This window comes from Larus michahellis, chromosome 1 (genome assembly GCF_964199755.1).
Source record: "Larus michahellis chromosome 1, bLarMic1.1, whole genome shotgun sequence".
Classification (NCBI taxonomy): domain Eukaryota; kingdom Metazoa; phylum Chordata; class Aves; order Charadriiformes; family Laridae; genus Larus; species Larus michahellis.
The window spans coordinates 190,050,570-190,176,529 of NC_133896.1; the positions used below are offsets into that span (position 1 = coordinate 190,050,570).

Genomic DNA, 125,960 nt, shown 5'->3' on the forward strand with positions numbered 1-125,960 from the left:
TCTTCTGAAGTCTTCAGCAGGCCTGGGAATAGATTTCAGAAGCCTTTTTTAACATCAAGAAAAAGGGAATAGTCTTGAACTGTGGGTATTTTCCCCTGCATGAAGTCCCACCACCTGTAACAGGATTCCTAGGGAGAAAATTCAGCTGTTTTCAACCAAATTCCCAGATCAAGACCTAAATCTGAGGGAGCTTTGTGGAAGCTGGTCTCACTGGTTTTATCCACAAAAACTGTTTCCTGGATGTTGCGAATTTTCTTCAGTCTTTTGATGATCCTATTTTGACTCAGGAAGCCATTCCACCCAGAAGCGGTTGTTCGGCTACATGGAGTTCAAAGGCAGGAGAAGAAAAGGTTGCCAGTGAAAAGTTCCATTAGGAAGTAGATTTAATCTGAAAATATGTATATTCATCATTGCTTAATGTATTTAGTGCAGTGCCCAGGGCAACCCATTACCTGAGGTGGGGATGCAGCTCCAGCTTTTTGCTCTCCATGGGTGCAGCTGCCATCCATCTGCCATGGGGCTCTCGCGGTCCTACTACCCTCTCCATCCCCATCTTCCCATCTCCTCCATGGCCAGCACTGACACATCCCTGGCCCCATGGTGTGCACCTTCAGGCTTCCACCAGCAAGAAACATCCCTTGAAAGTAACGGGTAGTTGTTTTCTGCTGGTCTGGCTCAGTGGCTTGTCCCAGCCCTGCGCTGCCGATGGACCAAGGACCAAAGTGCCATGGAGCTGCAACCTGGGCTTCACATAGGACTCCTGTGTGATCCCCTCAGCTCCTGTGGGCTTTTGTCATGCTCTAAGTTACGTAATCTTACACGTGAGATTTGCAGGATCAGTCCTTACGTTTTCACCTGGTGGTTTCCACATGTTCCGATGTCATGTGTTTTTTCATGGGGAGCAGTTTGCATGTTGAATGCAGCACCAGGGAGCAAGCAGCTCTGTCAGCCTCAGAAAGGGTTCAATGTTACTTTCCCTTTATTTTGCATATTTTAAGTTTCTCCATACAAATTTTTGTCATAGCTGAAAATGTACATTTATAATTCCAAAGGTAACGAGTGATAAGCCCTAACACACTGGAAACTAAAACAATCATGCTTTTCCTTAGGATCAACCATCTGCTAGAAACAGATGACAGGCAGGCACACGTCAGTATTCTTGAACTGATGCACCTGCACAAGAAAATGCCCAGAAAGGTCCATTTGCTAATCTGGAGATAAAAACTTCATATCCTGTGTCTGGCACCTTTTGCAGACTCGTAGAAGGGTTTGGGTTGGAAGGGACCTTAAAAATCATCTAGTTCCAACCCCCCTGCCACGGGCAGGGACACCTCCCACTAGACCAGGCTGCTCAAAGCCCCATCCAGCCTGGCCTTGAACACTTCCAGGGATGGGGCATCCACAACTTCCCTGGGCAACCTGTTCCAGTGCCTCACCACCCTCACAGTAAAGAATTTCTTCCCGATATCCAATCTAAATCTCCCCTCTTTCAGTTTAAAACTGTTACCCCTCATCTTATTGCTCCACTCCCTGATAAAGAGTCCCTGCCCAGCTTTCCTGTAGGCCCCCTTTAGGTACTGGAAGGCCGCTATAAGGTCTCCCCGGAGCCTTCTCTTCTCCAGGCTGACCAACCCCAACTCTCTCATCCTGTCCTTGTTATAATGAAGCACGAAGCGTCCCCATGAAAACCTCCCAGCTTCTCTACTCTGGGCTGCTGCCCCATGGAGCCTCGCTGGATACCCTCCAGGAGCTGGTGTCCTCTGGACAAGTCAGGGTGACGGCACCTTCCCATCGAGATGCCACCTCTACTGCACCACCAAGAGCTGCTGATCTGGTAGGCAGAGCCCAAACCAGGGCCAGACCTTGTAAAACAAGGAGCCCAGGTTTTCTTCTGGAACTATTTTTTTTGTTGTTGTTAACTTTCTTTACATAGAAAAGGGGGATTTCAGGAAGAAAGAAAAAAATAGTGCCCCTTATACTTTTTAATTTCAATAGAGGAAACTAGGAGGCTATGGCTGCTGCTATAAGAAGCAGAGCAAGACAAAAATACAGCAGTTTTAGTATTAACATCTTTTCTTTATTAAGTTCTTTGTTGCTGTGAAGAAAGGCTGAGGATCTTTGTGATTTGTTTGCATTTTTGTAAAACAATCATGTATCCAGTTTCCAGTCTCTAAGACTCACAAATTAAGTGCAAGTATCACAGCATGATGGATCCCATAAGGCATCATCATTTGGAACCACAAGATTTCATAAAAATATTACATTTGATTTTTTTGTAAAAATGTAAATTTTCCTTCCAAAGCTGTGACTCCCATATATACAGAGAGAAAAATAAAATATACCAACATGGGGTTTTTTTTTTAGAAAAAGGGTACTTTTCAAAGCTCATTTCCTAATTTCGAAGGGACGTGACTCATGCACGCTTGGATGTGACAGTACTGCTTGGTAGAACACAGACACAAGTGTGGCAGCTTAAAAACCCCAGTTCATGTAAGAGAAAACCGGTTTTAAGAGTTGCTTTCTTCCTCTGTGATGTGGTCATCTGCTGTGTGAGATATCTGGACATGTGAATGTGTATTTTTAAAGATGACATAAACCTCTTCTCCCAGTGTCCATTAATCAATCTCTTCCCTTAAACGCCGCTTGCACATGCATAGCTCTACAGCTCTAGGAGGTCCCATGTTTCTCCTAGGCTAACAGTGTATTATAAGTAGATTCTTCCAAAGGGAAAGGTGAATTCTGTACCCAATCCAAACTTTATTTAGGTTATTTGTGTGGAAAACCTTCATTTCTGGCTGCCTCGTTGAAGAACCTCCAGATGACTTGGCTTCTCCCATAGCATGCGTGCTCGTTGCTTTCAGAAGCCTCACCTCCTTTTAGGATGTTGCAAGCTGAGTGGTGGAAATTGCTGGTCACCTTTGTGAAAACGTGTCCCTTTGGTGTTGTCTGTGCGTGAGCATGGGCAGGAGGGCAGCAAGCCGAGGACTGCAGCCGTCGGAAGGAGGTTGCTGATGGTTGCAATGCTCCTGCTGGAAGTCCTTCATCAGTTGAGTCTTCCTGGAAAAACAAGGGCAATCTAAATTTCTAATATAGCAAGACAAGCAGGAAAAAAAAAAGCCTGCTTTTCAAGGCCCTTTTTACGCTTCATTAAAAAACGGAAAGAGACCCAAGTGAGATCTCACTGCTCAGTCCCTCTAATCTCCTTAACTTTGTCGTGAGTTTGTTTGGGTTTTTTTCCCCCGGTTTGTGATGGTGACAAGTACTGACAGCCATGAGACAACATTTCTGAGTCCCTGGCTTCACATTCAGCAGCAAGGGCTGAAAAGCAGAAGCTGTGCCTCCCTCCAGGTTCACCGGGCTGGAGACCGACTTTCTGCTCCATGCATTTATCTATGTACTTAGCCGAATTTGTTATTTTTCCATGCAATCTCCACCGTGGCCTGCATCTCAAGTGGCTGCAACTCCATATCTGAACTTAGGAAAAAAGAGTAAATTCTTTTGGCATCATGTCACAGCGTCTGCTGGTGCTCAACAGAAACGGAGAAGCCTCCCGTGGCCAGGCAGGAGAAGAGCTGTAAATGTCATAGGTTGGCCACAATAATACTAAAGAGCCATGCTCTCCCACAACCTTTTTAAGTATATATAATTCAAAATTCATTTGACGTTTCTGGCTCATTTTTTATATATATAGATCCGGTTTAACAGTTGTTTCTCCCTCACATGTTGGAATGCTTTGGCGTCACAAAAGTGGATTTCTACTCAGAGACCAGATGTGTCCTCCAATAACAATTACATAGCACAGAGTAATAAGCCTATTGTTTAGCCCAGTAAATCAAGCTGTTTAATCAAAGAAGCCAGATTGTTATTTCTTCACTGCACATTCATAATGCTTTGTTTGACTTCTTATAAGTTCATGCATCTATATGTCCGTACACAAACGGATGTGTTTCAATGCTTCGAGCACTGTGATCTGCAGGACAAGCAAAGTGGAGCCCCCATGTTGGTGAGGGGCTCCTGATTCACCCAAAAAGTGTCCCTCTGAGCAAGCCTGGGTCCTGGGAATGATGTCTCGCTGACCCGGGATCCCCAGGGGTGCAAGATGATGCTCCAACAGCACCTCACCATCTCCCTGGCAGGAGCAGCATTCCCCCTGGGACATGCCACGTCGAGCAGCCGGTGACTCGGGGGACACGTGTGCTGCTGCTCTGAGCCATGGCTGCAAAGCAAACCTAGGTGTTGGACAGGCAAGAGAGAAATTTAGAGGGTGCCCTGACCCCCAACCGAGACCGCTTGAAGGGCAGATGACCAGCCACCGCTGGGCTTAGAAGGAAGCTTCGAAAAGCTGATTCACAAATGAGAGACATTTATTAGCAACCAGCACTGGTTTCCCATTAAAGCTGGCAACCAGGCAAGGGGAGAGAAGCTGCTTTTCTGATGATGATACACGATGACCTGTTCCTTCTTCCCCAAAGCACAGAGATAACAACTGAAAACCCTCCTCTCCCTCATCTGTGGTGACCCCCATCCCACAGTGCTTTCCAGCACCCGGAATTCCCCCAGGCACTGCCTCATCCCTCTTCCCAGCCCCACACCTTTGCAGTCAGGTCGGGTGAGCGGGGAAACGTGCGTGCCAGCCATTCACCCAGGCTTCCTCATGCTCTTGCAGCTTCCTCTGCTTGACGTCTCGCCTGCGGTTTCTTTGCAGAAGCACACACCCCCCCACACACAGATATTAGAAAACACATCATCCCCATTAAATGCATTTCCATAGGATTATGCCTCTCTGGGGCGCTCCTGGATGGGCAGCTTTTCATCTCGCAGGCTTCCGACACCAGGGTTAGCTCAGCTAAGCCTTTCCCTATATAAATAGGCTGTTGGAAGACAAAACACATGCAGGGACTGTGTCCGTCCTGCCAGTAAATCCTGGTTCCTGCTCCGAACATCCACCTAGCCCTTCAGCAGTTTGCCTTCCAACCATGCTTTCGCACAACAGCCTTCATTCTTGCCTTGAAGCTGCCTGTTGCAATTTTATAATATACTGTGGGAATGGGATATATCTAGTTCTTCTTCGGGGACTTGGCGCTGCCCTCTGTTTTCCGGCTCCCTTTAATGCTACCTGACAGTAGGCAAATAGCACTTCTCTGTGAATGGCTATTTCAATTCTCATTTTCACCTCCTATAACTTTTTTTTCCGGAATGAGCTGCACGGGTGAACTCATATCGGGCCCAGACAACCTGCACTGGAAATAATGCAGGTTTTGGGCGTACAGCTTGGGGGTAAAAATTTTACCAAAAGCTATTCCAGGCCGTTTTCCCTACCAAAACTGCAGGCCTAAAGTCATCGCAGTTTCCGTGCTGCAGCCAGCTGCCTTAAGTCACATCAAAAAAGCCTGATGAGCTCTTCCAAGAGGCAGCCACCAAAGCTTCCTTCTGCGTCAGCCTGGCTGTCCTCTGCCCTGGAGGTAGGCAGTCCCAGCTCCCTCAGACCGAAAAAGTGTGTTAGGTTACTGACAAAAAGGAGAGAGAGCGCTAAGAGTCAAGAGATTCAGGCTTGTTTCACAGATTTGAAACAGTTGTCCTTTATGGCCATGTGCAAAAATACACTTTTTTCTCTGATTCTTCTGGGTCCTTATCAAGAAAACTGGAACATTTCCTTACTCCCAACCCACTGGAGGGGTAAGTTTTACAGGGAAAGACTTGAGTCTTGGTACAAATGGGTACGGCACAACCAGGTCCTGATCTGGGGGGAGCAGGGAGGTGGCAGGATCATTTTCTGAATGCAGAGGGGCATAACCCAGCTGGATTTTGCTTTAGACTCCGTGATAAACTGTCAGAGGTTAGAAACAGCTACAGTTTCCTCAAGATCAGCAGGGAGAGTATTCCCCACCGAAAAGCCGCCCTGGGGTCGCCAGAAGTTTACAACCCTCCAACCTTAAGATGCTTCTCCGTGAGGACATGGTTTTATGGGAACAGTGTTTATGGGAGGAGGATGGCTTTCACCTGGCAAAGCAAGGAACCGGTGGCCAACCTTACACATTTTTGCACCGTCTGTTTTGCCTATCAGTGCTACAGGTCTCAAACCCTTGAGGAGAATCTCTTTCGGCTCCCAATTCTCTTTGACTTCTGCAATATCCTTCAGGAAATTACAATGCAAATACCACCAGGTGATTTTCTTGCGTGGAGCCTTCCGAGATCTCAGCACATGAATGAGCTTGGTTTTGTGCTGGGAAGCGTGCAGCTCTTGCACCAGGTTGCATAGTGAGCAGGAACATTGCCGTGGGAGGAAAAGGTTTTCTTTTTACCTAGGTATTTATGCCAAGGAATCCTTCCCTGGACCACATTTTGACTAGAGATTTTTGGAGGACGCGGCTGACCTGCATACTGCCAACCTGTGCTGGCGATGGTGACATCTCGCTGCAAAAATCGGTCTTCTCCGGGCGTTTGGTGACTCCACCACCGTAGGGCTGCAAGGCGCAAACTTCTGCTGGGGCTCAACAGAGCAGCAATACCAACTGCCCAGAAAAAGCAGCGCTTTAATTTCAAAGAGCCTTTTGGATGTCAGCGTCGTGCATGTCCCCAGTGAGAGACAAAACCATTCACGCTGATGGCAGCAGTCAGGGCTGCAGCCAAGTGGACTTGAGAGCAGGAACAGCTGGATTTCAGTAGACCAGTAAAGTGCTGCAGCCAAAAGCCATCATTGTGGACCTGCTCACTTACCACAGAACCTCTGGAGAGGATCATCTGTATAATTACAAGGACCGCAGATCTTGTGCTTCCCCTATCAATGAACATTTTCCTTTTGGGTACAGTACGTTCCTGCAGATTCCACCGATAAACTCCTCTAATGGTCTTTGCAGTCATCTGATTTAGCTACGGAAAAATGTCCTAGCGCTGAGCTGGAAACGCAGCTCCCCACCGCACGGATCTGCATGGGAACAGGGTGTGTGCAGCACGTTCCATCCACGGATAAGCTAATCCTTTCTGCAGATAAAAAACTGCCAGCAAAACGTAGCCTGAAAAAGTAGTTACTGAGGTTGTTTATTTTTTAAAGGATGGATAAAATTTCAGAGCGATAAAATCATTTCCTTGAAATACTTTCATTCAAATAATTTACTTCCTTTTGAAAGGCTTAATCTTTCCTTTGCTGAACTTTTGTTGGGATTTTTTTGTTTGTTTGTTTTGTTTTTTTTTTTCAGGGTGAGCAAGGGAGTGAGAGAGATGGCCCGGATCTGGACGAGGGGGATGTGCATCTACAAGACCGTGTTGTGTGATACGGGAGCACGTGCCATGCCAGCTGGAGCTAACGTGCGTGTATGGAGTGGGGGGGGACACGGCGAACACCCCACGGGCCCCTCCAGTAAATGTGGCATTGTGCTGGTAAATGTCTCATTGTGTTAATTCGCAGGAGCCCTGCGGACAACGACAATGAAAATTGTTGTGTGGCACCAGGGCTCGGGCTGTGCCCATGGCTTGGATCGTGTTGGTGGGCTACACCTTGCGGGGACGGAGCCCGTGCGAGAGGTGCAGACAGGGCACGGCGTTGCGGCCAAGCTCAAAGCTTCGGACTCAGGGACAGAGCTGGGGGTTTATTTTTCAGTGGAGGCCGAGCTGCTTTGATTAATTGCATGTAACTTCAGGCAAAACATCAAGTAGCGCGAGATTTTCTATAAAGCCACAAAAAGCTGGCGGCGCCGGAGAAGTGGTGAAAAATGAATTGTTTTTTCAAAAAGTCGCGTAATTGCTTTAGGAAGGTTGGGAGCCAAAGCCTGGAGAACTCTGCAGAGCAAAAAAATCAGAGCCACTGAAAGCAATAAAGGGCACATCTCTGGCTTAAGTGCTGCCCTGGACTTCGTAGGGTATTCTCTACCCCTGCGGTGCAGTGCGAGCTGCCTCCTGGAAAGTGGATTTGCAATCGGGAGGGTTTAATGTGATGACTATGGAAATTGGTGGAGTGCCATGGGACGGGGCAGGGAGTCCAGCGCCAGTGGGTTTGTGCTCGCTCCCAGGGGATCTGAGAACCCACTGCCCCGAGGCCGTCACGCTACTGACTTGGTGGAGAACAATAAGGGGAAGCACAAAATGTCACTCACAAAATAGGTCAAAAGAGAAAGAAATGGCTGACCCTTCTCCCTGGGCTGGCTGACCCGCGCTGCAGGCTGCAGCATGGGAGAGCACCATGTCCCCATGTCTTTGGCCGTCAGATTTCCTACAGCCGATTTGATGGGCAGTGCCTTTCACCCAGCATTTTAACTGACCCCCCCTGCAGAGGGGCAAGGCAGAAGAAGGAGGGGGTGTTCAGCTCCTAAACAACAGCAACAAAGGAACAATGATTCATCACGTTTGCTCTATAAGGGGTTTTGTAGGTTTACCTGGCAGAAATGCGTCTGTGAGTGTGAGTTTATATCATAGCCTGGCATAGATTTAATAGGAAATGAGGAAAAAAAGGGTGTCAATGCCTCCTCTGCCCCACCATATTAGCCACCAGATATCAACACCTATCCCTGTTCCTCTCTCAAGTAAAATTAATGGCCGTGTCATAAACTCCCTCCCAACTCATTCAGATGACTTGAAGTTGTTTACATCTATTTTTGGATTGTCTGCTAGCCCACTTCCTTGTACTCCCGAAGCAGCCAGCAAGCAGAGCACTATACGGATCTAAAAGACGAAAAGATATACAAAAAATAGGTGACGAAGCTGAATTACAAGCAACAGAAATGTAATGGGATTTGGTGGAGCTGTCATCAGGTTAGTTTTCCACCAGTGTAATTCCTCTGATGTAAACGGCAATTAATTCACATAGGCAAAAATCCGAATTGGAGTTGGGTCCATTGGTGGAAGATGGTGAAAGGATGGCACCTCCAGAAGATGAGTGAACTGCATTTTTTTCTGGAGAAAACTTCAATAGAGAAGGAGAAGCAAACACAACCAGAACTAAATTAAATAGAAATGCAAATATATCTGGACAGGGACTGACCTGAGACCAAATGAGAAAATCAAAGTGTGTGGCCTGGTGACAGATACTTATCCTCTATCCCACAGAGAGGACAGCAAAGTAATTCCTGAAAAACAGGGGTTGTTCTTGGAGTAACTGCGTTGTTGCAGCTTTGATGGCCTAAGGATGTAAATGAGGCAAAGCCTATGGGGAGAGGTAATACCTGTCAGCAGATCAGCTAAATACCATTGAGGGAAACCAGCACATAAGCCTCCTGTGGGTACCTTCTCCATCAGGCACTCATTGTGTAATATAAATTAGCTTAATATAAATTACATTAGGAGAACTAGGTATAAGTGCCTGACAGGATGATGGCAGGCAATTGGCTCTACGCACAGGCAATAACAGCAGCGATTCGGTTGTAACACTGACGGTCTAAAGACGTGAGCCAGGCAAGGGTACAGGGAGAGGTAATATTGTGCAATCTATATATACAGAACTGCATTGTGCAGCCAGATACAGGATCCCTGGTCTGTCATCTCCTGGGACAGAACCACGTAAAGGTTTGTTGTTTCTATTCCAAGACCTTCTAGAATGAATTACACTAGAAATGCAAAATGAAATCAATAGCAATACAAATGGGTGGCTACAGTTTATGTGATTTCTATCTCAATTTTTCATCTTCAATAGCTTTTTAACGAAGCTTAGCATCAACAGTTCCAAGCGGTCTTAAAATAGGAACTGATGCATTTTCCCAACGCTCCAGTGAAAGAGATAAGCTGCCTTATGGGTTTTAGCAGATGAAAAACACTGAACCAAAAAGTGAAGAGGTTTGTCCAAAGGCTCAGGACAAGACTGTGGCAGAGCCTGAGGCTACACCTGAGGCTTCCTAAAGCCCGACCTGCTTGCTATTTGGCCATCTGGCCTCTCTCTCCTCCAAAGACACTAATGTAGGAGCTTGCACAGGGCTCGAGCTCTCCCAGAGCACTCACAGTTGGCTTAAGTGGTTTCCCATATAAAAACCCAAGTGAAAACTCTCTGTCTATATTTCTGAAATTAGGAGCTCTGCAAGAGAAAGGAGAGATAATTAAAGTAGCCAAGGGCACAGGAAATCCCTCCTTTCTGACTTCTCATGTGACCTGAGTAAGTTTGAGCCTTAGTCTCATTAACTTCAGCTTCCCACCACTAAAACACTATAAACCCATGAAACAGGAATGTTATTAGAATAAATACATGCAAAATTCAATGGTATATACTTTATAAACATACATATTGTGTGTATATAGATATATACAATGAATATACTTTATATGCTGCGGTTACCTCAGCACATAATGAGGAGATCCTTAACACCGAAACCTAACCAAAAGGGAGAAGCTCTCCTTCTCAGCTTGTGTTTTTGTGCTGGCATCATCTCATTCATTTAATTTTTTCTCTTCCTCTCATTCCCCTGTGCTCACCTTCCACCAGAGCGCCTTGTCCACCCGTGCGCCATTAGCTGCGGCGTCTGCACAGTAGTTGCTGCCTTTGGTTTTCGTACTTGCTTCAGTGATGTGAAGAAAAATGCAACTTTGTGGCAAAAAATTTCCAAAAGCCTCTGGATTTAATAAAAAAAAACCCTACAAAAATCCTTCCCAGAACTCAAACCAATTTCTTCTGACGGAGGTTTCTTTCAAAAAAAAAAAAAAAGAAGCAGCAGCTCCCACATTGACTGTACTTACTGTAGACCAGATTCTCCGTTCACAGAGGAGCTAGAAACCAGAAGTCATTCCCAGTGAGCGCAATTGCAGCCCTGTAAAATTGCTGCTGCTGAGCAGGGTCGCAGACCTCTCGGTTACAAGCTCACCTACGCAGACGACAGCTTGAGAAGAGGGGTTGGTTGTGGGGGAAGAGCTGGCTGCGCTCCAGGACAACAGCATTAGGGGCAGAGGTGGGCCTTGACACGCAATATTTGCTGCTCGTTGTCACTGGCACTGAATTATTTCTCTTTTTTATTTTTTTGCCATTCTGTGATAAGCCAACGATGCCGGCACAGTTGAGGGAGCCCACCTGCATGAGCTGCAGCAGTATTCAAGCAACAGGGCCAGAGCTTTGCTCACCAAATAGCTTCTACCCTGCTCCCAGCGAGTGAGACCAGTCTTGTTTGAGCTCTTACAAAGCTAATGAGCCGTTTTCCCTCAGGTAAAGCAAAGCAAAGGCAGGAAGAAAATGGTAAAAGCACTGCTGAATTAGATAATCTACCTTTGGCAGCAGGCAGTGTCTGAGAATGGCGGATACCCTCTCTCAGCAAAGGAAAACCAAGAAAAGATCATTTGCAATGAAAGAACCGCATATCAGGTCCTTGAAGCCACGGAACACAGCTTTCTGCCCATCTTTATCCTTGATAAAGGCAAAGGAAAGCCTCAGGAAAACCCCTGGAAGCCACCTCAGCCATGGGCAGAAGCTGACAACACAGCAATGACTTCTCAGAGTAATGACCGCGAAAAGAAGTATAGCAAAGCTTTTGAAAGTGGAGAGTAGAGCAGAAAGAGCAGCTGATTAGTAAGCAAACAAATAAACAAGAACCGACCAAATCCCTGAAAAATTAAATGAAAACAAACAAGCAAGTCCTGCTCACCTCCATGGCTGACTCCCACCATCCTGTCCAGGTGCACCGGTTTGGTGCTCTGGGAAATGGACTCTTCCCTGGGCTTTGAGGACCCAAATGCTAAAAGCTAAGTGAGTACTAATGATCATCAGTAAAAGGTCTGTTCATCAATAAAAGTCAGTTTAATGGATTCCAAGTAGAAGTGGAAAGCAGCATTTCCTTTGCACCATCAAGGCACGAGGGAAAAATTATGGTTGCTTCGTATTTCTGTGTAAGTAGAGCCAAAGGGACTCAGAGGGAACCGGCACCCTGGTGTGCTACTAGACTAACACAGAAGCCAAGGGAGACTTCACCCAGGCGATGTTAGGTACATGCATAAGCTCAGGACACAATAAGCCAAATAGATCCTGAACAGCACAAGAAAAAACGGGGCAGAGGCACTTGTTTTTGCCATTCTTACATACGTTATTCCTTACCTTGTCACCTCTGATTTTAAGTTGTATAATTATGTAAAAATATCCTACCTTTCCCCTCTTGTTTTGGCTCTGCTGTAGTGCAAACCCCAGAGCAGAGTAAAGCCAAGACTTGGAGACCACTAAATCTACTATGATGTTCCTTTTGAAGACTAGCTTGGGAAGTTCCCAGGAGCTGGAAGCAGGTGTATGAGGCAGATCCTGTCGCCAGTGCAAGACCAAAAGCATTTTCCGCTGCACTGTAAGTTCGGGATCTTGAGGGAGAGAAGTTGAGGCAACATCATACAATGCATTAGCTGAAAAGTGGGAGACCATGATTTACAGGACAGTCCTTGCAGGGCAGACTGACCGAAGCTTTGCCATGTTAAGAGCTGTTGTGAGACAATATGTGTTTTTTCTGTCTGTGTTTACTCCATCCTCAGTCAGACTGGACCAAAGAACTTGAATTCTCAACTGAGTGGCCAGTGTGGCTTCTGGAGAAATACACGAGCAGGATGTCAAAACTGGATCCAGCTGCAAAAAGGGCAGCTGCAAAGCTTCAAACCAGGACACCGTGTCATCCTGTGACACCACCCATGTGCCAGATGGTGTTAATGGAGAGGAAAGGCAAAAGCTCGCTTAATCCCCGCCAGTAAATCTGCTCCTGTCACGTTGCCAAGTCAAGGTCTCACACCAAGTGCTCGCTGCAGCATTTTTGGCTTGTGCAGAAAGGTCCTCGATGGGACACAACCCAGATTGGCCTGCTCTCCTTCCATTTCTCCGTGGCATCTCCAGAGAGGTGAAAAAGAGGTGCTTGCCTTGCAGTGCAGAGGCCATCCCCAGGCTTGATGGAGATGTGAAAGCCCCCACCACTGCACGCAGGCCAAGGGATTTCCTTCCAGAGGCCCCTCCAGGCACTTTCCCGCTCGCCATCAGCAGAGGTATGGCAGAGCTTGTGGAAACCCACCACCGCAACAAGCCAGCGCTGCACGCTAAGCCCATTTGACATGGTAACTTAAAAAAAGCCCAACATTTAAACAAGCGATGCTATGAACTTTAATGAGCCTCAGAGGCGCACTCAGTAGCCTTCCGTCTGTGACAGACAAAAAGGGGAGGTATTGGTGTGCAAGGCCTGGCTATCAGAAAAGAGTTTGTATTATGGGGAGCAAAGAGTGAAGAAACGCTGGCTGTGAGAGAAGTAAAATGTGGTGCTCGCCAAAAGGATGTAGGAAGTGACAGCCCTAGTGGCACAACGAATGCACCTGAAAATCACTAGATGAGAGCATAATTTCAAGACAAACAATTAATTTTGAGCAGCACCTGCTGCACAAAAGGCGCTCACGGCACTTGAAGCAAAATCGTGGGCTGAACATGCTTTAAAAAAACCCAACAGTCTGATTGAAGGTAAGAGCAGTTATAAATAACACCAGTAGCAAGAGAACCATATCAAACAGGATTTCGATCGTGCAGAGAGCAGGAGCAGCAGTTGGTTGAACAGCTGAAAGGCAAAGAGGGCCAAAGACTGATGCTCGGTGACAGGGACTCGCTGGGGAAGGAAGGAGATGTGTTATCTTTGGGGATTTAAGCAACCTGCAGTCTATGCCGCCACGTTGGTTTCATGTGTGACCTTGAAGAAGTCATCCAGCATGTTCCGGTCTCCTGACATAAAATAGTCTTTATGAGAGTGTGTCTGTGAAGGTTTGTAGAGCACTTTGTGATGCTCAGATAGAAAGAGGAGCTTCCTTGTTGGGATTGAGGATTGGTTGGCATCTGAGAGCATTTGTAACCACCCATATTTATAACCGCCCATCTGTAAGGAGAGCTGAAGCTTTCAGCAGCTCGGCCGGCAGTGGGACAGCCCCAGGAGAGGTGTGGCTCTTGTTGCTATCCCACCTTAGAAGCTGAACTAAAATACAGTTTTTAATGACTGCAACTGTAACCCTCATACCCAAACCTGTGATCGAGCAGCTGCGGTTGTTGCCAACGTGCACAGGCAAATGAGAAGTTTATCCTACAGTCCTATCTTACCCCATGCTCCCTGTTTCTAAGGGTCTGATCCCTTCTCTGAAAAACCTCTGTGGCTCTCTCTGGAGCTGGCTTGCTTGCACCCCAAAACCCCTTCATTCCTTTGCCTCTGATTCTGCATGGCTTATTGGAGGTGTGGGCTGTCTGTGTGCAGATAACCACAGGTGCCCGCAGGGCTCCTGACAGACTCTTCTCAACCACCATCAGAAGCCACCATCCTGTGCTGCAAACATGGACAATCCTACCTCCACTCCACTCCTTGTCACCAAGTGCAGGTCTTCCCAGGGAAGAGTTAAATGGGTACCTGAGACAGCCCATAAATGAGGCACAGACCAGTCCCCAAGCAGCCCTAACATGTTTGTCCAGAGGGGACCAAATGTGAGTCAAAGGTTTGAACCTGACCCTTATTCCTTTACCATCGTGCCTCTGCACAGCTATTGCTCACCACGTTAGAGAGATGCCTGCTCTTGGTGTTACCTCGCTTTCTAATTGATCTGGATCCCAGTTGCAGATATTCCCATTTTTAGTTAATCCTCTTTGTTTATAGCCAGCGAAAGGCATGATGCGGTTGGAATAAAATGCCCTGGATTTCCTCCCGTGCAGAATGCTCTCACAGTGGTGGCATTCCCTGCCAGAGGAAGCAGCCCGGCAAACCTCGCGGCAGGGCATTGCGGTAATCTAATCAGAAGGAGATAAGAGACTGGATGAGCTTTGCAGTGTCTGATATGGATAAACACCAGACCAAAGCTTGTCAGCATTTGTGAGAGAATAAACCAAAGCGCTTAGATAGCAGCAAAAACGATCGTCCAAATGATGAGAACTATTGAAACGAGATATAATTGGTGACTCACATTTTAAAAGCAAAACCAAACTCATTTCATCCATGTCTCGGTACTTACCCGCTTCCTTTGGCAAGAGAAAAGAAGTTTTAGTTCGATTAGCTGACTTGACTGCAGACAGCTCCGAGCTGAGAGAACACTTCTCAGGGACTAATTTATTCCACAAATATAACATATTTTTCTGCTCACAGAATACCCACAAACACATTGCAGTTTCCTTACATATTTTTCTTTGAATTTTTTTGGCACGTTTTCATGAATTGTTTGCGAGTTCACTGTTTGCAGTATTTAATGCCTGGAATCCGAGCGGTTGGTTAGTGGCAGTTGGTCACGTACATCACATGCTATTATTTCTGCTTGTCCCTGGCTGCAACTGTCCTTCATCGGGTCCGATTCAACGTCCTTTGATGTCAATGAGAGTCTCTCTCTTTGACTTCAGTGCACTTGGGTCCAGCCCTTTGTTAGGGAAGGAACTGCAAGAAGCCACTGGGCTTTGAGTCTGTCAAACTGGGTTCAGATTTATTTGGGAACTCAGCAAACATTCATTCTTCCCACACAGGCCTTTCTCAGCTCCACTCCTAAGAAAAAATGTTTTTAAACATCTGTTGGAGCCAACATTTTATTTCCTTGCAACTTGCGTAGTTATTCAGACCAGTGAAAATGGGCATAAAATGGTGCCCTGCTTAACTTCACACTCCACAGCATTGGTGCATTCAGCAAATATCAGAGGAGTGAAGGATGAAGCTCATCACTTCAATGCAGGACTTGCCTTCAATTTAATTTTAGCACTGTAAAACCTATAAGCTGTAACAACCAAGGTCAGCTAACTTTGTTATTTGCCCCGTTGGAGGGCCAGAAGTGGAAAAGCGTAGAGGAAAAGCACCTGTGGGGAGGAGGGGACAGGACAGGTGACCCAAAACTGACCAACAGGGTATTCCATCCCATCTGACCCATGCTCAGCATAAAAACTGAGGGGTCAAAGCGGTCAACCTCTTCCTTCATTGGCCAGTGTCCAAGGTGGACTCTGTTCATCTGCCTTTGATCCCAATCTGTGCATTCCTGAATCCAGATCCGGAATCTAGTTTCTGCCCATTGCTGAGTCCGGCCTGGGACTTTCCCAGTGCCTGTTGGTGATGTGATTGTCATCCTGGGAGCTTGATATAGTTTTGTATATATTTCCTTATTTTCTTTGAATTATTTTATTAATATTTTCATTAAAGTGGTTTAGTTCCTTCTAAACTCCTAAGTCTCTTTCTCTCTCTCCCTCCTCTCCTTGGAGAGAGAGGTGGGGGAGAGCACCTATCATTCATCTCAGTAGCTAGTCAAGCCCAAACCATGACACCTGCCTGAACCTCAACCCATGGAAGCCCACGATTTAGAAGTTCAAACACCTTCTTTCTCACTAGGAGACACAACACTCCCCCCAGATGCCTCCATTTCTTCCTGACTATCTCCCCAGGCTTATGGTCACCTGCCACCAGGCACCTCCAAAGCCATGTCCTAACAGTGCCATGCGATGAGCTGCCGCAGGAGGACTGCGGGGAGAAGCCGGCAAGCCTGCATAAGTTGAGGTGCCTATTTTGATCTCTATTACTTGTAGTGCCATGAGGCAGCAGAAGAACCAGAAAGACTGACACTGACATTTTTCTTTTCCTACTCCTCTAGGGCAGTGCTGTGTTGGCAGCTCATTTAACTTTAAGACTGTCTGCACGTAAAAATACAAATTGTCTTCTCTTCAAAACCTGGTTTAAAAATAGCACTATTTGAGGAGGACATAAATAAGTAATCATTTGCAACACGATATTAGAGCTCCCTTCTTTAATTAAATGGTTGCTTGATGCATTTCAAAGCTCTGTTCCAACTCAGTCTTCCTGCATCTCTGTACTTTCCCTGTTATGAGCAAACCTCAGCTAACTGCACCATGAATTTTAAAGCAAACTAGACGGCGCAGAGTAATAGGGCTATTAATATCCTAATTGCTGAGCTGCACTTGGGACTAGCCCATTCTCGCACAGGCGCAGGAAGAAATAATGTCTCTGACAGGCTGTTAAGCAGGAATGGCTTCAGTGGCCATCACTGCCTCCATTTGACACCTGGTTTACAGGAGAACACAGAGAAAATGTTCTAATGCGAGGGTACACATATTTTTCCTCTCAACCCACATAGCATTTGCTAGACACAGCCAGGAATGTAATCCTGACTATTCAGACCAGCCCCTCTTCTGGTCCTGAATGCCGCTGGAGGGTGAGCAGAAAGGCCATGCGTTTCCCTTTGTTGAAGTGCATTTTTCATGTAATCCCTGGATTGGGTCAGGCTTTTTTTTTAGTATCATAGAAGTGGGGAATGGAAAAGGCACATGACACGGGGCCAGCAGTTCACCCCATCCCTGAGAAGGATTATTGCATTTATTGATGGTGTTTCATCCGCCAGGGCTCTGTCTTGTCCAGTTTTAAAATTCTGAAGTCGCACAGCTTTTGCTCTTCTCCTGGGGTGCTATGAGAAAGTATAAATTCCACTCTTAATAAAAGCACCCTGATTTCAAGGCCTATAGCTTCCCTTTCTTAATGCCACCCAACTACTCATGCTGTCCACTTAAAGCATATCAAATGCTTTCCCTGGAGTTTTAGGGGACCATTGGCGATCGTTTAAGCCCTCTGTACATATTCAGCAGTTCTTTTTTCCTTGCAGGTCCGTGTTGCACTGGGAGTCAGATTTCCCCAGCACATCACTCTTCACTTCTCTTGCAGGCTTGTGAGCAGCTGCCAACCAACCAGAAGCAGAACACTTCTTTTTTCTTCTTTTTTTTCCCCCCTGAATGACATGAGGGGAAGGACAGGAGGTCCTAGCTAGAAGAGTGCAAGGAAATTCACAGCCTTTGCCTTCAGTTGGTTTGCTTACACACTTGATTTTTGGAAGGGAGAAAAGGAGAGTATGTCCAAAGATGGCCTTTTCTACTGACATATATGGACCTAAAACTTCCCTGGAGCCTTTCCCCAAAAGATACCTTAAGCTGGGTGTGACATGGTCTTGGGTCCACACAATGGTATTAAAGGCAAATTTGGTGTCTAGACCAGCCCTGGGTGGACATAGGTATTTACATGGTGGAGCTGGAGATGAAACATGCTTCATGGGAGCTCATTCCATGCAGTGTCTAACTTGCTATGGTGTTGCATACAGAACGGTACGACCGCACAATGGCATTTGGTCAAAGCTTGTACGGGACCAGCCCTATGCAGGGTGTGTTACACACACGATCCCACCACAATCCCACAAGAGGCTTTGGGGCTCAGCAGTTGGTTTGTCTCAGGAGCTCCTGAAAGGCCAAGTTAGTGAGGACTGTGTTAAGATTTGCTCAGACATGCCACAGAGATGAGCTGCTTTTAAATCCCATGTTTAAATCCACTCTGAACTACGGATGACTCTTTTGGGATACCAGGCACCTTCTTTTTGTCCTCTAAAATCCAGCTGCTGCATTAAGATGATGCTCACACATTGTACAAGTGTGCTGCTCCCTTTCACATGTTTTCTTTTGAATTATTTCTAAATACTCAGTGATATTCAATGGAAGAGCTGATGTTCAGTGCAAATATAGGTGTACATTCTAAGTACACCTCGTAAACCTGTCTCGTGTTCTTCATAATCTCACCCAATTTGCTTGGCTACTTTTGCTGCTATAAACATGAATCTGCCTGATGCCAAGTTCAGGTGATGAACAAGGGTTGGATGGAAAGCTGCCGTGGGAGGGAGATCATGCAGAACTGTGTGTATATTTTCTCCAGCTCTTCTGGGCTTGGGAGTGGAGAAGTGACTGGCCAGGCAGGAGCAACGTAGCTTCAAAGCACACTGGGGCCATGGCAGGGCTGGGAAGGAGCTCAGGCACAGAAGAGATGCAGCTCAGGAAAGGCAATTTTAAGAGGAAAAATGAGATGGGCTGAAAGCAATTTTTTCAATTAAAAAGAGGAAGCAGAGATACAGCCTTACGCGCTTTTCTCCTTATTTTTAAGCACTGGGAGTGGAGTAACTTCACAGGAACATTTTCAGCATCCAGAAGCGGTTCTTCTCGATTACACAGGATCTTATGTTAAGTTGCTTGAGGCTTGTGTGGTAACAGCATTATTGAAAATAACCGTGGTCCGTCTTTTATCAATTAGGAGAACAATGGCAGAATCATCTTTCACTAATCCCTAATCCTCCCCACAACTGATTGAGACCCCCATTCACAGAATCTTTGTTTTATTTACATGTTTGTTGGCATGGCAGCTGTGGGATTGGATCAAATATCTTTCAGATTCTGGGACATTTTGAGCCTCATAATGGGAGTAAATGATGTCCTTAAAAAAAGTTTAGGGAACAGTGCAAGAAAAGTTCTGTTTAAAGTTAGAAATTGTATAATTGCAGTAATTATCAGCTGTGCTCCACATGTGCATCACTAGAAGGACTTCATGGGATTTATTCCCTTTCACAGCAGACCAAAGTGTGGCCAGCTGATCATCAAGCCTATGTCCAAAGCTGGCAATGGGAGTTTTGTCATTGCCACCTTTCGTTTCCAGACCAGGTGTAAGGACTTTGTCTGATTGTCCTACAGAAAGCAGGATCATGCAAACACTGAAATCTACGGGTACTTCTTAATATGACAGATGGGGTTTAGATACAAAGCTTGGAGTCACTTGCCAACTTTCAGTCTCTCCTGTTGCAGGTTGCAGTCCCTGCCTTGCCATGTCACACCAAAGTGATATTTGGCATTCTGGTTGGGCGCCATGCCCAGGATTGATGATCATCATTGCATACAGACCAAGTAACAAGGAACAAAGATAACACCTCAGTGCATTTTGGAACAGTCTTCTTCCTTTACTGGTCATAACCAATTCTGCAGGTTGGCTGCTTTGGAAAGAAAGTCATCAAAGATGACGGTTCTGGCATTGCCCCTTAGCAGCTCTTTCAACGTTTGCTCATAGAGGTTCTGTTCAGCTATTCTTTTCCACCCTGAGTATTTTTCCAGACAGATCCCTACTGAGCCGATGTAGTCACACAGTAAACACTGCTAGAAGCAGGCCAACATATGGTATCACTTAGGTACAGAGCAGTCCCAGCACCATCGTAATGGTATTTCAGTATCTCTGGTTCCACTTCTAACCCCAATCAGTCAGTTCATTTGTCCACAAAATGAGGGGGGCGAAAAGGTGTTAAAGAAACTTTTACAACCCATGGAAAGAGTTTTCATTTGATACTGTGCTTCATGCCTTCAAGAGGAAGAGACTGAAGGTCAGGAGGAGAACAATGCCCAACAAGCTGTTGGCTCTGTAGTCATCCGATTGCTCTGCTAGAGGCTAGGTCAGTGAGATGTTAAATAAAAATAGCTTTAAAGTCTTTAAAATTAGACTAGTATACAACCTTACCCAGCTTTGTTGACCTAACACAAGAAGTGCAAGCCACTGCAGACACAAACGAATCTGGCAAACATGAGCCACTGGGGCCTAATGGAAAACCACGAGTCCCACTGTGACTGCCTCTCAGTGTTTCAAGCAGCAGCTGAAGGTAGGACTGCAGGCGATGCAGCAGGAATCGGATGTGTAAATCGGAAGGAAATTCTGGTCTTCAGCAAGAGCGAACTATTTGGGACCTCGTCAAGCCATTTCGTCCCCGTTCACCTGCAGGACTGCAGCAGTGTAAAGTCACTGAAGACTGCACAGGGAATCCAGATGTTTGGCGAAGGAAATTGATGGAAGCCTCCCGGAAAATGGTGGGAGGCTCCTGCTGCGAGGAGCCCCTGGGTTTGTAGCAGCACAAGCCAGGTCAGAAGCGATGGGTTGCAGAATGTCCGCACCAGCGTGGGGTGGCGAGGCAGGAGCGATGGCTGTATGAAGGAGAGGGTGAGGGTGCTATTTTGCCTAAGTGAGGAGCATTAATATATTTGGCAACCCTGTACAAACGAGCTCTCTGCCTGCCGAGTTGCTTTTACCTAGCATGTGGCACCTGAAAACTCAAGTTATCCGTAAACCTTTACTGGGATCCAGGCAAAACACTTCTCTAAGCGATGGGGAAGTTTGAAGAGGCAGGTCCCGTCCTCTGGGTCAGATGGAAATGTGAAGTCCCAGCTCTCAGGCTGAAGCTGCTCTGCAGAGGGGACCTGGGGCCCTTGGGGCAGGGGAACAAAGGGATTACAGTTGGGTTGGGTTCCAGCTGAAGCCTTAATGCACGCACAGGCTTCAGCAGCTCAATCCCCTCTCCGCAGTGGGCTGTGAAGCCAAGGTAGGGCAGGTTGGCCTCATTTATGACAGCATTAGGTACCACCCCTCACCAAAATGAGCATATGGGAATTGTGTAATAACATACAAGATGATACACCACGCAGAAAAGAGGACAGGCCTAAGTCATGTAGGAAAGAATTGAAAGATTGTTCTTGCAATTTAATAGTCCAGATGGGCACCTGTGGGCAGAGAACCCTTTGGAAAACCCTTTTTGCAGAAAATCGGTTTCCTTCAACAGGAAATCTAAAGGTAGTCAAGGAGCTCAGCACCATGGTGTTCACACGTGCCCCAGCACACACTCGCAGAGGTATCACACACCAGATTTTCAGTTGTGGGTAACAAAAGCTATAGAAGTGCATCTATATTTGGAGCCATAAATGAGGCACCTCACAACTACTGAGCAGTACAGTCTTCTTTCCTGCAAATTAAGCCACTTGTCTGCTTTAGGAGCATCAGGTTCCGACACCCACAATTAAGCTGTGAAGCTTCTAAGGTTTGTTAGACATCCTTACACAGGGAGGCCAACACAGCAGAATTCAGCAGGCCACCTCCTCTGTAACAAGATCATCACTAATGAGAATGTGTTATCCTGCATTTTTCCAAATCAATTATCATCTTGCTCTTTTTTGGGTCCTTAGCTTGAAGCAACTTGAAGTAATTGCAATCTTCCAAAGATAGGTGTTCAACGCCGCCTGAAAAAAATAAAGCTCATTTTAAAAGCAGCATATCAGACAACTGAAAGTGGAGGCATTTTGAAAATTTTGGGAATGATCTGGTTCATTTTCTCGCTTGAATGCCTTTGCATTGACTCAGTCCTCAAGCAATGAGCAGAGCTGGGACTGGTGAGCAGTTGCTTAAACACAAATAAGAGAGATCTCAAATCAGGTGATCTCAAATAAGATATGAATATTGTAGGTTGACCTGCTACCAAGGTGTGTACTGTACAGAATTTTTGTGTTGTTTCTTTTTTTAACTTCAGGCCTTAATGACTAAAATCAGCTTCTAAAGGCTTTGAAGAGATCACAGGAAGACTGGAAGATGCAGCCTGTGTCCTCACCACCTGAAGGGCTACTGGGGAGGACTCTGGTGGAGCCTCAGTTCAGGCAGAAAAACAGCTGCTGTGGACCTGTTGGGGGAAAAACAAATGGACTCCAGCAGCACATGGAGGTGTCTGAAATTAGTCCTGCCTGAGCCATCTTCAGGAGGGTGCAACAGACAGCATGGTCTGGTTTTGCAAGACCTTTTTTTCTCTAAAAGCTCCATTCCCACAGTAGTAAAAAAAGTTACGAGGTTGTCACTTTGTTCGTTAGTACATAGATTCACAAAACGAAGGAAAGGCAGGTAGCAAAGCCTCTTGGGTGCTCCTCGTTAGCCTGGGTGAGGACTGCGGTATGGGAGTCCCCATGTGTACAAGTGCCTTGATATCCCCCAGAGGCAGCGAAGGCAGAAGGCTTCATACCTGAGTGCAGGTACCACAGGCAGCAGAAGGGAGACATAGCCCTGGGCTGCAAAAAAAAAAAAAGAAAATCAGACTAATTTTTAATGAGTGGTGTTATTTCTGTATTGCACAAGAGCCGCACAAGTCACGCTGAGCCTTCTATGACTGCTATGCATGTATTTAGTGTTTCAGGAGAGGGCAAGAGAGAGTCCCAGGACTATGGGAGCCCTTCTACTTATAGCTATGAATTAATTTTAATTAGCCCTGGAAATGGGCCTCTCTGGCTCTTTGTTCTCTGAAATTGTGCTTTTCAGATGCAGGCTTCTCAATTAGCAGCTAATTATGATGGTCTTGCCTCCTTGCGGCTAGAGGGGGTATAAAAAACCACAGCCCCTGACAGCTGTTGGAGATTTGCCTTCAGCTTGAGCAGCAGAATTATTGATATTGATTTCAAGGGTCTTTGGCTCTTGTCCATAAATCCCTCACAGACCTGAAACAACGTTATTTGTGACACTACTGAGAATTATTTGATGCTGTGAGCTCTGGAAAAGACATCACATTTCCAACCCCCACCAAATGTAGTGAAAGCAAAAGTAGACAAGCTGTATGTCCATGAGTCTGTCCCTCCTCTCCTCTCTTCTTCTGGAGCAGCGAATGAGGAATTCAGATGCAAACCCCAGCACATTTTGAGGAATATTTAGGTGTTCCCAGGCTCTGTTTTGCTATTACCAGCCTTTCTCTACAACTGTTGTTGGACAATGATGCTTGTAGATCTAAGTACCCTTAACCTAGATCCAGATCTAGTACGCCTTATGCCAATGACCCCAATTAGCCCATAGGCCAGCTCCAGTTTCGTAGACTATTGCATGCCCAGCAAAGAACCTTTTTACCCCTGTGATAGGTAAGTTTCGCTCTGGAGTCATGGGCAAGGCAGACGGGATGGGGAACAGACGCAGTTCATAAGAATATCAGACTTGCGCTACCAGGGTGAGACTGATGGCCCACCTCACCCCATGTCCTGCCTCTGTTGATGGTGGTAGGACATGCTGCGTAGGGATTTTAGTGAGTACAACTCTGCTTATTCCCTTTAGTGTCTCTTTACAGACCTGTTGCCCATGAATTCATCTAACCACTTCTTGAACTAGCTGGTAGTACCTGTACCCATATCCTTATGCGGGAATAAATCCCAGAAGTTGGCTACTCATTGTATAAGAAAGGCTTTCTTTCATCTGTTTTAAGATAACCTCCTTCAATCATCATTTTTCCAGTGTGGCCCCTCACTTCCAAGCTGCATACAGTTCCTTCTGCACGCAGGGGGAGAAAATGTTTTGTTTGTTCTTTAATCTATCTGTCTGTACTAGGGTCTGTCGGTACAAAATGTATCTGCTGAGGGACGTGACAGAATCGCACTAGCATCACAATTTTCAGCTACTTGTAGATGTACAGTTGTTCTCAGATAACTGGAAATACAGTCTGTTCAGCAGTTCTCACGTTCTTCTTGTATGATGGTTTCACTTCGGATCTCCATGGAGCAGTTACTGTTTGACATTTTCTTGGTAATACGTGAGGGGGATTAGCAGTACTGGAAGGACTCTGCAAGAATACTGCTTTAAGATAAAATTTATTTGCAGGAAAACTAGAGATAAGACAAACGTCAGCTCGAATCAGGCACGGACCTCCCCCCACTGCAGATCCACATCTGGATATGAACTTCATGCAGATGCTAATTATTTCCATGCTGCAGTAGACAGACTCCCCAGACCCAGACTAAATTTCAGCTCCGCTAAATCACACATCCTCAATCTAGAGCATGTATCTGGGAAGGCAAGGAAGCCTGACACTGAATAGGTGCATAATAACACCTCCTTCCACGAGGAGAGGAGAGGAGAGGAGAGGAGAGGAGAGGAGAGGAGAGGAGAGGAGAGGAGAGGAGAGGAGAGGAGAGGAGAGGAGAATATTTTGAGTCAGAAAGGACCTACAATGATCATGTAGTCCAACTGCCTAAACATATATAAAACACAGCTAGGAGAACTTGTTTCCATGCCGCAGACACTTAAGAAATGCAGAATATACATTACTACTGTAGCATTATAGCTCCCAGTATGTTGCAGTTCCCCTCCCAATGCAAAAATCTATATCCCGAAGGGAAAACAATCATCTTTAGACTAAATTAGGTTACAAAACATTTATGCTATCAAATAATCTCTATGAAGATTTCTAGCATTTCTCTTTCCTACAGAAAACTGAAAGGATCGCAGCAGCAAATGAATGCAGTTTGGCTGGTTTAGGCTGAACTGTGTGCAACTTGTCATCAGTTATGTATTTTGGATCAGATGCAGTGGTTGAAGATAGGAAAGTACAGGGAACGCTTGTCCAGGGGGACTGGGGTTTGCACCACTGCAGGGCTTCAAAAACAGGTTCGACAAACATCAGTCGGAAAGGGCGGAGACGTATTCGATCCTGCCCTGAGCACAGAAAGGAGAGAGAGAACTTCCCGAGGTCCTCTCCAGGCTAATTTATGTGGTTCTATAAAACAGCAACAAACTAACAAAACAGAAATCTCTGCTTCCATTTCACATAGCACTTCTCAAGTGCTAAGCAAATTTGCCAAGTCTGCTGCCTCCCTAAATGGCATGCTATAAGCAAAAGAATTAGTTGCTTTAAAGGGGACAACATACAGCATCCAGGCAGAAATATTTCTACAAACAAAAAACTTCCCTAGAGATTGTGACATCCAAATGTTCATCCGTAGCAACATAATTCAAACTGGTGATAACAGTAGAAAAACAACTGCAAAGGGAAAAAAGAAGGAAGGAAGGAAGGAAGGAAGGAAGGAAGGAAGGAAGGAAGGAAGGAAGGAAGGAAGGAAGGAAGGAAGGAAGGAAGGAAGGAAGGAAGGAAGGAAGGAAGGAAGGAAGGAAGGAAGGAAGGAAGGAAGGAAGGAAGGAAGGAAGGAAGGAAGGAAGGAAGGAAGGGCATCAGAAGAAATGGAGCACTGTATACTCCATACTTACCATCACCAGGAAGGCTCCGCTCCAACAGCTACTATTCATCACAGTAAAAGGAAGCAGGTGGCTCATTGAAAGGAGAAGCTACAACAGCCGTTACTGACAGTTAAGAGCAACAATTGGAGGGGAGCATAAGGATATAAGTCAAAAAGAATAATTTACTGGAAAACACTAAAAAAACAGGAAAGACTTAAAGCAAATATGTGCGCAGTTGCGAGACCAGTGTCTCCAGTGTTCTGTAGTGTCCTTAATGCTGCGTTTTTAAAATTACCATATTACAAGCCTTCCGAAATGAAATACGAGATCTTTTATAAAACTCTGTGTCACAACATTTCCAACACATTCATATGGAACCACTTTCCTATTAACATAAGCCTGTGAATTAACATACTTTATATTTTTAGATCTATTTTCTGCTCCTCCCACCGTGTCACCTCCCTTTTTTTATACAGATATAACAGAGCCAGCATTACCATTGAGCACTAAGGAAAAGTTTCTGTCCCTTAGAAGTCACCCTCCATGGGCTGAGCTGTAATCAGTGCTCTTATGCAAGCTTTCAGCCTGCCTCATCGCAAAGGAAAACACAAGTATTCAAGTGAGCCCATTTCATCTGGCAATTGAGGCAGGCTAAGAGCACACACATGGTTAATTAGTATGGTTCAGCCAACAGGCAATAACTCATTAAGCTGCAGTAACTCGACTATGTTTGATCATGTGCTTTATGCCCCAAGGCACTTCATAAGTAAAGCAGTAAAGTCAACTTATCTACCATCTCAATTTCTCACTCTCTCTCTCCTTTTTTTTTTTTCTAACCACAGAAAATCGTGGTTAAACCACAGAGGATAATTTCTGGACGCAGCATAGTTCACCACCTTCCTCTTTTTTGGCAGACTGACTGAGCTTGAAGATTGTTATCGTGTCTCCTTTCAGCCTTGCCTTCCCCAGGCTAAATACAAAGGCTTTCTCTCTCTCCTCATAGGCCCTGTTCTGTAAGTTCTCTGCAGCCTTGCTCTCCTCAGGACTGCAGCCGTATCTTTCCCAAGGTGTAACGCCAGAAACCGGCCCCAGTGATCCAGCTGAAGGGATTATTCCTCCATGCCTACCATGCGACGTCCTCATCTGTCCAACCCAGCCCGATGTTTCTTCCTTCCACAGCTGAGTCATTGCTCCATCATAGCCTCCAGCTCTCTCGTGGCAGAGCTGCTGTCTCCCATCGTGTGCCTGTGGAGCTGATTATTTCAGCGTAGGTGCAGATTTGCGCTTGTCTTCGCCGAATTGCATCCTGTTTATTTCCAGACTATTCCTCTAATTACTGAGATCTCCTGAGCACTAATCCTCTCCTCCCTGGTGTCTCTTGTTCCCAGCCAAAATTCTAACAAAGGGGCTCTCTACCCCTTCATCCACATTATTAATGGAAATACTGGATAGTCCTGAACCCAGGCCATATCCCGAGGGAACCAGCTCAATAAATCTTTCCAGTTTGACAGTGTTCACCTGGTAACTGCTCTCTGAGTACTCTCAGTAATTTCATTGGGACATTTCAAGGGAACCAATTTCCCTTGATTTTCTTGTAAGAACAGTGCTTTTCTAAAGGCAAGATATTGTAGCTATAGCTTCTCCCTATTATAGGGGCAGCGAGAAAACCTGTGTTTTTAATAGATAATGCTAAGATAACATGTAGAAGGGAAACTAACATCCACACATCAGACCTTACTTCAGGCGCCTTCTGTCTGTGGAGGATTAGGACGTGACCAAATGTCACAGCTTGCCTATTGCAAACCCATTTCACCATTCACCAAAAGCATCTTCTGGTGGTCTCCAGTGCAAATAGGATGATGGGCAAAATGGCATAATTTAGTGTAATAGTTCCTAAATCACGGGCTTCCCAGCTTCCATGAGATTTGGATCAGGCCCATATGACTCTGAATCCATTTTCCACCTTCAAATGCAGGGGATGGGTTTGCACCAGGGATCTCCATTCCTCCACAGGTAAAATTGCTGAGCTTCAAACTCAACATTGGAATGGGCTGTTTGTTTCTGTACAGGGGGAAGTCAGTCACTCGTTTCATTCCCTTGTTCTCTAGTAATTTTATGATTTGCATAATGAAATATAGGAAGACAGTGGGTAACAAATCCAGATACACAGAGAATTTCTTGTGCTTTTCACATCATCCTGCAGAACATGAGCATGCAAGAAGGTAAAATAAAATATAACCCTAAACACCTGTTATATTGCACGGTGTGGTAATAAAATATTGCTCACTTAAGCAAGAGCCTTTGAACTGCTCACTAGAAAAGCCCTTCCCTCTCCATTGGTTTTTACAAGCAGCCTAGGGAGATTATGTGCCTAAGTTAGTCATTTAAATTTAGATACCTTGAACAAACATTGCAGACTCCCCTCCTCCCTCACAGAATAAATACTTTTTGATGACATAAGACCATTCTCTCTTTAAAAAAGAACCAGTACCGCAAGAAAAATTTGATGAGAAAGGAAGAAGTATTTCCCTCGCTCTTCAATGTGGTGGTTGCTTTTTTGTTCTTCTAATATCAATTGTGCTTAATAACTGAACGGGAACCGATGCAAATTAAGCAAGGGCATTTCTGATCACTGGCCGAGCGCTTGCATTGTGCTAATGAGAAACTGAACTGTAAAATCAAGTCAAAATATTTTTTCCGTGGTTCCCAGTGGAAGTCAAAGCAAACGCACATTTGTACTTCCTCTTGCTCCGCAGGCGGCTTGGCGCCCCTTTCACTGACATCGAGTCCTGCCAGAAAAGCCCATCAGGTCTTTCAGGTTCCCACTGGCAGGAAAAGTACCACTCTCGTTGCCCCAACGTTTGGAAAACAGAGAATGTGCTGAGTCTCAATGTCCTTCGAGTCTCCATAAATCACTCATAGAAAAGAGCGGGGATTAGTTGGGCAGCACATTGTATGCCCAAAAATGGAGCTGAAGGAGGACCTCCAGAGTCGCTATAGAGGGATTTCATCACGAGGAAGGGTGGCTGAGCAAACAGCAAGGATGCCCTGTTACAACAACATCCTGTCCCTGCAAAGAGGAGAATGGCTTTTGAGGGAATGACAGAGCTTTGGATCTCAGCTCCCCGAGGCAAGTTCAGGCAAGTTCAGACTCATTGCTTTTGTGCAATGGAAGGTTTGGGTTTATTATTAGATCGAACTCAAAAGAACCTTGCCAAGTTTGAAAGTTCATGATGTTTCAAGCAGAGAAAGGAAGTGTCTTACCTCTTAGAGAGGCTAGTCCCTCCGTTATGAAACAGGAGTTATTTAGCTTTCATTCCTAACGATGAATGGAAGATGGCTGAAGAATAGTCTGCTGAAACCCAGAGGCAGGTCTGCCCTTCACAGCTCGCGAGTGAGGGCACCGCGGCGTTTCTCCTCGCAGTGAAATTCCCATTTCCCGGGTTTGCTTTTTCTGCTGTGAATGAGATAAACATTGATACAGCGCAGTGCAAACAGGGTCCGCTGTGAGGCTCATCAAGGGATTACTGGCTACTCAAACAGAAGAAGAGAGGGTGGGAATTAAATTCCTATAACCTCAAGCCTTCCCCCATTGCTTACAGCTCTTCCTCACCCTTCCCAATCTCCGTCTTCACCCCAGCTGGGCAATTGTCTCTGTTTGAAGGCTGTCCCAGAGCCTCGCTGCTCTCAAGCCAGAGATATCCTCTAGTTTCCAGCCTTAGCTAATAACGGCCAGTTCAGACCCATTTGCTTTTGTGTCAACCATTTCCCTAGCTTAAATAGCTCATATCCCTCCTTTGGGGTTACCTGCATTATTTCAGCAGACGGCAACCACAGCTCCTGTCAGTCTCAGTTTTGCTAAGGAAAGCAAGACAAAGCTTTTTATTCACCTTTTATCCGTTAGGTCATTTTTTTCCCCTAAGTGCAGTTTTATATCCTTATCTGCACTTGATTTCGGTAAAATTTCTCTCTCTTAAAAGTGAGTAATTGGAGTTGTATAGGTCAGGGCTTGCCAGTGCCTTCGTTAGAACTCATAGTATTTCTTTCCTCTGTACTAGCTTTCAGACCTATTGGGGTTGATTCGTATTTTCTGTAGCTGCCTCACGTTCGTTGTCCATAGTCACCCATAGTCGAGTCCAGAGGTCAGGCCTCACCAGGCTGGATGATTTTCAATGGACAAATTTCCCAGGCGGAGCACAAAGTTTCCTTTGTGCATCACTTTGCAGGTTCCCCATCTCATCTCATCTCATCTCATCTCACAGGTATTACCCCGTTCCTCAAACTCATCCAGTTCTTCCCCAAAACTGCTTTGATCCTACTCTTTAGCGACAGTGCATTAAAGCAGGGTTCATCAGCATGCTCCCATTTACCTGTGCCAAAACCAGTCACGTAAGTATTTAAGAAAAGCAAACGCAAGAGCCATCTGTAAGTGGCTGAAGGACAGAAGCCGTTTCTCACCATTGAGCCAAACCTTTACCCATCTCATCATTCTTACACTAATGCCCATCTTCATTAGTTTCCCTGATAATTTTCCAGGTATCTCTGTATCAAAACCGTCTCTTGAAATTCAGCTCTATTAGATCTACTTAACCTCTTGCGCCTAGAAAATGAGTTATCTGTCAGTTATTTACCCATCTATCAGTTACCTATCAGACTAGGCTGATGTGAGCTACTTCTGCTAAATCAAGACTGTATTTCACAGGTGTGCTTTTTATTTCTCCAAACACCGTTTTGGTTTTTATTTGTCCTTCAAATTTTGTTCTAGGCCTTTTGTAACATCAAGACCACAGTAGTCAACTGGCTAGGAATAATTGACACATTTTCTAAATTGATACCATTTTCTAAATCTGGGTTAGCACCTCTGACTGGGTATGTTTACAGAAAAGGTAATTACTGTTGATTAATGATTTTATGCAAGCTAGTGAATGAACCTTTAGAGGTCCTGGGATGGAAATGATCTTGTCTACGTGGTAAGGTGCATTGACCACGCTGCTTTGTTTTTAACTCATGATGTGGCCCCTCGAATTTGCATGCCCTAATTCCTAACAGCTTCCCAGGTTATACCCCAAGTATTTAATATCGTCTTATGGAAAATTGAATTATGGTGGTTTTTTAGCTCACTGCAGTATCTGAACATCCCTAATATCTGCCTCTTCCCTTACTGCCTCCTTACTCACCTCTTCTCTGCTTTCTGTTTATGCCATGGAAAGGACTTAACTGCTTGTCCTCCTTGCAGGGTCTAACTCAGCTTGATTTACAGCACCTTCCTCTCTATATCAACCCATGGAGACCCCTTTGCTTTTCACAATTTGTTTTTGGTCTCCCTTGGTCCCCAGTGTCCCTCTGTCACTTGTCCAAGTAGGTATGGAGCCTTCCCTTGCTGCTTCCCTTCCAGTTCATTAAAGAGACACCGTGCTTTTAGTGTGTCTCACTTTAGGAAAAGCAGCATCAAACATGGACCAGGGGTGGAGAGGGTGTCCCAGCAGCCAAGCACATGGCACTTCCCCAGATGAGGAGGTGCCACCTCCTCCTGAACTGCTCTGTGACATCTGTCCCAGCTGGGAGCCACCTGCACCTCCATGCTGCTGTGCTCCCCTAAATGTGCTCTTCTGACTCTCCAGCATCTCTGGCTCATTTTAATCACAGAGCAGCCCCTGAGCAGGCATTAAAACAAAGCGTGAAATGTATCTCCCTGTTCAACACTTCCAGGTCTGGGGTATGCTTGCGCTACAAGGTCCCTTGTTCATTAAAATGGCTCGTCGCCCCCACAACTCCTAGCTTTGGGTGAAGAAAACGGGGCAGGTGTGTCCAAAGCATAGAGAAATGAGAGTCGCTTTTCCCCATTGCTTTGATAGCACGTATCGGTGGTAGCTTATCTCCGATAGAGGTGGCTGGAAATGAGGGTCAGGCTAAAGAAGACCGAGAAAGTTCATTTACTCCTGTTACAAACTGGGATGCTCAGACCATCGAACAGTGCCTGACTCAAGACTGTGCCATACGTATTGCAAAGATATTTCTCATTTTGTGCGTATGGGAAGCTCAAACTTAAAATGCCTACCTCTAAACGAAGGTTAGATTGAACAAGGCCCAGCTCAAATAATGCAAGATTTTATATAGGAAAGGCTGTGCCATTTCCATCAGCCCCCTTTTACCTCAGATGCAGCTACCCCTCCCTTTTCCAGTGACTGCTCCTACAAATTGCAAAATATATTTTTTTTTTTTTTTTCTGAGGACCCCCCTCCAGGAGCACTGTATCTGTGGAGTGTTCCTGCTTGGGTCCTCTCTGCTTGGAGCATCCTTCCCAGCGGTTCTGTATCTGCTGCACCGTCCCACAATAGTGTCCTGTTCTGGGGAGCTGAGCGGCAGTGGGGTCTCTGCTGGTGTCTCTTTTCCGGTGTGCTAACTCTGAATGATGATGTGGCAGCAGCGCTGACGCTACATGCCAGACCAAATGAATGGGAAAGAAATATTTTCATTATTTTGAAATGCCAGATTGATCCCACATCCAGCTGGCACTACTTATATATCCTGCTTTCCTCCCCCACCTCTTCTCTTTTTTTTTTTTACATACTGCCCCGATTTCACAGGCTGTGATTGTTTCTGCAGCCCCTTCTCAGGCCAGAGCTTTTGAGAGGGAAAAAAAAACCAAACACAGTTTGGGTTTTTTTCCTGCACTGGCATCATTAGCTGCCCATCACTTTCACAATGAATGTGCTGGTGCTGTCATAAGGCGTATGCTGTCAGTGGGGTTTTCTTCCCACCCCTGCTCTTTAAACATAGCAGAAGTTCCCTTTTCTCTGTAATGAGAAGCTGAAAAAAAAAAAACCAAACCAGCCAGGACTGGCACTGGCACAGGCACCAGATACGCCCCTACCCAATAAGAAGTGAGCAAACAGGCTCAGATAAAGCTCAAACCATTGGGAATCGGGCCTTGGCCATCCTTATTTGGAGTATTGGTCTGTTCTGCGTCCAAAAAACGTCATTGATTTTGGTTTTATTAGGTGATTATCTTGGCCCCGGCTCCTTCCCATAGTGTTTCCTGTGAAATGTAGTGGGACCTGCTGCCTGCGCCCTGCCAGCCTCCTGCCCATGTCCCCCCATGAAGAGGAGAGGCTGAGAGCGATTGAGAAGTGGTGAGGAAGGGGAGCAGGACACTGGACACCAGGCTGAGGACCCCCAGGCCCTCACCTTCCCCCCACACCACCATAGAATCATAGAATGTGTTGGGTTGGATGGGACCTTTAAAGGTCATCTAGTCCAACCCCCCTGCAGTAAGCAGGGACATCTTCAACTAGATCAGGTTGCTCAGAGCCCCATCCAGCCTGGCCTTGAATGTCTCCAGGGGTGGGGCCTCCACCACCTCTCTGGGCAACCTGTTCCAGTGTCTCACCACCCTCACAGTAAAGAACTTCTTCCTAATGTCTCATCTAAACCTACCCTGCTCTAGTTTAAAACCATTGCCCCTCGTCCTATCGCTACGTGCCCTTGCAAACAGCCCCTCCCCAGCTTTCTCATAGGCCCCCTTCAGGTACTGGAAGGCCACTATAAGGTCTCCCTGGAGCCTTCTCTTCTCCAGGCTGAACAACCCCAACTCTCTCAGCCTGTCTTCACAGGAGAGGTGCTCCAGCCCTCGGATCATCTTTGTGGCCCTCCTCTGGACCCGCTCCAACACGTCCATGTCCTTCTTGTGCTGGGGGCTCCAGAGTTGGACACAGTACTCTAGGTGGGGTCCCATGAGAGCAGAGTAGAGGGGGAGAATCACTCCTCTCGATCTGCTGGCCACGGTGCAGCCACCATGCTGCCTACACCGTGCTTTGGGAGAGTATCTCATCTTGCCTTGAATACATCGACTCTTTGAGTCATAATTACCTCACTAGGCGAAGTACTGCGTTATCTGATGTCCTTTCTGGTGGACATTTTTTCCCAGCAATGTGAACTCAGTTGGGCTTCTCTTAAGCGCCAGTCGTTGATTCCTGTTTCTGCTTGTGGTAGCCAGCATTAGTAGATGCTTTTTTCTTCCACTCAAGTGTTACCCACCAAGCAGCTCTTTTCTTCTACCCCAGTGTATCAGAGGTGGTGGGGGAAAGACTGAATTGCAACTAATATTTTCAAGCCTTTATCACCTGTGTGCTTTTTATTCAAACAAGAAACTTCAAAATTTAAAAGGTGTACAGAGGGCTGCAGATGAAAATGGAGCCAAGCCTTTCAAATCTGTGAAGGTAGGTGATTTCGGATATGTAAACAAGAGCCTTTACGACGATCTGCTCTCGCACGCTTTCAAATGGTATTCAACATCCATCTCAAAGTTACGCAAGCTGAAACTTCAGAAAAAAATGACTAGAGGAAAACAGAATAAGAACATGAACATGAAATATCTCTTCCTTTCCAAATCATTCTGGAGGTTTCAAGCTAATGCTATTAGAGCCCTCAAAACTGAGCATAAATGCCCTAAAATTAATACGAAATTTTATAACTAACCAATGAAGAGATTTCAAAGCCAAAGTAATCTGATTAAATACTCTGAATCCAGTTGGCATCCTCCCATATCACTCTGTATCAGCTGCAATCTTTTAATAGCACAAGCCATGAGGTATAAAAATAATGTTCCACAATGGCATACAGTTCCCTGAAATACAATTAAACTTTTATTAGTCAAATCATCTCGTAAGAATAATCCCTTTTGGCTGAATACAGTCATATTCTTTGGTCTTTTTGCACAGGCCTGATCTAAAATATTTGACATGATTTAAAAAAAAAAAAGTAGAGCAAGGAAATCCCCAAATATTGTGGCTGTGAAAATCAGACTTTCCTTGAGGATGTGAGAAGAGGAAGGGAAATTACCCAGAAAGGGTATCTGGAAATTCAGCGCCCCCCTCTATCCTCTCCTTGGAATCAGATTGAGTGGCTTAAGCAACAACAGGAGCAAAACTGCGGCTTGCTTGACTTCTTTTTTTCTTTTTTTTTTTTTTTTTTTTTTAATTTGATACAAACCAGTGCCTCTCGAAGGGAATGAGTGCTCCTACGTGCTGGTGTGCTGGAGCCTCTGACGTGAGAACAGAACTGTTTTCATAGTTAAGGCGTGATCTCTACACGTCCCCCAGATTATAACCAGAAGGCTTACGCAGAGGCAAACATACCAAGAGGATGTTGCCTGGCTTGTCAAAACCCGGCATTTGGCATGGCAGAAACCAGATTTTCCTCTGAAAAATGCCAGCCCAGCCACAGTGTTTCCATCGCAGGAGTCAGCCCCCCTTGTGCATGCATGGGAAGGGGAAGAGCTTAAGGCTCTGGGGGAGTTTCAGCTCCAGCCAGCCCCCCTCCTCCTTCATGGCTGCAGTGGATCCCAAGAAACTGGATTCACCCTGGAACTTGGTGGTTTTACTTATTTTTAGATGCCTTACGTAGTTTCACCAGCAGCTGAATGCACCTGTCATGGCTGGAGTCACACAGACCCTTTCATGGTGCCGTTGTAGCAATCTTCAGAGAAAAATATATAGGGATAAATGCACCACGTCATAAAATGAAATTAAAAAAAAAAAAAAGTAAGAGCGCCTAGACTTGGTGTGGGAAAACATTGGGAATGAAAAGCCAAAACAGACCGGGTGTCTGTGAGTGCTGTAAAAGGAGCAATGTACTCATCGGAGCTGAGGAGAGATTTACTCATCCGGAGTATTTCCTATCACACTTAAGGACCTGAAACGCATTCTTAGATCAGCAATAAGGGAAACAGTGAAAGTAGTAACTATGGGAGGACTATTTTTTTTCCAGACCAAGCTGTTGGGGTTAAGAGCCCCTCAGTGCATCAGAGATGTGCTGGAGGTAGCCAGGAGGTTCCTCCTTGCCCACAACCCAAAAACATGCATGGATCCCCCATTTACAATACTTACTCAGACATTTGGGGTTTTTTTCAGCCTTGAGGCCCAGATCTGCCCTCCTTCTTCATGGACAACTGCAGTCCCTTAGAAACAGAGTCATAGAATCATAGAATGGTTAGAGCTGGAAAGGACCTTAAAGACCATCTAGTTCCAACCCCCCTGCCACGGGCAGGGATACCTCCCACTAGACCATGTTACTCAAAGCCCCATCCAGCCTGGCCTTGAACACTTTGAACGCATGAATACATGAAAACTGCATGCAAGGCAGGGGAGCAAAGGTCTGAGCCTGAATGCAGAACTGTGACACTGGACACCCAAACCCTGATTAGACTGAACAAAAGGCTTCAGTTGCTGCCTGACCCCCACGGCACCCAACATTTCCCTCTGTGACTTCCAAGGGGCCTGGCATTCCCCCTCTTGCATGTGATCCCGAGAAGCCCCACAGGGAGAAAGTCGGGGGTTAGTTTCTCCTAAGGGGAAGGAAAGTTCAGCTTTGCCACCAGCTTCCAGAGCTGCTCGAGCGTTTCCTATTGAACACTCCTATCTATTCTACCTACAAAATACTTACGGCACATTTCCGCATGGATGGGAAAGATAATTGCTTTAATTAAACAGCAAGGTTCCTATTATTTTGCAAGGCAGAGAAAATTCAAAATATCTGGGACCTAAAGCACCTTTTTGCCCATGTTAGTCCTGGCAGAGGTTGGGTTGGCTCCATGGACGTCAGGACTTCAGAATTAGCTCTGGTAACTCACATTGCTCAGCTTCACTTCCATAAACCCCCTGTCACAAATCACACACAATTTTGTTAGTGCTTGGGAGAAAACAAGGAGATTAATAACAGCCAGCACGCATCAAACTGATCTAATTGTGTTATGTCATACCGATCTTTCATGGCAAGATAGTGGGACAATCAGTAAATGTCACATATCTCGACTTTTCAAAGTTGGGAAAGTATGGTCTAGATTAAATTATTTGAGGTGGTTGCATGAGTGGCTGGAAAAACACAGCTGGCGAGTAGTTCTCAGTGCCATGGTCTCACCTCACGGTCAGGCTGAAAGGACATTCAGGCAGCGGTCTGTGGGCTCTGCCCCAAGTCTGATGGCACTCCACGTTTTCAATAACAACCTGGGAATAGAAAGGAAGGGACATTTGCTAGTGATTTGAAGCTGGAAGAGTCTGCATGTAACACGGTGCATAGATTAAGAATTAAACAAAACAAAAAGTTTGAAGAAGTCCCCTGAAAAACAGCAAGGCTTGGTTTTTGCTAGTCAAATACAAAGTTCTGCATTGCACAGCAAAAAACAACTTCACAAAATCGCACCAGGGAATTACCAGGCCAGGAGGAGTTTTGAGGGAGTGGGCTACAGGCTGAGCATAACTCAACGATATCTTGATGCTGTAAAAAAGGTAAGTCAAGTCTTGTACTGGATATATAAACACAAGTGTCCCAATGTGAAAAGACAACATGACTCTGCTCTGCTCTGCTTGATGATCTTCTCTCAAAGCCATTGGTGGGATTGAACTGCGTGATTTGGGCAACAGTACTTCAAACACAAGCTGTATGATGGGCGAACCAAACAGAGAGACATCAGAGGATGGCAGCTAGGTCTAGAAAAAACCTATTTAATGGTGAAAATGAGAAGTTAGACATTAGGGCACGGAAGGCATTCTAAAACTGAAGAATAAGAAAACACTGGAGAAGATTGTCTGAGAAAGCTGTGGTTTCTCCATCGCTGAAGGTCCCCACCATTGACGGGTGGATAGACATCTATTTTCCTTATGGAAGGTGATGTCTGTATCTAACCATCACCTTACCATCTTGCCTTAGAAAAGAGAAGTTTCTGTTTTATGGAAGGATTTAGGGAATTATGGAAAATGGGCTGGAAGGGTCCTTTTGTCCATGGAAAGATTAAACATACTTATCTCATTTCTGGTGAATGCCCCTCTCAAATGGTCTTAAAAAATCTGTAGCAATGGAGATCCTGCACTTTTCCTAGACAGTCCATTTGGATGCTTCATTATCCTTTCCTGCAGACAACGTTTCCTAACACCTGACCCCTATTTCCACTGATGTAGTTTAAGGCCATTACGTACTTTACACAAGACACGTCTATGTACATACTTAACACAATATTGATTCTTTTTTTGCAAAATCATAATGATACTGTCTTTACCAATTTGATTGGTCCTAAATTTAGTACTCCCTTTTGTCCCTTTCCATAAACATCCGTAAGGGCATGGTGCAGCCAGGTCACCAGCAGCCACAGTCATGTAGCCTGTGAGTTCTCATAAAGTTACATATATAGGGAGTAATTTCACCTCTTCATTGTCAGGCAAAAATGAAAGCCAAAGCAGACTCCAATTGCACATACCAGCCACAGCAGAGAGCACTGTCATCTCAGCCTTCGTGCTCAGCTGATTGAAATGCTCATTGCAGCACTTACAATATACATATATAAATCGTTGCTAAGGTTAAGAGCTCAAGGGGGGAAAACCCCCAAAACAAGAGGAAGTTTCTAATAGAAGGAAAATATTTCTTATCCTCTAAAAAACAAACCCCTCCCCCAAATAAAAAAAAACACAAACAAGCCCAAACAAAACCCACCCAACCCAGAATCAAGCCATAGGCAAGGCATATTTTGGGTGTTCTGTATCCTCCACCGTCTGGCGTTCCCAGGGAGAGATTGACTGTCAAGGACTTTGAGAGGTGACATGAACGCAGCAGGGATAGCTTCATTTTCACACTCCTCCATCCATTCATGTGCACTGTCTACGTTACGGCTCAGGGGCTGATACCAGCGCAGGCGGTGGACAACCAGACAAGGAACATCAAGCAGTAGCTCCAATTTTAATTGTTTCCTTTTGAATTTCACTGCTCAGGAAGAACATCGGCCTGGCAGCTCAGAGCCTGGCTGGTTCATTTACAGACCAAATTAACCAAGAGTTTGGTGATGCCAAATCTGACAGTGCAGAGTAGGGTTGAGGTGCCTGGGCAGGGAGAGAGCGAGGGGCAACGTCTCTCCAGCCCAGTTACAGACCTTTTTGGGCAGTGGTTCTCATCATGAGAAGGCTTTAACCCTGCGGCTAATCACTGCATTTCACAACTGCTCAGCACATGGCAAGGCCTGTCGACCACTGAAGATGGGATTGGCCATACATCTGGACTGGGGATGGTCCCCTGCAGCTCCCTCTGCGCTTAAACAACATGGTCCTTGTTTCACAGCCCATCCACCTCCATCCCTCCCGTTAGGCAGAGATGTTTGATGGCTCAGATTTCAGAGCAGGTCCATCTCGCTCACAAACATCTCAAGGATGGCAGCTCACACAAGGCGGTGGTGGCAGTCAGGCACAGCTCTTGCCCTTGCAGGGAGCCCTGGTGACACCTCCTCAAAATAACATGCACCATTGTGGTCTTTCTGATTCAAGCGGCAACAAGTACAGAGGACAGAGGTGGACAGAACCATTTTTTTTTAGCCTTCTTTAACAAACACATAGTAAAAGCTGCAAAGAAATCCACATGGCTGCATCCAGATGTATTTTTCATCCTGAAGAACAAATTTGAGCTGGCTCCAGTTTGGAAGGTGAAAACCATGTGGTAGCTAGTTAAACAGCAGATGTGATTAATAATTTACCCCAGCTATTTACCACTTGAAGCCTTTACCCAGGTGATACCAGGAAGGAGTGAAAGGGAGCCGTGCAAGCCATGGGCTGCAAGCTGCACTGGCACCCACAAATGATGCTTTGCATAGATCAGAGGTGGAAATGATTTACAGCTGTTTCAAGCTAGAATACCACAAAGCCTGGAAGGAGTGGCAAACCTTGCTAGCTACCATCATTCATGTCTCCTGTCTCTTGCGTTAGTCTCTAATTTTAAAAGTCAGTTTCTTTTAAGAGCCTTCATTATGTTTTCAATCTCCAAACCTTTCAGTTTCTCTGGAGAAACAAACGATGAAAAAAACCCAACTTTTCAGAGCTCAGGAGGAAATAATGGGTTTCGTGTGATTGTTTCCTTCTAGCAGATGGGTTGGTAAAGGATTTCCAAGAATGGACTCAGCGTGTTTTTTGTGTTCAGCAGTATTTCCAGAGAATTTACACACCTGTCACCTAATTGCTGCTTCCTTTGTAAAACAGAAGTGACAAACCCAAGTAATTTGCTTTTATTGTAATTTTTTTTTTCTTAATAGCAAAGTGCTTGACACGCCTTTGAAAAGAAATAGCAGATTTCCTCCGCACTTTGGGGTTCGGCAGAGGCTGCAGTCTTCAAGGTGTAAGCAGAGTGGGTTTCCGTCGAGTCATTGTGGTATTAGACATTGCAATGTATTATTAAAATCCAATTTAAACTTCCTACTCTCAGGTGCCAGACGGCCAAACTATGTTTGCAGTCCTGGAGCAGAGGTAGGATGGGCTTGTCACATGCTTCTGCTGTTGTCGCATCTATCTAAATAGAAATTTCTAATGTCATTTTGGTTTTTAAATAGTTGGAAGGCTGTTGGTCATTTCAGTCCTAGCACGTCTAAGTGCTTTACAGGTCTCCATCACGATGCACAAACATTCCTGCGACTGTAGAGATCCTGCTCAATCCTTGCAAAACTGAGGTTGTCCTTAGCCAAGCGGTGGAAATACAACTGGGACTGAACCTTAATATTTGTCTCCTGTCCCTCTGTCCTCATCATGAAGAGAAGCAATGCGCACAAAGAGGCTGCATTCCCCAGGCATGACCAGACTTTCCAGCTTGAGACCGAACGTGAGGTTGGGAGCAACTTGTTAAAGAATCAAAAGAGACAGAAATTGAGGCGAGAAAGTTCTTATATATCCAGAGTTCAGGGGATTTTTGTCAGGAAAGTTTTCTTAATTTTTTCATCGGTATGTACTTCTCACTGGTATTTTCTATGCTCCATTACATTCCCCATTGCTTTGTAATTGAGGATTTTAGAAGATAGATAGGACAACTTTTGAGCTGGCAAGGTAACAAGGACTAGAAAATTATATAGGACGTGGCTTGGATGGAATTTAGCCCAATGACATCATGTCTGCATTACAACCCCTTCAAAAAAAAAAAAAAGCGGCCTCCAGATCACCTATGGAGCAGGGCGTCCTCTCCGGAGAACTGTCCCATGGTTGTCCCCAGACAAACAGGACGGAGACGATGCAGCTGCAATGTGGCTACAGGGGAGGTGGGCATGTACCTACCTATGGTCCCATGGGCTGGAGCTCCTCCACTGTGCTCAACTGCATGCATGTCTCCTCTGTGGAGGGGTGTGCTGCTGCTTTGGGCTCAGAAAGAGCACCCAAGCGCTTCACCGCTGAGGACTCCACACCTCTAAGTGTTGTCTGCATCTTCCCCAGCTAGAGGATTGAAAAAACCTCATCTCTTGAGGATGTCTCATGTATCCTCCTGCAGGCTTTCCCTATGTATTTCCCATAGAAAAGCAAAAGTCAAGCTGGTCTCTCATCCATACTAAGGGGAAAGGAGATTCCCTGTGGGAAGGAGGAATAAGGAAAATCCCAATCATCGTATGGGGATCGGGAAGCAACTCAAACAATTTGGAGGCACAATCTGCCCCCATCGCAGCTAGCTCAGTGTGTTCAGTAGCATGGCCACATGACCAAGTCATCCTTTTTGAAGCTAATACCGCGTGGGGAGATTAACTGCAAGCAAGCAGGCAACAATAACGGGCTCGTTGAAAGGCAAGGAGAGCTTCTGCTTCCACCACGTTGAAATACCCCTTCTCCATTTGGAGCTTCTCTCCCCACTGCTGGTGTGGGTGTCCTGCCTCTGTGGCAAGAAGTCCCCCTTTTCCATGGCAATTGTCACCAGCTCTGCACCTTCAACAGCAGCGTGCCCGGGAGGTGTCGGAGAGTGATGTGAGACAGTGGGACGATGGCAGGGAAGTCCCCGACCCAGCACAAAGTTGGGTCAGGAAAAGGAGAGCAGGGAGGGGGTTGTGAAGCTGGGGGCAGGTGGAAAACTGGGATGCAATTCCCAGCAGGGCTTCCTGGCAGAGGCTGAGTGACACATCGCAGAGAGGGGATTTCTCCCCTCCTCCTCCTCCTCCCCGCAGGCCCCCAGAATAAGTTAAACAAGGCATCAGATGTTTCTATTTTAAGAGCAACCAGGGAGGCTGGCAACTACAAAATGAAAAGGAGGGGAGGGCAGAAGTTGTCTAGCAAAATTAGCAACACATTTCCCTCCCTGCCTTCCAGGGAGCATGCCCCCTTGCAGCAAGCCAGGGTCTGCACAGCATAAATTATTCCTGTCTAAATTTGAGCCTGTGCTGTTGTTTCTGCCAAGTGTTTACTCTTGAAAGCCATATTTTTTCAGGCGCAGATGACACCGGGTGACACGTGTCATCACAGTACGTGTCCTTGAAAAATACGCGCTGTGAAATTGCACTGACATTCTCCAGGACGTGCTGCTCGCGTGCGCAGAGAAAGGAGTCGGAAGGTCTTGGCCAAGAGGCTACTCGTCCGTCCCACCGCGGCAGAGCTGGGCTATGGGCTGGGGAAGCTCTCTGCTGCCAAATGTCACCGAGTCCACAGATCATCACCGAACTGTGCATGTGTTGGTACAGATAAGACCTCTGGGCACCTTCTCCCTCAGATATCTCTGTGCTGCTGCCTGAGCCGTGAATGAGACCTGTCTCCTCACTGCCGTGCGTAAAGCCACAACTTCATTGTCTGTCACAGGTCCCTTAGCATCCAGACGGTGCTTTAGGCGCGCTCCTCACAGCATAACGATCGTGCACAACCAGCAATCGCCTTAAGGGCAAAAGGGAGATGCTGGTTAAATATTTGACAGCTATTTTCATTTTCCCAAACTCACATTCCTGTTCATCCCATTTGGTCACATGCCACCTGCCAGCACTGAGAAAGGAGCTCTTTGTAAAGACTGGAGGATCCCTTTTCAGGATCAGTGATCAGTGATCAGAGGTCAGTGATGCAACAAGGGATTTTTCTTTCTGTCCGGAACCGTGATACTTCATTACTGAAGATGTGGCAGTTGTGTTCAAAGAGGTTATAAGACTCTCCTCGGAACATAGATTCCCCCAAAGAGGAAAAATATTCTAGAAAAATTTCTAGAATAAAATTTTCGGTCATATTCAGATTGCTGAAAGCCCAGATCCACGCAGCGTGATCGAGAGACCCAATTGCTCAAATAATGTGCAGGTCTATTTTTGTTGTGCCAAGTAAAAGACTTTTATGGCTGGGGATGCAGTGGCTGTATTCTGTCATCGAAACAAAGATCTCTGGGCTAGGCAACCTCACCTGGCTCCTAATCAGCTTTGGCCTTTACCCATTCGTAACCCTTTGACCAATCTAAAGCACACAGATTAAAATAAACCATACATTTCAAGAGAAGGCTTTGTACCCCCAAGTATGGAAAAATGTTTTAAGTTACTGTCTTAAGCCACGGCGTGTCAAGGTTAGCAATGTTTTTGTTTCATTGCTCTGACACCATATGGCCAAAGTCAACAAGAGGCTGATGTGAGTGTTTGATATATGGCAGCCCAGCATGATCTCATCTTCGGGAGGTCACAGGATTAGTGCATAAAACAGTCAGGCGTGATTAACATTAGGCACTATATCTGTGCAGAGACGTATGGGTCTGTCACTGTGACTACAGATGGAAAGCCAAAGTTGGATGAAGGTCAGGCAGGGCATCGTGACTGTCCGGGCAGTCAAAACCTGTGACATCCTATCCCATGTGGTGCTGCTGGTAGAGGAAAGCCCTTCTATGGGACTCCTCCTCTATGTCCCAAAACGCCTGTCACGGCCATCAGCGTTATTGTGCTTCGCAGCTCAGGTTCACCCCGCACACCTGTCTGCTCCAACGACACGCAGCAAATGGAGGAGGACATCTGTGCTGGGGAATTGGTTTCTGCCGTCTTCTGCTATTTTTACACGGTGACTGCGAAAGCTTCCAAAATGAGATGCATCGCCACAATTAAACTGAACACATTTAATAGCAAACTGTATCGCAAATTGCAGAGCGAAGCCACTTCATATCTCTATGGGGCTTCCTAGAAAAATAGCTCCAATTAATGAGGCACATTTTAGGCTTGTTTATATTCAGTCGACTCTGTTCGAGCAACAAATTATCTGTGTGTGATTACGAGGCCAAATTCACCCTATAATTTTTCATTTAGCCTTATTTTACTGCCTGGTCTGTTCCACCATGCTGAGGAGTTATTCATGGAGCAAAACCTCCCTGTCCTCGCTCCCAAGTTTCAGGGGACTTTACAGGTGTCGCACAAAGTCACAACATCCCGTGCACAGCCACCGCTCCGTGGGACCAGCTTCCAGGTTCAGAGTTAGCAGGCAGAGAGCTGGGGCACCCTTCTGGCTTGGATTGCTTCTCCCTGGACTTGGTAACCAGAAACTAAGCAGTGAGGATATTCTGGAGCCAGCTTGGAGTGGTAAAATTTGTTTCACGAGCGTGTGCCAGCTCCAGACAGCGTTGGGGCCTCGGTGTTTGGGATCAGGGAATGAGCCTGATCTGCTTTACCACCTGCCCCATGGTGTTCGCGGGGAAGCACATCCCCAGCATGCCTGCACAGGCCATCCAGGTCCCAGCGCTGTAATTGAAACCATCTAACGCTGCAGCGCCCTGCCACGAAAAGCAGAAGAAATTGCCTTTCGTCACTAATCTTGTGGTTTCGCTCACAGCTACAAGTAGCATTCCCAGCACGACAGGCGCTGGCGAATTTTCGTGTGCTGGTGGTGCAGCCGCATGGAAGGGTCTCTACACAGAACCCTTCCCAGGCTTGAGTATTTTGGGGTAATTCGGGCTGCATAATGATGTTCCACTGTACAAGCCAAATCTCTGCCCCAGCCGCTCATCTCCATGGGCGTGCTGGGATTTCTGTGAACGTTGTGATGGAACAGGGATGAAGAGACATGAAATAGCCATATGTTATAAGCCCATATCAGGACAAATGTCCCCAACCCTCGTATAGTGCCTTCACTTGTGCCACGTAAGCAGCACCAACCCCAAAACATCAGGCTTCTCTTTTCCCTCCCCTAAACTGCTGGGAGAGGCTTCCCAGAGGAGACCAGCAGCAGAGCCCCCCATCACGGCACTGGCTCCAGGCACACCTTGGTCCTCAGTCCCAAACACGGGGACACCAGAGAGACTCATTTCCAAAGTAACGATTGCACAGACTCTATATATTTATAGCCTCCCACAAATGTCCTGAAGAGGAAAAGATAACAGAAAAGAACCGACCAGAAAAGCAAACAGAGAAGAGCTGTGCTCTGTCCGGGTGGTGCCACTTGTTGCTTAGATGCCTTTTATTTTTGGTGCCTGTCCCAGCAGTTTCCAAGAAATCTCCCCCTATCCTGTTTCTATGGGGAGGTATAGCGTTACACTCCAACCCTTCAGGCACGAACATTTGAGGACAGAGTCAGGCCACGAGGTCAAGCCTGTATTTATAATACGAGAGATGAGCAGGGCCAGGTCACTGGAGCAGTTTTTCACTTTCCTGAAAAACTAAAAGACCCTCCAAGGGTCTCCGGGATGATCAGGAAATTACCAGTACGGTCCTGTGGGGTTGGGTCTGCAGGTCTGAGCCATGCAGAAGAACTGGATGGGGAAACACATGGTCTCCCTGCCACCAGTCACACCTCACCCCTTCCCTGAGCACGCCAGCGCCTCTCGGCAGGGCTCAGCAGGGGACAGGCAAAACTGCCCAGCACTAAATTCAGGTCAAATCTTGAGCCTCTGCTGCTTCATCTGTTTTGAATTTTAGTGGAAACACCCTAATTTTATTATACTGGTAAAAGCACGTCAGGTAGCATTCACCATTGTTGCTTCTGCAGGATCAAGTACCTTTTGCTATTTCAGATTTTTCCCTATATTAAAAGTTGTATAGCTTATCCATTTCTCCTTGGCAGTAAGATCCAAATAAAACAGAGGAAGACATTAGCAACACATACCTGGAGCAAATTTACACCGGAACATTCCTTTGGGCAAAGCTTTACCCAAGCGCCTTTTTTTTTTTTTTCCCAATAAATACATCTTAGTGACATTTTAATGTGTGGAAAAAAACACCTCTCAGCCTCTTAGGTTCCACTGGTCCTGTTCACTTCTCACATGGAGCCATAATCCTTTCCAGTGGTAACTAGTTGGGATGTCACAAACAAAGGATTATACCTTCAGGTGAGGCAGAGCTCCTTATGAGCTTACTGCCTAGCTATTATAGATCCTGTTCTCATGCAGAAATTACACGCACATACGGACGTGTACATTATTTAAGATGAAGCAGCAAGACTGCAGACGGATGGATCTTCTAGCTCAGGAAAGCAGGAATACTAATTATTGTTCTTCCCGTGTAGCCATCCAATGCTGAGGTGGGGAAAATGATGTATGGGGCATTATTTGATCTTTCAGGTATACTTTTAAAACCACGCTATTCATCAGGAGAGCAAAAGTTATGTGTTTCTTACAGTCAAGTGACCAATGCTGGATTTGGGTTGATGTTTTGACAGGCTGCACTTGTCAACCCCACAGTCAGGTTGTTCCATTTGGATATTTGGATCCTTGTGCTAAAATTTCAAGAAGAAAGTGGACTTACATTTTTAATGCTCATCCTGCTGACACACCACCTTTCCCTGTGGGAGAAGCAGTGCTTGAGGAGGGAAGAGTAAGAAAGAAGATAAGTAATTCCTCTCAATTGGATAAACTCATTGATTTCATGTGCACAAGATTAAATAAAAAAGAGGAAGTCATCAGTGTATGGTGTTTATTATTTCAGTGTGGGGCAAAATGTCATTTCTGAAAATAATATCAACCTACCATGGGAAGCCACATAATTTTTACCAGGATAATTGATAAATCAGACCCCTATCTAATGTTCCCCTTCATAGAAAATTACATCCTTGGAGAAGAACACACTATTGCAGAGAAAGTCAAAGTGAGCAATGAAGAGCTGACAGCCCTGGCTGGAGATGGAGGTTGCTTTGCATGGAAAATGCAATGTTTTACCCGCGCTAAGCTGATTTGGACCATACGACAATCAAAGTAACAACATTTATGGAGCTTGATCTGCTCTACGACCCAAAGAGTTGCAAGAAGATTGCCCTTTAACTGCACTTACCATCAAAACGTGCAATACATTTTAAAAACACAAACTTGGAGGAAGTCTCCAATGGTCATGTGTTATCCATCATTTCCTCCCCCGGAGAAGAAGAATCTGATGCTCTGAGACCAGATGAAGCCATTCCTGGGACTTGTCTCCTAGCATCTCCCGGGCAGAGAGCCCGATGCGACGGCAAGCGGCTGATCTGCAACTACTTCTGGCGGCCTCGGTCACGGCTCCCCTCTTCCATTTCCCCTTCTCCAAAAGGGAAGCCAGGCAGATGTTTAAGAAGCTTTGAAAAAAATCTCATCAAGAATTTAAAAGAAGGAGGAGGCAGTGTGAGAATGTGCATGTGTGTATGTGTCTCCAGGTTTTGGCCCATCTCCAGCTGGCTGAGGGTGTGGCGCTGGCTTTTTTCTTTGTTTCCAAGCTGCAAAATAACCACAAAAACAAAAAACCTAAGTAACATATTAATGGCTTGCTTAATTTCATTTTTCCCCCATATTCCGGTGCTCGTGCGGCCCCAGAGGTGCAGCTATAAATGAAGGAGGGCTGGGGAATAGCCCACCAGGCAGTCCCCAGCTGTGGGAAAGGAGAGAGGAGCTGGTGTGAGTTCACCAACAATAAACAACACTCTGCTGTTTCACACCTACAGCTTGCAGAAAAAAAAAAAAAAAAAAAGAAAAAAAAAAGGAGACATTTGAGTTCAGGGAGTGTTAAGTGCTCTCTGAAATTTTCCCTGAGCGCCTGAGAGCGTGATAAAATGCAAACGAGCATTTCCAGGAACACCTGGGAAGATGGGTACACGCTGCCTCAGATTCCCAAGGAAACTCGTGCTCCTTCGCGGCGCTGGATGCTGCGCAGCGGCAGAAGAGCTGGATTCGTACTGCTCCTGCCAACCTCGGGATGCCCATCCTGAAGGCCAGGCCTGCTTTTTAGAAACACTTTTCTTAAGAAAGCAAGTCCCAGGAAAGGCGGTAGGGAATAATTTTTGGTTTGCTTCATTGCTGAGCTGGATTCTGGTTAATATTTAAAAAAATCAATCCCGAATCACTCAAAATTAATGTTGCTATTCAGATCTTCATAAGCCAGCAGAAATACTGCATCTTGCCCTTGACCTGTCACTTTGTAAATTCCCCATAAATTTACAAAACTAAACTAAATTTGATTTAGTTGAGGTCTTAGCTCTGTATCCAGCAGAACACATACAAGCAAGCACGCACCCTTTCAGTATCCGCGCTGCAAAATGCACACATCATTTTAAGTGACCCAAGAAGCCACTAACATTGTTACGGTAGGCACTACAGGCAAATCTCTTTTAGTGATGCTTTTATTTCTTCCGCTTGCAAATGATCACTTCCCATGGTGCTTCCCCCAAATATTACTCATTTTCGGTCACCGAGCTGCAAGAAATCATCCATCTTCTTTCAGAAGAAATCGGCAAAGAAAGATAGGCAACCTAAATCCTGACTCTGGTCCTTCTACTGAGAGGGGTCGGGGTTTGACATAGCCTGCCGTCCAGCTGTATTTTATGCCCTGCTGGCTTTATTGGTCATGAAACGTCCATGCATAGAATCAAAGAATCATGGAATGGTAGGGGTTGGAAGGGACCTCTGGAGATCATCTAGTCCAACCCCCCTGCCAGAGCAGGGTCACCTAGAGCAGGTTGCACAGGAACGCGTCCAGGTGGGTTTTGAATATCTCCAGAGACGGAGACTCCACCACCTCTCTGGGCAGCCTGTTCCAGTGCTCTGCCACCCTCATGGTAAAGAAGTTCCTCCTCATGTTTAGGTGGAACTTCCTATGCTCAAGTTTGTGCCCGTTACCTCTTGTCCTGTTGCCAGGCACCACTGAAAAGAGCCTGGCCCCATCCTCCTGACACCCACCCTTTAAGTATTTATAAGCGTTGATAAGGTCCCCCCTCAGTCGTCTTTTTTCCAGACTGAAGAGACCCAAGTCTCTCAGCCTTTCTTCATAAGAGAGGTGTTACAATACCCTAATCATCCCCTAATCATCTTCGTAGCCCTAATCATCTTTGTAGCCCATGCAAAGCCAAAGGACCCTCCTAGACACTCTCTTTGCCTTGCTGTGAGTTCCTTATTCTGCAGAAGACCAAATTAAGAGCAATGCTAGATAAACTACTCAGTCTTTCCCAAGACGTACCGCTAGCGTTTTCGGTTTCAGAGTCCGCAAGAGCAGCATGATGCCCTTGCTTTTTAATTAGTTTAAGCCAGAGGGAACGAAGATCTGAGCTCTTGGGCTGTACCGGAGAGATCAAGAGCTGAAGATCTGCAGCAGAGCTGCTGCCACCCGCCACAACCCCCCCTCGCCACCAAGTCCCCATCAATGTGAAAATGAACGTGTTTACTTCCCACCAGTGGGTGAAATCAGAGCCCTTGTGCAATTTCGGTCAACAATTACTCGAGTGCCCTATTTTTGTGCAGGTCTGATGATTGCGGTGCAGCGTCTCTCTCAGGGGATGGGCGAGAGGCTGGAAGGGATCAACCTCCTGCTTAAAAACAAGAGTGTGACAGCTTGGAGAAGAAAGTGCATGTTTTGCAGAGTTGTTTTTTTTTTTTTTTATTCACATGCTAAAATTCTTTGGTATTAGACAAGCTAGGCTAGTAGAAGTGGCAAATTAAATGCTAAGACAAGCCTGCCTCGGCCCGCTGCTGCAGCTGTTAATCTGATTTTTGAAGCCACCAGCTTGCCGGGCAGCATGAACACGGTTTGCTGGATGCTCTCATGGCTGGTGGTGCAATGTAAGCACAACCCTTGGAATACAATCCACCAGTGTCCCCACGCCAGATCCCATAACCTACTTCCTAGGCCTGCTGCCAGTGTTGTGCTATGAGTCACGAAGAGAAACAAACACAAGGAATGTCAAATTAAATAGGACGCAACGCTTTCACAGCATTTAAAAGCGGAGCAATTGTGCTGCAGCGTACAAACCTCCCTGGACTCCTCTTGGACTGCTTCTCGTCTTGGTAATAAGAAACATCCCTTTAATTAGTTCCACCTAATGAAATTCATAAGCCAGGGAGTGGGAGTTTTGCTCCTGGGTAGAAACTGAAAACTTCTCTCCACTCGATCTGCCCATTTTCTGCAGCAGTCATTAGCAAATTTTATCAAATCTCTGCGTTAAACAGTAACAACTATTGTTCGCCCCGAACACAAGTCCATTTATGAGCTGCAATACGACACATCTTGGAAACCCCAGACTGAAAGGCACTTTTTAAAAAAAAAAAAAATTAGGACTGGCAAGAAAAAAGTAGTTTCAAATTGTCAAGAATAAACAATAGAGAAACTTCTACCTGATCTTTCCGGTTTGCTGAGATCAGAGAGGTTCCTTTCGCTATCTGGGTTTGGGCAAAATAATTTACAAAATTTATTCCATCTTTCCTTATAGTTAAGGGGCGTCCATTACCTCTCCAGCTGAAGCTCTGGGTGCTTCATGCTCTTTACATCAGGGACAAGTAAAATAATTCTAAGAAGCCTCAAGATGTGCATTTACTCCTATGGAAATATTGACCCACAAAGGTCTTTTTAAATCCATTTTGGTTATGTGTGTCTCAAGACAAAGTGATATCCATGGCAACAAACAATTTCACTGCAGAAGAGAGAGCACATCCAGAAAGAGCGTGTAATCGCTCTGTTTATCGATGACTAAAAGCCTGAAAGCACAAAGTTTGAGCTCTCAGATGCAACACCAGTGCTTTGCAGAATAACAGGGCCTTTTATCGGGACACTTTTGCAAAGGTCCATCATAGAGGACAGTGAAGGAAATCAAAACCTTGCCCACTGTTTTCATTTCCAAACTCTTTTGCAAAGAGAAGTGGCTCACTGTGTGGTTGTGGTTGTCCTTTGAGAAGGTAACAGAGGAGGGTGAGAAGGAGGGAGCCGATTCTCAGCTACATTTGGAGACAACAAAAGCACAAATCACCACTAAAAAAACTGCTAAGGATGGTCAGGATTTTGGTAAAAACTGTTTTCAGCACCTACTGGGGCCCCTCGGTGCATTTGCATGTTTTCCTCAAAGTGGCTGCTGACCGATACGTTCATCCTGTTATTCCAAGTCGAGTCCCATAATTACAGAGCCTGATTTACAGGGTTGGTTATAGCTGCTGTTACGGGAAGCTACAACGCTGGATGCAGCTGCGGTGCCGATGGGGGAAGGAAGGAGGAAGATCGCACGCGGCAGCTCTTGGATGAACGCTTGCCGCACTGGGCAATGTCATCAGAGGGAAAGGAGGAGGAAGCCACAGCCCCCCTAGGGTCTTCCCAAGACTCCTTCCCACTTATGAAGCCATCTTTGATTTTGGCTGTGAGGTGTAATTTTCTAGTTTAGCACTCAGGGGTGAGTTTCTCAGAGCTTTCAGCAATAGCCCGACCCAGACCTGCTGTCAGGACCTGCTAGAGAAAGCTATTGGCGCAGAGTACATCTTGCTGTGGTCTCACAGGAGCTAAAGGACTCCTTTGCAGGTTCAGTGCATTTTAACCCAGCAGTGTCTTACCCTGACCGGAATCCCCTTCTTCTCCAAACCTGACTGCCTGCTAGCGTTTGCTCTGTTCTCCAACCTCTGTGCTCCGGTCTCCACTCCGTGGAGACAAAAAGCTCCCGTCAGCATTGCTCAAAGCCTCCAAGATGATTTCCTCAGCTGTTGGGATCCTTCTACCTGCAAACCAGACCCGGTTCTCACTTCTAGCCTTGAAGATCTATGGAGGGTGGGTACGGAACTGCCAGACAGACAGACTCTACTGAGGAAGGAACACAAGAGAGACTCGAGGCTAAATTTGTAAAGCAGTGTTTTGGTGCCATGACCTGCCTAAATGCTACACAGCCACTTGCAAATGATGTGATTTGTTACGAATTACGTCAACACCAACCCATCAGACCTTCTTGCCTACAGTGGTGCTGCTGACAGAGTACTCATCAGCTTCATTTCTGAGAACCCACACATGGAAAAGCTGCAAGGTCACCACCCTCGCAGGCAAAAGAAGGGACCATTGTTTTGAAAGCCAAAACGACTTTATTAGGAATTTGAGGTCAAGGTACTCGAAGGGGCATACACTGTCCCCTAAAGATGTATCCAAGGTGACCACACCTCCTACAGAAAAGACAAAGTGCAAGATGTTTGCTTTGTCAAGGACAAAGATTGGGGTAACGGTGTCTTTCATGGTTTTGGCTTGTTATACTGGGGCTTCCTGCCTCAAGGAGGAACAGGTCCTACTTCTGGAGGCCAGAGCTTATCCACTGAGAAGAGCAAATTGTTTGACTATTAATACTGAATTTAGCATCTCTAGTTGAGATCAGGAGGTGATTTTAGGGATTAGACTCACCTGAGTGAAAATAACAAAGGCACTGCCTCCCCCACCCGCGCACTCGTAAGTGCCCTCAACTCCCCCTCCTGTATCCACCTCACCCTACCACCATGCATCTGAGAAACCCCACCTCCCTTACTGCAGGGGTTTCCATTTCAGCTGCAACGGAGGGTGGCCTCTCGCTCTGCAGCAGAGGTGATATATTACCCACCCAGGTACCAACCGGGCTCCGCGCATCAGCTTATCTGCCAAGGTCTACTCCCATGACCCTTTGTCCCCATTAGCCTGCTGAATTTGTGCTCCTTCTCTGATATATTGCTACATGAAGCTGAAGGCAATGCTGAAGTTTTTCCTGGTGGTGCAGTTAAAACCATTAGAGAAAAAGAAAAAAAAAAGGAAAAAAGGCCATGAGCAAAACTGTCTCACTTTACCCAAGATCAGGTGGTGGGATGCAACCTTGCTCTCTCATTTGGAACACAGCAAGTATCACTTGATCAAAATGACTCAAGGTATAGCATTTTAAATACAAATTTGAAAGAGCTATAAGAAAACAGTAGAGCAGTCTCAGGGGGGATGCTGGCCTGAATTTAAAAAGACCTTCAAGTGATTGGAGCTCAACTACACGGGTCAGAATGAAAATCTCTACTTCCGTGATTCTCAGCGAAAAGACACAATGCCAAGCTAGGTTTTTATTACGGTTAACCCTTTTGATGCTTACTGCTGGAGTTACAGATTTAGATGCATATTTAGATACTGTCATCAGCTGCTGGTATAAACGGCATCTTCTTGAGTCCAGAAACCAATGGCTGGTTGTCCATCTCTCTCTTGTGTCTTTTCTCCCAAAGAATTGCAGGTATTTATAAGTCTGCACCCTTTCACTTGCTTGCCCTTAATAGGGCAATGCATTTCCAAAGCCATCTATCAGGGCTGGGCTGGCTACGGAGACTGAACTGTCTCCCTCTCCTCCCTCCCCTCCTCTCCCACATCATGCCCCGTAATGCCTCCCTTAGTGGTGGCCAAGATCCTGCTGAAGCAGACCAAATTTCAGGCTACTCAGCAATCCCAGCTATCAGGGGAGCATGAGACACAGGATGGAGAAGCCTTTTCTGTCATTTCTCCCTGGAGCCTTTAACAGCCAAGCAGTGGTTTTGCCGGATCTCAGCTCCTCTCCGGTTACGTCCCCACCACCCATGACCCTGAGCAGAAACCCTAGGCTTATAAAATTAAATGGGCCATTCCCACGGGCCACCCTGGGACTCCATGCTCGGATGGGATCAGCGGAAAAAGCAGAGGCACATCTGCTCCTGGAGTAGTGCAGAACAAGCCGAGTACAAATGCAGGCTCCGAGATTCCCTGGCCCCGGTTTTCTCATAGCTGCAAGTCAAAGCGGACACGGCTGTAGCACACTAACCTATTGAACCAGATCTCGTTAGCTAACTACAGAGAAGTCTAGCAGATCATTAAAAAATAAGCTAAATATAGGCACACATCACAAAAACGGTAATTCTCTGAGCCTAATTCATCAGGGAGCAGAATATCGTAGCACATGGGATGTTCTTCAGATGATGCAACTGCAGCTCTAGAGAGCCGGAAAGCTTTAACCAGATCTCCCCAGTACCACAGGGAGGAATGCTGTGCCTCGGCTCTGCTGCCAAAAAGCCCAGCCTCCTGCACGCCTGGTTATTTTCCAGGCTCAGACACAGGCGAGCTCACATGGAAACTCTGGAATGTGTTACGCTTTCCAGCCTCCTGCAGCTTGCTCCTGATGTACTCCCCTTGAGACCAGGGGTGTTGGTGGCAATTGGTCATGAGCAGAACTGGCAGACGGGAACAGCTTTTAAGCAGCTGATATCCCTCACTGGGACAACCTGCTGGTCCAACCCTGCGAACCCACTGCTGTCGCTCCTGCGTTTGGCTCACAGATGGGCGGTAAGGACACCCAACCAAGAAAACATCGTTTAATTGAGAGACGGGCGTTGCACAGTGGTCTGAGCACAGGGCTTGGTGGCAAGAGCTACAGACCTCCCCACCTACAGCCTTCAGGTTTTATCAGCCTCTCGTGGAGGCAGGATGGATGAAGCAGACTGAGGAGAGGCCCTACCAGAGATAAAACGGGACCTTCACAGTGGTTCCATGAAGTTAAACTAGTTTTTGCAAAGTCTCTGGGATCGCAACTAATCTTCTGGTTCAAACCTCCAACATTATGTGAAACACGGTCCTTTGATAAGGGCTGAATTACTCTAGGAAACTTCAAAGCCATCAACAAATTTGTGCTCGGTGACGTTTGTGTGCAGCGCTTTGAGTGAGTTTTCTCTGCTTTTCCTCGTCACTGCGCAACAGTCAATTAAAAAGCACTGCTCTCTTTGTAGCCTTCGCTGCAGTACGAGGTTTATTGTCCTATTTATCACCGTTGAACTGCCTCGGGCTGAATTATTTATAGCGCTGGAGAAGATGAATTAAGTGGTAAATTCAAAGTGGGTCACAGGGATGTCGCCTTGGCCTTGCGACCCAGATGTGTCAGTGGGCTGATGTCTTGGCCTCCTTGACTTAATGGGATGGAGCATCATCGTCCGAACTCGCGTTGAAACCTCCACCTGCCTGCGCCCAGCCAGTGCTCCCCTCCCCTTGGACCAGAGGGGTAGGAGGCAGGTACCAGCACCCGGCGTTACCCTCCATAGGTGATTTGGGCTCCCATTTTATCTATGCATACTCTGGTATTTCAATTAAGGAGGTCATTGCAGCACCCTCAGGAAGACACTCCACTATGGAGCAGCATTTCTAGCACGTGGCAGGGCACGCCAGCGTGTCACGCTGCTGGTGGCATGTTGCAGGGTGAGCCAAAATGCCCCAAAAACTCAGAAAGTGTCCCACCAGCCTGAGATTTTTAGTTTTTAGCGTAGGAACAAAACAGCTACTTAAGCACGGGATTTTAAAAAGGAAATCCTGCGTGCATTTCTGCCCCTAAATCCTGACTGAATCTCCTAATCCTGCACCGAGAACAGCCTGTGCTCCACACCACCTCTAACTTCAACGACGACAATGATTCAGTTGTTTCCAAAAGGAGAGAGTCACTTTTCACATTACTGCTTCTCTTACGCCATGTCTGACTGCGTAGCAGAGGCTCCAGCAAGATGCTTACACCGGGGGCCCCCCAGATATTTTCCATGCCAGAAGGTGGGGAGCCCTCCCACAGGCAAAGGGGATGGGATACCTGCCTGGCATGGCCCCAGAACCACCAACATGAGGTTATTAATCTCATAAATTGTGGAGATTTATATTATTTTCATAGAATGGTTTAGATGGGAAGGGACCTTAAAGATCACCTAGTTCCAACCCCCCTGCCATGGGCAGGGACACCTCCCACTAGACCAGGCTGCTCAAAGCCCCATCCAGCCTGGCCTTGAACACTTCCAGGGATGGGGCATCCACAGCTTCTCTGGGCAACCTGTTCCAGTGTCTCACCACCCTCACAGTGAATAATTTCTTCCTGATATCTAATCTAAATCTGCCCTTTTCCAGTTTGAAGATAGATTTTTTACCAATATCTATGTTCAAATGTAACGCCCAAGCATTTTTTAAATCTGCTTTAAAAATACATACATAGATAAAGTGAAAAGTTGATCCCTCTGAATCACCCTTGTTGCTTGGAAAACACCAGACATGTTGATTCTGGTCGTCTTGAGGTTTTCTCAGAGGATGTCACAGGAGTTCAGACACCAGCTATGAGCTCCCGTGCATGGATGGAGGTCGAGGGCTAATAGACACCAGGTTCTCAGAAAGGCTCATCTGAAACTGAGATGGAAAACATGCTCCTGGCCATGAAACCAAATGAAAAAAGAATCTTTTTCCTGTTTTCTTGGTGTTTTCTCTCCATGGTGCAAGGGCAGGCAAATTTCATTCTCTCTTGTGAGAAAACTCATATCAACAGCATCCCCCAATAGCACAAAAGACAAGACAGGCACCAAAATTCAGAATGAATTGGCTTTGATAGAAAGGTTGGGAAACAGCCTCCACTTTTGGAAAGCTGCAGTAACATTTTGTCGCTATATGATGCAATCACCTTCCCTCCAACATTGCCTGGTACAATACTGACATCTTGCCCTCGAAAGTCAAAATCTCCTGGCTAAGAGACCAAACGGAAATAAAGAAGAGGGCTTAGATTTAAGTACAGCAGGATGAAGAGTTTTAGCAACGGCGAACTTGCCGAGAAATGTGGTTTAAGTAATCCCACTGCTATTTTCAAATTCAGGTTGAATTTACTTAATAGCTCCAGCAAACGAGAGAGGCTGGACCAGACTCCCCAGCCTGGGCAGAGGAGGAGGAGGAAGCAGACAGCTTTAATTAGCAGGCAAGTCAGCGAAAGCTCTTGCTCAGCAGGGGATCATCCCGAGGATGCAGACCCCCACGTCTCCCTGCCCAGGAATACTCCAAGCATCACGTTGCCTCTCTCCAGCATCCTCTGGATTTATTTTTTTTTTAATTTTAATTGTAATTCCATTTTGCAGAGATCCGGCCTCCAGAGTGAGACACGCAGCCCCTCGGCAAAGCAGCCTGGTTCCTTCTCCGCCGGGAGGGAAGCACTTTGGGCCAAGCAGAGTTGTGGGGAGGCAGGAGATGGGATGGGTTGGCCCCACACGCAGGAAGGGCGCCGCTCCAAGCACACCTCTCCTGGGAACCTGGGCACGGGGGCCATCTTCTTCCACGCTGAGGAAGAGCTGCTCTGTCTTCCTCACTTCCATTAAAATGGAAAGGAAAAGCCTTCGTCCCAAGGGAAAGGAAAAGTTTCTCCAATCTGAAACATCTCAAAAATGTTATGCTCTGGTCAGACATTACAAAGAAATCTCCTCTGAAATTATGACAAACCGGCGTACTTTGGGATGTTTCAGGCCGTCTCTGGCCCAGATCCATCTGTAAATCAATCCAATGGGAAATACAGTTATTTCGCCCCAACTGTTTGCCAATGAAGCAGAGTTTAAAAGGCACCCTGCTCCGAGCAGACACCCACTGCTCACAAAACCAGCAGCTCAGGACAAATACTGATGGTGGCAATTTTCTTTCAGCCTCCCCAAAGCTGAGGTTCCGCTTCCACTATTCAGGCAGATCACCCCGTGTTTAGAAAGTAAAGTGGTGAGACTGGAGTGGGGGAAGCAGATTTAACACACTCGGTACCAGGCTTGCTGTGGCAAATAGAAAACTAATTTGCTGTTTTGCTGCCACTTCATATTGCATTTGTTCCAATTTCTTGTCTCGTTTTCCGCAACAAGAACCCAGATCGGTGTCTTCGCGACGATGTTAGTCAACCTGAAAGAAAACATTCAGCTGGAATCCCTAGTGGATTTCCTCTCACCCAAAACAACTCCTCCTGTGACCACTTAGGGGTTTCGACGTGTCAGATATTGCTTAAGGCAAGCTTTATTTTACTGAGCTGGTGTTGCCTTTAAACAAGAGCCTATGCCTGTACAGCTTCCTTTACGTACACAATAAAAAGATGGAAAAATTATACCATGCCAAGAAAGCTGTCTTACCAAACAAGAGCCGCTGCCTGAAGGGTATATTTAGAAATTAGAGGACAATTTAGGAAGACAGTCACACAACATATGCCAGAAGAGTAATGAAGAGTAGGGAGAGTGGGAGTTTCTTTCAGGTATTGAGCACTCCCAGGCTGCATCAGTCCGTACCCAGCCTGACACAACTCGTTTTTCACCTCACCAACTAACAGCAAAACCCAACACTTACGTAGCATTTTTCATTCATCCGTCTCAAACCGCATCGCAAGGAGAGTTAAAGTGGTGCATTCAGCATCCCTCCCCACGAACCGATGCACAGAGCTGAAGTCCAAGGCTGCGCGAAGGCAGACACTAGGGATAAATGTAGGCCACAGAGTCATGTCCATTGCCGTGGACCCTGAGTTGGGACCCTGCTGTCTTCTCTTCAATCCTTGAAGCATTCTGTCAGCCTTGTGTGGGCAGGGCAGCCCAAGGAGTCAGTCATGTCAGTAGGGGCAGAGCTTCCAAAACCCGTGTCTTACCCCAAGAAGTAATTTTGAGCAGCGCATCCACTTCAGCCCAGGGGCTCCCAGCGCTGCTGAGGCTGGTGGGCACCTCTGGACATCACCCAGCCCAACCTCTCGCTCACACAGGGTCAGCCACAGAAGGCTGATCAGGGCTGCATCCTGTTGGGTTTTCCCCAGGGACAGAGATACCACAACCTCTCCGGGCAACCTGTGCCAGTGTTCGACCCCCCTCACAGTACAAAGGTTTCTTCCTACATTTAAAAGAAATTTCCTGTATTTTGGTTATTTTCCTTTGCCTCGTGTCCTGTCCCTGGGCACCACTGAGAAGAGCCTGGCTCCACCTCCTTTACTTCCCCATCAGGTATCTACCCACGTGGATAAGATCCCCTTGAGCCTTCTCTTCTCCAGGCTCTCTCCGCCTCTCCCCATATCAAAGATGTTCCAGTCACTTCATCACCTTTGTGGTCCTGCACCGGACTTGCTCCAGGATGTCCATGTCTCTCCTGTACTGGGGAGCCCAGTACTGACCCAGCACCCCAGATGGGTTCCAACCACTTCACTAGGGTTGAAGAGAGAGAAAGGACCACTTCCCTCAACCTACTGGTGACCGATGACAACCCTTTGAGCCTAGCACTTCAGCTAGTGTTCAGTCAACCTCACCATCCACTTCTGGAGCCCATAATTCACCAATGAGGATTTTACAGGAGACAGCATCAAAGGTCTTGCTAAAGCTACAAAAGCAACATCCTAAGCAATTACTTAAGCAAGTAATCTCATTATAGAAGATCACCCAGTTGATCAAGCATTTCTCCTTCATAAATCCATGCTGACTTAAGTCAAACACCTTCTTGTCCTTACTATGCCTGGAAATGGTTTCCAGGCTCATCTGCTCCACCACATTCCCTGGGGTCAAGGTGAAGCTGATGAGCCTGTAGGTCCTCAGATCCTCTTGAAGTGACATTTTCTTTCCTTCTGTTCCTCAGGAACTTTCTCCAATTGTCTTGTGCTTTTAAAGATATCAAAGAGTGGCCTCATAATGATATCAGTCCACAGTATGCCAGATTCTCACGTCTAGAGAGCCTGGGGAATGCTATATTCCAGCCCAGACTTCTGCCTTTGTCAGAATGACCTATCCAAAGAATTTGTACTTGTTCCTAACACTTTTTAAAACATCTAAGATCTGCAAGGACTGTATTGATTGTTGTTCCTAAATAACAACTGCACTGCATAACTTGGATTAGAGGTTCCAGGAACAAGGGGAAGCAGAGCGACACCCAGTTATAAGGGGCTGAGGCAGAAGATCAGAGCACTGACAGCAGTGACTGCATCTCCCTTTGGAGCAGGGATGATCAAACCACCCCATCTCCTGTGCTCTCGATGCAAGGATTGCAACCTAGAATGTGTTGGGTTGGAAGGGACCTCTAAAGGTCATCTAGGCCAACCCCCCTGCAGTAAGCAGGGACATCTTCAACTAGATCAGGTTGCTCAGAGCCTCATCAAGCCTGGCCTTGAGTGTCTCCAGGGATGGGGCCTCCACCACCTCTCTGGGCAACCTGTTCCAGTGTCTCACCACCCTCATTGGAAAGAACTTCTTCCTAATGTCTCATCTAAACCTACCGTGCTCTAGTTTAAAACCATTGCCCCTCATCCTATCGCTACGTGCCCTTGCAAACAGCCCCTCCCCAGCTTTCCTGTAGGCCCCCTTCAGGTACTGGAAGAGCACAATAAGGTCTCCCCAGAGCCTTCTCTTCTCCAGGCTGAACAACCCCAACTCTCTCAGCCTGTCTTCACAGGAGAGGTGCTCCAGCCTTCGGATCATCTTCGTGGCCCTCCTCTGGACCCGCTCCAACAGGTCCATGTCCTTCTTGTGCTGAGGGCTCCAGAGCTGGGCACAGTACTCCAGGTGGGGTCCCATGAGAGCAGAGTAGAGGGGGAGAATCACCTCTCTCCTAACACCTAAAATTGGTTGCAAAAGCCCTCATCAACCAAATAGTCATACCGATCAGAAACACACACCACTTATTTCCCTTACCTCGTCTCAGGAGCAGCTGCGCTGTAGCATAAGTGACTTTGTTCACAGCAACGCCGAGATTGCCTAAGCTGCACCACCACAACTGAGTAAAGTCTGATTTATTCCCCCCCCCTGCTTCTCTCAACTGTGCTAGCTCAGTAGGTGAGATGGATTTAAAACAAAACAAAAAAACCACCAAAGCCCAAGGGTACTGAATTTAAACTAGACACCCACAATTACATTTTCAGTAGCTAAGTTATAAAAGAAGAAAGATAAAAATAAAATTTCAGAAGTGTGAAGGTTGTCACTGGAATATTTTTGTCTAAAGTGAGTCACAAAGCCTGAGAAGTAGGATTTTCTTTCCTAATAACACTGAAAAAAAACCTTATTAAAAAAAAAAACAAACGACAACCCCAAACACCATAAAACCACCACCCCACACCAAAACAATGAGAAAGCTAAAAAAAGCTACACAAAGCTTAATCAAGACACTGGTTCCTGCAGCACGTCAGGAGCAACAGGTTCTTACACAGATACAGAGAGGCATCTTATTAGAAAGGAGTAAATAAAACCCATCCTTCTTAACCCAGAAGGAGGAAGTTGCAGGGAGTGGAGAAGCCTATAAGCATTTGACAGTACCAGCAAAGATCATTATGGCAGCTTTCCTATCCAATGACTGAATCCAAAATACTAAGCAAGCGCATTCTTGAATAGCAGGGAGGGATACAGGAAGTCTGAACATGGCCTGGAAGAACTGGAAAAGAAAAGTTGGGGAGAGGAAGGGACAGAGACCTTCCACTCATTGACCAAGACTGTAATTCCGAGTTTAACATCACCGCAGCATACGTCTCCACATCTCTGCTCTATGAGTTGCCAGAAATGGTTCGCTACAAGAGCAACAACAGGAATTCTGCACGTGGGCAGTAAGTCCTAAGTTAAGACTCCTAACTGACGCCATGCTGGCCTCGTACAGATCTCCCCGTGAGAGATACCCACCCCTTCCTATCCACAGGAAGTAGACTTCAAAAAGAGTTTCTTCAGACAAAGCTTTTGGTTTTGTGTGAAATTTTAATATTCATAAGTTCATAATGACAACAGTATAAAGAATTCAGATTAAAGGTTTTTTGTTGGGGTGTTACAGGTTTGGGGTTTGTTTGTTTGTTTGTTTTTTTAAACACAAGCTCTGAGTGTACAGTCAAAGAAAGCTCTGCCATCAACTCCACAGGGACAGAAGCATGTTAAGGGTTGATTAAAGTGCATTTTAGTAGTAATTCTAAGATATCCGTTTCTTTTCCCGCAGCTGTTACCCATGCTTTCAACAGCACTGGTACCACTCTACTCCAAAATCAGGTTCTGCCCGAGTGCCAGATCTCCGTGGCTTGGAATCCTCTGCTGGTATTTTCATCACAGTAAAACTGTGAGAGCCATAAGCAAGTCAGTGAGATTGAGATGGCTCGTGGGACCATCATGGGAAGAATGAATCATCTGCCTTGGAAATATAAATGTTTATGATCACTGTTTCTATTCTGCACATATATTCTTGAGACACGCAACTTTTACAAGGGTGTTGATATTTATGTAATTCCACAAATTTAGACAGTGCATTACAAACACAATATGCAGTCGTAGCTATAAATAGCAGAGCAGTGGGACAGAATTTTTAACTCCTTTTTTCCTATTCACCATAAATGAGACGTATGGCAGAAGTTAAGGAACTAGAGGAAAGAAAATGCAGTTATTGAGCAACCAAAAAACCCCATGTGAGTCTTCCTATTTTAGATGGTGGAATGGAAGGCTAGACTTCTACCAAACAACGACAAAATAAAATCAGTCCCTGAGATTTAACTCCAACATTTAACCATTACTAAAAGACAAAGAGCAGGGAAATATTCTAAATTGGAGGCTTTGATAATAGATTATTTTCATGGCATGTTTTCAGTGTCAGTGTGACAAACTAACACCTGCCCTCGACAAGGACTCTGATAAACAAATGCACAATGTAATCAAAAGACTAAACATTTCTAAACCTTGGCTGATGCTTTTTTAGTGCTCACAACACTATGGATGTACCACAAATCTATGAAAAACATCACTGGATGCTGTAGGAGCATCGTAACGATGCACCAAGGAAGACATTCTTCCAGAAGGCCAACAAATAAATTCACAATGCATATTAAAACAGGGACAAACCAGTAGCTCTTGGTAAGTTTTCTAAACTTTCATAATATTCTTAATACTAAGAGTTTGCTTCAAGAGTTAACATTTGTCAGGCAACGACTATAACAGCAGTTAAGGCCTAAGGCTTAATGTTGGGCACCTGAGGTCAACCAGCAACCTAGAACTGATGCAAGCAGTTAGCAGCTACTGTATCTATTTATTTACTTTTTTAAAAAAGGCTTCTTGCATCAGTCTGCAGCCTCATCTCCATTTCTCTGCTCAATTAACAAATTAGTTCAGAGAGGAGGAGGCTCCAGGTGCAGGCAGTATACTTTTAGAGCCACGTCAGTTATATGTTCCATTTAATTTCTTCATTTTATACTGGATATATTATATTTCTATTGGGTATATTATATCAAATAACAGCTGGGGAGAAAAATATGCACTGAAATACCATTTCAAAAGTACACTGAAATACTTCCGGACACTCAGATACTCCCAGACACGCCAGACTATGATTTCACATGAGGAAGATCCATCCTACCACAACACTACTTGGCTCTGGTGATGGACTGACGCACGTCTCCTAATGAGGTAAAACATTCAGAGCTCTGAAGCTCGAAAGTGGGGAAGGTGATACTCTGTGCCACTGCTCCCTTCTGCCATGGGGAAACGCAATTACTCAACACAGATGCTGTTTTCACAAGGAAATGGCCACCTCGGGCAGAACAGATCAGAGAAGTGGTTTTAACAGCTCTCAGTATGTACTTTAATGATTATTTTGTTACACTGATGTCTTTCAAAAAGCATCAGTCACGTAGAAAATGTGAGCCTTTGCTTTATTGTCCACAACAGACGTCCTCTACAGTGCTTCTTCACACTGAACTGACGGGGTTTCCCAAGTGTCCTCATCTGCCAAGTGATCCATCTGTGAAGTCTGATCCACAGGTGCTTTCTCACCCTGGGCTATTAATAATGCATCATCTTCTCCTCCCACTAACTGAAGGTTAGAGCTACAAGAAGAATTAGATTCATCGAGTTTGTCCGTCAAAGACTCTGCTGTAGTTGTAGAGGACTGTTCAGTCTCTGTTTCAGCTTGTGGTTCCGTTTTAAAATGAAGTCCAAACACGTTATTTTGGATGAGGTATCGAACACACTGCAAAATCACATTCCTTTCGTGTCGGATGTCCTGGGCCAGCAACTGGAAAGAAAGAAGAGAAGGTGATGCATATTTCCTTCTATTGCTTCGTAGCTGATGTACAGCTCTACTCCGTAATTTTGAATTTTTGGCTCTCTCACACAAGTCCTGGACACACGGAGCAGGAGACTGCCTTACCAGACGCAGCATGGGAAAGCCACGTATTCCCACACTGGGTGCTTTCCCTCCAACTGACTTGCTGTCCCCTCCCTCACGCCAGCTCACGCTGATCAGACCCCTTACCGCATCAGTTCGACTCATCAGCCAGGAGAAAACGAACCTGACAATTAGCAGCAAGTAGCGATGGGGTTCTAGGGTTTTTTTGTTTGCTTGTTTGGAAAGTTTTTTTGGGGGGTGGGGTGTCAAAAAAACCAAAGAGGGTCAGCAAAAAGCCCAGCATAGCAGAGAAGAGGTGGGACCAGGCATCCAAAGAAGAGGCAGCAGGGAGGGAGCTGCTAGAGCAGCGCAGGTTGGTGGTCAAACAGCACTTCTAGTGACAGAGGCTTGTAATGGCCACAGTTCACTGTGGTACTGGCACATGACTACCCCTGAAAAGGACAAAAACCACTCACTTGCCCAAACTGCACATCTTTAAGCACCACTCATTTAGTGCCATTAATGCACTAAGGCGGGTAGAACAAGCTGACAAATTTGATGGTATCATCTGGATTAAGCTGTCAGTCTCAGCTTGCTCAGGTGTCAGAGAACGTCACAGAATATACCTAAATAACAGGAATTCAGCCCCCCTCCCCACTTATCTGACTGTAGACCCAGATGAAGACGTTCTCATATCATGGACTACATGTAACACCTGAAACAAAGCATTCCAGGCCACGTATTCCAGTACATCAGGACAGCAAGTCTATTAGCATCTTTTACACTTTCTAAGTTATGCTGTATCTGCAATTTAACATACCATGCACTTTTTATTAGAAAACCCCTATGAGTAAAAGATACTTACAAATACAAGGAAAGGGCATGTTTCATCAGGTACCAGACCACGGATTTAAATAGCAATAACTGCTTTGGGCTATAATCCACCAACCTAAATCTAACAGCTTAATCAAAGTGCTAGAGGCCTCTTTCATCTCCTTTAACCTCACTAAAGTTCATTTTTGGTATTAAGGAAAAAAAAAAAAAAAAAAAATCAGCCAGAAGGCTGAAGGACCTTTTGTCGTTCCAAATGTCAGCTGAACTAGCGCTCCAAACAAGAAGTTTCAAGCAAGTGGCTAAATCTGTAACTACCTGATCGTTTGCAGGAGGTCAGTATTACACGTCCTAGCTACATCCATTACTCTCCTTGTAATGTCACAGAGAAGCTTTTTGTTGTTGTTGTTACAAGTTTCAACAGTGGTTCAAACAGCCACTTTAAAATGTACACATTTCTATTTTGACTAGTTACTAAGAGGTGTTACAAGCAGCTGACACCTATAACATGCCTTCAGAAATCTACCATCTGATCTAAGGGATGCACGTGAGGGCAAAGAAGGGACAGCACAGTAACGTTCTCTTTGCCCAATTGGGAGAAACTGCTGAATTCCCAAACGGCCAAATAAAGGCACAGATGGAACGCACCATCACCCTATCAAAGACTGTATCTTTGGATTATATTTTTTAATGCAGGGACAGGTATCAGTGGAGCGATGCTACACAAACTATTTATTTTGTCATATGGACAAAATGGAATGGCTAAACACACACTACTGTTTGTGTGGCTACCATAAACACATTTTAGTAGTGTCCAAGCTCAGTGACGAATGACTGCCAATAGACATCTGCAGCTACCTTCCTACCTTCACTTTTATTTTTTTTTTTTTTAAAAGCATCATTTCACTGATAAAACATCCTTTTCTTAACAATCCCACTTCCTTACTTTTTGGAAAAAACGGTCTCAGCAGTGACTCGCTAAAATTTCAACTTTCCTTCCTCAAGGTTTTCATACACTGACCATTTCTGGCAGCGAGAGCCTACCTGCGAATCTCAGGCACTCCTCTGATTCACAGCCACAGCACACACCCTTCAGCAACAGTTTTGAGCAACATTAAAAGGCAAAAAACCCCACGAAAATGCAATTTTTTAAAACGGATTATACTGGCAAGCTACAATTTAGGCTTCCAATGTTCTGCCAGCTTCTCTCAGCGTGTGGGACTTCATAAGACATTTTTTCCCCAGAGTCCTCACTGCTTTGATCACCAACAACTTTGAAGAGCAAGAGATAAAGACGACTGCATGCTCAGGGAGCTACACAAAGGGCAAACACTTCCTTTTCAGTCACTGTGAGTTTTAATTCTTGGCAGCAACGGTAGTATGTGCTAAAAGGACCAAGGGATTTCTTCCACATCTGCAGCTTGAGATGTAACTTATCAGGTATCTCTTGCCTAAACATCCTGTGCTGTTTCACAGCCCTTATGTCAGTGGAACCCTGCTTTCTCCTGTGCTCTGCCCACAGCAAGACTTCCTTTGACGGGAGAGCTTTATGCTGGCTATTTACATAATCACAAAGGTGGTCTACCTATCTGATACTGCTTTTGAGTACAAAATGCAATAAACGCTTCAAAGTTTTGTTTTTATTAAAGAAAGCCACCAAGCTTCCAAACAGGATGCTTTGCACTGTTACCGCGAACAGAACCATAACGCCTTGGACTCACCCCTACAAACCTCTTTTTACCCTTCTGAAACGCCAACCTGCTCTTCAAGGTACCAGGGCCGTCGTTTCCTCAGACTGATCTAAAGAAACCCATGCACGTGCAGCTTGCAGCTCAACACCACTCTACAGTTTAAGTCACCAACACAACCTTATCAAGATCTCTTTGCATCTGAAAAAATTGTGTCCTTCTCAACCCGGGTAAGGCAAAGGAATAGCAAAACCATGAGAATAGGGAGGCAGCTCAGAGTAAGGCTGATGGGATCACACACGATCAAAACTTACCCAATATTACCACAGGAAGGGGAGGGGGAGGAATAAAGGTTTTGTCCTTTGTGCAGCTCGTTTTAGGCACGTGATTAAGTTGTCATCTCTTGCTCACCAAAGTCAGTTATCACCTGAACCGGGTACTTCCATTTGTCTATTTAAGCACCTACACTTTCTCCATGTGAAATGCTCACTTCGCTATTTTTAAGACAGGAGGACCTTTGCTAACAAGCCACTCTAACTTCCCACAGGGAAGAGGAGAATCGCTCACAAATGGTGCTACCCTTGTAGAGGAGGCATTATTTTAGCACTAAGACTGTTACCATTTCCAGCAGAGTTGGACGGCGCTTCGGAAGGAGAGGTAATGTTTTCTTGCCCCAGTTATCTGGCCTTCTGGGCCGACGTGCATTTGAATTTGAGCTTCTTAGCGTCGTGCCTGCGTATTCTGGACGCTTTTGATTCGGGTTTTGACTCGAAGGAACAGAAGTAGTTTGCAGCGTATCTCCAAGTGCAGCCTCGTCTTTCTCAGCTTTTGTTGCAGTCTTGACAGGGATTTCTTAAAGAAAAAGAACACACTTTCATCTCAAACTTAAAAGCCTCTTTTTAACATGCTTATATCCCCATGCACCAGCAGTTCATTAGTACTATTCTTGCTTGTACAACCTGATGTGAAGATGTTTGAGGTTTACTTGGAGGAAGGGAGGTTTTTGTTTGGGTTGGGTTTCCTTGTAAAATACAAAGAATAATCTCTAAACACTCACAGAAAGGAAAACAAGATACTTAAATTCTGCAATACAAAAAGAAAAATGGAAGTAGTAAGAGCTCAACAAGATTTTTGAGCTATTGCCTTGTTATCACTTAGAAAGTGCACTGCTTCCACTTCACGGTGTAGCTTGCTGCAAATTTGGCTGCTGAGAAAATCATGATACAATTAGGGCAGAGGATGCCCAAGTTCGATTCCCTGCCTGCTAGATGCTCTCTGTAGTTTTGTGTAGGCCATCTAGGGCAAGTAAGACATAGTAACTATCTGCAAAAACATGGAGCAGCAGCAGTTCTCTACCATACACTGATGCATACACTCAGAGAAGCACAAAATCCAAGTGCTACAGAGTTCAAGTCTTACTGCAACATCCAGGAGTCTTCTACGGAAAAAGCCCTTAAGGGCATCGAAATTAGTTCACAGGGTGAGCAAAACAGCTTTTTTCTGGCACTATTCAAACATGATTTGAAGTGAGACTGAGGACAGGCTGCTTTTTTTTTTTTTTTATCCCCAACTAGGGGAAAAAAGGCTTGGAAAATTTGATGACACACACCCTAACCAAAGACATTTTATGGCCGCTCTTCAACCCAGGACATGCTGCTGAGAAAAGGCAAGCAAAGAGGGGGAGGAAAAAAACAACTCAATCTTTCAGGAAACTCTGTTTAAGGCTTTCTAAAGTATGCTGTAGGACCAGGGGAGGAAAAAATAAAGGCATTATTTGTGGCACAGGTCAAGTGGACAAGGCCATCCCTGTGCACTGTTTGTCTGAACAAATGCCATGTGCAGCTTGCAGCTCAACACCACTCTACAGTGTGCAGGTGCTTCTCCGAGACTGGGAGGTATCACCATACTGGGAAAAAGTAATGGCTCATGCAATAACCCCAGTTGGTGCTCAGAACTGGGAGGAACAGGGAAAGAAGAGGAGCAGAATAACGGCATGTCCTTTTACTCCTCCCAGCCTGTCTTTGTGTATGGCTTACGCCAGTACCAGTACGCACTGTCACTGAAAGCTAACTGGAAGGGATCTGTACACAGACCGCCAAAACATCCCTGTGCAAAACCTTTTACATACAAGCTTGTCTCTTTACTTGTATAAGCCTCAAAATCCAACAGGTACAAGACAGCTCGGAATTGCAGCACTGTTAGACAAGCCAGAAATCAAAAGGCATTTTCCATAGCCAAGTGTTCTGGAGATACAGCCACTGAACTGGCATTACATTAACATCTTTGCCAAACATTAGCTACAGCTTATATGTTGTATTTTCTTCTGCAACACCTTTGATTTCTCGTAAGTCTTTTCTCAAGAAATTGTAAGTACTACGTAGGTTCTGTCTAGCACTGATAATCTGCAGCTTTCAGCAGTCGGGGACGCAGCTGTGAAGAGCTACCACTGGGGTCTTGCACTTACAAAGACTGCATTTATAAATAAATGGGACCCGGACAACTGGATGGGAGCTGGCAAAGGACCAAACAGAGAAGAGGTGAAGTCCCCCACCCTTCCCAAAGAAGGGTCATTTGTGATCAGACCTTGTCATTGCTTGCAGTCCACACCAGCACAGTGATGCAGGGTAAAAGAGGAGAGGAGAAGGGCAGAAGGCACACTCCTACGCACCTTCAGGCTCGCTGTCGGACCCGCTGCCGTAGTTGGCTGCCAACGAACTCAGGGCGGAGGTGACCTGCTTGGGAACAATAGTCAATCCCTGCCTCTCGTCTTCAGCTGCTGTTTCATCTTTGTCAGATTCTGCAGGGAGAGAAAAGTCAAGAGGGATTTTTCCCAATGCTCCTGTGTGCCAACCAACAGCCAGCCTTGCTGCTAAATCCCCTGCTATGCAAGACTGATATTGAGCATCACTGATCATTGCTCAACACCATGGACTGATAAAAAAACCCCACACCCGCCTACCCTCCACAGATATTCAGTGGCAAAGTCATCTCACCACTGGTTTACAGTCCTGCCAGCAAAGCTACAGAAGCAAAAGAAAAAGGTTTCCTGAACAAGAGCTTGGGCTTTTTGGTTCTTTCTTCACATACCAAATGTAATTACAGGTTTTATTATCAAGTGTAGGTAAAGAGAGAAAGAGGATTTCATAATATGTTTTGAAGTCTTGCTGGATATAGTCCTGTGGAGGCTGGGGGTGGGGAGAAGGATTCAAAAGCCAGTGGGGGGGGGTGGGGTGTGGGGGAGAAGAATTAGTCTCATTCAAAGCAAGAATTTAAGAGCAAAGAAACTTTTGGATAGCAAAAAAAGTTCGTAAGGGACAAGGAGAACCAAGGCTACAAATTAGATGATCGGTTTTCAGCAATACTTCAGACCACTTGATATTAAAATCCCCACGCACCATTATGGACATAAGCAAGTAAGCCAAGTATTACAGTCTCAAACTGTCCCAAAAGAGAATTGCTGCTTTTTTCTATCTCATCCAAAACATTGAGTGGTTGGGTGCATTTTCTTTTTATTTTCTTTTAATTTCAGAGAATTACTTTTAATTGGCTTTTTAGCAAACTAGGAAAACGCATTTACTGGAATACATTTTTTTTCTTTGCAAGTGATGTGTTCAGAGGAAGTGTTACGCACTACTGAGTACAACTGACTGTTTCTGACCAGTAGATCCCTCAAAATTTTACACCTGATAGGCTCGGTATCTTACCTCGTTTCTGCTTATAAATCACGAGGAAAATTCTGTTTTCTCATCTCCCATTCAATTTCTTCGCTTTGAAGGAATTAGCCACTAAGGACTTGAGTGAATTCATTATACAAAAAATACATTCCCTCTCGAGAAAGAGCTGTTGCTGTTAGAAAGGTTTAAATACTCCACAAAATGGACCTATACAGTAAAATCACGGACTTCAATTGTATGATTTTTTTTTTTTAATTCTACTTAATTATATTGTGCTTGTTATTATTTTTTATATTTCTCGATAGTACAAAAAACTGCAACTGGCCTTAATAATGTTTAATAATCAAGTGCCACATTCCTTTTCTACCTGTTATAACAGAAGTTACTAGTTGTACTTTGGTATAATTAGACTTTTCATCATTGAGTAAAACACAGATACTGTGGGGAAACAGAGTTAAATTTAAGCATACTTAAGTTTCCCAACACGCAGAGATTAGTGGAATAAGCAAATTGCATAGGGATGCTGTGTTCTTGTTCCCGCTAATTGAAGATTATGTTTTCAAGAGGAAAAACTCCGTATCAGACGTCTTTCCAGGGGATGCGTTCTAGCCTTGTTGCTAAAAATAGCTAGAGTATAAGTCAGCTTACATGCCATATTCTAAGGGTACTGCATCACTGCCGACTGTATTATAAATAGTCGTATCTGGAGAGTTTATATTGCTGCCAGCATGTGGAAACAAGACATGCTCACCCAAAAAAACTAAGCAGCAATGCTTCAGAGAACGCACACATATGGGGAGTATCAAGAGTAAATTAGACAATCCAGCAAAAACCAGAATTAACACAAAAATCCTGACATTTTAAGTAATTCACTTAACTTATACAAGGAAATCCATTTGTTTTCACATTCTAAATATTGCTATTTTCAAAACCACAAAGGGATATTTAATAGTCTTTAAAAAACAATTTGTCAAAGTGCTTTATTCTTCTTCTGGCTTTATAAAGATTTTCTTATTTTACATGTTAGTTTAGCAACCTAAGATGGTGCATGTCCTTTAGACTATTGTACAGTATTTACATCAGAAGGCTGCACATAACTTGAAACAACTCAGATGCTATTTCTTTTCCGCTCCTTCCTAAAGTTCCTACAGTATCACTTCCCTATGGCCCGAACCACTTTCCCTTTGCTGCCTCTCCCAGCTAAGTGTTTTGGACAAAAAAGCACCCCTAATCGGGAGATTATAGGTAAAATAAGATTATTATGGCAAAGTACTTGTTAAAACAAAGATAGAATCGAGGTGCTGCATTAAAAGCCCAGAAATCCTATTCAGTTTGTTAGCTAAATATTGATTTAAAGCTAGTAATGTATTTTAAAACATACAAAGCTAAGATAAATAAGTATCCAGCACGGTTATTTTTCAAACCCAAAACACACCTACATCCCGTCTCCCAATATCTTCTCCCCTTCAGGGTAAGGATTTTTTTGATGATACAGAATAAAGCTTAATGCTTCCTAATTCTCACAGAAAAATCAGAAAGACATAAAAGCAGTCTGCTAGATTTTCCCTGTGTATTTATAATATGATCAAATGGACTTGCAAAGAAACTTATGTAGAAGTGCTTAATGCTGGCAGTATCTTAAACATTCTTGTGTCAGCCCTTCCAAATCAGAATTTTTCTTCCTCTTCAAGGACTTTGTATTTCAGCTTCTTTCCAAACTGTATCTCAGACAAGTCTACTACTTTTAGCTCCTCCTACCAGCACATGTGGACATGAATTCAGTCAGACACTAACATGTATCTCAAAGACCTCTAGAATACTGAGACAGTTTCCTCCATAACAGGTCCTAAACCTTCCAGGGGAGGTTTAGACTGGATATTAGGGCAAATTTTTTACACTGGAAGCACTGGAACAGCCTGCCCAGGGAAGTGGTTGAGGCACCATCCCTGGAGGTATTTAAAAGATGGGTAGATGTGGTGCTTAGGGACATGTTTAGTGATGTTTTTTGTGAGTGTTAAGTGGATGATTGGACTAGAGGATCTGAAACGTCCCTTCCAACCTAGGCAATTCTATGCTTCTAGTCAAGCCTACTAGGGCAGAAGCTCCCCAAAATGCAAGATTTACCCCATTTCATTTAGATAAATCATTGACCCATTCTTTCACAAGAATCACACTGGGAATTTTCTTAGACCATGTCCTGAATCAGGATATCTCTCTACTGAAATTTCCATTTAAAAGGAAGTTTTAAGTGCAAGTTTTAGGCGCAGGGATGTTGGACTACCTTCAGGCTTATATGACCCTACTGGTCCTGGCACTATTCTAGACACAATACAGCCATCCTGGGCTTTTTTAGTAGTAACAATGAGAAGCTCAGTATGACAGCAGGCTCACCGATATTCTTCTCCAAGAATACTGTAAGGCCTTGCATCGATGCATCCAACTAAAAGAGAGTTTTCCCATTTTAAATATGCACGGTTAGCCCTCTTTCAATCAAGGACAGAGTTCACATGTTTTTGGAAATCCCCAGCTCTCCCCAGAAGTTGCCAGTTACGCAAAAGGTCAGTAATCGCTTCAGTAGTACTTCTTAAAATAAAAGTTCTCTAAGTTCCTTCATCTTACCTACATCACCGTTTGCCAGAAGACTGAGAGGGTCCATATCCTTCACGCATGCCTGAGCTGCCAAAGCATGCTGTTTTTCACGTTCCTTTTCACACATGCTGTTTTCTGGTCCATTAGCTTCATTTTGAGTTCTATGTGCATTATAATTGCCACCATTTTTCCTAAATTTCTTCCAGAACGGGCGCCTTTGTCTCCTTCTCTGTCTTCCTTGGGGCCCAAGTCCCTCTTCATTTTCTGGAGGCTTCCACATCCCCTTCATTTTGCTGGAAAATAGAAACGCAAAGCTCACACAAATGACAAGCCATGAGAATAAAATCAATTGACATAACCAAACACCTCGGGCCCACATTTAAGGTTCAGCAACACAGCATGATGCCAGGACTTACTCCAGTTCAGCTAACATCTGGTGACAGACCAGACAGGCAGTCACAGCTCATCTCATTGGCAGGGCAATGTGACAAAGCTGGAACCTAAATGAAGATTTTGAAGTTCGTGACTTCTATCTTTTAAGAAGGCAAAGAGAACATAGGCTAAACAAGTTCCTTGACCATGTACAGTATCTTCATTTCACATTACGAAGTCAACAAATATTCCCTTCACTTAAGCAATTAAATCATTCAGAACAGAGGCAACATGGAACTAAAAGGGAAGCATCTACTACAAGCATACTTCCACTGCTGAAGTCTCCTTTTTCCAATTACAGCTCAGAGAAGGATCTTGCTGCACTAAATCCATTCAGCCATTTGACACCATCAGTCGCAATGACTGCCTACTCCTGCCTCCAACTAACGTGCCATTCGTCTTTTCCACTTCGATGGAAAAGGACTAAAAGAAAGTTCTATCACGACAATGGACTTTTAAAAACCTGAAACAAAATAACAAGTCCTAAAATATGGGAAGTGCACAGTATGCCGGTTCCACTTATCTTCCATGGTTCCGTAATCTTCCCGGTTATCCTATAAACACAAAACACGGTTATAGGAAGGTACCTGGAGAGCTTAACAGACCTACAAGAACAGGTGTGACCTAGACAGGAAAGCAAATATAAAAGGGACAACCTAAGCTTCCTGAAAATACTTATTTTCAAGCAACAGAAACTTAATTCAGCAAAACAAGACTGCACCTAATCACCAGCACATTACAACCACAAAAGACATACAAGATCTACCATCCTGAACGAGCCCCATGGTTCATTCTGCTCAGTAGTCTCTCCCTCAGCCTCATCTACAGCACAGCAGAGGTCCTGTTATCCCTAGTCAACCATATAACCTCATACTTGGGCAAGAGCTTCTTCCTGAAACTTCTCCCTGGGTCTAGAACCACGCATCTGCAAGCTGAGTCTCATAGGTGTAGTTCTAATCTGGTACCTTGTCACTGATAAGAAGCCAGTGGAACATGTGAAGAAAGAAAAAAAAAAAAAGCATAAAAGCAGGGCAAGTGGTCACCTTTCTTCTCGCCTACTTTTCCACGGTGTACCAGAGACCCTCTCTGACTAGAGATGCTCCCAAGACCCTAATGGTTTTGCGTCTCATGCTGTGGGATGCTGTGTGAATGTCTGGCACTCCTGAAAACTTGCAGCAAGGTGTTGCTATTTTGTGAAAAATTACTTCTTTTGTTTCGTTTTCATTCTTATGTCCAAAATGGTCATTTGGTGCCCACACCCTCCTCTAGTTACAAGAAGCAGTGTATAACTGCATTCTATTCACCTCTTCCCACCTATGCAATTTTTCTAGACCTCCATCATACAGCCCTTCCAAGCAACCACTTCTTTGCTTGTACAGAAGTGTTCCTATTACCAACATTCCTCCCTTCCATAACCTTTCCAGCCTAATTAAGTCCTTCTTGAGAGGAGAACAGGGCCTGCCGTAGCATTCAAAATGGCTTTGTATCGCAACAAAACATACTTCATTTCATTCTCCAGTCATTTCATGACAGTGTCTAACACTGATTGCCCTGACAGAACCATCCACCATAGTGCTCCTGTGGCACGAGAGGCAAGCCACCGCCTTCCTGTGTGTCAGTCTCTCATCCACAAAAGGAGCCTAATATTAGCTCCATCTAGACAGAGAACTGCATTTCTGAATTTGTACAGACAGGCACTAAATTCAGGATGTTGTTGTGTAACTTAGAAGATACTGAGCAAATATAGGCTCAATTAGAGGTGTTGTCCTTGACCAAGGGTTAAAAACAACATTCTGATTTCCCTGGGGCCTCAAACGCCCAGAGAGAGACCCCAAGGTCACAAACACATCCCAACAAACGTCAGCCTGGCATCTGCCTCCTGCCTTCCCCTCGTGAAAGATATACTACTCTGCCCTTCTCATTCAGAGGGGATAGAGAGCCACGCGCTGTTAATCAGCTGTTGCAAGACACCAGGCAGACTACCAAAGAGGTCCTTCTACATCTCTAATCTCACATGCGGGGATGCTGAGAATTAGCAGTTGTAAAGCACTTCACAGAACCACAAATGGAAAGTGCTGTAGAAGTGTTAAGTATCTAATCCTTTCTAAATCTTACTTGGGTATTTGCTTTAATAGTACAGGTTGCAGAGAACAAGCTGTATTCTATTTTTGCCTCACGCATCAGTAAATTTGCCAGATAAGCACCAATTCCAGAATCCTTACTGGTGATATACAAAGCAGAAACAACAGCTTTTTGGACAATTCATCAACTTTATAGTGCTAGCAGCTCACGGAAGGGAAAGGAAAAAAGAAGAGATTTCTAAGATCAACCAGAGTTAAAGGTCACTAAGTCAAAGCAAACAACCTATACTTTTGAGAGGGCTTTTTTTCCACAAGAGTGGCTGTGAGTGTAAACACCAGTAAAAAATAACTGTAGACACCAAACAGTTTGTTACTGTGACAAGCAAAACTCATATTTGCACACAAAAATCTCCAAAACATAACATTACATATGTTTGCGGCTTTAGTCTCAAATGTCTAGGTTTGGTTCCTTGGGTCCAAAGTACTCCTGCAACTTTACATCCTTTGAAGGAAGTTTTACTTCAGTCTTTTATAGACCTTTCCTTCCAAAATCATGAAAAACAACTGGTTGGAGGGGGTGGTTAAGCGTTGGGTCTTCTGAAGCACACACTGCACCAAGGTACTCTGCACTGTCACCATTTAACAAATTATACTAGCCTGACGGGAACCCTATTCCACACTAGTTCAACTGTTTTACCATGGTGTAAGTTTTATTTTGTTTGGTGTCATCCCCTATAAAAAAACCAAAACAAACAAACACCACAAAACAAACTAGGCAAGCTCCATCTTCACTTCCATGCAGCAGCAAATGGTATTTAGCAAGAGCTCTTTAGAACTGAGTCTGCTTCCGCTTTCCAGCTCAGTTGTTTTACTTTAAACAAGTGATACTCTTGGGAGCGTGGATTATTATAACATTTTATTTTTTTTAAAGTTAGCTGTTCCACATAACACTGACACTGAGGGGAAGGTAAAAGAACAAGGACTATACTGGAAAGTAATCCACAACGTAAAGGAGAGAACAGATAAAATCCAAGAGGAGTAAGCATCAGGCTTAAAACAAAGGTAGCAGATAGACAGAGGGTAGAAGAAAGAAGTAGCACTACTTAAGCTATGAAAATAAAGTTAAATCTTCCTCCCCTCTCCACTTGATTGTTGATTTACCATCTGAAAGGAGAGACTAAGAAGCCAAATCTGCTCATAAAATCTCTCTTGGCCATTTTCAGACATTAAAGGATAAGACCATGTGGATTCATTATGTTGTGTGACTTGCGTTCCCATTATTTCTTTTTTAGAGATCAAGGTTATGCTGATCTAATGAATGGCCACTAGAATGTGGTTTCTCAAACAAGCCAGAATGCAGAATTCAGGAGGAACACCAGATTTCGAATACAATTATTGTTTAATTTAACTGAAGTGGACTATGAAGCACTGTAAATAAAAGAACATTACAACTGCCGTTTGTCAAATGACCTGTCCTCTCTTAAAGGGCAGCCAGATTGTGTGTACAGTGGAAGCAGTAAGTGGTGGGAGACTACAGAAAGACAGCATACTTCCGAACTCATTAGGAGGAAAGAACAAGCTTGTTTCAAAACGCTTACCCAAACTGTTGGGTAGTCAGCACTTCTCCCCTTTCTTCCTTCTGCATCTGCATCGCCTTCTTCTTTTCAATGTTTGCCAACGTAGGAAAATTTCTAGAAGAAAGAAAAAGAAAAAATTCACTGGCTCTTAAATCATTCACTGTAATTTGTCAATTCCCCCTTTACCAAACCAGCATCCTCTATAAAAGTAATAGGTTTTTATAATGTTTCATGGAAGTTTAACAGAGTGTTTCCTTCTTAAAAAGGCATCGGTGAGGAAAAAACCCGAGTCCATTTATGCTTAAGTACTCAGATGAAAAAAAAACCAACCAACCAAACAAAAAATCCCTACCAAATTGGTATGATTAGATTTACCAAACCATCAAACAAGCTACAGACAAGCAGTTCAGTTACACTTATGGACCTTCTGCCTGCCCCTACACATAACAGCACGATTTAGTCCTGCAATTTTATTTTCATGGTGCTTCAACTGGAGTATTTGAATGATCTCAAAAGGTACAACGTGCCTTTAGCAAACCAACTGCTGAGCTCTTGTAATACCAAAAAATAGCTTCTGGGTATACAAGATTCCTTTAATGTGACAGTTAGCGAGGAGCACACAAGTCTCCTCTCCAGCAATATTCAGTACTGTGCTTGCACACTGACCTCTAGTTCACCAAAATTACTGACCCTCTTTAATTCCAGCTTCAAGAAAAATTGCTAAGTCATGCAAATCAAAACAAATCTACTGTTATAACCATCTTCCAAACCATCCCTCTCTTAGATTCCCCACCTCCCTTCCCATCTCCGCCCCCGACAGACAAACATGCTGGTTCTAACATGCAAAGTCTGCTGCAAATTACTGTCACAGCCCCAAAATGGCTACGCTAGTTGCTCTGTGTAAACGTGAGTTAGCTAAATCCCGGTGCTTTGAGATAAAGGTGGTAAATGAGAAACACACGCACACCCCCACCAGCTTCTGGATAGAAACGCAAAGTGTAAATATTTGATAAGTCTATTAAAATGGAGTAACGAGAAACTTAGAACAGCTACTCAGTATATATAGCTATTAAAAAGGACACGTATCTTCCTTTAAATATTTAATCTTATCACATGCATCTTCCCCGTTTTACAACGCGAATGTTAAGCGTCACATCGATGCAAGACAGCTTCAAGCACATACCAAATGGAGAAGATGAGAAGCATTTCCTATGAGACACACCTCAACACGCTACAGAACTTGTCTCCTTTAAGAGGATTTGAACACGAGCTGTCAACTTCTATTTTCATTGGATTTCTCCCAGAAATCCGCCATACGGCTCAAGCGAGCGTAGGGATGTTTTATCTATGCTCTTCCCTGTTAGCTACATTTGTTCGTCCATGTTGTAACACTCCGGGCGCACAGCAAGCGTGCAATGAATTATTTAGTCTCAAGAGCTTCGCATTGACAAAGACCCCTGTGCTTGGCACCTCTTCACAGTTTTAGGATAAGGTACTTTCCTTCATGCAAGTAAAGCTCACAGGAGGAGAGAGAGCTATAAAATAAGTAGTTATGCTCAAAAGAGCCCCAAGCTTGTCTTAGAAATTATTTTTTTTTTTTTTTAAAGACATAAGGGAAGACCCTTAATCCTGGAGCAAAGGAGTCTTCAAAGTGCTCCTGTAGTTATGTTGATTAAGGACATATTCAGACACACTCTCACAACACGATTTGAGACGTGACTGCCTCCCACTTTCATTCCTATGGGTTACCACTCCCTCCACCGAGCCACTGTAATGGACTCCACGAATGCTTTCAGTTCAACTCCTTGCCAAGACAGACAGATTTCCCCTAAACCACCCTTCCAGTTGACACAGGCAGTAACTAGCAGCTAAAGAGAGCTCAAGTCTTAAGTCCGAGTACGCCTGCAAAAGCGGATCTGAAGGCACCTGCAGTGGCTGTGTTTATTTTCTCCATCTCTTCTCAAATGCTAAACAGCATTTTACTCACTGCCTTGTGCAGAAAATGTTCCTATTTTGACAGCACACATGCAGTGCTTCATTGCATTCACAATAAGCATCTGCTAGTTTATTCTTCCATCTAAGGACGCGGTGGGCAGTAAGCTCTAGATGTTCAAGCCTGCAGGTCACCAGCCTTGGGACAAGGTAGACTGGGTTCACTCCTCCCCAGGTGCTCTGCTGTGCAATGACGACGCTGGGCTAAGCCCACCAGTGGGTCCTGGTGGGACCTGGCCAAGTCAACCCCAACTGTCCCTGCGAGGAGCAAGTGGACCAAAGTTCCCCACGTACCCCAGTGTACCAGCCCCAGTGCAACTCCACAACTCATCAGGTGCCACGGCCCCAGCACAAAGAAGTCTGTGCACCTCCTATCATCAGCTAGATCTACCCACGGAGGCGGCAAAATTTAACTGGACCCTAAGTGGAGGCAGATGCCTACAATGGCAACATTATGGTCTGGAGGTACAACTTCACGGCAGACTTTGCAAACTTCACTATCTAAGGACAGCCACAAAGTACTCAAGAGAGGTCAAAAAAAGAGAGGAATTTTAATTTTTTTGACACACAGAATTCTTATTCAGGAAAGCTAAATTTAGGAAGACTGCTCCTGAACGGAGGCATGACAACACCAAAGGAAGAGCCTATACTCAATCTCTCCACATAAAAGGCCACGTGTTAAAATCCAATGAGTTCACCTGTGTTTGAATCCTTCTCAGAAGGCATGCCCCCCTCCTCCCCTAACAAAATGAGGTTCTTAAAATTTTACCTACAAACACCACTGAAGTAGAAGTAGTAGCCTAGCACCTAGGTCCTGCAAACAGCTTGTTAGAGCTTGAATACGGACAGCTTCATCAGTCACCACAAAGGCTCTACAAACCTAAGCACCTTATTGTAAAACAGGGAGTTAAACCAGGATGTGATGGTCTGGCACAGTGGATTTCATGAAGAAGTACCACCTGAGAAGGCAGCCCCATTTCATAGCAGCTGCAGTTTCCAACCACAGACGCTTCAAACTGGAATTTTTTCAGTATATATTGTCAGGATAGCACTAGAAAACTGGTTTTCAGGCTAAAATGAGTATATTACATAAACACCAACAAAGCGACATGCAGGTAAAGGATACCTTAAGCTTCCAGAGACAGGAAACAGTGATATGAGCGTAATCACTAATGGGTGTGCCTTAGTCAATAATTTATTTTTTTTTCCAATAAATTTTTTTTCAATTTTTCAAAGAGTGCACTAACCAGAGTCATACATGTTTTATAGGCCAGCGTCCACTATCTGGTTTACATAAACATCAGAGCAAATCAGCTCTTAGCAAGCAGTGGAAAAACAGAGCTTTGTCAGCGTCTAACAGAAAAGAGACCTGCTTCTACAGCACAATGAATGTGAGTCAAGAGCTATGCAAGTTTATCATCTTTATAAGAACAGCACTGTGATCAAATTGGCTCAATGATTTCTTGAGCTGGTCTTGATTGCATACTCACAACCAACAGCAAAGGGGACATGGATAGCCCAAAGGGAACAAAGATGGCCCAACAGAGAGCCGATAAAATCTTGGTTTAAGACTCCCGGGCATTTTATCAAGCATTGCATCTCTAGTGTGATTTTACCATATGTTAGCTGAGGCGGTTCTATTGCTAATCCATCCCTGCAGTTCCGAGTCAACTTTATTGTATAGGTATTTACCTTGATCTACCAAAACATTCCTTCTACTTTGCTTCATCTTCTCTACTTTTACCTGGCACTAAGAAATTATTTTCCTTATTACATATTTAACTACTATGAATGCAACGCCAGGGAGGATTCCAGGCTCCTCCAGAATTATCATTATTCAACCAGACAAACACAAATTAACTAGAAGTTGTGTGCTTGACAGCACTGGCCTTCATTAGGCATATGCTCGGCCTACGAGATGTACTGCAAGGAAATACAGAAATCAATCCCTAACTGAACAAAAAAAACCCCAACAGATTAAAGAAAGGGAGGGGAGCAGGGGGAGAATTTACAAGCAACACACAAGATCAAGAAAATCCTCCAATGTTATATCAGGACTTAAGCAAAAGTTTCACTATTTGCTTTAACACCAGAGCAGCCTTGCCACATTGTTCCTAATAACCTTTGCTCAAGAAGAGTTGCTTAGAAACAGATGGGCTAGCAGGACCCAGATCTCACTTGGGAAGAAGGAAAAACAGCAATACCTCATTCTGACACATTAAGAATATGTGCTGTAGATAATTTGCTGTAAGCACATGAAACCAGCACATTTGTGGCCAGTAGATCGAAGGAGGTCATTCTCCCCCTCTACTCTGCACTGGTGAGGCCACAACTGGAGTACTGTGTCCAGTTTTGGGCTCCCCAGTTCAAGAGGGACAGGGAACTGCTGGAGCGAGTCCAGCAAAGGGCAACTAAGATGATTGAGGGACTGGAGCATCTCCCTTATGAGGAAAGGCTGAGAGAGCTCGGACTCTTTAGCCTGGAGAAGAGAAGGCTGAGGGGAGACCTTATTGTGGCATACAAGTATCTGAAGGGTGGGTTGAAGGAGGATGGTGACAGACTCTTTTCAATGGTTCCCAGTGACAGGACAAGGGGCAATGGGCACAAGTTGGAACACAGGAAGTTCCGTTCAAATACACGGAAAAACTTCCTTATGGTGAGGGTGACAGAGCACTGGAACAGGCTGCCCAGGGAGGTTGTGGAGTCCCCTTCTCTGGAGATTTTCAAGACCCGCCTGGATGCAGTCCTGAGTGATATGCTCTAGGCAATCCTGCTTTAGCAGGGGAGTTGGACTAGATGATCTCTAGAGGTCCCTTCCAACTCTGAAAATGCCATGATTCTGTGATTTCTCAATGCTTAGAAGGGACAGGACAAATCAAAACAAGAAAAATAATTGTAATCGCCAAAGTTGATGTCAGACTTCACAACCACCTGTCTGCAAAACATGGGAAAACCCTGAGATCCCGTGGAACTTCGTCTCTATTGCTGTTCGCTTAATTAGGTTGCCTGGCTCAGCTGGTTCAAGGGGCCACAAATCATTAAAGAATCTTTTAGGCAAGCAGAGACGCAAAGGCTGTGGCAATGAACAGGGGCATTGTACAAAATCAGACATCAAAACAGTATTTCGACCCAGCGTACTTCATCCAGAGATACTCACTCCTTATCAGCTCTCCCCCTTCTTTTCCCTCTATGTAAGGCTGCACTTTAAACACTGGCTCTTTCGAAAAGATTTTAAGCAGGCTACACAACTGAGCAAAACAGCAACTAATTAAGTAGAAAAATCTCAACTCTAAGTTATTTATAATGCCTGAAAGAAGAAACAAGACAGGAATGTTAGGGATGCAGCATGGAAATACACGTTAAAATCACTGCAACCTAATTAGAAACAAACTACTAATGACCTACAAAGATTCATTCTTCGCTCTGACTGGAACTTCTAGAAAGAAAAAGGCTTTTTCCTGTCACCATAAACCAAGACTGCCTAATAGCTCAGACTCCCTCTGGTGTCCTTTTTTTCTGTACCATGCAATGTTTACTGTGACTCAACGACAGACCTTCAGTACTAAACTGATGCTTTGTGACCCAACTAATACTTCGCAAGCTTCAGCTGAGTTTCTCTCTTTTTTTTTAATTAAATTAAAATGAAATTAATTTAAAAAAATCCAAACAAACAAACAAAAAAAAAAATCAAAAAAGAAACCCCAAAGGATGCTATATAGCTTCCTTCCTGGATGAAGAGTAACAAAAGCCACCCAGGTAGTCATTCTACACCCATCCATTACAGCTAAACAAAATTCCCTAAGGACTAAAGTACCACAGTAAGCCACAGCACTACTCCATCTAGTGGCCTTGGTTTAGAAAGTCCTAATCCTGTATTGCCTGTTTTGGTTGGTGGTCTTGACTACAAGACTTTATTTCCATTGATTTTACTGTGCTGCAGTGAACAGAGGCTTTCAGCACTGTTGCACCACAGCCAAATTATATTAATCTGTAAAAAACCAACAGTATCCACCATAAGATTCTCTAGAAACTCAGCAAAAACAGCCTCAGGCAGAGTATCATCCTTACAATTAACTGTAGATAAATGTTGCTTTGACTCACAGCACCCACTTCCCCAGCAAAGAGTACCTAAAACATGATTGTACATTCAATTCCCGCTTCCCTAATGTTCCAGTATACAGTAAAGCACATACTGACACACACACACCTGAAACATCATTTCAACACTTAAACCTTAGCATCATTCACTAGACAGGAACTCTCCCAAACCACCGCCTAAAGCAGAAAAGTGTATGAAAAGTTGAAAATGAGTAGCAAAGACTCTGCACACAAGTATTAATGTTTTTCCTTAGACCTACTCTTAGACAATTAAGTGTAGGCCACCAGACAGACAAATCTAAGGACATTTTGGGTTGTGGTAACACTTCATATTGCCACTAGTAAAGAAGTGGTAAGTAACACTATTGGGAAAAAAAAAGGACAGCAATATGTAGACTGAGAGCAAATAAAAACTAAGCCCTCAAGTATCTTTTGAATAAAAGGAAACCTCGCAACCAAAACTAATCCAACACCAAACCTGTACTTGCACAGATCACAAGCAATTTTTGTCTGGTTAACTATGCTATTTTAAACATGGGAGCAAATAAATTTTTGTTTCTGTATCAATGAGCTGTTCTTAACAAAAGAGGAACCTACAGATTATCTTCACTTGTAAAAAATGAACAGCAGGTGCAACAGTTGACTGTTGTGATGTGCTAACTTCTCTTTGCCTTTCTGAAATCTGCAGAAAAAGCTGAAACCACGTCCAAAGTTAAGTTAAAACTTGCAGGGATTAACTTATACAGGGAGAAATTTTGCTTCTCAATACAGCAAAAAGTGATGGGAGGCAATAAAAAAAAATAAATATCCTACCATACAGTCCACTCATCTGTCTTTTTTACAAAGCCAGTGTGTAAATATTTATTAAGGGAAGTCAGGTTCAAAGCCAGAATGCATTAACATTGCTTTCTAACATAAATGCAAAGCTGTGTTCATCAGCAAGACTTCATCACACAACTAAGCTTATTTTCATTTTAAAAAAAACCCAAACAGGTGACTAGTACACTGCCCTAGCTCATCACCAGTGATCTTGAAATTAAATTTGTATCACTTCCCACTATGCATATAGGACGCTTGCTCACGGAAATAAAACCCACGAACCAATCACTCGCAAGACTATATTCTAAGTCAAGAACAGAAGCAAGGAAAGCCTACAGCATCTTTCACCTGCTGGAAAAGGGTAGGTTTTAATCTGTTCCACTCCAAAAAAAAATATATTTATCAGTGAGATAATGTCTATGGAAGTACAGTAAATTTTTAAACACTTCAGTGCTGGTCAACAGAAAAATGTTATACCACCTCACATCACAGTGTCATGGTCTTGGCCAGACTGGCCGATCAGAATGACAGATGGCCCTCCCCCCCCCTCCTCAGAGACGAGAGGAAGAGATAAGGAGATTTATGAGTTTAGAAAAAGAACTAAACTACTTTAATGAAAATAATAATAAATAAGAAAATAGTAAATAATAATAGAATAATAAAAATTAAAGAAAAAAGTATACAATGCATACAAAACTGTATCCAGCTCCCAGGATGAGGATCGCGTCACCAGCAGACACAGGGAAAGTCCCAGACTGGAGTCAGCGACGAACAGGAGCTGAATTCCTAACTAGAATCAGGAATGCTCGGATCGGGATCAAAGGCAGAGGAACAGACAGGGTCCTCCTCAGACGTCGGCCATTGAAGAAAAAACGAGCCAGAGCCCCCCTTGCCCCTTTGATCCCCCAACTTTTATACTGAGTGTGATGCACGTGAGACGGAATACCTTGTTGGTCAGTTTTGTGTCACCTGTCCCGTCTGCTCCTCCCTGCAGGTGGGACCCCTCTACGGAGGTGCTTCTCTGCTTCTGACCCTCTAACGGGGCAAACAGTAAAGTCAGCTGACCTTGGTTGTTACAGCAATAAGTATAAGCAAGAGCCTCTGTGCATACCATTCCTTCGTATAATCAGGTCTTATCACTCTGAAAGTGAACAGTTTCTGAACAATATGCTGTTAATTTCAGACTTTAGTCAGTTAGAAGAGGCCCAGCTAAAAAGTAAAATTACAAAACAGAAAATTGGTTCTGTTTTACCTCAAACCAGGACACACAGAATGAGAAATAATGAGAAATGCCACTTACGTGGGAACTTTACCTTGCACCCTAGGTACAACAGACTACCCGAGATAGCATCATTCATGGGTTCTGTTCTATTTCAGTAGAAAAGTGTCATGCAATACAGAAAGTTCTTAAAAATTAGGAAAACTCCCTGTTGGGATCTAGTGGGACAACTTAAGCTGTGGAAATTTGCACACGGTGGGATGTACTACAATTATGGTCAGTACAATAGTTCCACACTTCTTAGCTACTAAAGAACTACCAAGCAAACACACACACATTTCTGACCTAGAGTGTCTCAGAGATCAGGCTAAAATGAATGAGTCGTTCACCTAACCTGGGGTTTCAAATCAAACATCTGGGAAACCTGCTTCCTTCTCAGTTGATATCTTGCCTTCTACTACAATCATCCACATGATAATAGTCTTGGCAGCTCACACTCTCCTGGCTCAGGCATTCTGACACAGACCACTACCACAGGAGTTTTGCACAGTCAAAGGAAAAGCAGCAGCAAGCATGTGCTGCTACCACCTTTCAGCTGTCATCTAGTGATCACACAGGTGAAATACAGTAAAAAAAATTCATAGGTCACACGTCTTACCTTTTTCTTTCTTCCCTCCATTTTGCAATCTCTTCTGGACTATCTAATTTTATTCTTTTAGCACCAGGTGCATGTGCCTAAGGAAAAAGTATTTCATAGGTGTTTAAAAGGGGAAGGAAAAAACCACAAGAAAAAAACAAAGCATCATTCTGTCAACTATAGCAGTATCACACTGTTTTCATCTCCAAAAGTCTTGAGACTGCTCACAGTGATTACAAAATGAATCCACTAAAAAAACCCAACACAGTATTCAACATATTTTCATCCACAACACTGTCTTAGAAGAGATTCTACTCAGAGGTGTTAAGTTTTCCTTCCAGAAAAATGAAAACAAGTCTCTGAAGAATGAGAAAAGGGACTACTGTAAAGATTGCACAGACGCATATTCTGCGCCCAGGGGATACCTACGTTCTTCCAGTGTATCTGAACTATCTTCTCATGTGCGCTGAAATCGCAACCTTCTTCTGTGCACTGCAAGATAAGGGGGTGAACTTAAGACCCATCAAGTTACACAAAAAAAATTATAAACAAGCATTCGAGCACACTTCAAATGAACTCCGTGCCAGATGCCTGTACAGTTAGTTATAGCGAACTTTTAAGCTACCCAGGTTCAAAAAAAATGTCATTGTAAAAACAGCAAGAAGGGATCACGTACTTTCAAATTTCACCAGCTTTTAGAATAACCAGGGAAGCCAGCGTTTCTGATAATGGGAGATAATGTGACGTTAACCTCAGAGACAGATTTGCAAGACTCCCCAGTTTCAAATTTTGATACTTCCTTGCAATAAAGGAGTGGATTCTAAAAATATTATTTCCTCATAAAGTAGTTTTACACAATAATTTTACATCCTATACTGATGTCCTCTAATTAATTCCTACCACTTAGGTGACTTAGCAATACTTGACAAGACAGACATTAAAATGACTTCAGCAATAAAACCAAAAATACAACTGAGACATCCCCTACACAGAGCATTCGGAAAAAATCCCCTACTAAAACTTTTTGTAGCTACAGAATCTCTTTGCCAAGACTTCCATTCAAAGACTGACTACAGGTAACTTCTTATCAGGCACAAAGTTAAAAATCAACGTGTAAATAAAACAAGACAAACTCATCAACCTGTTTGTGTTGTGAAATATGTTCATCATATGTCTCCTGGTTTTTATAGCCACGGTCACAAGTATCACAATAATGAGAGAAAACTGGCTCTTTTTTCTTTTTGGTCTAAAAAAAAAAGAAGAAGAAATCATCTCAAGATTACAGTTACAGGATTAGAAGGTATTCCTGTTTTTAATTAAGTGTGAAAAATTTTCATGAGTATTTTGCTTAATAAAGCCATCAATTAAAACACATTTCAAAAGTTTCAAAGATAAGCTAACATAAGATGAAAGTTCAGTTCAAATCACTCATCTTCCAAACAAAGAGTGCGCCCTGCACTCAGCTCTTTCCACCTTTCCACCTTTCTATCAATTATCGCTTCTGCAAACATTCCAGGCTGGCAGATTTATCGAGGGCTGGGAGGAGAGCTAGGCTACAGCCCTGAGTCTCTTCCCTGTCAAATCAGGCCATGCCTGTTCTCACATGACGTGTAGAGCTCAGTGGGAAGCAGAGATCCTTCCTCTCCCACTACACACATCAGGGTGATTTGGCTGTCTGGTCCTGATAATACAACAGGGCACTAATGTAATTTAAGCACTCAGGTATCACCACGGTAACAGCTTTTCTGAAGTAAACCTGTGTTAGAATTTGGTTGAAATGTATCTTTCTTTCAACAGGCTTGAGATTTACAGCCTGATTGTCATACGTTTGCTCTCTTGTGAGGGCAGGCACATTAGACAAGACTACGGGGTCTCTGTAATACCACGGGGCAAGTCCCACACAGCTGCCACCATCACAGAATGACAGGATGGTTTGGGTTGGAAGGGACCTTCAGAGATCACCCAGTCCAACTAACCCCCCTGCCATGGGCAGGAATATCTTTCACCAAATCAGGTAACTCAAAGCCCCATCCAACCTGGCTTTGAACACTTCCAATAATGGGGCATCCACTTCCCTGGACAACCTGTACCAGTGTCTCACCACGTTCATCATAAAAGATTTCTTCCTTATGTCCGATTGAAAGCTAACCTCGTTTGGTTTAAAACCATTACCCCTTGTCCTATTGCTACAGGGCCTACTAAAAGCCTGTCGTCCCCATCTTTCTTACAAGCCCCTTTCAAGCGCTGAAAGGTCATAATAAGGTCTCCCCAGAGCCTTTCCCGGGCTAATCAACACCAACTCTCTCAGCCTGTTTTTACAGGAGAGATGCTCCAGCCCCTGACCATTTTTGTGGCCCTCCTGTGGACTTGCTCCAACAGGTCCATGTCTTTCTTGCGCTGGGGACCCCAGTCCATACCTTTGGCTTGTTGTTTTCTTTTGGAAAGCGTTTACTAAACCCATGCGCTTGCTCGCCTTGCCATTTCTGAGAGAAATTGCCATTTCCACCTTCAAAACACAAAAAGAAAAGAAAAAAGAGCCAGTTATATAGACAGCTGGTAAAACACACACCTTGCTACCTCAGTGGGCCTGCTGTGGCAGGGAAGGGCCTGGGGGAGAGATGAGTTAGGGCTGCACAACCATCATGGACAGCAGGGAACATGCTTGGAGGGAGGGAGAGTCCTCCACCCCCAAGGGTTAGGGACAGCCCCATGGTTCCCACCAGTGAGGGATGGGAAGGAGGCCATGGGCCCCGAAGGAACTTCCCCCACGCCCCTCACCAGCACGCGGGCCCTGTGATCGCTCTCTGTAGGCTGGCGGGTACCAGGCAGCGGGTGGCCTGTAGCCATCAGGTGGCAGGTAGCTGTTGGTGGGCAGGTAGCCGTTGACGGGTGGCGGGTAGCTGTAAATGGGCGGTGGGTAACACTCGGAGGTCGCGTAGCTGTTGGCAGGCAGTGGGTAACTGTTGGGCTGCGGGTAGTTCTCAGCAGGCGGGTAGCTCTCGGGCTGCGAATAGCTCTCGGCGGGCAGGCAGCTCTGGGCAGGCTGGGAGTAGCTGTCGGCAGGCGGGGAACTCTCAGCAGGCTGCGAGGAGCCCCCAGCAGGCTGTGAGGGGCCCTCAATGGGCTGCGAGGAACCCTCGGCGGGCAAGTAGCTCTTGGCAGGCTGTGAGGAGCCCTCGGCGGGCGGGCAGCTCTTGCCGGGCTGCGAGGAGCCCTCGGCGGGCGGGCAGCTCTTGCCGGGCTGCGAGGAGCCCTCGGCGGGCGGGCAGCCGTCGGGCTGCGAGGAGCCGTCAGCGGGCGGGCAGCCACCGGGAGGAGGGTAGCGGCCGGGCGGCGGGTAGGGCCCGGGGGGAGCCCAGAAGCCGGGCTCCCAGGGGGGCGGCGGGCAGAAGAAGGGTGGGGGGAGCCCAGGCGGGGGCGGCGGGTACCAGGCGAAGGGGTTCATGTCAGGCCCGACACAGCCGCTGCTCCACGATGCGCTTCCACCGCCGCCACCTCGTGGGGGCCACACCGCCGGCCTCTACAAAACGCGTCACTTCCGGAGCTTAGCCACTCGCCCGAGGGCGTTAAACCTTGTGGACGGAGTACCAGTGATTGCGTCATCCGACAGCACCGGAAGTGCGGCCGTGGGGTGGGTAAGCAGAGCGGGACCGGGGATCGGCCCCCCGCCGCCATGGCCCGCGAGCTCATCGGCCCCGCGCTGCCGCCCGGCTTCCCGCGCCGCGCCGAGGCGGACCCGGATGAGGACTTCAGCCAGGGTGAGGCGCGAAGGGGCCCAGCGGCTCCGCGGCCGCCGGCCTCAGGCGGCCTCTGCCCCCGGCTCCGGGCCCGGCAGCCGGGCGAGGCCTTGGGGGCGGCTGCCCGCTCCACGGCGGAACACGCGAACGGGAGTGGCGTGTCCGTTCTCCCCCTCCTCTTCGTGTCGTCCCCTTTTGTCTGTGTCGCGTGTGGTGGAGCAGTACGGCGGCTCCGGCAGCCAGCGTTTGGCAGCTCGGTCTGCGGTGCCTCGGCGGAGATAACCTCCGCGGGTGGCTTTTAGAGTGACTTTTTCAATGAAAAAAAAAAAAAACTCACGTGGTGGGATTCTACGGATATGAAATGGTGGAAAGCTCCTTTTAAAAAAAGTACCTCACTGATTTGGCAGTTATTTGCCTGCTCAAGTCCCATATGCGCTTTTAGGCCTGGGGTCTTTAGAAGCTCTGAGTGCGAAGTTCGTGGGCAGGAAGAGAAGGCAGTGGTAATGTCTTTGCAGCCTGCACTCCTTTGTCAAACCAAACCACTTGATGAAACTATCGTTTTTCCAGTCAGCTTTCCTGGGGATGCGGAACTGGCCTGTGATGGGTGAGGCCGTGGTGCCTCACCTGCCAGGGCCCCTGATGCTGAGAAGTGGGATCTCTCTGAGACCAGCCGACTGCCAGGCTGGATCTTTTGCAGCAGAGCTCAGTTCCCCCTGCTTAAACTCTTACATGTTCTGTATCAATAATAACTCCAGAAGTAGCAGTTTGAATGTTATTACTCCCTCTCTTTAATCCAGGTTCAGATCACTAGTGTATACACGTTCAATTTCTGGCAGTGTTTCAGAGATCGCTCCGTTATTCCAATTAAAGCAGTTCCCGTGGGAAAGGTTTCCTGTGCTCGTCTGCTCTTCTCATTTTTTAAACCAGGAGAGGGAGCAATAGGAAGAGAGAGCAAAGCTGCTGCCTTAGCTAACACCATAGCAACATCAAGCTCCAGGTCCGTAGCTTGGCTTTGTACTGAAGTCCTGATTTCACGCTTGTTTGAGGTGATGCAGCCTCTCCTATTCAGCTGTGTGTTGGTGGCTTATTCACTTTCTTTCTGTCAACATACTGATACATTTTGCAAGTTATCTATATTGCGTATGAATCCACTGAACAAAATAAGTTAAACTTATCATTAAGTTTTGTGATACCAGGTGGTTTGGCAGTATCTAATCTAGGTTATTCAGCCTAGTTTGTCCACTTTTTGTCCCAGTGTACGTCAGCTGCTTAGTAGTACAGTTACATTGACAAATATGCTTGGGGATTTCTGTGTGTAATGGATGAAGGAATTTATTTGCCTTTTTAAAAAAAAAAAACGACAAAAAAAATAATAAAACAACAGAAAACCCCCACCAAACCCAAGTACTGGGGGGCCGTTTATTTGTTTTTATAACTTTTATAAACTTTTACTGACTTAAAACAGCTTGGCACAACAACTGAGTGTACCTCCTCAACACATGAGGCATACTGCTGCAGTGCATAGGAGGAAGAGAGAGCAAGTACTTTGGCATAACACGCTTTGTTGTACAGAAGTACAGCTCCAGCTGGAGCCTTGCACCTGGAGGTTCTGAATTGTAAAATTGTGTGGCGGGGCTGCCACAAGCATCTTCTGTGCTGTAGCTGGAGCCTTGCACCTGGAGGTTCTGAGTGGCAAAATTGTGTGGCAGGGCTGACACAAGCATCTTCTGTTCTGTGACACTTGCTGGGTCTTGAGACAGAATGGGCCTACAAGTTGTTCTGTAACTATTTCCTTCTGTATTCTAGCTATTTTAAGAGATACTTCACCTCTTTAAGCTGAACAGCTTTTCCATATGTTTTCTTTCCTTGTGGTCTCACTGATATTTGAACTGCTCTTTGCTTTTCTTTAAGAACACTTGCTTTTTTGTTCTACTTTTATAGTTTCCACATCCCAACAGCAATAAAATGAGACTTTGAGCAGACATTCTGAGAATTCTGTCAAAAAGGTTTCATTCAGAACTATACTATAAGAGAATAGAACAGATTATTTCAGTTGGAAGGGACCTACGATGATAATCTAGTCCAACTGCCTGAGCAATTCAGGGTTGACCAAGTCTTAAAGCATGTTAAGGGCATTGTCCAAATGCCTCTTAAACACTGACAGGCTTTGGGCATCAGCCACCTCTCCAGGAAGCCTGTTCCAGTGTTTGACCATGCTCTCAGTAAAGAAATGCTTCCTAATGTCCAGTCTAAACCTCCCCTAGCGCAGCTTTGAACCATTTCCATGCATCCTATCACTGGGTCCTTGGGCGAAGAGCTCAGCACCTCCCTCTCCATTTCCCCTCCTGGGGAAGTTGCCTCAGCCTCCTTTTCCCCAAACCAGACAAGCCCAAAGTCCTCAGCTGCTCCTCATCGGACGTTCCTTCCATCCCTTTCACCAACTTTGTTGCCCTCCTCTGGAAGGATTCAAGGACCTTCACGTCCTTCCTAAATCATGGGGCCCAAAACTGCACACGTATTCAAGGTGAGGCTGCACCAATGCTGAATACAGTGGGATAATCCCTTCTTTTGACAGGCTGATTATGCTGCGTTTGATGCACCCCAGGATGCGCTTTGCCCACTTGGCTGCCAGATAAGCATTTGTCTTCCATCTGCAATATGACATTGCCATGCTAGATGTAGTGAACAAAATGAATGTCTGCTGATCCATTCTTAAATTTGTATTTCTTTCACCTTTATATGGATAACGAAGAATCACAGAATGGTTTGCATTGGAAGGGATCTTTAAAGATCATCTAGTTCCAACCTCTGACATAGCAGCTTTGTTAATGTTGTAACTTAGCATGCAAATTCATGTTTGTTTTTTTTTTTTTTTAATGAAAAAAAACTGGAGATGTAGTAATTGTAGCTTGTGTAATCACATTGGTGTTAGCATGTGGTGTTTCTCATTGTGAAACATGAGCAGAGTTAAAAGTTTGTTTGTTTCCTTGTGCATCTCTGCCTCGGAAGATGAGGGAGTAACTAAGGGAAAGTGCCAGTTTCTGCTCTGCCTGTAGGTCAGCACAGGGGGATCCAAAATGGACTTTGCCAGTAGATACCAATGTCCATTGGTGTCAGAGAACTGACACTACTCAGACACTGTGACCCTTACTCAGGACCAGGATGGGAGCAAACGGTAGTTGGACAGACTCAAAAGTTCATCCCCGGTAAATCCTTTACCTTTCGTTCTTCAGCTTGTCACTGTCCAGCCCATGGGACACACTCATCTCCCGATTCTTCATCTCATGATGATTCTTTGAAGCTGGCCTGAATGTTCTCCGGCTGGAAGAATCCTAACTCCTGTGGTCCATTTGTCCCCACCTCTGTGCTATCCTTGTACCAGCAGGAGTGAAGTGATGGGGAATGGCTAAAAATAGCCAGAGATGCAGATGGGGGGGTTGTGTATTTCAGCATTGAGGCCATGCTTGTTAAAGTACAGGTGCGTTGATGTGATGTGTCTGAGTTGATCTGTCACTGTTGCTGAAGGTGAAAGGCCCTACTCCTGTCTGCCCTTGAGAGGTTCCCAGTGCCTGTCTGATGGCATGGTGGATTGCTTAGAATTGGCAGCAGAAATTAACCTACCAAAACAAAACAAAAAGTAGTTTTTCATTTGGTTTCTGAATTGAATTGACTTAATTTTCAGGCGGATAGTCACCAAAGCTAGCTCGATGGAGAGGGCATGTCAGAGCAACAGTAATAGGATGGCTACTTCTAGCAGCTGTGAATCATTCACTTCAGTCCAACTTGAGACATATCCTTGTCTCTGTTTCTTTAGCCTTCATCCCCAAAATTTTCTTCTCACGCTTTCTTATCCACTGACCTGCTCTGGGTTGTTCTGAGTTCTGGTTGCTTCCTCATTTTCCTGTTGCTCTACCATTGCTACATCCATTTCTTAGTTTCCTGACACTCTGAGCTCTCCTCTGTTCCTCCTTCACTTTTCCATGGCTTTCAGGGAATTTCATTCACAGAATTCTCATTAGATCTTGGCCTTCCTCCGTACCCTTTCCTTTCTTTGCTCCCAGAATCTAAGCTTAGCAATTCCCATTCCTTCCTCTCTGCTTCTTCCTGTGGTTCCTCACCCCACCCCTATCCATAACTGTATCTTTGCCTGTGCTGATTATTAGTCTGTCAGTACCATGACCGTATTAATTTTTAATCCCCATTCTCCCAACTCTCTTTCTCCTCCACTTCTTTCACGATGTCCAATGACTTCTGCTTCCCCGGGCTTTAAATGCCATTTTCCCTTTATGAATCAGTCTCTATCTCTATTTTGTTTCTGGTTGTCCTGCTTGGGCTGCGGTTCCACAAACAAAACAGTTCTTTCAGGGGAGTGCTGGGTTTTGCAGTATTATTTTTATGCCTCTCAAATTCCCTGATCCAATTTGTTGCATAGCCCATGCAAACAGTTGTGCCAGCATGATGGGAGAGAGGAACTGGGATAGAAAGTGTGTATGTTAGCCCTGATGTCGGACAACATGTTAGTGAGACCAGTGCTTCCTTAAATAGTTTGGGTTTATATCTTCTTTCCAGCTCACAAAGCTGCTTGCAATTTCTCTCTTCCTCTGCAGTATCAGACTCATCAGGCTGCAGCTCAGTTTGCTTCTTTCAGTCCAAGTCTTTTCTCTTACCTGTCTGCATTTAGAGCAAATGAAGCTCTGCTTTCATGATACCAGGGCATCTAGTGGCTGGAGAAAGCTATTGTGCAGGTTTTATCTGGTTTTTAAGTGCTTTTTATCCAGTGGTGTTTCTCATACCAGAATGGGAGACTTTTTGATAGCAGTCTTTATTCCTGTTTATCATTGATGTGTTGGTTCCCTCTCATCTTGAACTTACTTTACCTTTATAGGCTGGGATGTTGTAGTTTTTTCTCTTCTTAGTGCTGAAATGGATGTGTATGTTCTAGTTGAAGTTTTTCCCATTAAAACGAAAAAAAAAAAAAAAGCAGCAGATCTATCTGCATGCTTTGTAACTGGTAGACTGTCCTTGTTCTGTGTCTTGTGCTAAAGATGAGTAAAAGCTTTATGAAGCTCACTTGAAGGACTTGATTTCTGCCTAGCCTTTGTCAGCTAACAATGGAACCATAATCTGTATCAGGTTTTATTTTGCGCTATCAAAAAGTCGTAGTTCTTTAACTGGAGATGTCATTTCCTGGTACCCTTCATTTATGTGGTTTTATTGCACCTCATCTTTTCATCTAACCCTTGAGTATTCATAAGCTAACAATACCTTTTCCCCACCAAAACATCTTTCTGTCCCGGCAGTCTTGGACTCAGTGCTGGACATATTAAAAGGAGGAATGGTGTCTGTATCTCAGGATGCTAAATCATCGGTAGGATCAAATCTCCATTATATCAGATGGCTATTTGTGCTGTGTGTGTAAAGTGGTACTGGCCCTGCATGGGCTGCCCTGGATCCTGGGACCATTGCTGGTCTTTGCTTACTGCAGCTGGTTCTGTGTTCATGGAGCCTGTGAGGGTGTCTAAGTGTCTCATTTTGGGGGGCATTTGCTGTTAGGATCAGTGGCTAAGCTACTTTTTGACCCATTGTACATCGTACTACATCCAAATAAGTCTGTAAAGAATTGTGCCTGCTGGTGGGGACACTGCCAGAAAAAGCTCAGGCTTATTAGAACAGTTAGAGTCTGAATTTTTCCTTTGCCGCGGTATTTCCCCCCCTCTTCATTACGCCAGAGGGTGAAGCGTTGACCAGAGCATGAGAGCCCCAGTCTTCTGACAGTAATGATTCTTTGAAGTCTGAATGCCTAAATCATCCCTTTTTCAGCAGAGTCTGTGCCTGCTGCTCACACTTAGCTGAACTGGGAATAACCTTAATTGTTGAACCATTCCTAAAGCAGGCTGCCAATTAAATTCCACTAATCGGTGGTCTCCTATTCTGTGTAGGTACACATGATGTGATTCTTCACTAATAAGCTTGAAATACTTTATTAAGGTGGTACTTTCTTTTAAATATACCAGTTTATACCCTATGCATTGTAAACCAGTTGTTAGATAAAGAAGGGCTTTCCAGTCCTGTTCCAGGTGACATTTATATACTAATGGATTAGTAATGTGCTAATTTAATTCAGGGGGGTTTGTTCATTGAAATACCGTGCTGAAAAAAGTAACTTCTAGAAGTTTGTTTAGACATCTTCTCTAAATGCTAGACAGAGTAATGATTGAATAGACTTAATTCCCGATAGATATGTGTTTTAGGGATACCAAGATAGATCATGCTCATCTGGAATGTTTAATAAGTATCCCAAGTAACTCTGGATGTTCAGTTGCAGGACCAGCACTACCTCCAGGCTATAAAAGCAGCTGTAGCTCAGAAAGTCCTGACAGTGATGACGACTCAGAATCTCTTCCTCCAACCAGAGACGCAAACAGAGATTCTGAAGAGGAGACAGAAGGAGATCCAGCACCTAAGTGAGTATGTTCTTAGGTTATTTGTATATTTCCGTTGTATTGCAAATGAAATGTGTCTGCATAAATTATGACAAAGGGACAGTATTATATCAATAAAAAGATTAAACCCTGTACCTGTGAAAAACTTGATGACATGTTCTGCATGTTCTTTGCAGTCAAGAATGTTCAGCTGACCTATTTGACACCTTACGGTGGAATTAAGTCATTTAGGGCGATCAGATCTCTGTACGTGCATGTTTTATTTTAGTTCTGCAATTAAAGTAATAAACTTTTTTTTTGTTCTTGTTTATACTAAGGACAGACACCACTTATCATGTATGTAAGTATTTGGTACTTGAGTTATGCCCTGTTTCTGGTATACTACCTCTCATTGAGAGGTAATAAGAACTATTTATGGGCATGAATTTATGCATTCAATTAAGTCAACTCTAATGGAAAAAAAATTGAATTATTTAGCAAATAACAGGAGTCTGCAAATACTCTCATTTGTTGGGGTTGATTACTCACAATTGCTGTGGTAAGACGTTGTTTGTGTTTGTGGTAGGCCTTGTATGAGGGACTTGAAGGGCGTTATGCCATCTTAATGAGTGTTAGAGTAATTATTGCTCGCTTTTCTCCTGTTGTCTTATTCAACGGTTTTTCAGTTCAGTAGAATTGAACTGGGAAAAATACCAGTCAAAATGCAGACAGTGTTTAAAAAAAAAAAACATAGAGAAAGAAGCGTGCTGAATTTAAAATTACTTTCTGACTAGAAAATGGTATTTCAACATTTTACTACTCTTCTTTCTACAGCAAAAGCATACTTAATATTTATTCTTTTTTAAATGTCAGAGTGTTTTTGGAGTGAAGCTTATGCTCCCAATTTTTTAATTGCTTCGAATTATTTTGGATCCCTTTGCACTGTTTCCTTGGTAACAGCAGCATATTTAGTACATAAGACCGTCTGAAATAATTTTATGTATTTTTTTTTCCTTTTTAAAATGTAGATAATTGCTATGCGTGTCAAGGTAATTATTAAGTGAAATCTTTGCATTTTCAGAAAGCCAAAAAGAATTCAGGAAGAAGATGACGACGATGATGATGATGGCTTTTTTGGGCCCGCTCTTCCTCCTGGATTTAAAAAGCAGGATGATTCTCCAGAGAGGTAATTAAAATGCAATTAGATTCAGACTCTTTTCCTTAAAACACAATTATTTTAGATAAAATATTTTGTAGTACTATTACAGAACACTTCAACTGTGCACTTCAGATTCACGTGATTAGATTTGCTTCCTCCACAGTCTTAGAACAGGAACAGCATTGCCTTGAAAAAGAATGCATGGCCCTTCTGATCGTAGTTGGAAGGTTGGAGGGAAAAAGAAGAAATGTGAATTGTCTGAGTTATGCTTTGAATGTCAGATTTCTTCCATTTCTTATGATAGGTCTCAGATCAGCGCAGAAGAGACAAATTACAGGTACAAGGGCCCATAGTTCTGTGGTTTATTCTGGGCTGTGAAGGGAGTAGGGCAGTTAGCTTTTGTGTGGTGCAGTACAATGCAGATTATTGGAATTTTCATTGGTAATGCACCAAAGAATAGTTTTCTACCTGGAGACACCTAAACAATAATCTGAACTGTGTAGGTTTCTAGAAAGCAAGGTGTCAGGTCTAAGCAAATAAGCATTGTTTATAGCTTCTATTAGGAAGCTTTCCATTTGATTGCACACAACTATAAAATATGTCCCGAAAAAAACCTATTTATGGGTTTTCTATGCAGAACTTAACTATATCTTACAGCCTTCTAGCCTTTACATCACTCTGTGCACTTCCTTCTATAATTTGAAATTATAATCCATAGTGAAATTGGTACTTCCGAGGGGACCTTATTGATGAAAGGTACAAGAGAGTCCCTTGTTCACTATAATCTTCCTTAGAGCAATAGGGAGCTGGTAGATAAAATAGATCAATGCTTGCCTGTCAGGTATGAGTTTTCAGTTCTAGGCAAGTGACTCATTTTGTTGTCAAGCTGCGTATGCAGGATACCATCTTGAAGGAAATTTCAAAGTTGAATTTTTTTTTTAGTTTGGATAAATTTTAATGGTGCTTGTCAGCAGTGAGGAAAAACAAGAATGCATGTAACTAAGGTTATTTGGAAGTATCCTCTTCATCTGTTTGGTTACACTTTACTGTAATCAATAAACTCTATTGTAATTGTGGGTATCGTGCTCAGTGGGCTCATTTGATGCCTTCATGATCCCAAGAGTAATATCTTTTCTTTTTCTTACATCTCATATACACAACGTGTTATTTTAATTATAAAATTTAGGAAATCACTAAAAATAATGTGATCTCTAATAAAGCAACCAAATGCTTGTGGCATTTAACATCAGCGGAGGTAGCTTTCTTGCTTTCTTGCTTTTTGACATGAATACTCTGGTAAAATGTTATGGCAAAGTGTAGGAAGGAAAAGAGGAAGAAGAGGCAACTTGTAGTTTGAAGGTCAGAGAGATGACCAGTAACACAGGTTGTCACCCATCATATAATCTTAGTCTTTTGTATGTTCACCCAACTTCTACTTAGCAGGTTATGGTGGATAACTTGCATTTACATTCAGAGGGCAAGACTCTGCTCTGTGTCTGCGAGTATGAGAGGTTAAAGCAGCAAAAGGCACTTGCTAGATTTTGTGTGGTTTTTTTTGGTTCTAGCTCACCATACAACTACTCCTAGCACACACCGAGAAAGCAGATTGAGCAGAGCTGTTTTGCACCCAGCCCGATTCCCTGAATAGGTGGGAAAGGTGTGATGTGTGGGAAGAGCCTTGTCTGTCTTCCACCCCCGTACACCTGGCAGTCTAGTTGTGCTGACACACTGAGGCGTGTAAGCTGTGCAGGGTGTAGACACAATGCTGTTAACTGCCTCCCTGCTGCACTGCTCTTAGCGTTGAGCAGATTGCCAGCTGACAATCTAGCCATGAATAATTGAAACAAATGCAGGCTGTTTGTTTCAATGTATGGGCATACTGTTTATTAGCTCTGCGTGACATACTTGTTCTTTTAGAAAAGCTTTTGTTCTGTTGCATATTTTCCAGACTTGTCAAAGCAACAAATTTGTGATTAGGAGCAGCTCATGTGGCAATTTGAAGCTTGTTAAAAATTGTTTGAATCATTCCATCATAAAATATATATATATGAACATATTTCCTTCAACTTTGGAAAGGACATTGCTGTTTGTCAATGCTAGACAGAAGTGCAGCACTCGTAAATATTCACGAAGTATTCACGCATAGAGGTGAAGAGCAAAGGTTATCTTAAAAAAATCTTATGTTATACATCAAAAGAATACTGAAATGCCCATCTTGAAACATGTATTAGCAAGGACTCCAAGTCCAAGAACAGGAAAGCATTCTTTGCCATATATGAAATCCAATATTCCTTAAACAAAAGCTTAATTCATTATAAGTTTGGGGTGTTTTTTTGAATGTGTATAGATAGGTACGGAAGCTGACAACAGCAGCAAAATGTGTTTAACAGAGTTTTATTTAGATTCACTTCACCTGTTCAGAGAACCTTTGGATATCCAGGAAATTGTCAAGAATCACATCGACTCTGTGCTGCTGAGGAAAGACCTGAGCAACAGGGTTATTCATGTGTGGGGGGAAAAAAAAAAAAAGCATAGAAATGGAAAGCGTGGGAGGGATGAATATGGGAACCATTTTTCTATTTTTTGGTAGAGCCTTTGAGCTGTGTCAGAAACAAGGCAGAGTATCTGAGATCTGCTCTTTTTCACAAGTTGCACGGATACGGCCCACAACGTAGATATGCTTACATATTTTAGTAGAAGGCTTTTTTTATGGCTTGGTTTAACTGTCTCTCCATGCAAAATGAAGGTACTTGTATACCAAAATAAAAGATTATTTTGGCTGTATCTGTAGAGGTTTAAATTCAGTCTCTTTAACTTACATTGGGAATTTAAAATATGGTCTTAATAAGAAAGCAGTCAGAACAGAGGAAAATAAAAGCTGTTTCTTTTTTGCAGCAGCTAGATGGGAGTGGAACTTCAAATTTAACCCAGACCTCGTGCCTGGGTTTGAAACCTCACCAGTGCCCTTGTCCTGGCCTGAGCCCACATTTATCGCTTGTGTCTTTTTAGCTGTGGTTGGCTATCTGGCAGGACATTCTGCTTTTTATTTCCCCTCTTCAAATCCTGACAATAATATCACTACAGCAGGACTGTACTGATTAGATTACGCGGGATTTAGTAGAAGACTGTAATTAGCATAATTCAATTCATGTTGGGTTACATTTGATTGCCCTAAAGCTCAGAAACTGAAGATCATAATAAACAAAGCCTCTTCTGATACCTTGTGAGGATACAGTCACTTGGATATTTCTTCACGTGATAATTCTTTGGGTTTTTTACTAGCTTTTATTAGCTTTAAATAATATGATGGTGGATTATTAAGAGGAACTCGTATGCAAAAGTCTCTTCAGTACTGAAAGCACAGTTTGGAGTATACTTTGAACTGTTTCCACCACTGAAAGAGATTCTCCCCTTTCTATGCTCCTGGAAACAATTGAATTATACTGCTTGCAGAGCTGCTGTGTAAAAACAAATTAGTGAAGTTACCTGGGATCACAAAACTTTTATTCTCCCATCTCCACTCAGAGGGAAAATAAACTTATAATCAGAGCAGTTCACTGATTCTGTTTATTGAAGGACAGTGGAACTGTGGTGCAAGGCAAGAATGAACAAAATTGGCTTTGTTGCTAGTGAAAGAGTAGCATATATTTGACCTTCCACCTTTCATTGCTTTTGAACCTGGGGAAGGAAGCTAGGGGAGAAAACTTGAGTGCATGCTGCAACTTTCCTGGTTTTCTTGCATCCCAGCTCTCTGCAGAGGTCGTCCTGGAAAATCGAGAAACTCTTCTTATTCAGTTATTTCTGTGTGCGCACAGCGGGCACACTTGGCATGGGAGGAGAGAGAATCACACTTCTCGTTAACATCTGGGTTTTATTTTTATATTAATTTATGACATTTTTCTCCTGCAGCTAACAGTGGAAGGCTGTCATTTAATGTACCATCCATGTTGGTTATGTTACTTCCTTTCTTTTCCCCTCAACCGAAACCCAGGATTTTCTTTTTCTTTCTTCCCCTCAAGGCCCATTATAGGTCCTGCCTTACCGCCTGGCTTTAGGAAACCTTCGCAGGACACCGGGAATAGCAGATGTTCCATAGGACCGTCTGTTTCATCAGAATTCCATACCCAGGTTTGTGAAAACAGAAGCCTTTTGTTTTAGTACAAGCTATCTGAAATGCTTAAACAAGTAGGAGCCTGAAAAAGTCTACTAGACATACTTTTTAGCATGACAGTTTAATTTTAGACCAGAAAGTGTCTGGCATGTTTTGCCTGAGTCAAACAGTGAAGTATAAATAAGCCTTAAAAATGCAAAAGGCTGGTCTGGTTTTGTTGTGATTTTGCTGTTAGGCGGATGATGCACTCACTGAACACAAGAGATCTAAGCATCCTAAACTGCAGTCACAGTAATTCTTCCTGATGTTTTTCCATTCTTTCTTTTGGTGTGACGTCCTTCACAAGTGAACATCTTGGCAAAATTCAGATTTTGAAAGACATTAAAGGAGTAATGTAACCTGTTAGAATGAAGATATTTACCTATAATTCAAACTTTTACTCCTTTGCTGGTAGGGGAGCAAATGATTGGGTATTTCACATATCTTCACCACATTAAAAATGTTTATTAGTGGACATGTTAAATAAGTTTGTCCAAAAGAATGCAATCAAGAGCGATGCAGTGGTGTCACTAATTGTTCTTATCAATAGCAAGACGATACCTGTAACTGGGAGTGTAGCAGGACAGTGACACTGACACAATTTTTTGGTTCGTGTTTTTTGACTGTTCTTGTCAGGTTAGGTAAAAAATAATATAAGTCCTATAGTCTAATCCCTAGATGCAAAATAATACATGTACTACTAAAGAACATTCAGGATTGAGATGTGTGACAAAATATAGCTAGAAGTATGGGGAAGGTTCAGCTCCCTAAACATGGGCATCTAGTACCATTCTGAAGAATCTGAATCATCTGCAGCAGGCTGGCAGATAAGGAGTAGCACCTCAGAGGAGCTTGCATCCTTCTTGAGTAGCACCTCTTAAGCCAGGCAGGATACCCAAAGACATCAAAAATAGTGCTGGATACCAGTGTTTAGGCAATTGAATCTCTGTCATGCTGTGATAAACAAAATATTAATTCCTTGTGAAAATTAACTTGTATTTCCACAGTTACTCTGTTTGTTTCTAAAATACTTACGTTTTTAAGTTTAACTCCCAGACATCATGGGACAAGCTAGGAAGGAAGGAGGCAAAGGCTGCTCTGGAACTTCACTTTTCAGATTAGTAGTCGCAAAGTATATCATTCTCCAGCCTCCTACAGTGAGTGTTGTCATAATCCTTCATGAAGAATGATTGTCTGACATTTTTAAGATACTCATCATCTTATAACTCCAAATAACGATTAAGCAATTTATCATAATGACAAATCTCTTGAGGCAGGCATGTCAAAACTGGTCTCCTTCTATATTTTACAAACAAAAAAATCTCTTTTCTCCTAAATAGATCTTCTAGCATCAGCTTTGTTAGAGCTATTAAAGAACTTAGGTTTGTTTTTTTTTTTTTCCTCTTCCTAATAGTACTTTTTTTTTTTTAACCTTTGAATATGATGAGTAATTTTTGTTTATTTTGTTTTAATGTATTTAAATATTTTGTATTCTGGTACATTTTTGGCAGCAGCTTATTCCATGCTGACTCTTCACTTTATATTGATTTCCCCTTCAGACTTGAAGGCAGTATTTTTTAATGTTTGTTTAATTTCATCTTGTTTGAGGCAGGTGGTAATGGAGTGAATTGAACTTAACACTAATGAGAAAGGAAATGAGAGATGCTTCTTCAATTAAAACTCAGGGTGGAATTTGTCTTCTATCCTCAGCTACTTTACGATACAATTTATTATGAAATTCTTATATCTGCATTTTTTATTTGTTTGTACAAAGAGAGAGGGAAGTGTTTTACTACCTTGGTTTCTCAAGAAGTTTATTCCTCTTCCCCACCAGCCCCTTCTTTAAAAAAAGAGAGAGAGAGAGCGAGAATGCAGTCACCCCATTATTTAAAAGATGAAGCATTATCACGGTGGTAGAGAATTAGTGAAAACTTAACTGTATAAATGTTTGAGAAAAATGATGGGAGAAATCGGTGTTACCTACTCACAGTGCTACTGTTTATAAATGTCGCGGGCAGAGTGAATAACTTCACTTGTAAGAGAGCAGTGAAATGTTTATTAACATAAAACAGTGATTTAACAAAGTTAGTAGTGAATGTGACAGTGTTTTACGAGATGCGATGCCAGGGTACACTTGATTATTTACTGCATAGAGGCCAGGGTCAGACAAGCTCTCAGGGAAACGCTCCCGTTGAGTCACGAGGTTCAGAAAGGACCCCCTTGCTTTCTAAACTCCGTCTCAGAGAGGAGTTGAGGTGAGGCTGGATCCAATCCTAGTCCCAGACTTGGTAACGGTTTATGTCTAAAGGATTATATATGCGCATTCAATCCTTATATCACTTAGCTAAGATTTCAAAGTTTAGCATGCTATTAGTCACTTACCAAGAATCTGTTGCGGCAAGGAATCTCTCAACCTCGAGGAGAAGAACCTTAAGCGAGCGTCCCCACTCAAGGGGAGAGCCTGTCATGCAGCCCGCTGCCGTGCAGGAGAGTTCAAAGGGCTCTTGGGCTGTCCACTGTTTATGGAGTAAGATAATTGACCTATAGTTGTATTCTCATGGGAACAAGATACCTGGGTTCCCACTCCAGACAGTGTTTTGGTTATGTTGCCAGCCATCTCCCACAGTTCAAGTGCAACTCATAACAACTCCCGCTGATGACCATGGCTTGAGCAGGAGCCGGGGGGGGAAAAAGGGGAGAGCGCACCGCCACAATAAATGACCGGCTATTTCTCACCCTCCTAAGTCTTTCAGATCCGTTTCATGCAACTGGTCCTACAGCTATTAAATTAGCCGAACCTTTTCTGGCACTTTGTGGTTCACAGCCATACGTAGCTGTGTCGCTTGCTGCCTGAAGCTTGCCTTCCCCACTGTTCACACCTTTGCTGACTCCTAAAGGCAGAAGGGCCAACTGGGTTGGCTAGCTTGGAGGAGTGTTCTTAAAGCACTCCGGTTTTTGTAGCAAATGGCACACGTAGGAGTAAAGTGGCTTATTTCACACCTGCTGTCTTCCTTAGCCCAAATCCCTCTACAGCAGTGGGATGCCAGCTATGAGCAGGCTGAAGTACTAAGCTTGAACTCGGTGTGGCAGGATACCTTTCCTGCTTTCCTCCTCCTTTCACTCGTCCTTCATTCCCCATGCTCCCATTAGGTGACTCTTCTAGTGGGGTTCTGTACTCCATTCTTGTATTCTCCACTGGGTCATCTCTGCCTCAGGCGTCTTATTTTACGTAGAAGGCTCCTGATACTGTTTTTCCACTGCTCATTGCTCTTGAGCCCTTATCTTCTCTGATGGTGTCATGTCTTGTTTCTAGGATGTCCGCCTGGTAACCAAAGTTTGGCATGACAAAAACAAGCCATTCCCCCCTTTCATCCTTCATTTGAAACTTCTTTGACACCAGCTTATATTCTTAAGTAACGCTCTTTACTTCCTGAGCGCGCAGCCTTGTCATCGTCCTACTCCCATTGCTTTATCACCCACGTTCAGGCTGTAGCTAAAGCTTTTCACTTTTGTAGATATGGGGCACCTTAGCTTTGCTTCCAGGGCACTTTGGTGTCACCAATTTCTGTGTAGTTCTGCCTCCATCCACACCTGTACTGTCTTAACTTGGAGGGACCTGTGAGCTTTCTGTACAATCCTTGTCACCCACAAAGATTCTTATTAATATCTAGTCCCTTTCAATCTTCATTTTTTGAGCTCTTCTCCAAATAAGTGCTTAGAATACAATGTCCAAAGGGATTGAAGAGTCAAATGACAGAACCAAGAGATTAGACTGGTAGATGCTATGCAGCAGGGGTGTAGTACCGTGCGTGCCACTGTACCCTACCTTGCAAGTTAATCTTTCCAGCGTCCTTACAGAGTCTGAGCTCTGTAAGGATGCTGGAAGTTGCAGTGCGAAATTGCAGTCCTTATTACAGAGGTGCATTCCGGTGTTGCTAGTGATGGTAAAGCCCAGAGCATCAAAGAGGTATGCTTGTGTGGTTCAAATTTACTTACGGCCACAGAGGTTATGTGGCTGCACGCAGAGCAATGTAAAATAGCAGGACTGTGTGTTGCCACTGTGCTTATCAGCAGTTTTGCCTCAGACAAGAGATGATGCTTTTGGAAACACGGAGACTAAGTATCCATGTTAAAGCACTGAAGAGGTCTAAACTGGAGTTTTAATCCAGGTTTTTGCTGTTTGACTGTCAGATGCATTGCATTAGGTTTATATGCTCTTCTAAACAAAATCTTTCTAATCCTACGAAGCTAAAGTGTTTCTTGATGGTCTTAGCACCATAGTTGACAGAAATGTTTTATTTTTGGAAGGTAACAGATAGTAGTGAGGAAGAAGATGATTTTATAGGCCCAATGCCTGCAAAAGGACCGGTGGAGTCTGATGTGACTAAGGAATTTGAACGCAGAGCTCAGAGAATGAAGGAAAAACTTAATTCAGCAGACAGCGTAAGTTGGATTTCTTAATTTCTAGTATTTTGTTGCTGGAGTGTATTTGTGTTTTTCTTTTCCTGTTTATGTGTGAACTCAGTTGCAGTTCTGGTCGGGACGCTAAGTGTTTGCAATTGTTAAAACAAAGAAAAATCCATGATTTCTGCTGGAAGCTGAGATTCAGGCAGCAATTTTTGATTATGCTTTTTTTTACTTCCCTCCCCCTCTATTTCTTTTGTAAAGGATGAACCCAAGCAAGTTACCAGGGAATCATGGATGACAGAGCTTCCACCTGAATTGAAAAGCTTTGGATTTGGCCCAAGAACGTTCAAGAGGAGAGCTGATGACAAATCAGGCGATAGATCTATTTGGACAGATACTCCAGCTGACAGAGAGAGAAAAGCCAAGGTGAGCATTTATTCATTCATGTACACCTGCAGGCAGTATCTATGTTGTTGATACTCTGTGGAAACAAAGTAAAGATACCGTGAGCTGTTCAAGGAAGTTGTTTTTTTTGCAGATTTTTCTTTGTTACCGAAACGTATTCATTCAGGCTTAAAGGTAAAGGCAAGGAAATAACAATTTTAAGTAACGTTGATATTCATTTATTCCCTCTCCCTTCTGCAGTAGTCAGGTACTCTGTATCAGCTCATTGAATTTCCAATTACAGTGTGTCCAGTTTCTTGTTCTATCAAGCTGAGCAAAAAATACCAGGTGGCCTTTATCGTGGCCTCTACTCTTCAGATTTAATTAAAGTAAATATAGATTTCCTTGCGTTTTACTTCAGACATTCTGATTACTATAGCGTGTCATTTGCTTCTACGCATCAGGAACGAGAAGAGGCAAAGAAATCAACCAGTAAGGATAATGAAGAAATTGTATTATCTGGGAGAGACAAGAGACTCGTTGAGCAGGTGACTTCATACAATGTAAGTGTAATAGCAAAATACTTCCTCCTCCTGCATTTCCTTTAATTCTTCAGTCCTTTCTTCTGGTTCTCCTTTCTAGTGCTGCTGGTTTCCATGGTGATGCCACAACAGTCTTCCCTTTTAGTGTCCAAACCTGCTGCTGTTTAAGTCATTAGAACATTTACCATTGACTTCAACAAGAGCAGGATTGGGTCCTCGAGCTGCTGCTGAAAACAATGTGACAGAGTTGGGGTTTCTGTATATTGTCTCAATTTTAGGTGGTGTTTTCCTTAAATCATCCCCATACCATCAGGACACGGCTGCTGGGAGTGGACAGCATTAGTTCAAGTATTAGCTTGCTCCACTGAATTACCAACATCCAAAGAATAAACCAGTGTAAAGGTTTAAACTTTTAGGACAAAATATGCATTAGCACAAAAGAAGCTTGATGGGCTAAGCAGATCGATGCATTAATTACGCTATGTAATTGATTACATTAACTGCTCATTACAACAGCATTATTACATGAAGTTTTCCTCAATCTCTTCAGAAGCAGATAATTTTTACAGACGGATGTTGATTACTAGAAATCTGAACTCCATGTCAAATTCCGTCTCGCTTTTCTCTCTGCCATCCCTGTCCACCAGCGTACGTGGACTGTTGCCTGCCTTACAGCTGTTCATTCCACTTTGTCCCTGATTTATGGCCTGAAGTCTTACGGAAGGCAGTCTGGTCTCTTGAGAGTATAATTAACTTGCGAATCGCAGCCTTGGCTTATATTACATGATTGAAGTTTATCTGGCACTTTTAATAATTTATTTGTACTTTATTAAATCACATGTCCTTCTTAGAGGCTTGCAAATCCAGAGCGATTAGCCTACTGTCTTAAATTTCTTCTGTATTGTCTATTTCTGCTGTCATTATGAATATAGTGGAATACTCTTCATGTAAAACCACGGGGTTTGCTCTGTACCATTGCCAAAATGAAACATATAGACCTTTAGTGTTTCTAAGGTTAATGGAGTTCTCTCAAAAAAACCTGACAAAGACATCTTGTTTAAGAACAATGTTTCTTCGGTTGTTTTGTTGTCTTGTTTGGTTTTGGGCGTTTTTTTGTTTGTTTGGTTGTTTTTTTAAATCAGTTCTTTTCTGATTATCAGGTGTTTAGTTTGTTGTTTTTGTTTTTTTCTTTTAAAGTTTTTTTTTCTTCTGTTCTTTGCTATTTCTTTCTCCGCTGACCTTTATCAAGGATACTTTCATAGGACAGGAGCTTTAATTCTGAAAATAATTTCTTAGAGTTAATTCTTTCAGTGCTGATGCCATATACGTTCTCTGGTGCAATTCTATCAACCCTGACGCAACTACACCATGAATAAGTATTGTCCGTTTTCTGTTTTCCATGAGATATGTCATGTGTGAATTATTATTTTTATGTGTGATGAAGTAAGTGCACAGGGAGAGAAGGGACTTCAGAAGAAAGATCTCGTGTTCCTAGATACGAGAAAGTAGAGCTACTCATCTTGTTCTTTCTGATGAGAGAATTGATTTGGACTGATCTTTTGGCTGGTTTGTAATGATTTGAGAGTCTGAGAAATTGACTACCTAGAGATACACAAATACACTTTATGTGGCCCCTCCTTTGCTCAGATAATCTTGTGAGAACTAATCCCGCTCCTGCGTGAAATCAGCAAAAGTTGTATGTTGTATTTGAGCTGGATCTTGCTCTTTAATAAACACAACTGAAGTCCTTGACTTGGCAAAACACATGCTGTAACTCAAACCTGTGACTTTGCCCTGTGGGCTTGCAACAGATGATTCGAATACTGAAAAGTTAAGAGCACACGTTAAAAACGCAGTAGTGCGTGAGAGTAAGATGGAAAGGGTATCTTAGCTTGTGCCTGCCCCTAGCAGTGACCAAAACCAGATGCTTAGGGCAAGTGTATAAGAAATTGTACACTTCAAGATGCCTGTACTTCAAGATATTTCTCTTGACTTGTCTTCATTTGTGTCTCCTAATAATGGCAGAGCAACTTCTGTATTTCTTTTGCATGGTTTTTATAATTTATCTCCAGTGTCTGTGGATATTCAGCAACATTATGGGTGTCTTTAATGTCCGTGAATTATTAGTATTTTATTCAGTGTAGACAAGATTACATGCACTTTCTGCTCTGTGCATTCTAAATTTATCGTTCTGCTTTCCGGTTACAAAGCTGTCTTCTTTCTCTGGAATTTTTAGCCTTCCTAATTCCAGTCTTTCCATTTAGATTTTCTGTACGTTGTTGATATTTTGTAACAATTTATTTCCTCTTCCTTTTTCCCGTTTTTCCAGGAGTCAAAGAGGTCAGAATCTCTCATGGACATACATCAGAAAAAGCTAAAGAGCAAAGCGTCTGAAGAAAAGAACAAACCTCAGGAAAGAAGGCCGTTTGACCGGGACCAGGATCTCAAAGTCAATCGATTTGACGAAGCACAAAAGAAAGCTCTCATAAGAAAATCCAGAGATCTGAATAGTAAATTCGAGCACAGTAAAGGCAATATGTTTTTATAGCATAAAAGCATGAAGGTTTTTTTTGAAGTGAAGTCAATTAAACTTTGAATACTTAATTTTTTAAGTATTTTTCTGTAAATATTTGTATGCAAAATAAATACCTTGATGTTTAACTATTTTTCCTTGTCTGTAAATACTCCGTTAGGGAGGAGCATCTGGACTAAAACTAAACTGGTAAAGGGAAGTCCTGGTGTAAAAAAAGAGATAATGTAATTTTTGCTACTTTAAAACGTATTTATATGTATATATTGTTAGCGTGAAAATAATTAATAGGTATTATTTTAAGGAGCTCTAGATTTGCTCAGTTTCCCCTGCCTCGCTTGAGATATTTTTGCTGAGCCTGACCTGAAGGCCATGGAAGAATCCCCTTTAGATTCGTGGGCAGGGTATGGTGTGACTGGAGTTCCTGCTGGGGAGTATAAACTCAAACGGCAGCTCTTCTGTCCACCCAGTGCTTTTATTTTTGTGATTCTGTGTCTGTACATAAATACAGGTTTATATGTATACAGTATAATTCCTGCACTATAGCAGGAAGAGCTCGTGGTAGCAGAAGTAATAAAACCTCAAGATTTGCAGATTTAATTAAAAGATGGTGGTATACCAGAAGAGAAAATCTAATTTGAGTTTCAATTTGTTGGTCTTATCGGAAAACCCATCTTTTTAAAGCAAATACAATGTGAAAATCAAAGGAAAATAAAGCTTATTTTGTCAGTTAATTTGCAGGGCAGAACAGCTCTTTGGTATCAAAAAGGAAATAAATCTGATATTTAAAAAATCTACATCCATGGTTAGTTTTTTTAGCTCTTCTGTGCGTGTTCGGAGCAGCTGAAAGGAGAGTTGCTTTACTTATTTAAAATTAGGCTTCTACTTTCATCCTTTTTCTGTTGAGTAAGGTTTGGGATCCTTTTTGAGGAGTTAGAAGTATCTATATACAAAAATAATTTTATATAGGAGACGCTGGCAACTTGTTTGGAATTGTGCCACATTCTGCTTGTTAAATACCATGGGGTTCACTGAGATTTGAACAAAGGCTACCGTGGCAGGTGGTGTCTGGGTTGGTTCATGTTAACGGAGCAGTGACCCAACGAGCTCCAGAAACAAATGGCTAAAAACTTGGTAAAACTTGGTATTATTTTATTGCACGTGTGCGTGAGCCCAAGGCACAGCCTCCACCTGCTGATGAGAAGTCTTGGAGAATTTTCAGTATTGGAAAGTAATGCTCGCATACAATGTATTTAGATACTGCTTCTTTTTAAATAGGCAATTTATTTTGCTTCTATTTGCAACTTATCTGCTACCTTCGGGCAGAAGAGGGACTGGTTTTGTGTTGTGTGTGGTTTTTCTTTCATCAGGTTTGAGTTTCTGTGCCTTTTTGTTTGGAGGCGAGAGGAGGGTTTATACAAGGGCTGCTAATTTTTCCTCCCGGAAACCAGACTTCTGCTAATGCCTCGTGTTTTTTTGTAGCATAGCAAACAACGTCTTGCTAGGTTTCTGCCTTCTGAATTGCTTCCTTCCCCTTTTCGGGGAGCTCCTCTGCAGCTGGGGGTTAAATAACATCTGTCTAGCAATTCAGCGAAAGTAGATTTCTTAATTGGAAAGGCAGTGTTAGGAATGTTCGGGGGTATTTTTTAGGCAACTAAAGCAATGACAAGGGGGAGCATAGCGTGACCAGCTAAATCTTCATGGTTGGCAAAAAATGATCCTCGTGCCCACTTTTGGAAACCCTACTGCCTCGAGAAATTAATTTATTATATCAGGTGTTGCTTTATGCTGAAAGAGCTGCTCTCCTGAGCACATCATGCAGTCCTCACTCAGACAAGTCTGTAGCAGGGACGAGGGCTCGTTGTATTATGAAGCTCGTGCTTCATTTTCATTTTTGACCTTTGGTCCCTCCTCTTCCAAATTGAGGACCAGTCATCAGACGTCTTGCTCTGTGGTTCTTTGATGGACCCCTTGCTGTCCTGATTTGAGCAGCACAGGATTAATTTCTTTTCTAATGCCTGGGAAAACTGCACTTTTAGAAGACTCTAGTGTCTGAATTTGTGAAAATATTTACTGTATAGCCAGCTAGGCTATGTGGGATTCAAGGTCTCAGTGTTTTCGAGTTCGCCAGGTGCAGGGATGAGGAGGAGCGAGACCCGGGCATTTGACCCAAGCTGGCCAACAGGATTATTTCATACCATGAACGTCACATTCAATATCAATTAGAAAGTTTGCCGAGAAGTTCTCTCTCTTCCTTGATGGCTGCGATCCTGAGAACTTCTTGCCGCGGTGCCGGACCCCTGAGCCCTTCCCTTCCTCCCGAAGCCGCAGCGCTCGCGGTGTCCCACATTTGCTGTCCCCTGCTGGGAGTGCACAGCTTCTGCTGATAGAATGGGCTGAGTATCATCCTTCTGTATTTTATATTGGTATTGTTCTTTAGTGTTATTAATGTTAATTATCTAGTCTTACCCTGTTAAATCTGTTTATATTTCAGCCCTCGGGTTTCCTTGGTTTTTTCCCTGATTCCTCCTCCGGGGTGAGGAGGGGTCATTGGGCGATTGATAGAACAATTGTCTAAATGACACTAAATTGTTGTGGGTTTCTCAAACCGTAACACCTGCCTGGCCCCACTGTGGTCTCCTGCCCTCTCCAAGGACGTGTTTGAGTGGGGGCTCCGGGATGTTGCTCGAGAGGAGGAGAGCCCTTGTAATGGGGAGCTCAGGCACCCCCTTCACGGTCCCTATGTGGGACGTGGAGTTCGAATTAATGAAGCCTCGATGCAAGTCGGGAATATGTTTTCTCTCCTTTGCTTAATGTTTTTTTTTCCCCGTTCATGAAGCAGCCTCTCTAAGACTCGATGAAATCTGTGTTACGAACTTGAGATGGGGCGGGGGGGCGAGGGGAAGTGGAATTGTTGAGAGTTCAAATTAAGCTTTTCATTACTTTGTGTAAATTGAGTGAACTTTTGAATTGCGTTAATACACAAACTAATCTCCTCTTAGCGATGCCAAACCGTTCCCTCGAACAGTCATTAGAACAAGCAGCATCTCACTAAATTACAAGCTCTGTGAGCTTTTGTGGGAAAAGATGAGCTGTCCTTTACAATTTGGACGAGCTGTAAAGCATTTCTGCAGAAATGTTAGTGGGTGATTTTTTTCAGAATCTCATTTTAAAAAAAAACAGAATTTATTTCGCAGAAAATCCTCACCATAATTACTATGTAACATTTCTGGTAACTGGCTCCCGACGCAGATTTAATGGATTCTATTGCTATTCTGCGCTGTCAGCCTGCGTCGCGGCGGATCGACTCCAGGCACATCAGGAAACTCTGTTTTATTAAAAAAAAAATAATTAAAAAAAAATGTCAGGGAGGTTTTCCCGGAGGTGAAAAGCCGATCAGCCTAGATTTTAAAGCGCTTGCCTTTATTTTGTGCTGGCAGAGACATCCTTTATTAATAATGATGTTAAAAAATTCTGCTCAAGAGTCTTCTTCTGAAATGTCAAATAAGCGTGGAAGGAAATTCACAGTGAAGCTGGCAAAAAAGGCGGCTTTCGTGGTAGGCAAATGATAAACAGGATGTTAAAGAGGAATTTTAAAGACTGTAATATGTTAATAACAAAACAAAACAAAACCAAGCACCAAAACAACCCCTGTTGAGTCTGCTGTATTACCGAGGAACAATTAAAGGCAATACAACTTTCCGATTTCTTCGCATCCATATTCAGGACAAAACATTGAGCTACCAAGGCGTTCAATCCAGCACATTTGGTTAGAATATGGTATAGCAATACCGTCACCTGAGAAAAATCTCTGTCGTTGAGAAAAACTTCTGTTTGCTTTCCTGGATGAAGAAGTGTGTTTCCCAAAAATAAGCAGCAATATAAATGGATTTTTTTTAAGGGTTTGATGGCGTCACGTTGACAGCACAAAAGTGGCATTGTCGAAATAGCTTTCTTCTCGAAATAAACATTGAGATGAAACCTTGATATGTTTCTGTTCAGGAGGAAAGGGTTTTTTTCACATAAAAGTTCTAAAATGCTCCAGGACTTCAGGGCTACTTGTGCTTGGGGACTTGTTTTGTTCCTGAAATGTAAACTTTGTTGTTTCTGTCCAGCCACTTAACAATTGTATGTTGATTTAAGAGTAATAGAGCATGAAAAAATCAGAATCTGTGAAAACTTTCTGTCCGTGTGTCCTTAACTTCAGTTACCCTACCTGCATATAGCGCATATAGTTGCTGATTGCCTGATTATCTAATTCTCAAATAGACACATGCATATGATTTTCTGCCTTTATGGATTGTGTGCAGTGTTTTATAGGCTGCGAAAAAAAGAAAGTTATAAGTGGTGTCTTTCAGCCAACAGCTTTAGATTTTTCTCCTGCGCTCACTAATGAAGATGGTGTCTTGCTACCAGAAGTCAGTGAGGAACGCGAGTGTGGGGGGTTGTTGCGTGAAACGCGTCTTCCTGATGCTTCCAGCTCTGGCAGCCAAATGGGAAGTGGAGACCCTCAACAATAACTCACCCAAATGTGTCATTTCTGTTCTTTTCCAGCCTGAGGTGAAGACTGAGGAATTACCTGTGCAGAGCTGATCTTTTCACAGCAGCCACTTCTGGGTCCTGCCCCAGTAGCCATCACCACAACAGGCAAAAGCCCTTTTTCCATCATCCCGTCACCTCGTGGTTCTGATCATCTGTTTTATTACACTGGACTTTAAATGAGTAATAAATCCCATTGCTCTTTGAAATTATAACCATCTTTAATCAGTGTGTCAAATCAAGCCTTATTTAAAAAAAAAAAAGTCTTTCTTTTAGTGTGGGAACTTAAGGTCTCTAGGAGACAGCAGCACAGGCTGTTTGTCACTTCAGCAGGAGCAGCTGCAGCTGTGACTTCTTCCAAATAAGCAATCCAAACATAAATATTCAAAGCAATTCTCATAAGCAGACTTTAGAGGAAGGGGGAAAAGAAAAAAAAAAAAAAAAGAAGTGACTGGCACAGACTCTCAGCTGCTCAACATTGCAAGGGCTTGCTTCACTTCACAGGGTTGTAGCCACTTGTGTACACCAGGAGTCTGACAACTTCCCGGCCTAAGGGCAAATTACATCTTCTCTCAGTCCTTTCCTGTCTGTCTCGCTCAAGGAGCCTCACTCCCTACATATGGCAATACCTGGGCTGCTACAAAGCGCTCGATGTACATCAACAAACACTTTTTGATATGTCTTGATCTGTGTGAGCCCTGGAAGAGCCGCTGCAGCTCTCCCCAGCAGTCCTTCTGGTGGCCCGGCTCTAAGAGAAAGCCAAGTCCAGTTTTGTGGCCACTCCTTCATATTTCCTAGGATCCATCCTTAGATCTTGCTGGCCTGTGCGGGATTGACACCCACCACCAGCTTAGGGTCAGGAAAAAATTTGCCTGAGCCCAGCCACAATGGGGAGAGGACAAGTGTTGGGTTATCACATCGGCCTCGGCTCATGGAAGAGAAGACCCTTTGCCCACTGGAGATTGATAGTGGAGTGGAGGCAGAGCAGCAGAGCTGTGACGCCACCCTGAACCCAGCATCCGCCCTGGTTGAGTCCCTCAAGCCAGACTTCTGTTCAAACACAAGAAATCCCAGAGCACAGGTACATGTGCACCTTCCTTAGCCTGAGCAGCAGCCCCATCGCTCTGCAGGACTCACCTCTGTGTTAGCCATGCTCCTCCCTCAATGAACCTTTTGAAGACACCTTTCGTTTTTGGTGCCTGGCCAGATGGCCCAGGGGTGCTCTTACAGTCATGCACCGTTGGGCTGGATCACGCCTGGCTGCGTGGCCCAGATCCCTGTGGGCATTTGCATCCCCTGGCACCTGCTGTCCCCTCGAGAAGGGGGTGCAGTCACGTGGACAGCATCCGACAATCTACCCGACATAGGTTGGGCTAAGTCCACCATGACTATTCTTAATTTTTTAAGCAGCTCTGAAGAAGCAGTCTCCAAAGTAAGTGCTCTGAAACCAGCTTGGTGTGTGTTACTAGAGCTGCACTGCTTTGGCCTGGGATTTGGGGCCAAGGAGGGAGTTAAAAGCCCCGTGAAGACACCTGGGTTGTCTCCCTAGTCAGAATGCAGGGAGCCACCCAAGCTTGTGTGCCCACCTGGCCGATGCTGAAAACCAACCATCCCCTCTCTCCCTGCAGCACGTCAGCACTGGGGATGGGAGGACTTCCCTGAGGGACCTGGCCCCACCTCACGCCCAAGATCACCCCCAGCAGTGTCCCCACCGTTGGTCCCAGGGAGTCCCCATGTTGCTGCCTCGCCAGCCACCACCCTTGGATTGCCACAGCACAAGCTGCCCCACAGAGACAATCTCCTCCTAATAGTATTAGGAGATGCTGAAGACACAAACATGTACCGTAAAATTTGCCTTCAAATATTATCATGAAGGAAATTCTGCTGTGGCTCCTCTTTCTTGTCCACATTGGTTATAGATAAATCAGAATACTGCGCTGTTAAAACCACAATGGTTGCGCACGTGGTTAGGACAGTGGATTCCAATCCCATTAGACACGTCTCCGCATGGCTCTCATTCCCACTTTAATTAACGTTTTCCAGAGGTCACCCCCCAGAAGAGGCAAATAGCCAAAAAGAGCTGGAGAGGTAAAAGCATGAAGGAACAAAAAGGCCAAGATGTCATTGCCTGTGTGACATTGAGGTGATCTGCTGACAGAGGCAAAGGGAGACAGACTCCCAGGATGCCTGAGAGCAACTAATTAACTAATTAACTAATGCAGCAATTTGTGCTCTGCCATGCTTTAGCTGTCAGATACCAAATGCTTTCCTGAGTTTTCTCCTCTAATGTGGAACAAGGTCCTAGAAGACCATCCCCAGGGATCACAGCATGAAAGGGATGGAGAGGCACACATATGAAGGAGGTAAGTCACCAAGATGCAGCTGGTGGACAGTGTTTGCAGTTCCTGGGGCGCTTCACCATCGCTGCTTTAGTGGTGAGTAAATCAAGATTAGGGCTGCTGCCAAGGGTGAGTTTCTTTCCACTTGCCACGGATCCTGGAGACCTGTGGTTATACGCACGGACCTCAGTTTTCCTTTTAGAAAGCGCTGTGTTCATAGTCCTCCGGGTGGCTGGACGTGTCTGTGCTCGGCACTGCCTAACAGCCATGGAGCTGCAGCCCTGGAAGCGGTGCTGTTCTAAGTGGTTATTTGCTATTAAGAAGCATACCCTTGGAAATTGGAGGGATTTCATTTTTCTATATACTTGGGGGAAACTAACTAACTAACTAACTAACTAACTAACTAACTAACTAAGCTCCTGTAACCTACCTGCTCCCTTTTGACAAGAAAATGTTTGTGAGGGTTTAACACGACTCCCCATGAGCCGCCGTATGACAGCGCGGGCTGCAGTGCCGGGCCTCAGCTGAAGCTAAAAAGGCCGTTGCAGAACACAAAAACTGTGATTGAAATTCTCCCCACCCCCAGCCTCTAAATGAGATGACAGCCTTTGGGATCACTCTCTGGCTGCTGCTGCTGCTCCAGACCTGCGTCTTATTTGCAATTCTAAATAGCGTTTTCTGCTTGAGTGTAACATATATGGCATATTCCGTGGAAAATATGCAGCTCTAATGCCCCACAAACTTTAAAACCCTTCCGTAAAAAGTTGCTTCAGAGAAGTAAAATATGCCCTTGTTTTCTCTTCTCTGCAATTTAGTCTAAAACTTATTTTATAGAATTCTCTAAGGCTTGTAATATCGTGTAAAGGCTGCCTTTGGTGTAACGTCTTGCCTTGTAAAGCTTTGCAACATGCTTTCAACTTTCTCTCCGGTGGTAGAGCATTGAAGATAGGTAGACTTCCTTTGGGTGGTATTTTGCAGCAATTAAAACTCTCACATTGTTATTAAACCAGGAGGGAGGTATATGAAGGATATCCAATGTCCTGCACTACTTTGAACTTGTTCGTTCCAAATACTGCAGAAGAAATTCGAGAATCAAGGGATCAAGGGTGGGCACCCACCCCTCTGTCGCGCCCACCCCTCTGTCACACAGTCAGTGGCAGAGCTTCTGGCAGCCCAGTGGACTGTTTGCACCTGAGCTTTGTGAAAGTCCCGTGTGGTAACATCCCCTCCTGGTTCACTCCTGTGGTTAATATTGCCTCCTACTCATGGCTGCTCTTTATGCGAGAAAAAACGTGGCCTCCTTGTGTCTCTATTCAAAATCTGTAGATCCGATTTTAACATTTTTGTGTTAGTGCATTCTATGTCTTTTTTCTAAACCTGTGTCCCCACTGGGCACTCAAAAGCCTGGAGCAAAAAAAGTGGAAGACCTTTGAAAAATAAAATTCTCGTCTTAAGATTTGTGACTAATTTGAAGGTTTCAGGGTTTTCTGCAAAGTTTCAGCTCTGTCCTGCTGTGCTGACAATCGCTTCTACCAAACCGGTTGGGCTCCCTGCCTGTCAGAGGAGCCTGCTGCCCCAGGAAACAGAGCTCACCCACCCCCTTCCTCCCAAACTACAAAACCTCCAGCCAAAAGGAGACCTGTAGCATCCTGCTACGTAAACCAAGGAATGTACCCATTTCAAGCATTCATAGAATCACAGAATGGTTCGGGTTGGAAGGCACCTTAAAGACCATCTGGTTCCAACCCCCCTGCCATGGGCAGGGACACCTCCCACTAGACCAGGCTGCTCAAAGCCCCATCCAGCCTGGCCTTGAACACTTCCAGGGATGGGGCATCCACAGCTTCTCTGGGCAACCTGTTCCAGTGTCTCACCACCCTCACAGTAAAGAATTTCTTCCCAATAGCTAATCTAAATCTCCCCTCTTTCAGTTTAAAACCATTACCCTTCATCCTATTTCTACACTCCTTGATAAATGTTCCCTCCCCATCTCTCCTGTAGCCCCCTTCAGGTACTGGAAGGCCGCTATAAGGTCACCCCGGAGCCTTCTCTTCTCCAGGCTGAACAACCCCAACTCTCTCAGCCTGTCCTCACAGGAGACGTGCTCCAGCCCTCTGATCATTTCTGTGTCCCTCCTCTGGGCTCGCTCCAACAGGTCCCTGACAGAAATATCCCATCACAGAAATACATTATACCTGGGGAAGGCATTAATTTTCCACGCATCTCATTTCCCCTCTACTGTTACAGGCTCTGTAACTCTGTAACATGCTTTCATTGCAGGCTCTGTAACAGTAGAGGAGAGAACCTATGTATTTTTATAACTTCAAAAGCCTTCCTGTTTTAAAACCTCAAAGCTTTCATGGTACCAACTCGTTGCAGCAAATCGTTGGATCACTTTACAAAAACGAGACACGAGCGATACTATAAGAATGCTACTAGGAAAAGGAAATTCATGGAAAATGTTGCTGAATAGGGGAAGGCCAGCGATACAGGCAGTAGATGAAAGGCTGAAATACTCCTCTGCGTAGGGGGAGCAGCAAGCCAAGGATCGCCACGAGAAGCTGGATGTGTTCGTAGTCACGGGGCTGGATGGGGTCCACCTGAGTCTGCGGGAAGGGTTGTGACTGCAAGGGTATTGCCTTTCATCCCTGAAAAATCACGGCGAAGGGGGCTTATAGTTGTACGCAATCACCCTAACGATCTCAAATGGTGTCAACCCCACCCCCTTCAGCTCCCTGTGGGATGCAAGCAATACAGTTTGCTGTGGAAAGGGGGGTGCAAAATGCGTGGGCATGCCTGCCTGTGCCCACCATCCAAAAGCAGTCGTGGGACTCCTTACTGAGAGAGGACTGGCCTCTAATCGGGTGTTAAATTTACTATGTTGGTGGCTACTTTGTGGATAGAAATGGTTCAAATAGCAGTCAAGTTTTCACAGTCCGTCTTTATTCTTTTATTTCTTAATTACGGTTCCCTTTGGCAGCCCCTGTCTTGCTCCATTACAATCCCTGCTCCAGGCTCACTCCTTCTCTCATCCTGAACCTGGAATCCAAGTTGTAGGCCAAGGTTAAGACAAAGCCCCTGAACATTGACAAGATGAAAAATCTTCTGCAGCACACGTCTCTGTGCAGCCTACGCTTTCTTCTGGCAGTCCTAATGGTAGGCTGACCCTTGAGTAAAAACATGTAGTCTGTGTTCCAATCGAAAAGTCATCACGGCACAGCCCTTCTCACGTCCAATGTTTTCCTTCAGCAGCTCCTTTCTGTCCCACTGCTGCTTCTTCTCTCAGCCCTGCCCTAACCCTGACCCTAACCCTAACCCTGACCCTAACCCTAACCCTACTGGTTGGCTGAGCAGTCACTGCTTTTCCAGTCCTGCAAATCCTGCCTTGCTCGACAGTGGTAGCTTATGGCTTCTTTGAGCAGAAGGAGCCAGTAACCATTTTGCCCACATCATAGTTTTGCTGGGCTGGGCCCATTGGTTCAGCAGGGAGATGCTACTGACTGGCTGTGACTCAGGTCTGCTTCTGGCTTGAGCTTACACTTTAATCTCCTGGAAAGAGCCTGTGGTGCTGGAAACCCATCCTCTTTGTGGAAGGTGGCCTGGCAAGTCCTGAAAAGGGTTGCATACCCTTCCCAAAGACCCCAGTTAGCTGACGCGCCTGACAGGATCTACAGACTTGTAGCACATGAAGGTCATGTGCATGCTCTGTAGGGACTCGCATGCCATGTTGTGCTTCTCGTCAGAACTCTACTGCTGCTGGATGTCTCTTCTCCCACACAAAATCCTCCAGCAAAGAAAGTTTTCTGAGGACAAGGTTGCCCACAGACACAACAAAGATGTTAGGTACGGGAGCTCCTGAAAGCTATTCACCATTCAGAAGGGTACTCCTACAGTGTAATTTTAAGGAGCTAAATATAAATCTGGGAGTGAGGTCTCCAGAACCACAATAGAGGATGGTGTTGGAAAAGGCGACAGACTCCTTTTAAGAAACAGTTTTCATAGGAGAGAACAGAGAGCAGTGTTTTCCCCTCCTGTCTCTTCTATAGCCACATGTGCCATTACTGTGGTTTTGAGTTGTGTTTTTTGGCATCTTCCTCTTCTGCCTGCCTTTCCCCTCCTGTTGCACAGTGCGTGAGGGAGTTGTGGATGACACACTGGCCTCATGGGCCTTTCAGGCAGGCACAGCTGACAAGAAGGACACAAGGGGGTCAAATGAGTCAGCCATACGCTAAGCCACGGGAGCATGAGCTGCTCCATTCCCACTGCCCATTACAGCAGTGGGCAGGCTGGCCCCATCTCACCGGCAGTCAAGGACAGCCACTGCATGGCTTTTGCCAAGCATGATGAGGACTAGATGCCCTCCACCTCGCACAGGCTTATCTGACCATCCTAAATGCAGGAGGCCTGGAGAGCATTTACACTGAGGCCATGGAAGACTAATCATCCTCTCTGCTGCTTGGGGTTTGGTTTTTTTCTGTTCAGCTGCTTTGTACCTCTCCTGTCTGGGCAATGAAGGTTTTGCCTTACCTAGAGGGATGTCTGCACTGTGTGAAAGCAGGCAAGCCCATCTCCCACCGCAGCTTCCCGGTGCGGCTACCCCTCGGTGTCCAATGTCCCCAGAGCACCAGGAGATGGTAAGTCAAAGCAGTCAGTTCCCATCTGGGGAGAAAAGGCACGATGGAAAAACAGCAACTTTAGGAAAAGGAGACCAGACGTCTCCTTGGCGTGCACAAAGCCCGCAGCTTGGGGTAAGCTGTCTAGAAACCATCACGGGCTTGCTGCGGTTTCCAAGGTAACTTCTATCTTCTGCGACCCAGGTGAGGCTCAGCCTTTACGAGCACACGGGCAGAATACAAATAGTGGGTCTGAGATGGAAAACGAAATGCACACGAAATGCCATGTTATCCCAACTGTTACCCCAACTGCTCTGCTAGCGGCTGCTCGCATTCTGCCCTTCCACAGCTGCCCACCAAGGCAAAGCGCCAGGAACAAGGAACTCGGCCATCACAGCTGAACCTTCACAATTCACTTGCTGCGAGAGGAAAGCCAGGTAATTCAACATTACCATAGGTGGCTTTCCAGCTGGCGTCATAACTGAAGAGCCCAGGGTCCCCATCAATGCGCAGCTCCTCGGTGCCCACATCACGTGGATCTGACCTTCCTTGCATGCTCACCCAAGAGCATCCACAAGTCCATGCACCCAGCATCGGCACCAGATGGGCTCAGCTGTTACCTCAAGGCTGTCCTTGGGTCTTCTGGAGAAACAAAAGAGTCAAGGCTTCCCAAACTTCATCTCCATGGTAACCATGGGGCTGCAGTCATGGGAAAACCAGGTAGCTATTCACATGTGGGGTCACACAGGTTAGGTGCTGTTCACCTCTGGATCACCTGCTACAAAAGCCACCGTATTTGAATTGCCTCTTCAAAATCAGCACAAGAGGAAAACAAGAGCAGTGAGAAGATGCATTCATGGTCACATACTGAATGCAATACTTTAATTCTTTGATGTATGCATTATTGTCCACAAAACGAGTTTCTAAGAGCAGAGAACCCAAGGCCAACGCCAAAGACTTCACACAGTTCTTCCTGTTGCTATCATACTGTGCACAGGCAAGGGAGCCCACCCTAAAAATGCCAGCTTCCCACAGAGCTCACAGATGGACTGCTAAGTCACAGCATTTCTGCTGACCCAGCATCTTCTCTCCATCACCTTCACACAATGCAGGCCTCTGCTGCCCAGGCTGGGAGACGGACACAAGGTGCCAGGCTGAGCCTGTTCGGGCATGAGCTGGTGCAAGAACACCACTGCAGTGCTGAGAGTGCTGGCTGATGCTCTTGAGGATGCTTCTGCACAGTACTGATGCCCTGGCAGGAAACAGTGCATGGCCAGGAACCAGAAGGGGACCTGGCAATGACACCTCCTGCAAATGTTGTCTGAGAAACTTGGCATCAAGGGGACCTCCTTTCCAGGTGTTCATGGTGTTCCTGAAATACCCTGTCATCTGGCATTACCTACCCGAGGTGTCAGCTCTGATCTACCCACAAGACTTTTATCACTTTTCTTTTTTTCAAGTATTTCAGAGCACAAACTCTAGAAACACTGCCGATATTGAAGAGTTCATAGCTTTGTGTTGCTGGGAAACTCTGGCTTGGAATAGGCACTTAAATTTGGGAGAGGTAAATTTGGGAGTCCCATAAGTGTCAAGGAGATTTTTGTTTTAATCAAATTCACCCCCACCTACAAGCCTTGGACCCTCTCTTGTCACATACACTGAGGAGCTCGTTGGAGCTTAAGGAGCAGCTCCCTGCTCTGGTGATGCAAGAACTTCATGGCCCACTCCCTTGGAGGGCATGGAGATATATATGCTTTGCCTTGTCCATTGCCGGGATGAAACGATGTTTCGCCATCAGCTGAGGCAACCAGTGAAGTGTCTGTCCCATCCCCATGTGTCAAATCCTGCTCATCAAGGTCCTGGAAAACAGGGCGGAAGGAGCTGCCTGGCCACCGGTTGGTAGTGATCCTCACTAGCACAGCCCGACAGGCTGATATCTCCTGGGACACGGACCTGAGGGTTCCTCCTTTGACACCTCCTTTATTCCTGCTGTCCTAAGGAGGAAACATTGCTCACAGTGGACTTGGAGCCTCTCAGCTGGCTTTAGGCACACAGAAAAGGCAGGGACCACCACCATCATCCAAATAGCAACAGCAAGTGAGATGAGACATGATGCAGGGAGCTGAGGCATCATCCTATTTTGACTGTTGCACACCCCTAAATTAGAAGCTGAGCATTTTTGGTTGCAAAGTAACATTAAAAACCCTTCACAGGGAGAAATTCTTGGTTTAGCAGCTAAGTTGAGACAGTGAAGATCTGCCAAATGCTTGGGAGTTTGAAATGCAATAGGCACAACTTTGCAAAGGCAAAAGAAATCTTTTTTCTCAGCCTGTCAAAAGGTACAATCTTCAACTCTTCATACAAGTCATCTGGGATGAAGGGCTTCCAACAGGCAACATTTCTTACAGCGTAGTCATTCCACCTCTGATTTCCCAGCCCTGATTCTCAAAGAAAACCTACAAAACCTTCTGTAGGTAATTCCAGGAACTGTATCTCATCACTTTTCTGAATACTAATGTTTTAGAGCACGTTACCATCCTCCTTTTTCCACCATTCCCACTAATATCTCAGTGCTTTACATTGTGCTACTATTATTTTACAAATTACCTGCCTCTCTTTTCCCCTTAGGAGATAACCACCAATATCCTCTTTATATTCCACGGGTGCTGTCAGATGTCTAGCTTAGACACAGGTCTAATTAAACCCAGAACAATTGTTCCCCATGTGCAGTTAGGTTTGAAATTCACTGCACGTTTTCTGAGGAGTGTGAGCGCCCCAAACCTTATCTGCTTTCTCCAGCTTTATTAGCTGGCTTCATAAAAGCTCTTACACCTACCTAAAAATCTTTATCTTATTAAGATAGTATTAAAGATTAATATTAAAGGCTTATTTTGCTTGAACAGTACTGCCAGGCTGAAAGGCTGCATACACTGGAAACAGGAGGGGCAGCGCACAATCGAGTCTGGTTTATGAAAAATAGAGGTATAACACTATGACATGCTTCACAGAAGATCTTAAGCTCTGTTTTGCAGGACAACCTGGGGTTTGAGAGCTAGTTTAAAATCAGTGTTCATCTTTGACTAGAAGCCCTGGTGCAGCTCAGCCTCCCCCTCGCTCCTTCAGTCCCTGCCTGGAAGAAATGCCTCTTCACCTCTTTCTTCAGGACGCTCCTCTCCAGAAGGGACACAGCATCCGAGATGCTCTTTCACTAAGCCTCAGTTTCCCATGTGTAGAACAAGGAGATAACAATCTCCCTCAGTCCTAGGAAGACAGGTTCAGGCTCAGTCATTCCAGCTCAATGTCACCCCAACTGCTTATCCATTGCTGCTCACATTTGCTCACGACCATGGCCAGTCTCTCTGCAGGGAGCCACCCACCACTGCACTCTCCAGGGGGTTGTACAGCTTCTGACTGTCAAATTACTGCATGAGTAGGACAGTGTGTCCTGCTGATACCTCCTGGGGCACCTGCATGATATCCCTATTGTGTGTCTCAACAGCAGGCGAGGACCTGAACCTCTTCTCCTTAAAGCCAGGTATCCTCACTGGGAGCTTCTGAAGGTGACTTAGGCAGCATTTGGGAAGCCCCCACATGCTATGGCAGAACCTGCCAGAGAAGATGGAGAAGGAGGATTGCTGGTGGAACGCAGCATGTGGTGCAGAGGATGTGGGACTACCCACAGCGTGGGCTAAGCCACCGCTGCAGCAATGCCCCCATGGGAAGCCCTGACCACGTGGGACTGAGCCACACAGAACGAGGAGGTCTGGGACCAGTGGGTTCCCCACCTGCAGGGTGGCCTCCTGAAGGAGCATCACTGCAATATGTATTTATCCCATTCAGAGGACCAACAGAGGGGATAAACCTTGACTGTGGCCAAGTGTTTAATAAAACATGGAGACCAGCTGGGGCTTTTCTCATACCTGGAGTATTTTTAGCATCTCCTCCCTTGCGTGGCTTCTGCAGGTGCCTAGTAAGGGCTGGGTTTACACTGCTTGCTCTCTCTCACTGGATCTCTAGCAGGATCTCTTTCTTCAATTGGACCTCCAATTTCCATATATTTATGGCAGAATAGTATCTTGGAGATTTTTTTGAACCCGGTGGATGGTTTCAAAAGCTGGGGAGGGGACAACCATCAAGCAGACATACACCTACACAGACAGCATGACCACACGGGCCTGCTTCCCCCAGGAAAACAAGCTAAATGCTATGTAATCATGACATTCAAGGCTCTGTTATAACATAGAAACATAGATGTACAGAAATAATGCTGTGTGGGCAGCCTGAATTTTGGCCTCTCTTAACCTTTGGCTATTTGACTTTGCAATTTTCATGACTTTTCCAAGGAAGCGTTTTTTATACGCAATACAGTACTTTGTGCGATGGCACGTTAACTTCGATGGAGTCTGTTTAGGTGGAGGAAGATGCCTTTTAGTTTTGTGTTGATTTTCACCTTTTTTACCTTCTTCCCACGTACACCCTCACCCACTAAGAGTAGATTCACGGACACGTGCACTAGTACGGGGAGGATCAGCAATGCAAAAGCCATCCACATCTTTGTCCCCATGCCACAGGTGAGGGGAGGCTGATGAGTCTGATCCTTGAGCCTTGCACAGTTAGGCTTATTGAACTCGACAGCACCACTTGTATGCTGAGAGATGACTCACTTGAGCAGAGGCTGTGGGATCTGCCCCTAGTTGCGGAGCCCCTTTCTTCGTAGCAAATATTAGCTGTTCAAACAACACTCACATTTCTATTTTGGGCCACTGTTTACAAGTACAGACTCACAACACTGGAAGAACAGGAATCTGCTACCAGCCAGCGCTCTCCCAGCACTCTCCAAAGCAGCTTACAGAAGCTACATTTCTGTAGAGGGTCAGAATGGACAATTGCTGTAAATACGTTAAAAAGATGCTATTAGCTGCCAGAGATTTCACATTTCCTAAGAGGCAGGTGAATATCTGGCACTTTCTCTAGCAGGTCAGAGGGGTAATTATTAGCGTGGAGACTTAGACGCTGACTCTTATCTTTGACAGGTTGTCAATGCTTTCTGAGACTAGAGAAGTATCACAATGTTTTCAAAATACCAGCAAATTTTCTAGTGAAGAGCTGCACGGTTTTGGGTGCTTCACTGAAGCAGCTCTGAATGTCTGTCAGAAATAATTTGCACTGTTGCTCAGCAGAGGCAACGGATGGTTTAATATCCAGGCCTTTTGTTATGCACCGACATGTCAGATAGATAGATAACCACACATCTGGCCCAAAGGAAATTGCCACCTATTCTTCTCACATTTGCTTCTTGCTGTGTGAATTCGTCTGCTCCTCCAACAACCACTTCAAAGTCCCTCATCAAAACCGTAATTGTGGTTCAATCAATAACGTTTTACAAGAGGGAAAATGCCTTGACACACAAGTGCTCAAAATGGAGGTCACGCCAAACCTACAACTCATCGAGATGTGAGGACACTTAGCATGACCTGCCTTGATTTCCAAAAGCTGAGTTTTATTGAGCAGTCATCTCGGTGATTTCATGTTGTCCACGTTTCTAATATAGCAGTGAGCTCCTCTGTAACGGACTCTGTATGCCTAGAAAGCCCACCATGGGCTGGCAGGCACAAGGGACGTATTCCTACGTCTGGGTTTTCTTCAGCAGAACCACAGTTTTATGTCACTGACATCAGAACAAAAAGGCAAGGAAGGCAAGGCCTAGAAATTTAATCTCAGCTCTGCCACTCACCTCTCCACATGGTGAGAGAATCCTTAAATCTTTCCCTTTTTCAATTTTAACCCCCTACTTGTTAAAAAGCAACAAAGAGCTGTTAAAGTGGTGTTAATATTTAAGATTTAATGATGTGAGAAAAGCCTGTCTGAGCCAAAGGAAGGGCTCAAAGTCAGTCAAGCAAGAGACACGAGTGGATGAGAAATCAGACTTCATTATTCCTATCACTGCCAGAACGATGCCTTCTCTCTCATCCCAGAAGATCTCCACGCGAACAAAGAAAGTTCAGGTCATTTAACCATCACGCTGTTAGGGAGATGTTGCTGCCTAGCACAACGTGCCAGCAAATGAGGATAAAGCCCATGGCTGGCTTCAAGTCGTTGTTGTCTTAAATCCTGATCAAAAGTGTTAGGATCTTCAGCAGTAGCCAGGGGCCATGGAAGGTGCTGGTGGTGCACAGCAGGGATGGCAAGATGAGCGAGAATCTCAGCTGGGGCCAGCATTGTTCTTCGGTGTTTATTCGTGAG

At 44.6% G+C, this 125,960-nt stretch overlaps 2 protein-coding genes across 3 annotated transcripts; one reads left to right on the forward strand and one right to left on the reverse strand.

Annotated features, from left to right (window-relative positions):
- Nucleotides 1-60,955: 60,955 nt before the first annotated feature.
- On the reverse strand, nt 60,956-88,435 carry NUFIP1 (nuclear FMR1 interacting protein 1). The gene is made up of 10 exons (XM_074565158.1): nt 87,674-88,435; nt 87,313-87,401; nt 86,037-86,141; nt 85,325-85,387; nt 84,917-84,993; nt 76,152-76,244; nt 72,071-72,333; nt 68,446-68,574; nt 66,397-66,629; nt 60,956-63,165 (listed from the first exon to the last, which is right to left on the reverse strand). Exons 1-10 carry the CDS (start codon nt 88,338-88,340, stop codon nt 62,827-62,829), a joined length of 2,058 nt encoding a protein of 685 aa, XP_074421259.1. The 5' UTR covers nt 88,341-88,435; the 3' UTR covers nt 60,956-62,826.
- Nucleotides 88,436-88,487: 52 nt separating this feature from the next.
- GPALPP1 (GPALPP motifs containing 1) lies at nt 88,488-108,362 on the forward strand. Of its 2 annotated transcripts, none has more exons than XM_074565171.1 (8): nt 88,488-88,653; nt 94,952-95,096; nt 96,136-96,240; nt 100,233-100,341; nt 104,672-104,806; nt 105,032-105,196; nt 105,619-105,717; nt 108,026-108,362. In XM_074565171.1, exons 1-8 carry the CDS (start codon nt 88,569-88,571, stop codon nt 108,242-108,244), a joined length of 1,062 nt encoding a protein of 353 aa, XP_074421272.1. In that variant the 5' UTR covers nt 88,488-88,568; the 3' UTR covers nt 108,245-108,362. The 2 variants fall into 2 exon arrangements, with proteins under 2 accessions (XP_074421272.1, XP_074421283.1); XM_074565182.1 differs by having other exon boundaries at nt 88,501-88,653; nt 94,958-95,096.
- The last annotated feature ends 17,598 nt before the right edge of the window (nt 108,363-125,960 follow it).

Coding starts and splice junctions, on each gene's coding strand:
- GPALPP1 (XM_074565171.1), top strand. CDS start 88,569: ATGGCCCGCGAGCTCATCGGCCCCGCGCTGCCGCCCGGCTTCCCGCGC. Junction 88,654..94,951: donor GGATGAGGACTTCAGCCAGG/GTGAGGCGCGAA, acceptor CTGGATGTTCAG/TTGCAGGACCAGCACTACCT. Junction 104,807..105,031: donor AACTTAATTCAGCAGACAGC/GTAAGTTGGATT, acceptor TCTTTTGTAAAG/GATGAACCCAAGCAAGTTAC.
- NUFIP1 (XM_074565158.1), bottom strand. CDS start 88,340: ATGAACCCCTTCGCCTGGTACCCGCCGCCCCCGCCTGGGCTCCCCCCA. Junction 68,575..72,070: donor TCTGGCAAACGGTGATGTAG/GTAAGATGAAGG, acceptor CTCTCCCTGCAG/AATCTGACAAAGATGAAACA. Junction 63,166..66,396: donor GTCCAACTCTGCTGGAAATG/GTAACAGTCTTA, acceptor CTTTCTTTCCAG/TTGCTGGCCCAGGACATCCG.